This window comes from Dipteris shenzhenensis, chromosome 27 (genome assembly GCF_047967505.1).
Source record: "Dipteris shenzhenensis isolate YYH24624 ecotype China chromosome 27, Dip_SZ_1.0, whole genome shotgun sequence".
Taxonomy (NCBI): domain Eukaryota; kingdom Viridiplantae; phylum Streptophyta; class Polypodiopsida; order Gleicheniales; family Dipteridaceae; genus Dipteris; species Dipteris shenzhenensis.
In genome coordinates, this window is record NC_141622.1 from 8611761 (window position 1) to 8755939 (window position 144179).

Consider the following 144179-nt stretch of genomic DNA (forward strand, 5'->3'; position numbering starts at 1 on the left):
GCAGGTGGTGCAGTGTCGTGGATGTCTCGTGCACAGAAGTGCGTTGCTTTGCCTACCATAGAGGCTGAGTATGTTGCAGCCACAGAGGGTTGCAAGGAGGCTATATGGCTTGATCGGCTAGTGGGAGATTTGGGATTCATACAGGTGTACCGGCATTGCATAGTGATTCCATGAGTGCTATTCAACTAGCACAGAATTCGGTCTTTCATGCAAAGACCAAACACATTGAGGTCAAGTACCATTTCATCAGGGAGGTACTTGAGGACAAGCGCATAGAGCTCGTCAAGGTTCATACAGATGATAACCCTGCAGATATGCTGACGAAGAGTCTACCTAGTCAGCGGTTTGAGTAGTGTCGTGTATTGATGGGCATAGGATAGTATGCTCACTGGTTGTTATCACGTACATTGTCCTTTAAGTGGGAAGTTGTGGGGGTTAAAGGTCACTGTGCCTTTACCCCGGCTATGTACAATACTCAAACACATATCTAAATGAATGAAAAAGAAGATTGGGGTTCTGCACCCACCAAAAACTTGTGTGGCTCTCTGTTTCTCTCTCCCCCTCTTCTGTTCTGCTTCCGTTGAGAGCACTCTCATTCCATACTCTCTCTCGTTCCCAAAAAAAAGGCTAGGGAATCCTAGCTCCTCATAGTTTTATCGTAGAAAAAGCTTAGAGGTTTGAATCCCTCCGAAGGGGCAACTACAATTGTTTTGTCCTCATTATCCACTACTTGTTGGGATGTGTAAATCTCATGAACCAAAGTGTCCGTCCCCTCATTCTCATTGGCGTTGCCATCCTGGATTGTTTGTTATGGCCGCAGTTGGTGCTTTGCTATTCGGGCCGCGGTCAACAGTGCTTTGCATTGCTTCTATATGTGCTAGCCATAGGGGGTTGATTTGGACATTTTTTTTCTCGGTAGAGTGGGCTCTATAGTAACTCATGCATTGCGCACATTGTTATGTTTTGGACATACCAATACACTTATGTAGTTTTGATTGCAACTGTCACTATTGCGCTGCCATCTATGAATCGTGGCAACACTTTTAGAGCGATGTCTGTGAACACATTTATGACGCTATTGTGCAGCCCGAGCTTCCCTTCGTATGTTAGTTGATGAATTTGGGCAAATGGTATTCGTATGGAAAACAATCTCTCCTCGATTTTGTTTAGTGTGGAGGTGTGCTCTGTCTTGTTTGTGAATCGTGTTTTCATAGAGCAAAATTTAGGAACTATTTGTTTTTAGATGTGGTTGCGATGGCAAAGAGAGCTAAAGTATTGCCCGTCTTTCATTGTTGTTCCATCCCAAAGCTCCTCTCGATGCATGAAAATTTTGACTGTGGTGGTTGTTGGCTTGCTCTTTGATTTAAAGACTAGGGAACTGTAGCAAAAGCAAGCATGGCTAGGGGTGTCTTTTAGCTTCACAAAGTACTGTTATTGTACTTTGTTTGTTGTTAAGTCTTTCATTGCACGCTTTCTTTTTTCCCCACAAATGTTGGCTTGTGGAATATTTTGGCCATTGGATGTTTCAGGAAGATGTATGCATTTCTCTAGCGGTGTGTGATTGGCAAAGGCAAGTTGCCATATTCTATATATTTTGTTGCAAACACTCTGCTCATTGAATTTTGAGCTGGAGTGGCCTTGCAAGAACCGGATTGTGATTACCCGAGCAGGGTCACCGGGGTGGGCTCTAATCACGTTGGTCAAGGGCTCCTCGTCCCTTGCCTGCCATTGATTGTATGAGCGCCTATTTTTTAGGGGATGTAAGGGCATGGTTATCTTTGGCGTTATTGATTCGTTCAATAAGAGATTGTGGGTTGCTAGATGGCTTGCCTCGCCAATGTTTATTTCCTCGACCAAGAACTCGTTATTGAATATTAAGAGCTTGAAGTTGTGCCCAAATTTTGCATAGCGGCAACTGTGCACTTGCTAGCGTGGGGTTTTGAGATGTCAAGATCTTCTCCTAGGGTTGATATTGATGTGTTGCACATGCTTTCGGGCAAATTCAACCAAAGCATTGCAACTACCTGCCGAGTAAAGTGTGCGTAGGCATTTTAGGATGTTCCCATTTTAGGGCATTTGATCAGCAAACTCCTTGTCATGGGCCAAATTGAACACGGAAATGTCAGGCACTGCGCCCATCACACCTACTTTTGGTTGCTTGTTTGTTTCGGATAGCCTTAAGTATATGTATGGGCAATGTTTCTTTTCATGTTTATCGTTGTTTCAAAAGCAAAACAGATGTTTTTTTTTTTTTTGGGGAATTCGGGTATTGTTTGGTGCCTTTAAAAATGTCCACGCTAGAAGTGCTCTGTAGTTGCAAACATTGCCAAGATGGGCGATGCTTTTGCACTTTGGAATAGTTTGAAGCTCTTGAATACAAGTTTTTTTTAAATTTTTATTGCACAAGCTTTGAAGAACAAAGGGAATGGAAATAACAAAACCAAAATACTCTTCTACGTATATACAAAGTGCACGGACAATCTGCTTTAGCTTCGATTGTTCTCTTAGTGCTAGATTCTTCCACGACTTCTGCAGAGAAACATATAAATGACGCAAAGCAAAAATGGATTCTGGCGCTCTAGTTATAAGGATTTTGGGTGTAAATTACCGTGGTAGAGGGACGTGGCCTCTTGAGCACAGCCTGGACGCGGTTCGGCGATGCTCACCATGTTTAGTATCCTATACGAAGGTCAAAGCAAAAAAGGAAAATCAATCAGGGTTTGAATAAAGAAACCGAAAAAGGAACATACTTTTTCGAAGGTCTTCAGTACCTCGCTCGAATTGGCTGCTGCTAGTATCCATTGAATCATGTGATCTCTGCTCTTCCTTATCCAGACTCGCCATGGTATAGAGCTTTCATTTCTTTGGTGCTGCGAACGTACAAAAACGGTGGAGGTTCTCAGGTTAGATTCTCTCTTTTATAGCCAGGAACGAAAATAGAATATGGCAACAGAGAGGGTGCCCGTGATCGAAATAGAACGTCCATAAACATACACCCATACTGATTCTAGGACACAAAGAATGCACCTCCTTGGATACTACCGGGTCGAAAGAGGCCGCTTTGGGTACTGCCTAGAGCTGGACGAGGAAGAAGAGGGCCAGCAAAGGCAATGTGTTGTGATGGACAATCACAACCAAATTTGCATGCAAACCCTTCAACGTCTCTCACCACCGCTCATCCTGGAGACAAAACGTTCGGTGCATGCACGTAAGCGAACGATATTCGTGAGAAAGAAGACTTCAAATTCCATCGCTTACCTTTCCCAGTCTAAATGCAACTACGCTATCGGAAATGGTTTCCAACACCCTCACACATTCATTGGAAATGTGGGTAGCTCTAAATCCGGCAGAGCTCACCCGCCACTTCATTCCGCTGCTAAGCCTCTGCCAATGCATCCTACGAACTCTTTATAGTTGGTTAAAAATACAGGGCCAATATAAGAACACTTGGATCTTCTCTCCTTAACGGAAATCAAACATCAACTACTTGCAGCTGCGCTTCTCCATTGTATAGTATTTGAAAGTCTGTCAATTTAGTAGGAAGCCTAGCTTGAAACATTATGCAAAGGACAAACTGTGTCAAGTTTTTGCATGCAGCTGTAAAATCTTGTCAGCACACGAGCACAAACTGGCTTTGTGTTCCAAAATAATGCTTTTTGGATCGGGTGTAACAAAACGAACATTTTGTGGACGAGTCCATAAACCGCCATTTATCACCTTCAGCTATCATTCGAGAATTTCGACATTATAGCTAGCACCAACATCGGTATTTTTAACTCACTACAAGATTGACATTTTTTTACTCACGACTAATGGTTGCCGATTTCCAGTATTGATTCTGGAACCAGAAGGAATCAGCTATCACAAACTCTCCATCTTGATTGCGATGCCAACAGAAAAAGGCATCAGTCCGATTCATGATCTCCAAAATGCCGTGACCAAAGCTGGCTTCTCGGAAAGCCGAGTTTTCAGGCTAAGGATCAATGTATTCGAACCAAATTTTCCACTGATGAGTGGGTACTGTCCTCTTCAGAAGTAAGAAACGACAGATTTAGAAGCGATGAACTTCTTACGGCAAAGCGAGGCCCTCCACATTTCCTCCATCACCAATTACGATGTATACACAGGTGCGTCCTCATCCAAAACCGGTTCGCAGACACCATTTGTCAAATTAAAACGGGTATTGGAGACGCCATACTGTGTCAACACAACAATCAAATTAATAACAAAACATATCAGAGTCCAAGAAGGTAACAAAATTTGGAATGAAAAGATCCCATTCCAATAGCAGAATGGACTGCAACAGATCAATTTAATGAAGCTTGAGAGGAAACATACCGTTCTTTCATACGCATGAACATGGTTCGCAAACACATCGTCAACCTTGTATTCTACAAACCAGGTTTAAAAAAAACCGACCTTAAAATCTTTCGATGTGATTGTATAACTTACTTCAACTGTTGGATAATTATTCTTCAAATCTACTATTGAACCTGCATAATCGATCCACAGCGAGACGAGCTGGGACGAGGAAGGAGCGTCTATAGAGAGTGGACACGGCAGATGAAACCGTGATCATGACATAACAACTGGAGGTGCATGCAAGAAAAGGAAGCTGCCTAATACAAACCGCGACACGTGAAGCCCACTAAAAATGAATGCCAAACACTCCATGTGCACGCAGACAAAAAAGGAAACCAAACATTAGGGGAGAAATGGGTCTCAAAAGGGCTTATAAGGAATGGATTAGTCCTAATGAAAGGTCTCAAAAAGTCACTTTTGGGTTAAGCCCAAAAGTGACCCCACCTCTTACAGCTCTTACACCTCTTACACAACTCTTACTCCTAGGTGGGAACCAACAAATTCAAAATTTGTTGGTTCCCACCTCCCCCTCCCGCCTCTCTCCCCCTCCCCCTCCCCCTCCCGCCTCCTCTACCTCCCCCCTCCTCACTCCCTCCTCCCCCTTCCTCCTCCTCCTCCTCCTCCCTCCCTCCCTCCTCCACGCCTTCTCCTCCTCCCCTCCCCCTCCCTCCCTCCTCCACGCCTGCCTCCCTTCCTCCTTCACGCATGCTCCTCCTCCCCTCCCCCTCCCTCCTCCTCCACGCCTGCTCCTCCTCACCCTCCACACCTACTCGTCCGCCCCCCTTCCCTCCTCTTTAACTGCTTGGTTATTGCAATCGGTTAAACAATGCTCAGTCAATGGCTATGCAAGCAAGTGAGATGCGCAGAGTCCAAGCAGAGATGCTAGCACATTGAGGAAATAGCACCATTCTTGCAATGCATAACTCTATGCAGGATCTTCAAAGGAAGAACCAGGATCTTCATGATAAAGCCAAAGCATTGGACTTAGAGCGAAATGCATTGGACTTGGAGCGACATAAATTAGAAGAGATAAGCTAGCTGAGTCCAAAAAAGGCTTGGAAAAATCTATATACAATCAAGTTCGACGAGCTATAGAGAAGCAACGAGAGAAGGAAGAAGAACGAGTGCAAAAGATGAAAGAAACACCTTTGGGATTGAAGGATAGGAAAAGAAGGTACTTACATAACATGGATGCATTGGCACCCACTGGTGGTGCTAAAAAGAGGAGAGTCCAGGCTACAAGGTTGGTCATCAAATGTTCCAATGAAATTACACTCTTTTGTGCTACACTATTTGTGACTAAGTTTTTCTTGTGTTCTTCTTTAGGAACTTCATGGAAGATTTGATGGGAAGAATGGACGGAGATGATATTGACTGTTCATATGCTCTAGCTAGTTTATTGAAGTCAAGCGATGTCATTGGGATACTAAGGGAGCCAAGACACAAGCACCTACGTGTGCAAGTTGCTGAAGAGGTGATGAAGGACTTCAAGGATATTGTGGATGCAAAGGAGATGCTTGCAACTTGTGAGACTGCCGGTGTAAGTCATGAAGCTTACACCTCTGTTTTCAAAATTTTCAAGTCTGCTATTTTAGGAAAGTATAAGAAGTCTATAGTGCCCCTACCCACACCTTGGTCTGTGAGACGTGCACGGTGGAAAAACAAACCAATGTGCAAGAGAAATGTTTGGAGGCTACCATTGCGTAAGAGGCACAATGACGAGTAAAAAGAAATTTGGCTTGCAAAACTTTGAGATGAATGAGCTTTCAACAATGCAGTCTACTTAGATGTTGAGAAACTGCAACAAGCAATGGTTAAATTCTATGGCATGAGAGAAGATGGTAAGAGGAAATCCATTATAGCATTGCACTTTACTTAGTTCATTTCCTATATCATGTTTATCCTAACGATTTCTCTCTTTTGTTGTACAGATTGCAATGAAAAGCTCATATTTGTCATCAAAATGGATGAAGCTCAATTGGTGAAAGAACACAAGTTAGAGAGAGTGAGCATCTGCATTATGAATAAAGCCTTAGCCTTTGTTCAAGGGAACGAAGAAGTAGAGCAAGATTTCTCAGTGAAATTAGAGAAAGATATATGGTGGTTGGCAGCATTTGAGACTTCGAAAGAGTGCCATGAGACATTGAAGTGGGTCCTAGATAGATTAGGAATCCCATCGACGATCCAAAGACAAGAGGAAGGGAAAACATTGACAGTCGATGGAAAGAACATTTTGAGTTGAATGGCATCTTGCTGGTGATTTGAAAAACCTCAAGTGCTTGCATGTTTGTGATACAGGGGAAAATGCAATGAACACATGCCTTTATTGCATGTGTTCACAACGTAAGCAAAAGGTTGGCTTACAATGGGAGAATGGCATTCTATCTTGCAACCAAACGCAAGCTCCCAATTGCGACAAGAAGGATCCAAAGTGGGATCCCATCTTGCCCATCCCACAGTTTGAGAGAGTACACATATGTACTTTACGCGCAGAACTGCATGTACTTGATAAGTTGTATTTGCATCTTGTTTATGCTTGGAATTTAATTCTTCACGAAGTATCCGCACGGTGCATTGCAGAAGCTGAGAAGTTGCTGTTAGAGATGGGATTTCATGGAGGACATGTCAAACTTAAGGAGGATAAGAAAATGTCTTGGGCAACACAGCATCTTCCGGCAAAAGTGTCCATGGGTGGAGGGAAGGCAAGGAGATTCCTATTGAACCATAATCTAAACAAGGCAAACATACATTGTCTCAAAGCAGTTTGGGTTGGGAATACTGGAAAGCATTGTGTGAATGCACGACCAATAAGTCTTCTCATCCTCAAGTAGCAACTTTGAGAGCTAAAGTATGGACAAAGGTAGATGCATTGATAAAATTGTTTCGCCAGGTTTAAATCGATGAGATGTATTATGAAAGGTTCATGATGGCTGTGAAAGCATTTATGCAATTAATGGTGAAAGCATGGGGGGGTCACACATCACTCATTACAACGGTAATCTTGGCACCATCGTAATATTTAGCACTTGCTGTAAAAACAAATTTTGTTGCTGAAATGATTCTCATCATGTTTGCAGCATATTCTCTATGCACATGGACCATGGTTTGTACAAAATTGGGGCCCTTTGTCCATTTGGAATACATAAGGCATGGAGAAGTTGCACTATAGAGCCAAGGCAGCCTACTCCAAGAACTCAAGGCGTGGTGGTGGTGTCACTTACAGCAATGCATTGCATTCGATGTTCGATTGGTCTTTTAGATGTTTACTAGGAAGGACTTTGAAGTCTGAAAAGGCAAAGGCATCAGAACTTGCAAAAGCAGTTTAAATTGTATCAAAGAATAGAAGGCATAGAGCTTAGGGAGCTGAGGAGTCACACGTTGGTTGCAAGCTAGAGTGAGAGAAGGGAGCAGATGGGTCCAACCAGCAACAGAAGCTATGGTGTAATTGTATACAAATATGAAATAAATATATTGCTTATTTTGACCATAATTTGTGTACTCACTATTTAATATCATGTTTATTTGGACCACAATTTTTGTACTCTCTTGGAGTCCAAGGGTTGTGTGAGGTAACGACGTTGGGGAAGGTGGGGACATGATGAAGAAGGGGGAAGATAAGGGAGGGGAACGGGGTGGGGCAAGGTGAGGGGTGGAGTAGTAGCAAGGGTGGGGGGAGAGAGGGATGGGGGGTATGGGGGAGGGAGACGAGTGTCGGCGGGACAAGTAGGGGGAGGGCAACAGAGGGGGAGGGCGATGAGGGTGGGGGGGGGTTGGAGGGGTTAGGGAGGGGGCAGGGGGCACGATGAAACCCTAAACGTAATTACAAGGGGTGTCAAAACATGATGGGCCTATATAAAACGCTTTAAAAAAACCTAACTCTCATTATTTAATGGCAAGCATTATGTCAATTCACGGCTTACCTCAGCAAAGTTGAGAAGAGGGACGGGACGCCAATAGGATATCACACAAGGCGATGGAAGCTACGCAAAACACAAGATGGCACAAGAGGGAATGAAATGGATGGAATCATGGGGTATAACAACTATTGTCATACCAGCAGATGCATGTGAAATGAGGAAGATAGTGACGCACAAAATGCTATAGAAACTATTTCAAAACCTAGGGACAAAAATGTAGTTCTATAAACAAAAAATTAACTCAATGGATAGCTAAGGAATGCAAAAATATTCGAGGAAGACATATCAATAAATAAAAGGCACCTAATCTTCAAAATTAAAACCAATTCACATGATCTAGAGGTGGAGAAGGGCAGGTGGGCAAGACCCAGGATCTTCAGAGAGAAGAAAGGAGCTGCAAAATGTCTCCTTCACGGGAGGTAGAAAACCTGTAGAAAATGAGCAGCATGTAATGCTAAGATGCAAATCCTACACACACATCAGAGGAGGTTATGGGCACAACAAAGAAAATTTGACAAATCTATTGGAGCAACAAACTAAAAGGCTTGGAAGCTACCCAAAAGAGGCAAGTTTATAATATTTTCTTTCACTGGATGTAAGAAATCACATTTAGTTAATAGTGATCGCCAACCCCAAAGATCCTGAAGGGTCTCACGCAGACTCTAATACAATCATATCATCTCTCTCTCTCTCTCTCTCTCTCTCTCTCTCTCTCTCTCTCTCTCTCTCTCTCTCTCTCACGTATGTGCACGTGCTAGGTTTCCAATTCGCAAGGGTTACTACCATGAAGATGCTCTCTATAATTTCAATCCCATTAATAAGTCGATCAACCTAAGGGTGCGAATGGACTAGAACCTCAGTTGCATTTAATGTAGATGCCTAGTAAAGGTTCTTTGAGTAGTGTGACAAAATGGCATTGTATTGGATGCAGCTATACATATGATCCCAATTCTTGTACATTGATGATCAACAAAACTCATTTGCCATTCAACCATTCTCTACTAGCCAAGGTATTGGGAGCTCAAGAAGCTTGAGGTGGGGTGCTAGAGATGGCCAAACTCTTGCACGAAGAGATCCATTACATGAGGAACCTAGCAAGAAGAAGGGTATAAGTAGGAAGAAGGGTAAAAATAGCAAGGATGATGGAGTATGGTTATCTTAGCTTGACCATTCCAATTCAAGTCCAACATTTTTTTTGGGACTAAGATAGTAGTTGAGGAGAGCTCTGTTTAGACGTGGAAATTCCCATCTTTGATAAGATCTTGGAAGAGCTATACAGGATTAAGATAAGGAAGGCCCCGAAGTGTTTAATAACACCTTATAATTTAGCAATGTATGAAGCATGTCTAGAAGGAATACAAGAAAAGAGGTTCCTTGAGCTCACAGAATCCTTAGTCATCAATCAAAGACCATTAAAGCCACCACTACTCGATGGAGCACCCCCACAAATGCCTATGCTACCACCTAAAGCTCCACCACCCTAATTGATGAAGGAGTAGCATCCTCATACCCAAGCAGAAAGAAAGGTTTCCTTACCTCACCAATAGTATTAGCATAACCAATAACAATTAAGACAATTGAGGTGTTAGTACAGAAAGAAATAATGATGGAGGAACATCAGAGCATTATACATGAAGGTAGGGTGGAGGGGGCTAGAGAATTTCATGGTAGAAGAACAAGTAGAATCATTGACAACCAAAGAAGCTCTAGATCATAACCCTAGCCATGCATACGGCTCCTTGTGTTGTCTAGCGTCTTTCCACCAATCTACACGTACTTTGAGATGTATATATCCATAAATGCAATGGGCGAAGATCTTGAGCCCTATCTAGGTAAATAGAATAGCCTTGGAGGAAAGGTTGGAGATTTGATGCTTGTGCCTTCTAGAGAAGGGATGGGTCAAAGATTTTCAACATTAGTTAAAAGGGCCATCGTCCCTATGGTGGCAAGCTATGGAAGCACAAGGTCAAGGAGCCTTTTACAATATGATTTGTAAATTTAGAATCCCTCAACTTCGAAAGGGATGTGTAAATGGATCAAGATTTATCGAGGCAAAGGATGGGAGGATTAGTGGCTAAGTATATAGACCACGTTTGTATGACCATACTAAAGATGAAACCTTTTGAGAATAACAAAGAAAAACATGTCAAGAAGTATTTAAAAGGTATATTGTGCTCCGTCTAAGAAGTAGAGTTGTTTAGTCCCAATGAGCTGAACAATGTAATTAAGCTAGCCCTTAAGGTGGAATAGTCATGGTGGAGTTTGCATATAACTATCCAGTGCATCTTTGACAAGTAGATCTAGCCAAGATTATTCATGATATACATATACATATCCCTTGGATGCAAAGGAAAGATAAATTCTTTGTTGCAGATCATTTCATGGAGGATCATTAATCAATGACGAAGGGCTGTGAAATACCAAGAAGCAAGCTGAAAGCTTTTAAGTTCAAAAGGTAAGGCTGAATTTCATGCAAGTAATTGTACTATTTACATTAACCTTGCCTTACTATATTGTGGACCCTTCTAGATGTGTCAAAGTTCAAAAGGTAAGGCTGAAATTCATGTGAGTAATTGTACTATTTACATTAACCTTGCCTTATTGTATTGTGACCCTTCTAGATGTGTCAAAAGATCAACCATGTCACTTCGCAATTGGAATAGCCACCTCATCACCGATTGCAACATGATTTTCATGTCCATCTTTTGAAGCATTATGTAGGGTTAGCGCCAAAAGAGAAGCCATGGAAGTTGAAGACGATGTTGAGATTGTCCATTCTTTGGATGCTTTTAGCCACTTGCATAACCTTTTCTAATATATCAACATGTCTCATAAGCCTCAAGAAAAGTCCAGGTATATTCATGTCAGCCCACTCTATATCCCTAGCTCTAGCTCAACATGATCACACAAACTGACCTTGTACTATTGTATCTCATCCCGAGAGAGAGAGAGAGAGAGAGAGAGAGAGAGAGAGAGAGGGAGAGGGAGAGAGCACTTGTGACTAAGGGTGAGGTGAGGGAGCGAGAGCAAAGTGAGAGGTCAATCAGATTGAGTGAGAAATTGAAACTGAAATTGAGTGCAATTTAAGAAAGAGCTATATCGAGTCACAGAGAATGAGGATGTGTGTATGAATTGAGTGAGCGAATCCATAAGGGTAATTGTAACTGTGCATGTGCGTGTGTGTGCATGTGTGAGTGTGCGCGCGCGCACGCACACGTGTAATTTTACACACACACATGCACACACACGCACACACAAACACACACACACACACACAGGACACAAGGGGAGGAATTTTTTTGCCTTTATATTCAAAGCAAAGCGGACATGTGACTGAAAAGAAAACCTGAAGAAAAAAAAAGTTTACGTCAATTTTGCTGAGTTGAGAATAATATTGTGCACCAGCTGTTTGTATGTTGTGTGTGTAAGGAGTACTTCAAACATTTTAATGGGAAGGGGAACTGCACTATTCTCACCATGACAAGGTTATGCTGCTAATGTGTCATGCTTCTTTACAATATTGATCAATGAGGGCCCCAAACTTCTGGTTATGAATTTCACTAGCAAGCTTGAATTCTTATACAATTGACTGCTAGAGGATCAAAATGTAACTAAACAGAGCAACATGGGGAAGGACCAAAACGGACATTGCTTGCTTCCTGATGATAACATCCTATCGCAAAAAGGAAAGCCATCATAGCAAACAAAACATTTTGACGTTCTTCCCACCTCTGTTTCTATAGCACACCCTATGGATAAGAAAGCTGTGAATCTTCCCAAAATTGTAATCATGGCAGGGAAAACATAGCATACAAGAAGTCACACATTCAAGCTAGTTTTCTAAAACCATTGTTTTTAAGGATAATTATTCTATATCCTCACACAGATATGAAGATCAAATCATCTCACATGCTTGGATCTTTCCCAGACAGAAGTTCTTCCTCGTGATTCCATTCAAAGTTCAGTCACAATAAATTACAGAGTTGTCTGAAGGAGCATCGTTCAAAAGAATGAATCATGAAGTATTCCAGCATTGCATGAACTTTATGTCATGCCACCTCCAAAATTCAAGGTCAAACAATTTGAAGAGCATCACTCCATACTTCACTCTTCCTACATGGCCCAGGTATAACCAACCAAAGGACTAATCTGTCATTTTTTAAAGTCATCAAGCACATCCAAAATTCAAGGTCAAACAATTGGAAGAGCATCACTCCATACTTAACTCTTCCTACATGGCCCAGATATAACCAACCAAAGCCCTTTTTCCACTTGTTGTAGCTGCTAGCCTGAAGGTTAAGCAATTTTAAGAGCATCACTCCATAACCTCACTCTTCCTACATAACCAGCCAAAGGACCAATCACTCATTTTCTAAATGACTTGCACTACGCTCTACTTCCACACGTTGTAGTCCTTTCAAAATCAATATTTCTTCTGTTTTGTCCAGTTTTCCATTCAGGCCTGGAATAACAGAAATACTATGAAGTATACTATCGATAAGATCTAAATATAAAGTCACTGTCTGGTCGCCCTAAACAATTGCGATGAGGAGACATGTATATACATGACTCTGCCAAGTGGGAAGGTAGGAACCAGAGTGATGCCTCCATCAACAAAGACGAAATAGCAACCAGTTTACAGCCTTCAGTTTATAATCTACAGTATCTCCAGAATTTACACTACTCACACAACATCTAACCAGTAGTATTGCACAGAGCTGTAAATTTTCTTCTGCAGAAACATGTGTTCGAAAATACAAAGCTAGAAATTTATGCATCACGTTTCAGCAGGAAAGGATATACTCAGGAATTAGAATGAACTTACATCCGACAAACTGGCAAATACATGACAATGGACACACAGCCATGGACAACTGAAATATTAACAGCAGGATGTACATCCCTTTCACTCTGAAAAGTACCTTAAAATTGGGATCATCACAGCATTTCTAAAATGTTCAGAACATAGTCTGTAGTGCAATTTCAAGAATGATGTTCAAACATCGCTACAGGCTGCCACCTGAAGTAAAGGTCCATTCTGAACAGGACGAATCCAACAAGCTATTTTCTTTTTTTCTTTGGTCTAGAGCGCTTGCGACGACGCTTTTGCTGGGCATCAGAATTTGAGCTACCAACCGTTGGAGTTGTTGCCTTGACAATGTCCCAACTATTGCTCGATGATGGATGGTTTTCTGTTCTGCCAAAGTCTATATTGTTGCTTGACGAGGGACCTGAGATCGCCATTTTAGAGCTGTTACTAGATGATGGACGACTCCTTGGTTGAAAATCTCTGCTATTGCTTGATGATGGACAGCTCCGATAGCGTGGAGGTGGCATTAAAACCCTTGCTGAGTTTTGCCTCTGCAAGTATAAGATCAAACAAAGAAGCGTCAGGTGAACTTATTCAGTCTCAGTTTCAATTTCAGTCAAGCAATCCCAACCTCAATTGTGGGACCCATTCTGCCACCTCTTTTTCTGCATTCTTTGTGCCTTTACTCCCTTGGACTTATCATATGCAATTCTCTCGGTTGATTTAATCAAATGCATACATTAACAAGTACCAGTACTGACCCTGAAGGCCCAATCCACCCCAACTACAAACACCTCCTCCCCCCAACTCTCTCTCTCTCTCTCTCTCTCTCTCTCTCTCTATCTCTCTCTCAGTGGTAGAAGGAATGCAGGAAACAATTTGAAGATCATGGGAAGCCCCAAGACAAGACGGCCAAATAACTAGGAAGCCAATCACGCCACCTATGGATGCAATCACACCACCTAAGGATTATAGACTGCTTGTAGTGTTGTTTTATTGGTTGTACCATGCATTAGGGCACCGTCGAATAATATGTATAGCCGACACTTATTGAGGCTGAACACTTTGACTTGTGAAGAAAATGCAAATCATCAAGCTACATCTGTAAAAAAAAATAAGGACCACCCTGGATTGAGATATCCATAGAGGGATTCCGTTCCTTCTTCCGAGCTGGATGCTATATCCCACACCGTTACTCCCCATATTACACACAGCTAGAGGGTGTGAGCCATGGCAACCCTTTCTCTAACCTAGAAGCAAATGCCCCTGCCTTAAGGAAAGATGGAGATATTATGATTAAGAGTTATTGCAATGCCAGGACTGCAAATTGGCACGAAGTAGGGGTATGTAAATGGAAAAGAAACCCACTATAGATGGATGAGAGTGTTAGAAAAGAGAGCGGGATAGAGCGTTAGCCATGCAGAAGCTCAAACACAGACAGATAGTGCCCAGGAATCACACAGGGCTATATTCAAATCCAACGTCTTTCCTTCTGTGTATACTTTAGATGTGCACACAGTAAATGAAGTTAGAACAATGCACAAGAGAGATGTAGAACCAGTGATATATTTTGTCCAATGTAGACCAAATCGTATAAAAAAGACGTGTTCAGTACGCCACCCTCTATTAACAAAGGACTGACAAGATGTGGACCCCTGTACACTCAAGACGGGTTCTCCTACCTCCTCGTGGCACCTCCAAAACACTTGGCTTGCATTGCTCCCCTAGAGCTTATGTGGTCCTCGTATGTGTGCCCAACAAACACACCTTTCTGCTGCTGCTCCTGGACAGCCTATTGTAAGGCAGTGTTTGCTATGGATGCTTGACCTCCTTGCTGCTATGAAGACAGCCAATGGGGAGGCACAAGATCCTCCCTGATCGTGTCTTCCTTTGCTGCTGTGAAGGCAGCCCTTGATGAAGATCTCTGAGATCTTTGTTTGCTGCAATCAGCCACTTCCCTTGCTGCCAGTAACCTCCTAGTTTGCTCCCTGAAGCCGGCTGGACTGCTCAAATTGTGGACTGACTGAATGGATAAAATGAGATCTGGAGGGGCTCCTTTTATACGCTGAAACCCCAGTCCTGGTATCCGACTGGCCTGGACCTACCAGCCAACCCAGTCTATAAAACCTACCACGTCTGTTCTCTGGTCCAGTCCAGTCCCAAATTGCCATGTGGCAGTTTTGTACCTTTTCCATTGTTTCTCCCCTGCTCGGCCCTTGGTACAGCTCTGTACACACGTCTGCAGCCTTCTCCAGAAGCACCTGCCTGTTGCACAACTGTTCCAGCATCAGTCGCATCTGCTCTGGGACCTTGCACCAAACTGCCCGTACAGTCCCTGCTGACATGCCTCTGTTCCGTACTGATCCTGTCCACAGGGAGCTCTTCAAAGAGCAAGGTAAGATCTCTTGAGCTGCCCACATGACAGCCTGAATGCTGCCCATGTGGCAGCCCTTCAATCTTGTTGTACGTACTGCCCACATGGCAGCCCATGTGCTGCACATGTGGCATCCTTTCATTCTCTGTTAGATCTGCCCATGTGGAAGTCTCAATCACTGGTGCACCTCCCCCATGCTCTCCTCATTCGGGGGCTAGCAGATGAGGAGGTGACCATCTGAACTCCAACAGAGATATCGCAAAGAAATGGGCTTGAGAGCAGCTAAACGCGGTAGGGCTTTGCCAAGGATGTGTGTGCAAGTACTAGATGGTTATAGCCAATGGAATATGCTAGTACGATGGGACAACACAGAATGCATGCCACACAAAACACCGGCCATACAGTTGTGCACAACTTGCTCATACGAGACTACATCGTGTCAGGAAATTTCACATTGACAGAGACAAGCCCCATAATCAACCCGTCGCCTGCAATGGCAAGCAATGCATGGAGTAGCTGATCTCATTGGGTCCTAGATTAAATTGAACTATTACAGGTCTGCCTACTGTGCTCCATTGGTGGACACGGGGCCAAGTGAGCACAAAAACCTTCCTCTACATGAGTGGTAGATCTTTGCAGAGTCACTAAGAGGCTGTGCTGAATATTGTTTTGCCTTGAACAGGAAGAAGCTGTGCAGGTTGCAATTTGGGGAAAGAAAAGGGGGGGCACTTATAACGAAACATTGGCACAAGGAGAGGTGGGAACAGGTACCATGGGAGAAACTGTTCAATATACTCTGCAAATCCACAAGCTGTAGAGTAACATGTTATCTTTGACTGTCAGCAATCTCCCTTGTACGAGGCAGATGTTGCCACACTATAGAGGAAGATGACACCATTGTATGGACACATATATTGCCCACATCATGGAGGCTATCAAAAAACTCCTTGAGCAATCTCATGGCACTGCACACACTACTAGCAGCAACCATTATGGTTGCATGCATTTTATGTTGCATTTTGCATTCTGCCTCCAGTGAACATTAACATCATCCCCCCCCCTTCTCTCTCTCTCTCTTTCTCTCTCCCTCCCTCCCCCCCCCCTTCTGCCCCAATGCCGCAGGAGCCCCCCACCTTTCAGCTCTTGGACCAACTCGATCTCGTCTTCTCTTTCGTCGTTGAAGCAGATCACTTGTCTACTCCATTGTCGATTGAGCGTTGCACCATGAGTTAGACTATGATGATTGTGTGTACGACAATCATGTGTCAGTTTTGAACAGACAAATTCTCATCAGATTGGTGCCTGGAGCGACCGACTCCTGAGGCCAAGAGTTTAAGTCAGATTGTGGTCGTAGTCCGATTGGAGCACCTAAAGCAGACTGGGTATCGGTCATTTGACGATAGAGATCTGGTTTAGGATTTGAGACATACCCATTCTGGATGCCTGACACAACCTGACCTGAGGATCAAACGCTTGGCTACACAGCTTATTGATGATCAAGATCCCATTTAGGTTTCGAGGCATACCCATTCTGGGTGCCTGATGCAGCCAGAACGACTGAACTTTGACGCTTGATACTTAACAAGGAGCATCAACAACAAGTCAGGCTGCACAGCTCATATACCCTTCAGTTCCATTGGTTGGCTGGTCAGACTGACCAACTCAACCATGCCAAGCACTGGACTTGCTGAATAACCCAGAGGATGCAGTCAATCAGCCAGTGTGAACCATGGATGCCTTGAGGAATAGAGACAACAGTTTGCTGTAGAAGGCAGTGAGGGCAGAATGTGAGTGTACAGCCAGTGTGGATGCATTGAGATACTGAATGCTTTGGGGAAGACAGAAAGTTGAAGGGGAAATCTTGACATTTGCTTTGTGAACTGTGGATGCACAGAGGAGTAATAGTGAATGCTTGGAAGAGACACGAAGTTGCAGGGTGGGACAAACGCATCAATTATGCTTACACCGATGAGTACAGAAGGTTAAAAATCACAACTTCCTATGCAAAGATCTACAAAACCAGTAGGAAGGAAACTTACCATTTGGGACATTGCCATGAAAAGACTTAAGAGGGCAGAACAGCGAAGCAAAGTTGAAGCTTTGATAGAAGTACTGGATGAAATGCAAAAGCTTGCATAAGATACGCAAGAGTGGAGACATTAGAGCAAAGAATTCAGGAACTCAAGCCTGTTCCTGTCAAGGTTTCTTAGATGCTTCATAGCGGCCCTGGGTCTTAACCTTTGGTTAAATTGCACCTTCCACTGCTCCTTTGGAATGAAATGTTTGCCTTCTCGAGCTCTTAGACATAGTGGCTTTAAGTTCTGAAAGCCCCAAATTGAATTCATTACTCCTTTTACCAAAAGTAGTAATAAGGGTATTTTGAAGTTCAAATCATCTTCAATGTACAATCCAACCTATAAGCAGCTCCAATCCCTTCATTATTGCTCCTGGGGAAACTTATTAGTGCAAAAATCCTTAGCCGATTCATTCATTGGTCGTTGACTAGATATAGCATGTCGGAAAACTCATCTCTGTCAACCATCTGCAATTCAATATCCTTCAAGAGCTTCTTCATGGTGTCTTCTTATTTTTTTTTACGGCGTTTTGAAAGTATATTCTGCTGGCTAAAAATACTAAGTGAGCATTCCTTGGCTAAGTTGATTTCTTCTCTTAAGGGTGGCTCTGGCCACTTCCTTATTTCTTTTCTTCCCAAGATGTAATGTAAATCAAGCCTTTGTCAATCTGGTAGAATAAACTGCATACTGCTTCAAATTTGGTCAAATTAAAATTTCTTTAAAAGGGATGCAAAGACATCAAAATGGACAGGTAGCATCAAATACACAAGATGCAAAATGTATCATTGAATGTGCAAAACCGTGCAAGGTTGCCCCTATAACAATGAGCGTCACCTTATGAATGGTGTTGTTTTGATCCGTGGATTCAAGGTACTGGCACATACCCCAAACCGTTACCAAATTTGAGTGCACCAAGTTAGGCTATCTAGCAACCTTACATGTTCTGGCACTCGGAGAGACATGTAGGTGAAGGTATATACTGGTGGCACCTAGCAATATTCAATTGCATCCCAAGTCTTGACTCAATATGTTTGAGCCCACCTTCACCAGAACAGGTCATCCAGCCTTGATGGCTCCTTCGTTGGATTATCATTCTTGATTGAGCCCTTGTTAATCAACTCCAAAGACTTAACCCCATAATTATAACTAGCGTGGACATTGAGTCCCCAACCCCACAAACAGATACATCTGATTTAATAAGGAAATATTACTCCTTCATGACACCTATATCAATGCTTATGATTTATATATATACCTTTCTAAGACTAGAATATATCCAATCGTACAAATTCAAATCTTTGTTGTTCTAAAGTCCAAAATTCTACAATGAAAATAAAAGAGAAAACAAAAGAGAAGAAAAATTGAGCTGAAACCGGCCTTCAATAAATTAATAGGGAAGTAGAACTAACAAATAACCAGCCAACACTGTTATAACAACAATTCAGCAAAAGTATAACCAGCAGATTAGAAGCTAGAGGCCCTTGCACCAAGACAAAGACACAGATTGGCCCCAAACCTTGGCGCCCCTTTCGGTATTTCTTTAATAAAGTGAGAGGCCCTGAAATCCAGGCTACATAAAGGATACCTTCTTTCTAGCATCTGGGGCATTCCACATCCGATTAGGCATCCACAATATTGGCCAGGTTGGAGAGACAGTGCTTTCACTCACAGTTTCAAGACCCTCAGACCAAGGCTCTCCTCTTCGACTCCTTGGTTCAGCCAACAAGCATGTATGGTAGGTAGGCCCTTGCTGAGGACTAGATCTCTCAGATGCAGAGTGGGCTCGAGTAGAACGTCTCCAAGTTCTCATGCTGTCGAGGATAATACGCAGTAAGCCATTAGTCCCCCACCAGATCATTCAAGCTGAGTTTGGGTCATCCCCACTACAGGTCGATGTAACTTTCTAGGTCATCACTTATCTGTACCGGGTCCAAGGATACGGTGACTGCACTTCATGACGAAATAGACTACCAAAGCTAGCACTATCCTCCTCCATGGCCCTAGCAGCTGCAGGAGATCAGAGATGCTGGTATGCACAACGTGCCGATGGTTTGAGAGACTGGGGCTAACATGGACAGATTCCCTCCCTTCCAGTACAGCATTGATGCACCTTTTCTCCCACTCGGATATCATGAGATCACCCTGGTCAACACGAGGACCTTCTATAGCTACACATGTTCAGGACCTGGTTGGCACCGAGTGAGCTCCCTGTGAAACTTAGCTTTAATAGAGATTAGTGTCTGCACATTTTCGATGAGGGCTTTATTGCCCCCCAGGATATACCCGGATTCATCTCCCCCGCTCGTTGAGGATCTCCATTGGGCAGTTTTGGGTTTCATCACATCGCCTCCATATTGAGAGTGGATGAGCTAAGGGAGTGTATTACGAGATCCGAGGCCGCTACTATTGCCTCTTTAGAGATGGCTCTAGGCTGCTCTCCCACTTCGAACCAGAGATGCTTAGCCGCCTTCATTCATTAGACAATTAAACATCGAGAGCGCTTGCTCAGAATATAGAGGTAGAGGCGGAGCGCACAAGTAGACTCATCTTAGAGCATGATCACAGAGTTCTTTCAGCCAAATCACACAGACCCTCGTTCCCCAAGTAGTCGACGAAGCAAAGATCCACAACCAGTGACACGACATACCTGATAGAGAGAGGACACACAGATCACGCTCAGGGACATCCCGTCCATGTTCAAACCCGGAGGATGTCCCATAAGACCTGCAGGAGTTACTGTGGCCCTAATCAGACGCAGAGCCGCAGCAAGGAGACCACCCTGGACCACATCCATAAACAGCCCGCCAGCGCTCTATCCTTGATCTTATACCACTACAAACTCGTCAACCTCTAGGTCCACCATGACCTCTCTTCTAGAGCTCCAATATCTATTGTATCAGGTCAGACTTGGCACAGGACTTGATGTGACATGATGTTGATGATGGAGATGATGTTGTTCTTATGACTATGTTGTAGAATCCCGTAGGATAGAATAGATGCATGTTGCCAGAGGTGTGAGAGCACAATGAAAGAAAGATATAATCTCTATTATGATTGTGAGAGAGAGAGGCCTCTCTCTTATAGAAAGGGGGAGAAGGTAATACCTTCCCTACATAAGTGGCAATCAGCCCCTACATCAGTGGGAATCAATCCCTACATCAGTGGGATTGCCTTTGTCTTACATCATCACTTAGGTCACACACTAGACACATCATAGCACTTGATGTGCCTTTACAACACACACAAACACACATGTGACTCCCCTAGATGCACACATGCACCATAGAGCAAGCCCTTGATCATACTTATCCCAACATACCCCCCCTCAAGGGGTTGCCTCTTGCAGTGTCAAGGATACATCTAGTCTCATAGTTTCTCATGCCATCTCATGGTGGTCAAGGATAAATCTATGGCTAGGATCTCATGCTAGCAAGGGTTCCCAAGGGTGTGAGGTTCACAGAAATGGGACAGACAAAACACATATCACATGGTCTACATCATATGATGACCAGAGGTGATTTACAAAAGACATAACATATTCTTTTTGGAGTACTATTCCAGGCAGAGAACCTCAAAATTTGACCAAGTGATGATAAACAAAAAAGTGCTTAAAAAGCATAGTCTTCATAGGAGGCCTCATCTTGTGGAGGCACATCAACTGAAAGTAGATTGGTAGTTTCTGACTTTATAGTTGCTTCCTTTTTAGCTTTACAATACTTTTCATGGTGATTGTTTTTGCCACAATGTTTGCATGGATTGATCTTGAAGCAATCTTTTGAGAGGTGATTAGTCTTCCCACAATGTTTGCAAGGTGAAAACTTGCCCTTCTGAATTTTTATGGCATAGGCTGTGTCATTGCCTCTCCAGAGTTCCATGTGCCTTTCTTCTTCTTGAAGAGCAATAATAAGACCTTCAAGAGTAGGATTAGGAAGATTTTTCAAAGTGGTAACAACATGATCATAATCTTCAGGCATACTTTTGAGCAACACTGCCATTGCATCATCTGTAGTGATTGGAGAGTTGATAGAAGCAAGTTGAGTCATGAGACTCCGCATATGATTGACATGGGCAGCCAAAGGAGTGCCACTAGCCATCTTCAATTCAAAGAAAGCAATCTTAAGTGACAATTTTGAGATGTGAGAGCTAGCACCAAAAATAATGTCAAGCTTCTGCCAAGCTTCAGAAGGAGACTCTAAATCAGAAATGTGATGAATACAGTCATCTCCTAAGCCAAGAGCAATGATGCCATAGGCTTTCTCCTCTCTAGCAGGATCTCTTGTCGGGCGTGTCGGAGCTGAGAATTCTCTAGCATTAGAGGCTGTTGAAGAAGAAGTTGAAGCAGGTTTGACAAGCCCCCAGAGATTTTCCCTCATCAATGCAAACTTAACCTTCATCTGCCATGTGTGAAAGCCTTTACCATTGAACTTATCCATATTCAACAAGGTAGCCATGAGAGGGTCTAACCCAAAATAGGCAGTGTCTACTCTCTTACAAGGCTCGAAAGAGTTGAAGAGCTTCAAAATACAAGCATTTAAAGTAGCAAAGGCTTGCAACCAAATTTCATACTACAAAACATAATGGAAATGATGCTTTCACTTGCATGCCTCATAGAGGTGGCTAAATGAAAGTATTCCAAGCAAATCCAGGTATAGCAACTTAAAGGAAAGCTGTAGCCACAGTTGTACTGATGCTATTCAACACTTTAAAACATCAAAAATGCTAAAGTAGCATTTAATGTAGCATCAAACTCACAACATTGTCAAAACTGTCCAAAACAGAGGCCTGAACTTGGAGGGTGCAATTCTCATAGCTCATAGCTCTATTCAAGGGGATTTTTATGCAGGAAGGAAGGCCTTATACTAGAGAAGGGCTACCAGCAAAAAAGGGCGAAATGTTGCGCCAGGTCGCCCTGTAGATGCTTGAGAAAACCGACTGGTTTTTTGTCTGTTGCGCCTCCATCTCTTGACCAAATGAGCTCAGATTTCAACAGCAGCTTGCCTTCAATGTCGTGCAGCTCGGGCTCAGAGGAATTTGCAAAAGGATAAGCACAGAGGCGGCATTGCGCGAAAGTTCGTCGAGGAGTCTGAGTGTTGGCGTTGTGCGTACAGTCGAAATTTCCCTAAATGCTTGCAGCTGGAAGTTCACCCGTACGTGAGGAGTCTGCAGCTCAAAGGGTTTGAGCAATGGTCGCTTGTAGGCAGAGAAAAGAGCTCTCAAAGATTTAGGGAAGAAGGACGAAAATGGAGAATATGAAGAAGTTTTGAGAAACTGGTAGTTTATGCTAGAGAGAGCATCTAATGCTAGGCTAGGCTAGATCTAGAACCTAAGGCTCTGATACCAAGTGTAGAATCCCGTAGGATAGAATAGATGCATCTTGCAAGAGGTGTGAGAGCACAATGAAAGAAAGATGTAGTTCTCTATTATGATTGTGAGAGAGAGAGGACTCTCTCTTATAGAAAGGGGGAGAAGGTAATACCTTCCCTACATAAGTGGCAATCAGCCCCTACATCAATGGGAATCAATCCCTACATCAGTGGGATTGCCTTTGTCTTACATCATCACTTAGGTCACACACTAGACACATCATAGCACTTGATGTGCCTTTACAACACAACACAAACACACATGTGACTCCCCTAGATGCACACATGCACCATAGAGCAAGCCCTTGATCATACTTATCCCAACATATGTCATATTGATACTTTCTAGGACTATGTCGCATTGAGCATCTAGTATGCTTGTTTTAGTAGCTCCACTCTTTAAGCTTGTTGTATCAGGTTTCTTGTAGTCTCATAGCGCATTGGTCTTCAAAAGACTTTAATCAAATTTCTTTCTCCACACTAATAACCACTGTCTATAGTTAAGGATGTTGTAAGAGAAGGGCCAAGCTGATAGGTTATTCTAGCCCTCTTCTCTACCTAGGAAGATTCACCGACACCCATGGAATCTGCAACCTCCTTCATCATGTCTCATCCTGCTCATATCCTCTCCTTGGTAACAAGGTCAATGGTCCAGTCCTTGCCCAAATGGCCCACTACCCTGATCCTCTGCCACTCATATCCAGGGACCTACTCAATTCTGGGTCTCCAATTGTCTCGAGCTGAAGAAGGCCTCCAAGCCCCATTCTATATTGTATGAAGCAGTACGATCTGAAGGTTCTACACAAAATTGAGATCCTAAGGGAAACCCCGGACCTAGAAAATTGCCCGGAGCAGCCAAGGTTCTACGCATACCTCCCACCACAACTTTGGGATCGCAAAGTCAATATCCATCATCCAAATGCTTGACAGCCTCATGTAAGAGAGGGATCGCACGATGTTGGTTTCAATGTCGAGGGTCGAGCTGCTTGGTGAGCTCCCCTCCCCCCGCCCGCGGCGGCCTGATTGCCTGGCTGCCTAGCTGCCCACTACTACTCCTCGCCGCCCTTCCGCCTCGCTTCTCCTTCGCCCTCCGCCCTGCCTTCTCCCCACCATCGCGCTGCTCCCCTACCCCTCGCCGCTCCTTCTGCCCCTCGTTGCTACTCCGCCCCCTCTCCGCCTTTCCTTCTCCCCGCCTTCTTTCTCCTCGCACCTCCCCCGCCAGTGCACCTTCCCCCCCGCCATTCCACCTCCTCCATCTTTTCCCTCCGCCTCTCCCGCCTTCTCCGCCCCTCTTCCTCCCCCCGCAGGCTCTCCTCCCCCACCTTCCTTCCACTCCTTCACTCCCTCCTCCTCGCCTTCTCCTCTCCTTCTTCTTTCCTTCCCCTTCTCCCTTCTACCTTCCCTTCCGCCCTCTCCACATCTCTCCTCCGCCTCTTCGCCTCGCTTCCGCCTCCCCCTCGGACGCCCTTCTTCCTCTCCCCTTTCTTCTCATCTTCCTCCCTGCAACGAGAGCATTCGTGCTTATTCAGGTGAAAGAAAATCTTGGTGGTGACCCTTGGTCTAGCTAGAGGGGCTCTATGGCAGCACCCTCGACTCCCACAGCCCGTTAAGGTTCTTCTTTCCCCAGCTGACAAGCAATAGGTACAACAGTCAGTTCAGTCCCTCCAAGACAAGGCGCTCGTGGGTAGAATTGTGGGCCTCACGCCTACGCAGAGACAGGTGCAAGAGTGGATCTAGGCGAGCTTGACATTAGAGGGCGACCACACCTAGGAGGTCACCATCTATGGAAGATGGCGTTTTTCTCATCCAAATGAGCTCCCCCGACACTGCCTCGACACTCGTGGAGCAGAGCCCCATCCTCCTTGGCCCACATCTAGTTTACCTCTTTCCTTAGTATCATGGGTTTACAGTGGAGGTCATGGACACAACACACCATGTTTCCCATTTTCCGGTTACGCTCCGCTTCCCAGGGCTCCCCAAGGAGTATCGAGCCATCCTCCCCTCCATTGGTCAAGCATTTGACACAGTGCTCGAGTCCCCACCAGGATCGTGAGCATGCTTAGAGGAGGGACCTCGCCTCCATAGAGCAGCTCAAGGAGCAGGACCCAAGTTCTCAATGGCTTAAAGACAAGCTCGAGAGCGCTCGCCTGGAGCTTCAGGACACCGAGATTCAACAAGCTGAGTTCTCCTATCACTCTTCCCGGGCCCAGTGGGTACAGCAAGGGGACAGGATGACGAAGCAACTCTTCCAGTCCACTGGGCCCCGATCGACAGGCACACAGCTGCAGCGTCTCCAGGATCCGCAGGGCATCATGCACATTGACCCGCAGGAGATTTTAGACCTGACCACAGGTTTTTACAGCCAGCTCTTTCAAACGGAAGGGATGACTCCAACTGGTATTGTAGCCCGAGAGGTAGTTTGGGATCACGTTCCGACAGTAGTCTCGCAGGATTTATGTAGCAGGCTAGAGGAGTCTTTCACGGATGAGGAGCTCTGGGAAGCCCTCAAGGCTCTCCCGACCCAAAAGTGTCCTGGTGAGGATGGCTTGACTCTGGCCTTCTTCCGGAACCTCTATCTCCACCCCTTTCCGACTAGCATGCCAGGAGATTTTCAACACGGGCTCCCTCCCTCATTCCTTGAGCAGGGGGTGGATTTGTTTCATCCTGAAAGGGGGAGATAGGTTAGACATCCAGTAGTGGAGACCGATCACTCTACTTGATACCGCTTCAGGATGCTCACCAAGGTCTTGAGCTTGCGGTTATGGCCCCATCTTACTAACATCATCCACAACACACACCGGTTTTGTCCAGGAGCGTAGCATCCTAGACAGTGGATCTTCACTTTTTGGGAGGCAGTGGATTAGTCCAGGGAGGAGTCACAGCCGTTGGTCGTCCTTCTCTTGGATTTTGAGAAGGCCTATGACAAGGTGTAGTCGTCCTTCCTGGAGGGCACTATGTAGAGATTGGGTTTCTCAGATAGATGGATCAGAGGAGTTTCAGCGCTTTATGCGGGGAGCTCTAGCCAGATGCTTATCGGAGGACACACCGGCGAGGCCTTTCCTCTCTCGCGCTCGGTCTGCCAAGTCTGCCCACCCGCTCCCTTCCTCTTCTTGTTTGTGGTGGAGGCTTTGGGCTACTACTTGAGATCACAGGTGGCGGGTCTCACAAGGATGAGGCTCCCAATCCGACAAGAGGAGGAACTGCTCAACTCTGAGTTTGCTGATGACACGGCCTTGTATGTTGAGGGCATCACAACGAGTTTGGAGAGAGTCAGGGGAGCCCTAGCTAGCGAGGCCTCGGGTGCGTAGATCAACTGGACAAAGTCTATAGGTTTCTTCAAGAGCCACGAGGAGACACAGGAGATCCGAGAGTGAGAGAGTGACTTTGGCTTCAAATGGATACCGCGGGGCCAAACAGCGAGATACCTCGGTTGCTAGGTTGTTATTGATATTACAGCAAAGCAGCAGATCGCCCCGGTCCTTCGGAGTATTCGGCGCGAGCTTCTCTACTGGAGCTCGGCCAAGCTCTCCCTAGCAAGGCGTGCCTTAGTAGCAAACCAAGCCCTTCTTGCCACGGCCTGGTATATCGCCTCCTGTACAGAGGACGCATTGGGCAGCTCCGACAGTTGGTTTGGAACTTCCTTTGGGCAGGATCGGACGGCACGCGGAATACTAGAGCCTGGGTCGCTTGGCAGACAGTGATCATACAGGCACTGGGAGGCTTCAGTATCATAGATCCGGAGATGCAGAGCAAAGCCCTTCTGGGCAAATTGGTTGTTCACGGCCTCACTCCAGGTGCAGAGCCTTGGAAGCTCCTCCTATAGAGAGTGTTGGGATATCTCAAGGTGTATGCCTCAGGCACACCTTGGTTTCTATGTGTGAGTGCTAGAGGCACAGTTAGGTGCCCACAAGCACAGTTAGGTGGTGGAAGAGCCACATAGGATGATTGAGAGAATCTAGGAGCAGATTGAGGAGATAATTGTGGAGCTCTGAAGTCATCAGTGATGTCAGTGAGCATGTATGAGGTGCCTACTTAAGGACCTCACTCTTCTTCATTCTATAAGCAAGTAATCTGAGTTTGTGTCCACTCTACTCTTTCCTTTCAGTATTACAACATGGTATCAGAGCCATTTGATCCTCCTTGAGCCCATTTTTGCCACATCATCATCTTCTTCCTCTTCTTCTTCTTCACCATCTCTCCCTCTTCTTCCAAAAATTTGCTTAAGCCTGTTCTCCTCCGATTCTCAGCCATTTCCCACGCCCTTCCAGCTGGAGATCCACCTTGTTGGGGCGAACTTCTGGCTGCAAGGAATTGACGAATCTTCGCTTCTGCTCGTCGCCATTACACGAAGGTCGTCGACTGTCTCTTCTGCGTTTTCTCCCAGCACACTTGATCTTTCTCTAATTCCTTTCAGGGGGGGCTGGTCCGTACCTAGAGCTACCTTGTGCTGAAATCTGAGCAGCAATGGCTGCATATTGAAGGAGAAAACAGAGAAAAACCAGTCGACTTTGTTGAAGAAGGAGAAGGCGACCTGACGCGTTTTTTCGCCTCTTCTTCCCAGAGGTTCTACTGTGGTATACCAGCTTTCTTTTGCCTCAGAAAGCCCCCTTTCTTTTGCTTTGAAGAGTGAGCTATAAGCCCTCCAAGTTCAGCTCTCTAGTTTTGACAGTTTTGACAAGCTTTTGAAAATGATGCTACATAAAATGCTACTCTAGCATTTCTGGTCTTTTGAAGTTTTTAATAACTTCAGTACAAGTGTTGCTTCAGTTTTGTTTTGACTTGCTAGACCTGGTTTTGATTGGAAAGTGTTTATTTCACCCACTTCTATGAAGCATGTAAGAAGAAGCATCATTGTCACTACTCTTTGCTACAGTGCTCATATTTTGGAAGTCTTTCAATTATTTTTGCCTTGTAAGAGAGATAGACACTGCCCAATATCTGGGTTAGACCCTCTCATGGCTACCATATTTAATCTTGAGAAGTTCAATGGAAAGGGCTTCCATACATGGCAAATGAAGGTAAAATTTGCATTGATGAGGGAGAACTTATGGGGACTTGTCAAACCGACTCCTACCGCTTCTTCTACGGCCTCCAATGCTGGACAATCCTCAACTCCGACACGACCAGCAAGGGATCCAGCAAGAGAAGAAAAAGCATATGGTATAATTGCTCTTGCTCTAGGTGATGATTATATACACCATATCTCTGACTTAGAGTCTCCTTCGGAAGCTTGGCAGAAGCTAGACATGATTTTTGGTGCAAGCTCTCACATCTCTAAACTATCACTTAAAATCTCTTTCTTTGAATTAAAGATGGCAAGTGATACTACTTTAGCAGCTCACGTCAACTATATGCGGAGTCTTATGACTCAATTAGCTTCTATCAACTCTCCTATCACCCCTGATGATGCTATGGCAGTGTTACTTAAGAGTATGCCTGAAGGATTTGATCACATTGTTAGCACTTTGAAGAATCTTCCCAATCCTAACCTTGAAGGCATTATCTTTGCTCTCCAAGAAGAAGAAAGGCATATGGAGCTAAGGAAAGGCAATGACACTGCTTATGTTATGAAATTCAAGAAGGGCAAGTATACTCCTTGCAATCACTGTGGAAAGACAAATCACCTTTCAAAGGACTGCTTCAAAGTTAATCCATGCAAGCACTGTGGCAAGAACAACCATAATGAGAAGTTTTGCAGAGCCAAAGCAAAGACAGAAAATGCAAATCTACTTACAGTTAATGAGCCTCCACAAGATGAGGCATCCTTTGAAGATTATGCATTTTAAACACATCTCTATGTATGCTCCAGATCTCTCTTTTATGTCAAGGTACTCAACCTGGATAGTCCTCCAAAATGAATGAAATAAACTATTGTGTTTTGTGTGTTTTGTAAACACCTCTGGTCACCTTATGATGTAGGCCATGTGTATGTTTTGCTCCATGGTACCTCCTGCAGACATTGTGTGCATGTACATGCAGGGGAGATAACCATTGGAAGGTCTTTTTGTATCCCTTTTGTTTACCTTACACCCAAGGGAACCCTTGCTAGCATGAGAACCTAGCCATAGATTTATCCTTGACCACCATGAGATGGCATGAGAAACTATGAGACTAGATGTATCCTTGACATAGCCTGAGGCATTTCCTTGAGGGGGGGTTTGTTGGGATATCTCAAGGTGTATGCCTCAGGCACACCTTGGTTTCTATGTGTGAGTGCTAGAGGCACAGTTAGGTGCCCACAAGCACAGTTAGGTGGTGGAAGAGCCACATAGGATGATTGAGAGAATCTAGGAGCAGATTGAGGAGATGATTGTGGAGCTCTGAAGTCATCAATGATGTCAGTGAGCATGTATGAGGTGCCTACTTAAGGACCTCACTCTTCTTCATTCTATAAGCAAGTATTCTGAGTTTGTGTCCACTCTACTCTTTCCTTTCAGTATTCCAACAGAGAGGGCTTCTCAGGAACACCCCACGCACCGGAGGACAATGGCAACCTTCACATAGGTGGATCTTCTCAGAGGCTACACTTACAGGGAAAGGTTCCCCCTTGATGCGGAGCCTTCACAAGGTCTAACAGAGACTAGCAGGGGGTCTCATTCGTGCTCCGCCTAGATGCAAAGAGGAGTTTGAGCGCCAGGCCCTTATATGGCACCCAGAGATCCGAGATCAGGAGGGACGTATGCTTGGACAGGGGACGCACATTGGTTGGGCACAGTGGGACAGTGATCCGGCCGGGTCTTTTGGTAGATGGAGCAAATTACCCATGGAGTCAGAGGCGAGGCTTGGTGCCGTAGCGCATCTGCGAGGGACAGGGCAGTGGATGAGAGAGATCGACCTAGCCATCCCTAAGTCCTAGTGGGACGGATAACACTTGGTTGGGGAAGTTTTCTCGGACCGGTGTCCCTTTGAGGATGATGATGCAACGAGGCAGCACGCACCCCGGCTTCTACCGTGTAGGACCTGGAGGCCTACTTCATCCTCTCACTGAGAGGGACCCTGAGATGGATGGGAGTCTTGATGGGATTCACTGGCAGATGATCAAAGTGGTGGGACGTTTGGGGAAGGAGTGGCACATTGACCCTCCCTGTATCTCAGAGCAGGATGCCTCCAAATGGTGCCTTTGGTTGTAGGAGGGTAGACCCTTGAGGGAGGTCCAGTGGGATCTGGGAGACTGGTTCTGGCCCTCCAGGGGCGACCTTGCCGAGCAGATGGATGAGATGCCATTCTTTTCTTACACCACACAGAGTGGCACGAGGCTTCAGATGGACTCTTTGAGATGGACTCCCTCGGGGGAGCGGCATTGGGTGACCCAGAGAGTGCCCCGGGATGTCCGGTCCAGGTTTTGGACACAGTTATGGTCCAGTTTGCGGCCGAGGAAGATATCCTACTTCTTCTGGCTGGCCGCCCATGAAGGCTTGCCCATCGGACCATGGTTGGAGCAAATGCGAGCGGAGGGGCAGTGCCATTGTTTCTCTGGTGGTTTCCTGGAGACAATTCTGCACTACCTTTGGAGCTGTCGCAGAGCAACGAGAATCTGGATGGGAACCCTCAGGATCATGACCCACATGCAGAGTCTTCAGAGGGACTACACCTGGGGATGGCGGCTTGGTTGATGGAGGGAGGACACACCTTCCAGATTGATGAGGTCTCCCCGGTACAGGGTCAGAGCATACCGAGGAAAGCGCTCCATGAGGCAGTCCCTCCTGATAGCCTAGCTCCCCTTTCTCCTCCGGAGGACAGCGTTGGGAGGTGGTAGCCAGTATCACTGCGTGGAACATTTGGGTGGCTCGTTGCATTCTCGTGATGGGTAAGCATCAGGTTCCACCCTCAACTACCATGGTCGCCATCTGGCAGGATATCATTTATACTCTACGCTCCACCTGGGAGTGTGGGACTCTAAGCTCTAGAGCGACTATCGAGCGGCGTGCTCGATTTTGCAAGGCTTGGCATGCAGGAGTCTTCTACATCTTCACTCCGCAAGGGATTCTCTGGTTCCCACATGGCTGTTAGCCCCAGTACCAGAGATTCCCTAGGCAGTGAGCTGGGTTTCTCTGGAACAGGCTGATTTTCCTTTCAGCCTTTTCTTCGTTTTTTTTCCATACTCAGCACCTTCGGGGCTGCTGTTTTGTATTAAGTCTTTCAAGCATTAATAGAAGGTTCCTTTCTTTGAAAAACAAAAGAGAGGGATTACACTAGTGCCTCGGCTTCGGTAGGGAGGCGGCTCCATTTCCCAAAAGAAATGGCTCGATCACTACCCCACTATGCCCATCCAATGTGTAGCCTCTATCCCAGCATGAGACCTTCTTCATCTCGAATCTCTAGATGCCAGAAGAGGGGATGACGCTCAAGCGCCTCGACGGCTAGCCCAAATGAGACCTCCAAACAAACGCTACCAAACTCCGTGAAGACTCCTCATCAAGGGGAAGTCCCTCTCTCTGAGGGGAGCCTCTAAAAAGATCCAACGCGTGTGACTACTACCACTAACCTCCAATGCATGGTGTGTTCCTAAGAATCCCCGCTAAAGCAAGAGCTTGCAAAGCTCCAAGCCTGAGGTACGACCTCAGACCACCAGTTTGCCCAAAAGGTCTCTACTCTGCATCTCCGAGTCGTCGATGTGAAGTCCTCCCTCCGCCCAAGCAACCTTGGCTCTAGTATTCCTCATCCCATCTGGTCCCGCCCATAGGAAATTGCGAACTAGGCACCTGAGCTGAAACAACAATACAAGGCTAAATACCATGCCATACCAAGACTTGGTTGGCCATAAGGGCCTTGCCTGCAAGAGAGTGAGCCAAGCTCCAATACAAAAGCTTGCACCGCAAACTTTCAAGCACGGGGGCAATCTACAGCTCTACTAAGATGTCAATGCCCACCTAACAACCTAGGTATCTCGATGTCTGCCCTCACGAAATACAAGGGAAGCCTAACACAGCCCCCCAATTTAAGATCTCATGAACCTTCTCAGCCATTGTGAGGAAGTCATACTAATTTGGTCTAGTTGATCCTAGCTCTGCAAAAGGCACCTGGCTTCAAAGCAAGCATGCATACAGATGGATTCATCTGTACGTATATTCTTTGTGCATACATTCAGACTTCAGTAGCATGCTATGGGCAAAGACTTTGCTTTGTCTTCCTCAGGTATTGAGAGACCGGAGGGTGAAAGCCTTCCTAGTAGGCAGAGGGGAAAGTCTTATTGCTTCTCCAACACTCAATCGCAGGTTATAGGAAGTGTAACGTGGTGAACCTGTTGAAGCCTTCATGCTGGAGACAGGACATTTGCAGGTCAAAAGAGTATATTATTGCTGGAGGTTTACTAAGTTGAGAGCTGAACTGGAGCACATCGTCCAGGATTTCCGGAAAGATACGTGGCCTTGGAGATCTATGTGGATCAGCCAAATCTCATTGATCAGGTGGGTTACTTGGTTGCAAATATTGCCAGGATGAAGACGGGTTGAAACAGACCTTGGAAGCATGGTGCTTGGAAAGATCCAGGCTGTCCGTGGATTCCGAGGACAGCTGGATAGACCTAATTTTTGTACCAGGATTGCTCGAAAACGCTGGTGGATTCGTGACCAAGAATGGTGGTGCCATTGACATCTAGTGCTGCTGGAAGTGTACCTCTATACTTGGACGGTTTACTTGCACGGAACCAGACCTGGAGGTGTAAGAACTGCAGACTCAAAGACCAATGATCGAGGACATCTTCAATTTGTTCTGCGTCCTTCTCAATGGGAGCTGCTGGAGCATCTACATCAGTGTGTTGGTGTTGACCCACACTGGGTCGATGAGAGGGGGTGTTGCGATTATCAGGGTCATCTCCCCCTCTGAGCCCCCAAATGAGGAGGACATGAGGGAGGTGTACCAGCAGAAGGAGAAGATTATAAGAGATGCCACGTGGGAAGAGAAAGGGGCTGCAGGTCCTGCAGAGTGCAGCAGGACTGTACGGAGGCTGTACACGTGAACAGCAGCACCTGGAGAATCTGGCTGCCACAGAAATCGGGGCTGCACAGCATGTTCGGACAGGATCAGAAACAAGCACGAACCTGTCCCGCTTCCACGTGGCAGCAAAGCTCCTATTGTGGGGCCCATTCATGTCTGCAGACTGGTTGGCCAGCCTACAGACTGGGTCGGCTGTTTTTGAGGGACTCAAGCCCTATAAAAGGGGCCCTAGCCCTAAGGCCGCCTCATTCTACATAGCCTCTACTATTGTCTTGTCTACCAGAGCAGCAAAGAGGCCAGGAATGATCAAGAGATTGGGCAGCAGTCTTCAGATCACCTCTGTTTTCTAGCACGTGCACAGCAGCACTTGGAGAATCTGGCTTCTACAAACAGGCACAAACCTGTCTGGCTTCACGTGGCAGCAAGCTCCTATCGTGGGGCCCATTCATGTTTGCAGACTGATTGGCCAGTCTACAGACTGGGTCAGCTGTTTTTGAGGGACTCCAGCCCTATAAAAGGGGCCCTAGCCCTAAGGCCTATTCATTCTACATAGCCTCTACTATTAGCTTGTCTACCAGACCAGCAGAGAGGCCAGGAATGATCAAGAGATTGGGCAGCACAGTCTTCAGATCTGTGGGGAGTGTTGGCTGTAGCAAGCAATCTCAACCTCTGTTTTCTAACAAAATGGTCATTTACCATCTCAAATTTCCATGTGATAGATAATAATGAGATGTTCCATAGAATATATTGCTCTCCCAAAAATGATACAACAGCATTTTCAACCCTTGTTGGAGTAAATATACAAGAACCCTTAGGCTCTTAAAGAGCTTGGTCTCAAGTCCTCACCTGATTTTTGCTACTATTGTCTACATGTTGAAAAACCTTTGGCGAATACAAGAAAACATATTTTGTGCTGAAAAATCTTTTAATCACATTCCATCTACACTAAATGCAAGAAGAGCTTCGTCTTAAGTCCTCACCTGATTTTTGTCATTATTGCCCATGTGTTGAGAAGCTTTCCCACTGACTTGTGAACTCGATCCAAGATTTGACAATCTTTGCTCTCGTTGCTTCTTATTGTGAGGTGCCATGTCTCGTGGACTAGCAGGAACTACTTCTCTAGACGTGTCATCCCTATCATCCCCTGGCCTACATAAAGAAGCATGCAACCTTCAATTATTGTTTGCACTTAAAAGACCTAAAACTGTAACTCTTGTACTGAAGTTGACAGAAACTTACACACGGATTTTCAAGACAAATCACAATATGACAATAGATATTTTTATCAACCCGGACAAACGAAAAATGAAATTTAGAGTATGAGGTAGAAATGTTGCAGACAAGGAGGCTCCAGCTCACCTTGAGCTCTTATCAGTCCATTCATCATCTGCATCAGCATCATCACTCGAACTTCCAACAAGGAAAAAGTCATCTTCACTTATGTCCATAGCTCCATCATCCTCACTTCCTGTCTCTGTGGACATAATTAAGGCCAGTCAAAGCCGTTGGGTTGCTTCACATCCTCTGTTTAACCAATAAGAAAAGGACCAATATGCAACAAACTTGTACAAATTATAAATTTACCCTCTAGCTCCACCCCAGCAGCTGCAGCAGCAGCAAGATTGGCCTTAATTTGCTCCCTTAATTTATTTTTCCGAGCAATCACATTTTCATCATCTTGCCCCATGAACAGAGAGACATACTTTTCTGTCTTTGGAAAAAACTGCAAAAAACAATGCTAGAATAAAATATCTGCAATGCACAATCATGAGACGTCAAAAAGAACACACAAACCATTAAGCTGCGATAAAGCTAGCTAGATAAATCAATAGAACACACAACCAGAAGAGCCTAGCTGCAGAACACCACAGCTCTCTCTCTCTCTCTCTCTCTCTCTCACACGCAGAGATCAGCTCCCGCACAGAAGCACAGGGACAGCAGGCTTTGGGACAGGCAAGGTTCCAAACGCTGCATTCTACTTTTGATCACATCTTGACTCTACGGGCCATCATTGAGGAGGTGAGATCAAGATCTCAGAAAGTCTACGCTTGCTTTGTATACTTTCGGAAGGCCTTGGAGACAGCCCCGCGATCCCGCATGATTAGGAGACTTCGATATCCCAAGAGACATGATTTGGGGGGGTTGATGAGTCTGTATGAGTTAGTCAAAAGGAGAGTGCATGCCCCCAGAGGCTAGTTAGATTGGATTGAGAGCACGATTGGCGTGAAGCAAGAATGCCCCTTTCATGGACACTCTTTGGGCTCTACATTGATGAGATCACGACCTTCATTGACCGTCTAGGGGGTGAGGCATCATTGCTTGCCGATTTGATGATACGAATACTATTGTATGCAGATGGCATAGTCCTCAGATCATCTTCAGCAGCCGGCCTCCTCAGATCATCTTCAGCAGCCGGCCCACAAAAACACCTACGGGCCTTGAAGGTGTTTTCCTGGTTGACAGTCAAACTTGGCAAGACCAAGGTTATGATTTTCAACCCCTCTGGGCAATACTTCATGAACACAGCTTCACTTGCAAATAGTATCCGGTGGAGATTGTGCAGCTGTACACTTATCTAGGGGCAATCTTCAAGGGACCATTTTTCATGATGACCCATGCAACTAGGGCATGACTTACACGAGGGCAGGGAGCATTGGCCTGCCTAGACGAAAACCCACCGACAAAGGAATGGTTGTTTGATACACTAGTGAGGCTGACAGCCATGTATGCAGCACATTTCTAGGGGAGAGATATCTCGGCGACCGATTGGGGGAGATTTGGGAGGCTACAAGTGATTATGGTTCCTCATCAGATAGTACAAGCAGGGTTCACCATGACACCACTTCCGCGCCCCATCCCAACTCCACTCCACTCCCTCCATATTGCTCCCGCTCCCTCTCCAGTGGATCCTACCCCTTACCTGTTGCTCCCACCCCCCTTCCAACTCCTCCCAATAGTGTCCATCAGTCTTTCCAACCTTTTGCTAGCTCTCGACCCCCACGGCCTCTCCAGCACCTACTTACTGCTTACTGTTTACCCTCTTTGTAGCTCCTTCATGATTATGTCTCCTCTATCACAAGGGCATGAATTTCAGCACATGCATGTTGGCTTGCATTTGGGGCTAGACCCCAAGAAATAAAGCGGGTGTGAACAAAATGAGAGCAAGAGTGAGCAAGAGAGTGAGCTGAACGTAAGTCTCCTAAATAGTGGACTGAAATGAAGTTAGTACAAAATAGAAGTGAGGGGTTTTGTCCAAGTAACAAAACCCTATCTTATCCACCAAACGTAGTTATTAGGGATTAGACTGTAATTAGGGGAGAAAACTTCAATGAGGGAAAAGTGCCCCTAATCCACTTATTACATTACATTGGCCACTGCCTAGAATATGATAATAATTCTAACACCCCCCTGCAGTGCTAATGTGGTGTACAAGGTAGTGATCAATCACCAAAAGGAGACAAGTTTAGGGCACTGCGAAATGCCTCAAACTTCTCATGTGGAAGTGCTTTGGTGAAGATGTTTGCAACATTGTCATGTGTTGACACATAGATCATACTGATCTCCCCTACATGCAACTTCTCTCTGACATAATGATAATGAACCTCAATTTGCTTCGTGCGAGCATGAAACATTGGATTCTTTGCCACTGCTATAGCACTCTAACTATCAGTGAGAATTGGAGAAGGACCCTCCCATAAGAGACGAAGATCAACGAACAAACGTCGCAGCCAAACACACTCAACTGTCGCTGTGAAAGTTGCCATGTACTCAGCTTCACATGAGGAAGTAGCCACTGTAGATTGCTTCTTGCTCAGCCAAGAAATGCAAGCTTTGCCCAAAAAGAAACAATTACCACTAATGGACTGCCTGATATCATAGTCTCCATCCCAATCTGAATCACTGTAAGCATGCATCTAGAAGTCTACCCCCCTGGGAAACATCAAGCCATATGACTTTGTGCCTTGCAAATAATGGAAGATGTGCTTTACAGCCTGCCTCTTTGGGCTGTGCATATATCTACTCACCTGAGATACTGCATACTGAATATCAGGCCGTGTATTGCACAAATAGATCAGGCATCCAACAGCTTGGGTGAAAAGTGTGACATCCACTGATTCACCTGCATCATACATAGTAAGCTTCAGCCCCGGCTCCATGGGAGTGGCTATAGGCTTACAATCATGCATGTTGAACCTATCCAAGAGCTTCTGCACATACTTGGATTGAGACATAACGATGCCACGCTTGTCTTGTATAAACTGGATCCCCAAAATAAAAATTTAACATGCCCAAATCTGTCATGTCAAATTCAGCTTTCAACTCGGCTTTGAAATCTGCAATTATTTCCTCATTTGACCCTATGAGCAGCATGTCATCTACATAAAGAATGATGACATGTAGAGGGTGCTTTCCGTGGGACTATTATATAAAACCCTTACTTGCCAGGAATGAATCAATCTTGGCATATCATGCACGTGGGGCTTGTTTCAGCCCATATAAAGCTTTGTTAAGCTTGCAAACCTGAAATGCACTGCCAGAAAGCTCAAATCCAGGAGGTTGTTTGACATAAACCTCTTCCTGCAAGTCCCCATTAAGAAAAGTTGTTTTTATGTCCAACTAATGGACATTCCAAACAAAATTTGCAACCATGGCAATAACTGACCTAATGGTGGTCATCCGGGATGTAGGAGCAAAAGTCTCCTCATAATCTATGCCCTTCTTCTATGCATAGCCTTTGGCAACCAGCCTTGCCTTGTACCTGTCAATGGACCCATCTGGCTTCCTTTTCACCTTGAAAACCCACTTGGTATCAATGGCATGCTTACCTGGTGGCAAACCCACAACATCCCAAGTCTGATTTTTCTCAATGGACTGCAATTCATTGTGCATGGCATGCATCCAATGCACGTTATCCTTTGCTTCTTCAAAAGAGTCAGGTTCTTCTTCATCAAGAAGAGTACCTACATGATCTGTCTCAGCTAAAAGAGCCCCCCCTGCGTGCCTTACTGCACTAGGCATTCTTCCCTACGGAGGTACAAAATCAGCCGGTGGCTGAATCGGGGCATGTGGATGAGTACGAGGTTTCTGTAAATTCTGATTTTCAGCATGAGCCTTAGGTGGGGAACCAAATGCTATAGGAAGCATCCCCTCAAAAACATCATATGAAGACGTTGGAATAGTAAATTCAGCATGTGTATGTGCTGAATTCTCTGAAAATATAACATCTCTACTCACAAAAATCTTGCGAAGCGCAAGATTGTAGAGATGATAGCCTTTACTTTATGCACTGTACCCAACAAAAATGCACTTACGTGCCTTATCTGACAACTTATGTCGAAACTCCACAAACACGTGGGCATATGCAACACAACCAAAAACTCTGAAGTGATCCACTAAAGGCTTTCTCCCATGCCATGCCTCATAGGGAGTGATTGTCTTCAAAGCCTTTGTGGGAGGCCAATTCAAAACATAGTTTGCACACATGAGGCCTTCGAGCCAAAACCTGTGAGGCAACTTTTTACTGATAAGCATGCATCTATCCATCTCCATAAGAGTGCAATTCTTGTGCTCAGCTTTACCATTTTGTTGAGGTGTAAGCCTCACTGTAAGCTGATGCATGATGCCTTTCTCCTTTAAAAGTGCCTCAAACTCGTGAGACATATACTCCCCCCCTCTATCTGTGCGAAGTGTCTGCACCTTGAGTTCTGTCTCATTCTCAACCATAGCCACAAAGTGTTTGAAGTGCATAAATACTTCTGATTTTTCCTTAAGACCATAGAACCAAGTGTAGTTGGTGAAGTCATCTATGAATGTAAAATTAATGGAGATAACCACCAAAAGCAGGTGTCCTCATGGGACCGCAGACATCACTGTGAATGAGCTGTAATTTACGTGTAGCTCTCATTGCACCATCCTTCTTAAAAGGAAATCTATGCATCTTGCCAAGGATGCAACCCTCACATGCATGAGGAGGAGGTGACTCCAAAGGAGGCAACGCATCAACCATAGCATGCTTCTGAAGTGTCATTAAGCTGCCATAGCTCATGTGCCCATACCTGGCATGCCATAACTGCACATTCTGCATCGCACCAGTGGGAGTGCTCACTGAAAGTGCAAGATCAGATCTTTTCTCATATATATCAAGCTGAAAAAGACCTCGATACAAAGTGCCAGACAACATCAAGCATAGCCATTCTTCTTATCTCTGACTCCACACTTAGCATCATCGAATATAACCTGAAATCCTCCTCTATTGAGAGAGGACACTAAAAGCAAATTCTTCTTTATACCTAGCACAGAGAGAACATCTGAAATTCTGAAATCTATGCCATCAGTGGATGTGAGGATAATGTCCCCACTCCACACACTGAATAAGAATAATTATTTGCACAAGTCACCTTCTTTTTCGTAGGTGGAGGATGCAGAGATGCAAAAAGACTCTTCTTAGAAGTGATGTGCTTGGAAGCACCACTATCAAAATACCAAGTATTCAGTGTCTCATTGACACTCAAAGAGCATGCATCCTTTGAAGGATCATAACTGCAAGTCAAGAAAGCATAAGGATCATCCTCAATAGTGACTGTAGCATTTAAACTACCCACTAAAAAACCTGAAATGCAAGACAAAAAGGCATAGTGCTCTTCCACAAAGTTTGCTGTAACATCTCCCCCATCATGTGCATGAGGAGCTGATGCACCTGACACAGTCATACCTGAATCCCTTTTCTTTTCTTTAGCTATGCGCTTCTTGCATTCACCACTGTAATGACCTAGCTTCTTGTAGTAGTGACAAATGCCCTTTTTTCTAGGCTTATCTGCATCACCCTTAGCCTTATAAGAGGGCTGTCCCGAATCAGCTTTATGCTGATGTGCGGGCTGAATGGCATGTTGCTTTTGCTGCCCTTTTCCCTTGGGCTTAAACTTAGAAAGCATGGCATGCTCACCAGCCCCTGTTGCCATATTTCTTCGTGTATGCTCTTCCTGCAACAGAAGTCCTACCAACTCGTGAAAAGAAAGAGGATTGCTGCCCCCCCCCAATGACAAATTTAGCGAGGTGTGAAAACCAAGATAGGACACAGGAAGAGAATTCAGAGTGGTGGTAATCATCTCTGAATCCGGAATACCTTCATCAATATTCAGCAACTACTCCCTCAAATCCTGAAGCTTTGTGAGGTGAGTATTCATGGAATCTCCCTCATCCATATGTATATGAGAAAGCTCTCTCTTCAGGAAGGAAACTCTGGCATCATTTCTTGCTGCACACATACTCTCTAATATCTCCCAAGCTGGTTTTGAGGTCTTGCGTGACCGAATGTGAGGAATAATGAACCTCTTGACATAAAGAGAAATCACTGATAGAGCTTGTTCATCCCTAGAATCCCATCTTTTCTGCTCTGTTGTGGGAGCCACCGGAGCAACAGCTCCAATTACTTGTGCTGCATTTTGACCTCTACCCCTGCCTCCAGCTATAGGAGTGACACGTGTAGCCATAGAATCTGGCCTTGCTTCATCTCCATTGACATAATCCCAAAGATGTCTGCCAACCAAGATGTTGCGAACCATAAAACTCCACAAGGAGTAGTTGGTGCCATTCAACTTATCCTCCTGTGTGAGGACTCCAAACACCTCATTAGGGTCGTTCTGAGCCATTTTTGCTAGATAAACTCAAAAAACACAGCAAACTGAACAAGTAAAATCCCTTCCTGGATGCTAAATGCACAACCAAAATCTGCCAAAGAAAATCTGCCCACAGTGACAGATACTGTCATAGCCTATCAAAGGCTTGAAATGCACCACAATGCTCTGCAAATGCCCAAAAATCTGCAAAGAAAATCTGCAAAAAGTGGCAAAAGTCTGCAAATGGACTCACACTGAGTCCAGAACTGCTTGCAAATCTCCAAAAATGGTCTTTCAACTACCAAATTGCACCGAATGCCAAAAGTCCCAATTTCTTCAAGAAAATTGCCTCCAAAAGAGGGCAAATTAACTCAAACCCCCAAAAATGCCTGAAATTGCAGTTCTAAACCAAAAGCCCTAAATTTTGGGGTGAAATTAAGCAAGTGTCACTCAAATTTCAAGTCTCCTACAAACAGCCCCAAATTTCCACCTACTACAAAGAAATGCCAAACAATGGCTCAATGCACAACTGAACCTGCAAATGGACCCTGCCAAAAAGGACGGACACCTTCAACTTATACGGAATTGACAGTACGGATTCCATATAATGGTACGGACAATGTACGACCAACTGGACAGTGTACTGTCCACGAGACCTACTGTAAGGAGTGAGGATCTGGTACAGAATGGCAACGTGCAGTACGCACGCCTGCGTACGGAATGCAGTACGAATGTACGACGCTGATGTAGTTCACACATGCGATAGTACGACATGGTACAGAATGACACCGCGCAATACGCACGCCTGGGTATGGAATGCAATATGGATGTACGACGCTGATGCAGTTCGCACATGCGATAGTATGACAAAAAGACGAGCTTATGGGTACGAAACAGTACGGCGAATACAGCGATGCAGTACGGATCTGACGTGCATGTACGACGAGCCTGCATGAAAGAAAGCGGTACGAAATCCGTGCAATCGAACGGGACTTAATTGTGGGATCAGATCATAGGGTCACTGAAAGACCTTCCCTACAACTGAGCACACAGCCCCAATTCAGTGAGCCTTCACAAGGCTTTCAAGCATAGAACACCATCACATAAGTGCACTTAACCCATAGGCTCAATCCAAAGGCATTCTCTTTTCCAAGTGCAATTCCATTGGCTGTCCAGATGCAATCACACTGCACCCCAGCTGCACTCTCTTTGAGTGGTTTCCAAATGGCATTCACAAAGCTTCTCAAAGCTCCAAAATAAAATCAGCAAAGTACCCAACCAAAGAATGACTCATGTAGCATTGCTTGGGCACCTGTGAACCAAGAAAGAGGCAGCACACGAGGCCAACCAATAGCTTATGGAAAAAAGAAATTGCAGCAGCAAAATCACAACTCACCAAGCCCTGAAAACTCGAACCGAGTCCTCAATCGCCAAGAGGACATAGTAGCCAATGCCCAATTGCATTCTCAGCCAAAGAGGAGTGCAAAGGCATGAAGAAAAAGCATTTACAAGAGCCGACCAGCAAGAATTCCACTGAAAAATGTGAAAAGAAGCAATTCTGTCGCGAAGAAGTGGAAGTTCTTGGGCTCAAAAGAAGCGTGCTTCAAAACAGGAATGTATTGAGAAGGTTTTGGAGAAGTTTCATCGCCGGAAATCCAAACTTGAGAAAAACCAGTCAACCAGTGCGTGGGACCACTCGAAATTCAACAGAAAGCTGTAGCTTTGCAAGAGGAGAGGCCCAGAAGGCTGTAAAAGCAAAAAGGTCCAAAAAAAGCCACTTTTGCAAATTCAACCAGCAAAAGAAGTGCTCAGCTCTGTCCATTCTACCAAATGCACGGAGGGAAAAGCATATCATGGCGAAGGGGAGGCAGAGGGAAAGCCATCGGGCCAAACAAAAATCGAGGAATCTAAACAGGTGAGGAGTTATGAAGAAAAACGGAATTTAGTTGAAGGAGGCTGAAAAACCAGTTCAAAATCTCGACAAAGGGAGAAGATGAGAGAGAAAACCCCACATGTGAAGTTTAGAAGACCCAGGAAGGTCCAAGAATGGCAAAGGAGCATGTAGAAGGCACTAGAGCCACCTGGAACTCTAGGGGGACCATTGAAGGTACATGGCCCTCTAGGGGGGTCCATTAAAAATGCCACGTCATCATTTTTCAACAACCACTCTTTTAATTCCTTGGAATGCCTTTGGGCCTAGGAATTAATTACGCTTATGTGCTAGGCACCATACCACATTTAATTACACATTATTAAGCCCACGCTTGGACTTTTAAAACCAAAGTTGTCACAATCTTGTAGTACATTAAAGTACTTAGAATTTCACGCGTGACCTACCCCTCTCTTGAAACAGCAAACTACAGTTTGCTATCCCAAAACACAAGAGCGAGCATGAAATATACCATGAAAAAGTACACAAGAAAGCCACAGCTATAGTATACAGAGACAATGAAAATATGGCTAGGAGAGGCATGCATCCATCCATATACACTGCTCAAAATCTATGTGATCGGCGATGAATAGTGAAGATGCATCAATATCATGAAGTCTCACTGCAGAAATATTGTCAGCTCAATATCTCGGATGAAACATACAATGTCATCAAACGACCTCATGAAATCACGGTGAGCCCGTCTGTACTGAGGGAGTGGAGGTGCTACCCCCCTCTCGAACACCAGGTAATGCTCCAGACGCTTGCTCTGCTAAACTACCTGTAGGAGCCCAGACCGCAATCGGCTCTAATTGGAAAGCATCAAGGTAAAGCTGCAATATCCCAGGTGAACCTACCAGTTCACCTTCCTCCATCCATTTCGCATCGAGTGATGGGTAATTTTGAAATTTTACCAAGTAGCCACGGATAACTTTACCCTTGAGCTTTCTATCTCTGTGTGCTAGAATCTGCTCTAGGACCAGAAGTTCATCCTGTTCTTCCACTTCAAGCTTTACCTCATCAGGTAAATTGAACATCTCCATGATATTGCTTTAACAAGCTCACATGAAAGACATTATGTATCTTTCAATGCGGAGGCAACTTCAACATGTAAGCTACCTCGTTTATCTTTCTTGCCTTCTGAAAACGCAGCAAAACCCAATCACCTTCTGTGAATACCAATTCCCTGCGGTGCTTATTGATGCTCTTTTCTGCTTGTCCTAACTTCTTTGCAAGGCATATTTGATCTTCTTGTAAGCCTCTTCAAGGCTTTCCACAAAACGATCAGCTTCGAAGATTTCCTCTTTTGTATGCAAAATGGGAGGTATCTTCCTAGCACCTTCCACTATTTCAAAAGGTACTTTACCTGTGGATGTGTGCACCGTATTATTGTAAGCATATTTCAGCAAAGGCAAATAATACTCCCATTTGCTTTTGTGGTCTGAGACATAACATTTAAACATATCCAGGATGATAGAGTTTTTCTGCTCCGATTGTCCATCAGACTGTTGAAAAGATGACGAGAAATTCAGCGTAGTGCCCATATTTTCAAACAGCCCTCTCCAAAAGAGGTTGGTCATCCTCGGATCTCTATCACTGATTATGGATTCCGGCATCCCATGATACTTGAAGACATGCTGCAGAAACAATTTGGCCATTTGATCTGCTGTAATTTTCTTTCTTACTGGCACAAAGTGGGCCTGTTTGCTAAACCTGCAAATTATTGTCCACAATCCATCATGTCCAGTAGGAGTACGTGGAAGATCAAACACAAAATCCATAGCTATGCTTTGCCATGGTCTATCCAGGATTTGCAAAGGGTGTAACAACCCAGGCGCCTTCTGCCTGTCAAACTTTGCTTTCTGACAAACCATGCATGTTCTCACATATTCTTCCACATCTTTCCTCAAAGATGGCCAATAAAAGTATTGCTTCACTGCTGTAATTGTTGTTGTAATTCCCCTATGTCTTGCATATGGAGGAGCATGACTTTCCATTATGCCTTTCTGTCGCATCTGATCAGTGACATAGAGTCGTCCATGCATCAAAATGAAACCCTCTTTCAACATATAGTGATCATGCCTTTGACCATCAGAAAGCTGATCATAAATAGTTAAAAAATCAGCATCATTAATATACTGATCTTTCATCACATCTAACACATTGTTGTAAGCAATACTCACTGCTGAAACACTGGGTTTCTTGGAGACTGCTTCAGGCTGTGGTTTCCTGGAAAGTGCATCAGCCACGACATTTTTGTTACCCCGCACATGTATAATTTGAAAATGAAACACTGAGAGGAAGTTAGCCCATCTCATGTGCTTTTCAGATAATTTTCTCTGCGTGAGAAAATATCTTAGTGACTGATGATCTGTCTGCACATAAAAATCAGCTCCAAGAAGGTAGTGTTTCCATGTGGTCAAAGCATGTATCACTGCTAACATTTCCTTCTTCTATGTCTACAAGTACAATTCAGCATCTTTGAGAACTCTACTCTCATATGCAACCACTCTGCCATCCTACATCAAAGTGCCTCCTATGCTGTTCCCACATGCATCACAAGTTACAGCAAAGGGTTTTGCAAGATATGGCAAGATAATAACGGGTTCAGAACACAACTTTTGCTTCAGCTCTTCAAAAGCTGCATTTTCCTTTGGTCCCCACCAAAACGGTGCAGCTTTCTTCTATAAAGCATGCAAGGGAGAAGCAATTTCTGCAAAGTACTTTATAAACCTCCGATAGTATGAACACAACCCAAGGAAGCTTCTAACTTCATGCAAATTTTTCAGAATTGGCCAACTCCTTATGGCCTCAACTTTTGCAGAATCCATCTTGACTCCGTCCTTTGACACTATATGACCGAGAAAATGAATCTCATGCATAAAGAACTCACTTTTCTTGGTGTTTATTAACAGCCTGTGTCTTTTCAACTCTTAATGGTGAGGTGTTTTATGTGCTCCTACTCATTTTTAGAGAACACAATGATGTCATCGAAGAAAGTGCCCACAAACTTTCTATGTGCTCTAAAAATTATGTCCATCATTCTATTGAAAGTGACAGGTGCATTAGTCAAACCAAAAGGCATCACAAGGAACTCATATAAGCCAAATGAAGTGCGGAAGGCAGTCTTGTAGACATCTTCAGGCCATATCCTTATCTGATGGTATCCACTTTTAAGGTCAATACGACTAAACATTGAGGAACCTTCCAACCGATCCAATATATCATCAATGCATGGAATTGAAAAACGGTTCTTAATTGTGACTTTATTCAAAGCCCTATAATCAATACACATTCTCCAACTGCCATCCTTCTTTTGCACAAGTAACACACGGGAACAAAGAGTTTCTTCACTTGTAACATTATCTATTCCTGTTGTGCCTTACTGACACGATAGGGAGGCATATTAGGCGGTGAGCTTCCTGAAATTATATCAATTTGATGATCCTCGGGCCTCTTGGGAGGTAATTCTTGAGGAAGTGCATCTGAGAAACAATCCTGAAAATCTGAAATAAAAGCAACCCTTTCTCTATCTAAAGCAAAAAGAGTAGAGCCTTCCTGAACTGGTTGCCTGTCCTCTTTGACAAAAATCAAGTACGCTGAAATATGACGCTTTATTACATTGGAAATACAAGCAGCTGAAACTACAAGGATGGACTCCCCTTTCAACTTTACATCAAGTACATAATTTTTGCCTCTATGAGTTAAAGAAATCTTCTTGTTTCTCCTTTGCACATCAACCCCCACCCTGTACATCCAAGGCATCCCAAGCAAAGCATCACACTCTAGCAAAGGCATAATGTAGAAGTCCTCTGCATCCTGATATCCCTGGATATGAACTTGCCAATGATAGGAATGACAGGTGTGTTGAGTTCAGGGTTGGCCATATCACACATGCCGGATAGCCCCATTTCCTCACGCTTGATGCCAAGCCTTCCTGCCATATCAAGAGTTATGAAATTCGCCTTTGCCCCAGAATCAAAGAAAAACAAACAATTCTGATTTCTGATTTTTACCCATGCTGTGCACATCTGTCTTTTTCGTTTCCTCTTCATCATGTGCATGTGGCAAACTCCGAATCACATCTGGAAGAAGTCCTGCGGAAGGTTTAGGCCTTTTGCCCTTCCAATCAGCCTGTTTATCATGATTCGTATCATCATCTGACCTGTCTCTTTTCTTGGATGGGCAATCATAAGAGCGGTGTCCTCCTTTGCATATAAAACATTTGTTTTGCTCCATGAGTGACTTTTCCTCTTCATCAAATAACTTGGTACGCGGCTATTTATTAGGCTATCCACGCCTTTGACCAGCTTTGAATTGGGCTTTTCCTCCCTTTTGAAACGGTCATTTGCCATGGCTTGCTTTCTATGCCCAGTTGGCGGTGAAATCAACATAGCAACAGAGATAGAATCTGTACCAAAATATTCAGGTTGCTGCCTCAAATATGGCTGAGGTGGCTGAGCCACATTTATGGACTGCACATTATTATTTTGAGGAGTAGAAGTACCCAAACCAAGGCCTTGTGTTGGCTGCTCATACTGTTGCTGTGAGGGAAAGGGGGGAGTGGAACAGTAGTAGAAAGTCGTCGACACTAGAGAGTGTGGGTGTGTAAGAATGTGTTGAGCCACACCACAAACTCAAAGGTTTTATTAGGATTAGGTATTCTGTCTTAGGACAGTCATAGCAGTCGTAACATTTAAAGGGTGGCAATGTGCCTTTACCCCAACAACCTCCCACCTAAAGGCCAATGTGCCTAAAGGGGAGAAAAGAATAAAAAATTACAGCAATATACAGTTACTGTATACAAGACCATAGAATAAGCCCATGATGCGGCGACAATGTGCAAACCGCTCTGTAGGCAAGCTCTTAGTGAGCAAATCTGCAGGATTATCATCAGTGTGCACCTTCACAAGCTCAAGCTGCTTGTCCTCCAGTACCTCCCTGATAAAATGATATTTCACATCTATGTGCTTGGTCTTCTGATGAAAGACCGGATTCTTTGCCAACATGATAGCACTCTGACTATCACAATGCAAAACTGGTATATCTCCTGTAATGCCCAAATCTCCCACCCGCCAAGTAAGCCATATTGCTTCCTTGCAAGCCTCAGTGGCTGCAATATATTCAGCTTCTGTGGTTGACAGTGCAATGCATTTCTGCAAACGAGACACCCATGATATAGCACCTCCTGCAAATGTGAAAACATAACCGGTAGTAAACTTCCGGTTATCTGCATTTCCTGCATAGTCTGAATCTGTAAAACCATGCACCAATGCATCCTGCCTACCATAGCATATGCACAAGTCTTTGGTACCCTTGAGATACCTCAAGACACCTTTCACTGCTTCCCAGTGCCGCTTGCCTGGATTTGCCATATACCTGCTGATGACTCCCACCGCAAAAGCAATATCCGGACGAGGGCAACCATGGCATACATCAAAGAACCAACTGCAGATGCATACGGAACCTTGGCCATCTCAGCCTTATCATCATCTGATCTGGGGCTGTCCTTACTGCTGAGTTTTAAATGAGGAGGCAACGGGGTACTAATAGACTTCCCCCCCTCCATTTTAAACCTCTGCAGTACCTTGCCAATGTACTCTTCCTGTGACAGAAACAAAAGTCCCTTAGACCTGTCACGAGTAATCCGCATATCTAGTATGTGATTTGCATCACCCAAGTCTTTCATGTCAAAAGACTTATGTAGTTGCTTCTTCAAAGCAATAATCTCCTGCTGAGATTTGCTGGCAATCAGCATGTCATCCACATATAGAATGAGTAGCATCAAACTGCCATCCTTTGCCCGTTTGGTGTACAAGCAGTGATCGGTCTCACACCTATGATACCCTTGGGACTGCATGAAGGCATCAAACTTCTTGTACCATTCTCTTGGCGCCTGCTTGAGTCCATACAAGCTCCTCTTGAGCTTACACACAAGCTGCTCTTTCCCTTTAACAGCATATCCCTCTGGCTGACTCATGTAGATCTCATCATGGAGATCTCCGTGAAGAAAAGCAGTCTTCACATCCATCTGACATAAATCCATGTCCTCATGAGCAACAAGAGCTAACATGGCTCTCAAAGTAGTCATCTTGACTACAGGGGAAAAAATCTCATCAAAGTCAATGCCCTTCTCCTGCTTAAATCCCTTGGCAACCAATCTGGCCTTATACCTCGGTAAAGCATTTGAATCCACTTTGACTTTGTAAACCCACTTGCATGGCAAAACCTTTCTGCCTGCAGGTAGCTGCACCAAGTCCCATGTATCATTATGAAGTAAGGAGTCCATTTCTGACTGCATGGCTTTCTCCCACTTCCTTTTCTCTGTTCTTCCCATAGCTTCCCTGAAGCTGGAAGGCTCACCACAATCTGTCAGCATGATAAAATCAGCCACATTATTGGCTCCTGGAACAAACCTGTCAGGAGGCCGTTGTACACGGTTGCTCCTCCTAACAAAATGCTCCGTATTAGGCTGCTGTCTAGCCTATTCGTCATGCATGACCGGTGGCTGTACCACCATATTTGGCTGTCCTACAGCGCCATTTGCTGGCATATCCAGTGGTGCATCATTGGCAAAATTGTCTGGCTGATTTTCAGCCTGTATACCCTCTTGAACAGGGTTATTTACAGCAGCCTGCTGCTGCATATTAATGGGCATTCTTTGCTGTCCGACATCATCATATACAACCCTCCTGTATTCCACAGGTTGCACGGGTTCTCTGTGTACACAATCCTCTTTAAAGATGACGTCATTGCTGCGTATAATCTTCCGTTTGACGGGATCCCATAACCTGCACCCCATTTCACCTTCATCGCCGTATCCCATAAAGATGCATCTGAAAGACTTTGGTTCCAGTTTGGTGCGCAGTTCTTTGCGTACATGAGCAAAGCACTCACAGCCAAACACACGTAAGTGCTTATATGAAGGTGGCTTGCCAGACCACACCTCCTCTGGCACTTTCAACTCCAAAGCCTTGTTCGGCGACCTGTTAATTAGGTGAACTGCTGTTTGCACGGCTTCTGCCCAAAAGCCATGGGGCAATGCAGCATAAGACAACATACATCGAACTTTCTCCTGAATAGTTCGATTCATCCACTCACTCACACCATTTTGAGGTGGATTATGAGGGGCTGTGAGTTCCTGCTTAATGCCCTTAGCCTCACATAACTGTACAAAGGCATGTGACACATACTCACCCCCATTATCGGATCTGAGGCATTTCAGCCTGCAACCTGTCCGATTCTCAACCTGAGCGACAAACTTCTTAAAAGCATCTAAGGCATCGCTTTTATGCTTTAAGAAATAGACCCACACTTTGCGTGTGGCATCATCAATAAAAGTAATAAAATACTTTGCACCCCCTAGTGATAGCTGTGGCATCTCACACAAGTCAGTGTGCACTAGATCAAGCGGTGCTCTATTCTGGGGAGTTCTCCTCTTATGAGGAGTCATAGAATGCTTTCCAAAAATGCAATGATCACAAGTAGGCAAATCTGAAAATGAAAGAGACGGCAAATAACCCAAACGTGACAGTTCTTGCATTCCTTTAACGGACATGTGTCCCAACCGGCTATGCCACAATGAAACCTTCGGCAGCTCGGTTATGGCAACAACATGATTACCTACACTGGAAACATAAAGAGGGTACAAGGTATCACTCTTATAACCCTCAGCCACTACAACCTGGCCATCAGTAATTACCCATTTGGAATCCCCAAATGTGGTGTGGTAACCACTGTCATCCAATAAGCCAGTGCTAATCAGATTTTTCTTGATTTGCGGCACATGGCGAACACCATCAAGCATGAAAATGCGTCCGTCAGGGAATACAATCTGTACACTGCCAATCCCTGCAATCTGATATGCATAGTTGTTCCCAAGATGAACGACTCCATGAGTACCTGTATAGGAAGTAAACCACTCCCTATGAGATGTAACATGAAAAGAAGCACCTGAATCAAAAGAGCCAGGTGTGCATGTCATGGCCATCAACAACCAAGGTATGTGCAATCACAGCAGAAGAGCATAAAACATCATGTCTATCTCCATCACTGTCCATTGCTGCAACATTGACTGCATCCAAGTCATCTGCCTTGGCCTTGCCTTTGCCTTTGCTTCCACTGCCTGCATCCTTTGTCTCAGCCTTCTTGGCTTTCTGATCCCGTATAAACTTGAAGCACTTAGACTTCACGTGTCCCTTCTTGCCACAGTAAAAGCATTCAATATCCTTTTTGCCACGGGAATGACTGCGAGATTTGGACTTGCCAGCAGATCTCCCCTTCTGCTGAGTCCTACCTCTTTCCTGCACCTGCAAAGCATTGGAAGACTTGCTGCCCATATTGTTCTTCCTGCTCATCTCCTCCATAAGAAGAGAGCTCTCCACATCAGCATACATAAGAGTGACATTTGAATTTGACAGGGTGGTCTTGAAAGTGTCCCAACTCTCAGGGAGTGTACACAACAAGAAAGTAGCCTTGAACTCCTCATCAAGGTTCAATCCCTGTGCGATAAGCTGTGTAAAGATGGCATTGAACTCACTCAAGTGTGAGGTCATAGCTGTACCTTCCTTCATGCAAAGGTCGGCAAGCTTCTTCAACCAATAAACCTTACTGGCTGAACTCTTTTGGGCATACAACTCTTCTAGCCTCTGCCATAGGCCATAAGAGGTCTTTTCTGCCTGAACATTGAACACAAGAGAATCAGTGAGAGTAAGCATGATAGACGCCCTTGCGGACAAATCAAGCTCCTCCCACTCATCATCTGCCATCCCAGATGGCTGGACACCCTTCAACCTTATGGGCTTAGAGATCTTCTTCAACAGAAGTACATTCAAACACTGTTCTGCCCATAATGCATAATTGTGTGCCCCTTCCAATTTCTTTATGTTCAGCATTGAGGATTCACTTCCCCCTAATGCCATATCAAACAAGGAAAGTGCCTGACTCCCGTAAGTCAAAAAATGACTAAATAAAATTCTGATTTCTCAGAAAACCTGCTCTATCAAGAGCCAGGAGCACTCACAATAGTGCTGTTTTTTACTGTCAAAAAATCCTGCAGCAAAACAGAAAATTTTCCCTCCAGTCACTGTACCTTCTGACACACTGTACCGTGCTCAAATAGGCATAAAACAGTAACTACAGAATTGCTGCAGCTGTTCCACAAGTGTTTTATCAGTGCATCATCATCTGATGAAGCACAAAACACTGCTGTCCTGGACACTTCTCCCACCTCAGATGAGGTATTGCACTGATTTTATATGCATAAACCACTTGGCATACACTGTTTTGTCCACTGAAAAAAGCTCCAAACACCTCAGCCTGTCACAAACCTGCAACAAAGCATGGGACAAATCCCAACCAAGCACCCTTCTGCCAAGGGTATAAAAGGCATCTGAAGTTCTCAAACAGTAACTCAAGTGCTCACAAGCAAAATCTGGGCAAAAGCCCCTTGATTTGACACCTGTACCAAGTGAAAAACACCTCAACAATGAGGTAGCATACAAAATTCAGCGCTCTCCTGGCACTTTCACCTGACAATGTAATGCATAAACTGCCTGTGTGCACAGTAACAACACAGATCCCAACGTACAAACACCGAAAAGAAAATCTTTTGAGCGCACTGTCAACGATGGACAGTTAGGGACCAAGTAAAACTCGATGCGCCCTAGCCAAGCGTGGCTCAACTGAGATTTTCAAAGTGTCGTACACAGAATGTGACCTGCAAGAAATGTCACTGAGTACACTCCGGAAACAAGACCAATGTGGGCACCCTGGCTCCACACTGCCTCAAGGCATACACTGCATACACTTCCAGGCAAAAGCCCTTTGTAATAGTCACCCGAAAAACTGAGATTTGCACTCAGTGTAAGCATAAAAGCCCTCTGCAAATCAAGGCATCTGACCTTCCCGAAAAATAACTGTGCAACCACCACACACTGTGGCACTAGTCACCTCAAGCACGAGGGACACGAGTGTACTTGCTGTACCTCAAACACAGTTTTAAAAACTGAAAATTCTAGGAATGCATCAAAAAAAAACCTCGTTGTACTTTTGTACCTACGTGTACTTGCAAGTACCACGCAAAAGAGCAAAGTGCTCTCACTTTTTCCTTCTTCCCCAAACAAAGTCTGTTTGTGCCTGTGCAGCTGTACCTTCTGTACCTGCGCAAGGTACCTGCTGTACCCTGTACCTGATTTCTCTTCCGAGGATGCTGCTGGGCAACCACCGTACGGTTGCTTTTGCAGCCGTCACTGTCTGATTGCGGGCTGTGGCGGGACTGGTTGGCGGGCGTGCGGCTGGTCGCCCTGCAGCCGACTGGCTGCTTGGCTGGTCGCGCTAATCGCGACCGGCTGGTCGGCTGCTGCCTTGCAGCCGGTCGCCTGGCTGCAGCCGGCTGCTGGTAGCAGCTAGCAGCAGCTAGCTGCTGCTGCAGCTATGGCTGGTCGCGCACCTGCTACGCGCGGCTGCTACTGCTTTGAGCAGCGATTGCGAGCTGAAAGAGCTCGCCTTGCTTGCTGCTGCCGCCCTGAAGCACACGTGCGTGCTCGCTGCTGCCTACACCGAAAAGGGGAAACACTGGAAGAGAGGGGATGGGTAGACCGGAGTGAGAGGGAGAGGGTGGCTCTGATACCACTTGTGAGGGAAAGGGGGGAGTGGAACAGTAGTAGAAAGTCGTCGACACTAGAGAGTGTGGGTGTGTAAGAATGTGTTGAGCCACACCACAAACTCAAAGGTTTTATTAGGATTAGGTATTCACCCTATGACTGTCTTAGGACAGTCATAGCAGTCGTAACATTTAAAGGGTGGCAATGTGCCTTTACCCCAACAGTTGCACTGGCTGTACTTTTTGTACCTCTTTCTCAAGTGCTCTTTTGGGGGATTCCTCTCTCTTGGAAGTCACTTCCTGAGTCATTTTTTATGGCTATCCCTCATGGGAAACTGATGCATGAGTGTGCTATCCGCCATGAGAAGCTGATGCATGTGTGTACTCACTCTTTCCGTGCTTGTGCTTTCTTAATTTCTTCTTCTTCTTGGCATTTGTTTGCACAATCTAGGCCAAGTTTTGAGTCAGCTGAGTCAAAGCAGTCTGCACTTGCAAGCTGTGCGTTCAACATAGTAGCATCATCTGACTCACTGCTAGAACTAGTATCACCGTTGAGCTGAGTTGTAGCTTCATGTGTGGCGTGCTCAAAAGGCATTTGTTGTGCTCCCTGCAGCTGTACGCTAGCTGGATCATTAAGGCTTTCATGCCTTCTCCTTTGAGGAGTTGTGGAGCTCTCTTGCTCATGGGTACTCACCATGTTTATGGCTGCAATATTCAGCTATCAAAAAATGCAGCAAAGATATCCTTCCACCAAACTACCGAGGCCCACCTCTTGAGGAAGAGTGTGTGGTATCCCGACAATGGAACCAATGAAACCGGCCTCTAATCACTCAGAGGGCAGTGGAACTAAACCTTTAATCACTTCAGTACTTATTTACAGCTGACAAAGCATATATCACAACCATTAACCATTGCATGATCCCCATTTGGCATTTACCCATTTGTTCTCAAAAAAAAACCACTGAAAAAGGGATGGAGGCTAGAATGCCCTGCTCAACAAACATAGACAAGTGCACCCGATTGGCCCCAAACACCGTGGCGCCCCTTCGGTATTTCTTTATATTTCACAATGAAATGATTACAAGTTGCATTTGGGAGACGTTCCCTGCAACTGAGCACGCAGCCCCAATTCAGTGAGCCTTTGCAAGGCTTTCAAGCATAGAACACCATTACATAGGTGCACTTAACCCATAGGCTCAATCCAAAGGCATTCTCTTTTCTGAATTCAATTCCATTGGCTGTCCAGATGCAATCACATTGCACCCCAGCTGCACTCTCTTTGAGTGGTTTCCAAATGGCATTCACAAAGCTTCTCAAAGCTCCAAAATAAAATCAGCAAAGTACCCAACTAAAGAATGACTCATGTAGCATTGCCTGGACACCTGTGAACCAAGAAAGAGGCAGCACACGAGGCCAACCAATAGCTTATGGCAAAAAGAAATTGCAACAGCAAAATCACAACTCACCAAGCCCTGAAAACTCGAACCAAGTCCTCAATCGCCAAGAGGACATAGTAGCCAATGCCCAATTGCATTCTTAGCCAAAGAGGAGTGCAAAGGCATGAAGAAAGAGCATTTACAAGAGCCGACCAGCAAGAATTCCACTGAAAAATGTGAAAAGAAGCACTTTTGTTGCGAAGAAGTGGGAGTTCTTGGGCTCAAAGGAAGCGTGCTTCAAAAGAGGAATGTATTGAGAAGGTTTTGGAGAAGTTTCATCGCCGAAAAGTCCTCCAAAACCGAGAAAAACCAATCAACTAACGCGTGAGACCACTCGAAATTCAACAGAAAGCTGTAGCTTTGCAAGAGGAGAGGCCCAGAAGGCTGTAGAAGCAAAAAGATCCAAAAAAAGCCACTTTTGCAAATTCGACCAGCAAAAGAAGTGCTCAGCTCTGCCCATTCTGCCAAACGCACGGAGGGAAAAGCATATCATTGCGAAGGGGAGGTAGAGGGAAAGCCTTCGGGCCAAACAGAAGTCGAGGAATCCAAACGGGTGAGGAGTTATGAAGAAAAACGGAATTCAGCTAAAGGTGGCTGAGAAACCAATCCAAAATCTCGACAAAGGGAGAAGATGCGAGAGAAAACCCCACATGTGAAGTTTAGAAGGCCCAGGAAGGTCCAGGAATGGCAAAGGAGCATGTAGAAGACACTAGAGCCACCTCGAACGCTAGGGGGGCCACTGAAGGTACATGGCCCTCTAGGGGGGCCTATTAAAAATGCCACGTCATCATTTTCCAACTACTACTCTTTTAATTTCTTGGAATGCCTTTGAGCCTAGGGATTAATTACGTTTATGTGCTAGGCATTATGCCGCATTTAATTACACATTATTAAGCCCACGCTTGGACTTTTAAAACCAAAGTTGTCACAGTCTCGTATTACATTAAAGTACTTAGAATTTCACGCCCCCGTGACAGAAAAGTGCGCCTAACCCACTTATTACATCACATTGGCCACTGCCTAGAATATGATAATAATTCTAACGGCGGGCAAGGCCTTGGATGCAAAGTTCTCCCTAGGGAATTATGCCTTGGGGGTGAATTTGGGCTTTGGGCCCAAAAGGGGGCAAAAAACACTTAGAGCCCCAATTGGCCATTGGTTTGGTCTTAAAAATTGTCCCACTAGAGGGGCAATGGGGGAAAGTGAGAGGGGATGCCATGTGGCATTTTCCCATGCCTTGAACGGATTTGGCAAGGTTGCCTAGGCAAGCACCTGGAAGAAAAATCACGTAAGGCACATAAGGCAAGGGGTAGACAAGGGCAAGGAAAAAGGTATGGAGTCGGCCATTGAACGTACGGCATGATCATGGGCTGTAGAGGTGACGACTTGGGAGCACGGACTGGCCACGACTAGGTTCCGTACAATAGGTACAAACTGAAGCACTTGGGCATTAAATGCGAGTGGGTTGCAGGCCGGATGTGTACAGATGATTCATGGGTGCGTATGGGACTGGGTACAGAATATTTTTCTGCTACATGTGTGGACATACGAATAGTTGCACAGTTGGAGCTATGCTTGTGTACGGAGAACTGTACGGGGTGTTTCAGTACATACAATTGTACGGCCTGTTGGGCTGCAACAGATACACATGACGTTGTGTTTGCTGCACTGGGGACTTCACATGTCGCTTGGTGCTCTGGAACCTCAGGGTTGTGAGGTAGATATTTGCCCAAGTTTCTAAGGATACTAGCTGTGTGTCCATGCTTTATCTTTGTTCAAAGCAGGTGAATGGCTATGTGGACACTTGGATCAACTGTGGAGGATTGTGTGACCACGCATTGGTTGCTAGCAACAATCCGAGGCTGAGTATAAGCCTTTTGAAACTGAAATGGATGCTCTTTTGCTATGCTTGATGGAGGGCACTTTCAGTAGAGATTATGCTTTGGTTGCTAGGCAGATGGCACACGTTTGGTACAGCCTCATGGCTGACTAGCAGGGGTAGGGAATCCATGCTTGAGATGAGAAGTATCCCTGGCACCCAGAGAGAGACGATACAAGTGTGACTACCATAGTTTGTTGTGTTGAGATGCAAGTTCTCCTATAGGAAACAGACTAATGTTTCAGGATGTGTGCTGCCCATAAGGTGAGATACTATATGTAGTGGCAGTCCTGGACAGTGGGGAAAGCTTTTGTATGCTTACTTTTTCTGCTTGGAGCAAATAGGTGGTTAATTGGGAACTAGTGACAAGTGGCCAAGTGTGGTTACTAGTGACAGTTCCGGGCTGTGTGCAAGCTTCCCGGATTAGGGATGGAGACCTATTGCCAGGATTGGTTACAGTGGTGAACAGCAGAGGCTATGCAGGGTATGTGGATACCTAATGGGGTGTGGAATGCCAAGATACAATAAAGAATCTATCCTTTGGGTAGCCTGGAATTCAGGGCCTCTCACTTAATTAAAGAAATACCAAAAGGGGCGCCAATTTGTGTCTTAATATTGGTGTAGGGCACTCTAGCTCCCAATCTGCCTGTTGTATATTTGCTGAATTGTTGATCTAACGGTGTTGGCTGGTTGTTGGTAACATACTGCATTTTAATTTTTTGAAGGCTGGTTTCATGGTTCCGTTGCTGAGACCTCACCATCTTTTTTAAGGAGGTGAGCCTGTGGTTGTTTCTGGAGTAAGTATTGCTTGAATTGCAGCAAGGAGAATTCAGCAAGTCCGTTACACAGTGACGAGGATTGAGATATGGGACAACAGTCCTCTCAATATGGTCAATCTTTTTTTGAGGGAGCTTCTGCTGATGTTGATCAGAATGCCGATAGACAGCCATATGGGCCTATGCCATTGAATGGACAGCCAACAGTTATGCCAGTTGCACAGGGTGCTCCATTGCAACATTTTATTCATGGTCCTGCTGTTGTTTTGCACGGCCAAGGCAATAATTTGCAGCATGCAAATCAAGGACAGCAAGTCATTCCGCACCCCACAGTGCATCCAGGATATTTTGGTGGTTGTTCTATGTTCCAAGCAATGGCTGGCCAGGTTGCGAATGGTCTAGGAATGCTTGAAAATCACCCCGTTGGTTTTCAGCCTGGAATGAAAGGTATACAAGAGATGATGCTTGGGGCTATGCAGCCCGGAATGCAAAGTGTTATGAATGGAAACAATGGCATGCAGCCACGAATGCGAAATGGAGTGCATGGCACTGTGGGAGCTCCTATAGACATGCTTAGTTTGCAGGGTATTGGGGCTGGTATAGCAAACCCTGCTATGGGTAATGGCAATGTTGGTCAGGCTTTTGTTGTACACTGTGATGTATGTGGGAATAACATTGGTACAATTCTCATGCAGTATGGACAGGGTGTTGCCTACGAGAGTAGAATGTTGCAGGATGCTGAAAGAAATTTATATGAGAAAGAGTTGCTCGCTGTGGTTTGTGGTCTTTCTGCATGGGAGCATTACTTGCTAGGGGCTGATTTAACTGTGCAGATAGATCACCAGACCTTGAAGTATTTTCTCACTCATACTAGGTTGTCTAAGAAGCATATGCGCTGAGTCCTAAGTTGGATGCAACGAAGGACTAGTATGCAGAGGATGGGATTCTGCAAGGCTCTATGATCAATTTATACCTAGATGAGTCCAGGCACATGCCCAAAATCATCCTCTAAAAACACAACATAGTGCAGTTTCAATCTCATGATAGTCACTCATAAGGTTGAAAACCATAAACTCTATCACGCATAGCAGGGACTAGCTACTATGACATCCCCACTGACGTCATCAGGGTCCAACAGTGGGTGTAGACAATAGTATAAACATATGCTCTCACACATACAATCCACACACTCACACATACTTGAGCATCCATTTATACAAAGTATTCGTGGTGAGTTTCTGTCAGCACTCCGGAGATGAAGGGCAAACTCAGTCATGACGAAGGCTAGCACTAAAGGAGAAGGCTAATCAAAAGGAAGTCCAAAATCTCTTCATTCAAGCTACAACTGCTTCTGAAGACTAAACGATTTCATTTTCGTCTCTCCCAAACTAGCATCTAAATCTAGCTGATACGGGCAACGCACCACTTAAGATAGAAAGAATTATCGCAAAACCAGCAGGCCGCAACATGGACGAAAACTTCACAAGGTGAAATTTGCATGTCCGCTAATACGGCAAAAGCGTATACCTAGATGAGTCCAGGCACATGCCCAAACTCATCCTCTAAAAACACAACATAGTGCAGTTTCAATCTCATGATAGTCACTCATAAGGTTAAAAACCATAAACTCCATCACGCATAGCAAGGACTAGCTACTATGACATCCCCACTGACGTCTCTATGATTAGTAGTCTGATGGACAGCAGCATTTGCATTATAATTTCAGAGATGGATTCCTTCATATGTATGGTCGACTCTGGTGTTACCAGCAATTTAGGCCTGGCGTGCAGGGCATCGATGTAGTGGTGCTTTAATGAAAGCAGTTGAGACTTACCTTGGCCAGCTTTGTGACAAGAGATGGATGCTTTTGCAAGGATTTGCATCGTATGTTAGCGAGCTCGTATCTCCTCCGGGGGCTCTTCAAGTTCAATAGATGTGGCGTATATATTCTCGAGCTTGTCCAGTGTCTCCTTCGCTGAAGTAGTGAGGTCAAGATGATGAAGTACTCACACCAATAAGCGCTAGTGCCTTGTCATTCTTCTCATCCCAAGCTTAGACTTGTGCGGATTGATCTTCACCATGAGGGCGAGGCTCCATGTGTGCAAACTGAGGGAACAAACTCGCAGCACCAACTGAAGAACCAGCAAGCATGGCGGCTGGTCTAGGACTCCAAAACTCAATAACAGCCTCCATGTGTGCAAGAGGTGCCCCTGTAGATAGTCACAGCAGTTGGTCGAAGGCCTAAAGGACTCCAAAATACACACGTAGGTCCGAAATGTGCAAGGCGGTTGATGACACGACCCCAGCACTCTTGAAACCTCTGACCTGCAAGCAAACACAAGAACACACCAAACGTGAAGAAATTGAGCAGACTGCTCACCACCCAACCATGACATCTACGGAAGGCGATCCCGAATCAGGAGATGACCCCTCCGAGCCACGAGCTGAGCTACTTGCACGAACTCCCAACCAGATCCTAACAAGCCTGGTATCCCATACCACCAGGTGGCATTGTGAAGCCTGGGATTTGCTGCTGGGCCTTGGGCTACGCTATGATGCAGGCGCACGTCTGCGACTCAATCCAGGATCAGACCTAGCACCTGGGAACGAGACTTGCTCCCATTGGCTCTCTGAGAACTGAACCCCAGGGCCCCTTGTATAGACTCAGGCCCCAAGTGCCAAAAATAGCGAAGACCTCTAATTGAATTGTACCCTTGCCACTCAACCTGAGAATCAAGCCTGCCTAGCTCTAAGCCTCCCCAAGCTACCTGCGCTAGTCTTGTGTACCTAGTACAGGTTCGATACCAATCCGTGCACATGACATACTTCCCCTCCTCTAAGAACTCACTCCTGAGTTCGCTAAAAAACCCAAGAATGTTCTCTGAAGGTTCTGTAATGTCTCCCATGTTGCATCCTCCTCAACACAATCGATCCACTTGATCTTGTATTCCGTGATAATTCTATTACGAATCTGTCTATCCCGAAATTCAAGAATACCCCTTTAACCCAACCATAACTGGTGACTTAGGTTGAAACCCGTACATAAGCATAAAAGGGCTGTAACCAGTACTCGAATGCTTCGCATTGTTATAAGCAAATTCTATCACAGGTAGATAATCTTCCCATGAAGACTGTCACTGTCTCTTAGAAACATATGCCCGAAGCATATCTTCAACCAATTGGTTGACCTCCTTTGTACTGCCATCAGATTGTGCATGATATTCTAACTTCTCAAAAACAAGTGTCCAAAAGTTACTTGTAAACTTCGAGTCCCTGTCACTGACTATGTCAAAGGGCAAACCATACAGCTTAAATAAGTGGTCCACAAACTCGTGAGCCAACTGAACAACTGAAATAGTTGTTCTAGTAGGTAAGAATCTAGCCATTTTTGTCAGACGGTCCACTATGACCCAAACGGAGTCATGACCCTTGCGCGTTCTTGGCAAACCGGTAATAAAATCCATGGAAATACTTTCCCATTTATTACCCGGGATTTGCAATGGCTGTAATAAACCCGAGCTTCTAAGGCATTCTGCCTTCGTAACCTGACAAACCCGGCAACCTACCACATAGTTTTCTATAAATGCACGCATCTTAGGCCAATAAAAGGTATGCTTCACAAGAGATAGAGTCCGATGTATACCTGGATGTCCAACACTAGGAGCATCATGACACTCCTAGAGAATCTTGGATCGAAGATCCAAAACCTCTGGCACACATATCTTTCCATTCCGGAACAGCAAGCCGTTCCTAATCATCCAGTGACCTCCCGCCGCCTGTACCGTAGGTGGCACAATCCCTGAGTCTTGGTCAACCATGGAGCTTCCATCCTGGACTTTCTGCCAATAAGAACTGAAATGACTATCAGTTGCGCAAAGCCCTCTCAAGGATTGAAATAGGTCTGAGGATATTTTCGTAAATGACATAGCATTTACAAACTTGACTCGACTTAAGACATCCGCCACACTATTCAGTGAACCCTTTCGATAACGTATTTCAAAATCAAAATCTTGCATTAATTCTGCCCATCTAGCCTTCCATCCCCTCAATTCAGACCCATCACACACATCATGACTGATGATCGGTCAATACAAGAAACTTCGAACCATACAAGTAGTGTCTCCAAACTTTTAGAGCATACACAACCGCATAGAGTTCTTTTTCTAGTGTGGGCCAACGATATTGAGTGTCGTCTAGCTTCTTACTCTCAAAAGCTACAGGTCTGCCCTCTTGGAATAAAACTGCCCCAACCGCAAAATCACTCGCATCGGCCTCTAAAACATAAGGCCGCGTAGGATCGGGTAGTGCAAGAACGGATGCTTCCTTCATAGTTAACTTTAAGGTTTCAAAAGCCTTGTTCAATACATCATTCCAAGAGATCAGCTAGGTAGACCTGCGTCCACGACCTTTCAATATGTTGGTCAAGACCCTTCACGCACAGACTTCCGTAGAAATACCGTGAATCCTAGGAAAGAACAAAGTTGTTTCACAGTCTGAGGGATAGGCCATTCTAAAACCTTCTCGATACGATCCAGATCAATGCTAATACCTTCAGAAGAAATCTTGTGTCCTAAGTAAATGATCTCCTTTATAAAGAAGTCACATTTACTCATCTTGGCATAGAGCTTATGTTGTCTTAGAATAACTAAGACAATCCGGAGGCGTCCTATGTGATCCTCTAGCGTTTGGCTATTATATCAAGATGTCATCTAAGAACACGACAACAAATTTGCCCAAAAAATCTCGGAACAAATCGTTCATCATTTGCTGGAAGGTGGCAGGAGCATTGGTCAAACCAAAAGGTAATACGAGAAACTCGTAGTAGCCATACCTAGTTCGGAATGCGGTCCTATCTATGTGTTTAGCATAGATACGGATTTGATGATAACCCGTACGCAAATCAATCTTAGTGAAATACTTCGCTCCGGCCAAACGGTCTATCAAATCATTGGAACGAGGAAGAGGGTATCAATTCTTAATTGTTACTTTATTCAATCGTTTATAATCTATACACATTATCCACAAAGTATCTTTCTTCTTTCTTAGGAGGACAGGTGCTCCTTAAAGTGATTTACTTGGGCGAATATAGCCCATATTCAGATAATCTTGTAGCTATGAAGCTAGCTCATCCTCCTCAAGCTGGCTCATCCTATAAGGTGGAACACTAATAGGTTGAGCCCCAGGGACTAAATCTATGCAATGGTCTACTGCCCGTTCTGGAGGTAAACCTTCCGACAGTTGAGCAAGGAATACATCTATGAAATCATCTAACAACGTTCTCAATTCACGGTGTTCAAACACACTTAAATCATTCTTGTTATTAACAGAGACAACAAATGAAGAAAGCGGAATCAAAACACACTGATACACATCATAATGAGAAGTGTTTAATATATTCCGAAGCTGCATCACAGATACAATAGGTCCCTAAGAAGAGTAAATATCATCACACTAAATACAAAATTGGGTGTCCTTATCCAAAAAAGAAAGAGTTTGTTCCTTCCATCCAATCCAAATATCGTGGGTTTTAAACCACTCTATTCCGATTAACAAGTCCACATGCTCTAAGTGCATGACATAGCACGTAAGAGCCGTTGTGTAGTCTTGAATCCGGATAGAAAGCGCTTCAATCTTGCGATCCCAAAACTACTTCCCAGCTCGAAGCTGCACCTCGTAGGTGTGCTCGCTAGGTATCGTGGACAGCCCCATCTTCTGCACAAGTTTGTAATTAACAAAGTTGTGAGAGCTGCATGGGTCAAAGAGAATGTGAACTCTTTGGTCCCTAACTTCTCCATAAACTCGGAAAAGATCATGGGAACCAAATAACGAATTATTAAAAGTGCAATTACAAGAAAGTGGGCAGGTAATGACATTTACAGAAATATCTGTCATCGAATCTTGATTAGCTCCCTTAGCTTTGGTACCTGGACCCGCATAGAGCTTCTGTCCCGACGCTTGCTTCTTGTTCTTGCGCTTAGGACAATCATTCCTAGTGTGGCCCTGCTCCTCGCATATGAAGCAACGTCCTTCTTTCTTTAGCTTCAAGGTACGAAGGAAACGGGCACGACCATTCTTCACCTAAGTCGAATGGTTCTTGGAGGCGTTGTCTATAGACTTCGACTCCCCGGTACCAATGGTAGACTGGAAGAACTTCCTCTTGTTCTTCCCACCCGTGTCGGTAACTATGGTTCCCTTTGCGCTGGCCATGGTATCATCATATATGCGCGCATAATTCATGGCCTCTTGCAAAGTGGTACACTTGTTGTTCTTGATGTGTAACTTGTACGAGTCAGGCAAACCATCCACAAAGAAACCTAACAAGGTCACTGGATCCATCTTTGTAGCTCTGGTCTGCAAATCCCGAAACCTCCGAAGATAAATCTCAAAAGTCAGATTCAGCTTGGACATATTGAGGGCTTTGAGCTTGCCTACGATATCGTAATCTTCCTCCTTCAGAAACTCTTTCCTGAAGACCCCTTTGAATTCTATCCATGTTGCACGCTTGGGTTGGAGTTCCTTCCACCACAATAAAGCCTTTCTTGACATAAACCCTACTACAAGCTGTATTTTCTTGTCATATGGGTAAGGGTGAAACTACAAGTGTACTTGCCACTTGTGCAACCAAGTGTCAACAACCTCCTTGGTACGAGACTTCTGATCTCCAAGACAAGGATCTGGAGTGATGTTCGGACCTAACACTGAGGCCATGGCATCCACATGCGTGAGCGCCTGAACAGTGCTAGTCAAAAGTGTGAGAGTGTAGTCTGAATCCCTTGGAGTTGCTATGTCAACCCCGTTTGATTCGGGTTAACCTGCTCAAACTTTCCATCAAGAGCAATGGTGAATTCACTGAAGGCTTTCTTCATAATCAGATCATCATGGAGACCCTGGTCATCCTCCGCATGGTAGTTCATATCCTGATCTCCCATCGCAAGCGCGAGGTCTACTGAATCAGCCATATCTGAAACCTGAAACCTGATCTGATGAACGGAGTAAACTTAGAGAAGTAACAGGTGGGATCAGAGCTTGAAGGAGAGTGGAGCAGAAGAAAAAGCTGTCCGGATAGGAGGTGACGAAAGAGAAGAGAGGCTGGCCGATGAAAGAGGTACAAAGCTGACGATCAGCTCGAATCAGTGAACCCTGAGACTCCCGCTGCTGGCCCCGCTGCTGGCTGTGCCATACGGAAGTCTGCTGCAAGCCGTACCTAGGTGACGAAATCCGCCAGGGGGGTGGAGGGGTCTTCTCGTGCACACAAGCATAAGCTGAGGTAGAACTATGGTCTCGCCAGGCTATAACGTAGAAGGTACAGCTTTTTGGAAAGCTATGCTTTCTAAGAAAGCCCACCCTCCCAAACTTGGAGGGTTGGTGCTTTTTTTAGCGTCCAGCCTCCCCGAACAACAGCCTGGCCGCGATCCTGCTCCAACCTATGGCGCACCCCTCTACACTCTCCTGCATGCGTCACCTAATCACTGCGCAGCCCTGACCGTTCGGATCCCCTGGGGTTCCCCTCAACCCATCGCTTGCCTAGCGGCCCCTCTCACGCCTCTCCTACAATCCTCTCCACTCTCTCCTAGCTACACCTCACACTCTCTCACCTAACCCCACTTATCAGCCTCGAATTCACCCTCTCTCTCTTCTTCCTTCTTTCCCTAAACCACTTCCCTTAATCGATGAACCAGCAAACACTGGCAGGGTTTGAGCACGAATTTCGAAATTAGGGCATACCTGGAGAAAAAATCATCCAAAATTCTCACAACAGAAGTTCCTACCTCAGGAGTTGGCTCTGATACCAACTGACACGACCCCAGCACTCCTGAAACCTCTGACCTGCAAGCAAACACAAGAACACACCAAATGTAAAGAAACTGAGCAGGCTGCTCACCACCCAACCATGACATCTACGGGAGGCGATCCTGAATCAGGAGATGTCCCCTCCAAGCCACGAGCTGAGCTACTGGCACGAACTCCCAACCAGATCCTAACCAGCCTGGTGTCCCATACCACCAGGTGGTGCTGTTAAGCCTGTGTTAAGCCAGGCCATCTCCAAACGCAGAAGCCAGGGCCAAACAAGTGGCCAGAAAGGCCAAAAATGGCCAACCATTACTGGCCGACCAGGAACTGGCCGACCTCCTGGGTCAGGCCTATAAAAGGCAGTAGCCCCCTGGCTACCATATCACTTTTGGAACAGGCTGCTGCACACCTGCGCTCCAGCATCTCTGCCTCCCCTGCCTCTGCTCCTTACATCCTCTCCAACTTCTCTGCCTCCTCTGCTTCCGCTCCATCATCCTCTCCTGCAGCTGCTCCAGATCAGCATCAACTTACTCCTCTATTGTTGCTGCCCTTCTTTGCAGATCTGCAGCAAACCTTTGCTCTTCTGGCAATAGGTTGCTGACCCAGATCAGGTTCAGTTCCAACTTGTGGAGCTAGTGCAGAGCCCACTTCAGTTGACTGCTCTGGAGGACTGTTGTTCGCTCCCTCCACAGTTTCTTTCGCAGATATCTCTCCTCTTGTATTGAGTTCTTTTGGTGATATATATTTCTTCTTCAGCTATCTTTCGTCTTCAGTGTTGTCTTATTTATCTCCAAGAACTTTCTTGATATGGTATCAGAGCAAGGTGTGCTTGCCGACACCTGAGCCTTCACCTGGAAAGCTTGGAAGATAGATCATCAACTGAAGATGTATTCTCTTTCTTCCCCGAAGCGATCTCAGCCTGAATCGACCTCTATTCAACCACCACCCTCGTCATATGTCGAGAGAGAGTCTGCAAGGATCGAAGGTGACGAATACCTCTCCAAACTCTTTAAAGAATTTGCTGAATTTCAGAAATGGAAGGAACTTGAAGTAGGTACCCGCACACCCCAAGCTTCTTCTTCTCCACGGCTTTCTCCGATACGTCAACAAAAACCTCTATTCAACTCGGAAGAAGCGGAGCAACATTTCAAGTTCGGTGCCAACGAAGAACAAGTATACCCTGACGAAAGAGGACAGGCCGGCATGAGGACGATGGGTTATTCGACAATGCCTATCCCACAAGAATCAGTGCAAGGTATGTTGCCCTATCCCTTTGGTGCAAATCCGTCTGTTATGCAAGGCATAGAAACGAGTAATCACGAGGACACAGATCCATACATGCATGTGAACACTCGTAGACGAGAAAGGAGAAATTCGTCAGGCAATGAGTTTGCTTTCGGTTCTCATTCTTCCTTCCCTCCCATCCCTCTCATATCTTCCGCTGCCATCTTCCCTCCAGTGGCTTCTCATCCTCCATCTTCTCCCATGCCACTGGGCTCCTATAGCCTTTCTCCCTCTATCTCTCCCGCTACCCCTTTTTCCCCTCTCATGTCGTATCCCGCCTCCCATGTTTATCCCTCCCCCTCAGGGCCTTCTCCGAATCCTTTTGTTCCTCCGGTGGTGCCGCCCCTCCCACGTTCTCACTCTGCTCCTGTCTTGAGTCCTCTCATGCATCCACCGGTTGCTTCTCCCTATCATTCCCTTCCTTCCTCTCACCCGGTCTCTGCAACAACCAAACATGCTTTTACTGATATGACTTGTTTTAACGGTTCTAATTATACCACTTGGTCAGATCTCACGTGCCATGTGCTTGATTCTCAAGACTTATGGGAACTCGTTCAAGGTACTGAACCTCAACCTGATCCTCATGTTTATCCTTATCAAGTAGTTCGCTCGTGGCGGCATCGTAATGCCGCTGCCATTGTCGAAATCATGCAAGGGCTTTTGCCTGAATTTCACTCTCAATTGCAGCATTTTGGCCTTGCCTCTGAGCAATGGGCACATCTCACTGACCGCTATGCGGCCCGAGATCGTACTCGTCCCATCAATCTTGACCACGATCTCCAACAATTCCAAATCACTGCTGATGATGATCTCAAGGTAAAGCTGGCAGACTACAGACGGTTAATTGCTGAGTTTGCCACAACTGGTCCTCCCAAATCCGAGGATGACCAAGTTACTTTCTTTTTTAACAAACTCCTACCTAAGTACTTTAGTTTTATGCAGCAAATCATTTCTCAACCCTCCCTTCCTACCTTTTATGAGTTCGAATGTCAACTCTTGTGTTATGCTCGTCTCTACTCTCAGGTTCACCAAAAACATAGTGTTCCTGCTTCAAAGGGGGCTCTTCTCTCCGGGATTCAAAAAGATCAACTCAACTCCGGGAAGCCCTCTCCCACTCCTGACTCCAATAATTCCTCTGGTATTAAACCCGCCTGGCACAACCTTCCCAAAAAGAACCGGTTTTGTCAGCATTGCCAGAAAGTTGGGCATGTTGATGACGAATGTCGCTCCAAAGCCAAAGGCATTCTCCCACAGCCTCCCAACACGACTCTTCTGCCACCTCGCTGGCGCCCTAGGAGTGGTCCTCCTCCACCTAACGCTGGCCCTTGGAGACCACAGGGCCATGTCACTAATCAGTTCACCCCATCCCCTCCCTTCATCACTCCCGAAGGCCTGTCTGACTGGTCCACTGGAGATTCTCTAGACTTCACTTCCCAGGCCTTGATCCATATCACCGAGCTTGACTCCTCCCCATCCATATCTGGATCAGCATTTCATACTCTACCATGTGGCCATAAAGCCCCTTGGATTGTGGATAGTGGAGCCACTCATCATATGACCCCTCATCGTGATCTCTTCATTTCTCGCCAACCGGCAACAGGGGGAGTCCGCTGTGGCAATAACTCTGTCGCTCCTATTCGTCGCGTTGGTTCAATCAAATTTGATACCGACAAAGGCCCCAATCTTGCTTAGTTGGATCAAGTGTTTTATGTCCCCCAATTAGGGGTCAATCTTCTTTCCGTCCATCAACTTTGCCTTCTTGGTCGCGCGGTGCTATTTACAAAGACGCATGTCGAAATCATAGATGAGACATCAGGACTCCTTTTAGCTCAGGGCGAAGCCCAACCTCATGGTATGTACCTCATGACACAATTTCTTGAGACTCCCTCCAATACCAGCTCTGAGTTTCATCGGCTTCATGGTCTTGCTACCCTGAAAGATCCGACTGACACAGGACAGTTGTGGCATTATCGACTGGGACATTTGTCCTATGACTCTTTATATGAAATGTCTCGGGATCATTTGGTTGATGGCCTACCTCAATTATCACGAGCCAAAGATATTTGCCGTCCATGCCAATTAGGCAAACAAAGCAGAACTCCTTTTCCTCCTCATTCCACTTCTCGAGCCAGTGAGATATTGCGTATAATCCACCTTGATATTAGTGGCAAATCTCCTATTCCTTCATTAAATGGCTCACAATATTTCTTCTTAATTGTGGATGATTACTCTCGATATCAATGGGTGTTCTTCATGAAAGAGAAATCTGACACTTTTTCCTTCTTTGCTACTTGGGCTTGATTGGTCATGAATCAAACAGGGAAGCCTATTGGGATTGCTCGTAGTGATAATGGTGCTGAATTCATTTCCCATGAATTCACTCACTTCCTTCACGAGCATGGTATCCAACGCCATCTCACATCTCCCAATTCGCCCGCCCAAAATGCTTGTGTCGAAAGGAGACAGCGCACAGTCATGAACATAGCACGCTCCATGCTTTTTGCAGCCGAGTTGCCCGAACGTCTCTGGTCGAAAACCGTGAACACTTCTGTCTATCTCCTTAATCGTTGCCCTACTGAGCCCATCCCGAACATGATGCCTTTTGAGCCTTTCTATGGCTACCGACCCTCTATTTCTCATATCCGCATCTTTGGATGCCGCGCGTACACTCATACTCCCAATGATACTCGCGGTAAACTAGAACCTCGTGCTAAACTTCTACTTCTCGTTGGCTACTCGGCTGAAGCCAAAGCTTATCGCTTATTTGATCCTCGCACAAACAAAGTTTTGGTTCGCCGTGATGTGGTCTTCGATGAAAGAGATGTTCTAAAAAATTCATCTATTCTCCCTACTGATGACGCACCTATTCCCGTTCCCCCCGAAAACTCATTCTCTCCCCCCGAAACTTCTTTCTGCCCACCCATTGCTTCTCCAGTTCCCCGATCCTCTTCTCAGGACCCGCTGCCACGCTGGTATCGACAAACTATGAAGGATTTCGGGATTGTTCCCCTAGAACTTCCTCCTCCCGGTCCTCGTCGCTTTGCCCGGACAGCTTCTTCCCCTACCACAGCCTCCTTTTTTACCACAGCCTATATCGTACATACTGAACCCGCCACTTGGTAGGAAGCAGTTCAACATCCTGAGTGGCATCGTGCCATGAAACAGGAGCTTGACAGCATTGATCGCAATGAGACCTAGACTTTGGTCGATCGACCCAGTCACAAAAAGGTCATAGAAACAAAGTGGATCTTCCGAACAAAACTCAAAGCAGATGGAACCCTGGACAAGTACAAAGCTCGCTTAGTAGTGCAAGGATTTCGCCAAAAGCATGGTATCGATTATGAGGAAACCTTTGCACCTACTGCTCGGTCGACATCCTTTCGCCTCCTCCTCGCTCTAGCCGCTCATCACAGCTGGTCTATCTATCAAATGGATGTCAAGAGTGCCTTTCTGAATGGCTACCTCGATGAGGAAGTCTATGTGGCTCCCCCACCAGGTTTTTCTCCTCCTGGCCATGAAAATAAGGTATTCCGTCTCCGCAAAGCTCTTTATGGGCTTAAACAAGCACCTCGGTCCTGGTTCCACCGAATAGACACCTTCCTCAAAACTAATGGGTTTCATTCTACTCCTTTTGATCCGAATTTATATATACATCAATCTTCAGAGGGGGTCTGCTTTATCTTACTTTACGTAGATGATCTTTTGCTTTTGGGCTCTACCACCACCACGCTTCAATCCATTAAAACACAACTCAGCACCACATTCGAGATGACCGCGATCTCGGTCTTCTCTCCTATTTCTTGGGCATGGAAGTTGTCCAGCATTCTGGTGGTATCTTTGTTTCTCAACAAAAATATGCTCTTCAACTCCTTGATCAGATCATCCCCCACGAGCCTAAGCCAGCTGCCACTCCCTTGGATCCCACAGTCAAGCTCTCAAAGGACTTGGAGTCTCCTCCCTTTGATGAACATCTCTATCGTCAGGTTGTTGGCAAGCTACTCTTGATCATTCACACTCATCCGGATCTTTCTTACTCAGTTTCTATTCTCAGTCAGTACTTTAATGTTGGCATGCATGTATTCGTATCTTACGGTTCATACGTAATACTTACTCTTATGGTTTACATTTCAGACCAGGACTAACACTACAGGGATACACTGATTCCAACTGGGCTGGCGACTCAGACAATTGCCGTTCTCATGGCGGCGACATTTTCTCGTTCGGCTCGGCACCTGTTTCTTGGTCCAGTCGTAAACAAGAAACTGTTGCTGGATCTTCTACTGAGGCTCAATACCGGGCCTTGTATGATTGTACCACAGAGGCCATATATCTCCGACAATTTCTGGCAAAGCTACACTTTCCTTGTACTGAACCAACAGTCCTCTACGTCGATAACAAAAGTGCCATCGCTCTCGCCGGCAATCCCATTTTCTCCAACCGCACCAAACATGTTGGCGTACACTTTCATTTACTCGCGAGCAAGTGAAACTGGGTACTAAATGTTCCGGCTGCCGATAATCATGCTAACATTCTTACCAAGCCGGTTAACCGACCTATTCTTGAGCATCTTAGCCCACGGCTTGGGATTGGTGTACTGCCTCCTTCTCCTTAGCAGTATTTTTTGTGTATACTAGTGCTTAAAGGAAGTGAACAAATCCCCTGCGAGGGCACTCCTTAAGCACCTCTCTTTCTGTACTCTATGATTGTACCATCACTACTGGGCATTTAGCGAAGATGAAAACCTAATTTGTAGGCATCTCCATCTAAATGAAAACCCTCTTACCACCCCACTTTTAAAAAAAAAAAAAAAAGGACTGATGAAGAAGATAGATCATCCTTGGAACCATTTTTTGATTACCCCTGGAACCATTCTACCTTGGACATTGAGAGGGGGTGTTAAGCCAGGCAATCTCCAAACGCAGAAGCCAGGGCCAAACAAGTGGCCAGAAAGGCCAAAAATGGCCAACCATTACTGGCCGACCAAAACTAGCCGACCAGAATTGGCCGACCAAAACTGGCCGACCTCTTGGGTCAGGCCTATAAAAGGCAGTAGCCCCCTGGCTACCATATCACTTTTGGAACAGGCTGCTGCACACATGCGATCCAGCATCTCTACCTCCTCTGCCTCTGCTCCTGCATCCTCTCCAACTTCTCTGCCTCCTCTGCTTTCGCTCCATCATCCTCTCCTGCAGCTGCTCCAGATCAGCATCAACTTACTCCTCTATTGTTACTGCCCTTCTTTGCAGATCTGCAACAAACCTTTGCTCTTCTAGCAATAGGTTGCTGACCCAGATCTGGTTCAGTTCCAACTTGTGGAGCTAGTGCAGAGCCCACTTCAGTTGACTGCTCTGGAGGACTGTTGTTCGCTCCCTCCACAGTTTCTTTCGCAGATATCTCTTCTCTTGTATTGAGTTCTTTTGGTGATATATATTTCTTCTTCAGCTATCTTTCGTCTTCAGTGTTGTCTTATTTATCTCCAAGAACTTTCTTGATAGCCTGGGATCTGCTGCTTGGCCTCGGGCTACGCTATGATGCATGCACGCGTCCGCCACTCAATCAGACCTAGCACCTGGGAACGAAAATTGCTCCCATTGGCTCTCTGAGAACTGAACCCCAGGGCCCCTTATATAGACTCAGGCCCCAAGCACCAAAAATAGCAAAGACCTAACTGGTTCCTACCCTTGCCACTCAACCCGAGAATCAAGCCTGCCTAGATCTAAGCCTCCCCAAGCTACCTGAGCTAGTCTTGTGTACCTAGTACACGTCAGATACCAATCCGTGCACATGACAATTGATGTGGATGGCTAGGCGATAACTGCAAGTGCTCCAGAGGCAAAGGCGGGTCTCGAAATCTGCAAAGCGGCTCAGCAAGGCACTCCAAAGTGCTGCAGCAGGTCACCACAGTAAAAGTCGGCTGGTATATGTATGCTGGAGTGCTGGAAATAGCTCGGAAGTGGCTCTGTTGGAGGCGGTTATGCAGCAGCAGCACATAAGACATCGATTTTGGCGATGGAAAGCTCCAAAATGGCCGTGAAGGTCCACCCGTGCAGGCACAATGAACCGACCAGCAAGTAAGGAGGCTGCCTAGACAACGTAGGCACTCAAGACAGCTCCTAGGCAATCCGGATGGAGGTGGCAGGCCGTGAAGACTCTAAGCTAATGCAAACAGGTGCAAGAAGGAGGTGAATAGAGGCAGAATTGAGGCGGCAGATACAGACAGCTAGAGACAGCTGCAAGAAGGTGAGTTGAGCAGGGCTGAAGTAGCTGCAGGCTGCAGGAAGAAGGGCTGAAGCAGAATTAGGGTTAGGGCAAGGGTAACGTGGCAGCAGCTATGGAAGGTAGTTCTGATACCATGTTAGAAACATGGTGAAAGGAGAGAGGGAGAGAGAGAGAGAGAGAGAGAGAGAGAGGCTAGGGAGAGAAGAAGTGGTACACAAATGTAGAAACCATGAAGGCTTTTATTCATCCAACAAGTATGACAAAAGTACAAGCCCTATGCAGGCTACTCACTCACACACTAGCACCTAGTGTATATGGGATAAGTCCCATGATGACACATGGCACTCACACATGACTCACATAGACTAGAACTAGATCACCTAGTACTACACACCAACACTTCACACCAACACACTCTTTGACTATGATATCTTCAACATACCGTACAAATGCGCTGTATGGAATTGCATGCAAATGGTTTGCAGGGCTGAGTCCACTTGTGGCCGTACGTGTTGTACGGATAATCATTTTTAGAGCAGGCCGTAAAGCTTGCACAGTCCTTGTACGGGAGCTATCCATGGCTGGCTGTATGAATATTTGCTGACGTGGCAGCATTCGAGTACCTTCTCCTTTGGTTGTGACCAATTTGGATGGGCCTAGTTGGCTGGGTAGCTCTCATGCTCACACGGGTTCTTGATTGTGTATGGACAACTGATGGGTTTGGATGCATACTTTGTGTAAGTACACGAGCTGTTCTTGGATGGTCACATAGAGTTGGCTCCCATTGTAAGTTGCTTTGGAAAGCCCTTGTTGTGCAGGGTAGCCCATAGTTAACGGTTCCATTCTTGGTGCAAGCTCCAAAGATGTGGGCTGCTTTTTCATGCTTTCTATCACCGTCTGATGCACACTAAAGGTCAAGTGGACAAGAGAATTGTGTGATCCAGTATGGATTAGTAGGAATAGTTCCAGGCTCATTGCAAGCTTTCTAGGACAGATTTGGATGCTTATTGCTTGGAGTGATGAAAACAGAGCCCAACAGGGCTGATGCATGGCTTAATGATGCCAAAGCTTCTTGTTTCGTGTAGAAACATCCTGTTGGTTTTCCCAAGACCTAGGTCAAACATGCAAGCAGTGGTCGCTAGGCAGATAGCACATCTTTGGTACAGCCTCGTTGCTGAGTAGGCAAGGGTCGGGAATCCATGCTTGGGATGGAAAGTATCCCTAGAACCCACAGAGGGATGGTACAGGTGTGACTGCCATAGTGTTTGTGTTGTGATGCAAGTTCACTTATCGGAAACAAGTTGATGTATCGGTATGTATGCTGCCCATAGGGTGAGAGTCTACTGGTAGTGACAGTCCTGGACAATGGAGAAAGCTCCTGTATGTTTTCCTTTTCTACTTTGAGTAGATAGCTGGCTAATTGGGCACTAGTGACAGCTATGGGAAACTGTGTGGCCAAGCGTGGTTACTACTGACAGTTCTAGGCTATGTGTAAGCCTTTTGGAATAGGAATGGAGACCTATTGCCAGGGTTGGTGAGAGTGGTGAACAGCAAAGGTAATGCAAGGTATGTGGAAGCCTAATGGGATGTGGAATGCCCCAAATGCAAGAAAGAATGTATCCTATGTAGGTTGGAATTCAGGGCCTTCACTTAATTATACAGAACCGAAAGGGACGCCAAGGTTTGCGGCCAATCTGTGCCTTTGTCTTGGTGCAGGGGCACTCTAGCTCCCAATTTGCCAGTTATACTTTTGCTGAATTGTTGCTATAATAGTGGCTGGTTATTTGTTAGTTTTACTGCCCTTTAAATTATTGAAGGCCAGTTTCACATACACAATTGCATGCGAAGTGGCTGGAAGAGGGTGAACTTGCAGATATAGTGCAGCTTTACCTATAAGCTTTTTAGCTTGAGCCAACTTTGGTTGTGGCTTCTTCAGGCTCAATAGAGCATAGGTTTGGAGCATTGTTGGTGTCACTATATGTTCACCCGAGGTACTGCTTGCTGACAGTATATCTGCCTTGGGACATTTATGATCAGTGTACTAGTCAATATGAGATAGTTTTTGCAGTGTATATGGATTGCCATTCTAGGATCTGAACAATCATATATGCCATGCCAGTTTGTAATACATGTTTCTATGATGGTATATTCACATGTATTTCAAATGCAATCGAGGTCGTCGCTTGCCATGTTTCAAGAGAGGGTATGTCACGAAGCATGCATTTTAGCGCATGCATGTTGGCTTGCATGTGGGCTAGACTTCTCTCCTAGGCGACCTCTATGGGACTTGGATCATTGATAAAGTCTGAGCATGGAGAGAGTATTCTCCCAAGTCAGCATCAATACAAGTAGGTGTTTTTCATGATTGTTTGACCCCTGCCAATGATTTGCTATGATCTAATTTTGACAAAACTTATATCAACGCAAAGCTCTCGTCAAGGCGCATCATTCTATGTATTTAGTTTTGTATCAAATGTCAAACCAAGAAGTTACAAGTCTCTGCTGTGACTATTTATTTTTAAGACGGTTTTCAACCCCTTCCAATAAAATGTCCATAACTTTTCAACTGCTTCTCTGTTTCTTACAAAACTTATATCAGCGCGAAGACCATTTCAAGGCGCATCTTGATATGTACCAGAATTGAAATAAAGAGGGCAGGCCCTTGGGTTGCGAACTGTGCAAAGTTCTCCCTAGGGAATTATTCCTTGGGGGTGTATTTGGGATTTGAGCCCAAGAGGGGGCAAAGGACCCTTAGAACCCAAGTTGGCCATTGGTTTGGTCTTAAAAGTTGCCCCATTAGACGGGCAATGGGAGCAATTGAGATGCCACGTGGCATTTTCCCATGCCTTGAATGGATTTAGCAAGGTTGCTTGGAAAGCACTTGGAAGGAAAATCACATAAGGCAAGGGGTGAATGAGGGCTACGAACAAGGTATGGAGTCTACGATTGGGCGCACGGCGTGATCACGAGCTGTAGAAGTCGAAGACTTGGGGGCATAGGCTGATCAAGAAAGGTCACGACTAGGTTCCGTACGATATGTACGGACTGACAGTGATCACGTACGGCTGAAGTGCTTGGGCATTAAATGCGAGTTGGTGGCAGGCCGGCTATGTACAGATAATTCACGTGCTACGTACTTACTGGGTACGAAAGAATTTGCTGATGTGTACAAGTCACGTACGGGTTGTGTAAGGACTACTTGCAGGCTACATGTGCAGTCGTACGGATAGTTGTACGGCTGGAGCTACACTTGCGTACGAAGAACTGTATGGGGTGCTTCAGCACAGACAACTGTACGAACAGTTGGGCTGCAAAAGGTACACATGACGCTGCGCTCGCTGCGGCTGGGGACTTCACATGTTGATGGCTTGGTGCTCTAGGAGCTCAGGTCAACAAAGGGCTATGAACTAGATGGTCCTCCTATTTGCCCAAGTTTCTAGGGATACTAGCTGTTTGTCCATGCTTTGTCTTTGTTCAAAGCAAGTGAATGGCTAAGTGGACACTTGGGTCAACTGTGGAGGATTGTGTGACCACGCATTAGTTGCTATGCTTGATGGAGGACATTTTCATCAATAGAGATTATGCTTTGGTTTCCCCAAGAGGTAGTGTACAAACACGCAGTTGGTTGCTAGGCAGATGGCACGCGTTTGGTACAGCCTCGTGGCTGAATAGCAGGGGTCGGGAATCCATGCTTGAGATGGGAAGTATCCCTGGCGCCTAGAGAGAGACGATACAAGTGACTACCATAGTTTGTTGTGTTGAGATGCAAGTTCTTCTATAATGTTTCAGGATGTGTGCTGCCCATAAGGTGAGAGACTATAGGTAGTGGCAGTCCTGGACAGTGGAGAAAGCTTCTGTATGCTTTCTTTTTCTACTTGAAGCAAATAGGTGGTTAATTGGGCACTAGTGACGGCTATGGGAACTGGGTGACCAAGTGTGGTTACTAGTTATTGTCACAAATGAAAGTGAGTCTGATGTTGTTGTGGGGAATGCCCTTGTCGATATGTATGGCAAGTGTGAGAGCCTGGATGATTCAAGGGCTGTGTTTGCAGAGATGCCAATACGCAATGTTGTCTCCTGGAATACCATGATCACAGCATGTGCCCAAAACTGGCATAATAAGGATGCCCTACATTTGTTTGGGCAAATGCAAGCTAAAGGCTTTGAGCCAGACAAGGAAATGTATCCTTTTGTGTAGCCTGGAATTCAGGGCCCCTCGCTTCATTAAAGACATACCGAAAGAGGCGCCAAGGTTTGGGGCCAATCAATGTCTTTATCTTGGTGTACCGGCACTCTAGCTCCCAATCTACCAGTTGTATATTTGCTGAATTGTTCATGTAACAGTCTTTTGCTGGTTGTTAGTAATCTACTGCCCTTTAATTCTTTGAAGGTCTGTTTCATCCTCTTGGGCCCCATGGAATGGTCCGAGAAATGATAAGATACCAGAGCATCGGATAGGTAGAAATTCTCCCCTCCACTTTATCCTTATGATTAGGAGTAATGACCAAACCTCCCCACATGGCTCAAGATATGGAGAAAGACAAGGGAAAGGAATTAAAAAATAAGACAGACCTAGGGACAAGAAGGACAAGGAGAAGGAAAGGGTATAGACAGTGCCAAAGACCAACTCAACTCGAGAAAAATGACTCGCAGAGGGAATCAGGCTAATACCAGCGCCACGTACCGGTGTTAGAATTTAATGCATCTCACGAGAGAGGGCTTCTATGTGGGTGTGCCCGCCTTGGATAGGAGCAGTATTTTCTCTGAGTATGGAGCCGGTTTGAGGTGTATTTTAGACTTTTGCTGGGGCCTATTTAAGGCCACCAAGTTTGGCGAACCTGGTCGGGTCAGTTAGCTAACCAAGGTCAGTCAACTCACCACACAGAAATTAGGCTAGTAGCTCTGGTTACTGCAGCAATCTGTGGACAGTGTGTGTGTGTGTCTGTGGAATGGGACACCTCCAATGGGGAAGGAAGGCCCTATAGATAGGGCTGCCAAGTGGCCACAGTTTGCGGACCCAGATTAGGTCGGCCGACCCGACCTAGGTCAGGTAGCACTCTCTCTCTCTCTTGATGTCTCAAGATTTATACTTCCGCATGTGTACCTTTTAAGATGATATCAGAGCAAGCTTATACTTGGAGAACTGAGAAATACAAAGAACACTCTTCGAGAGAGCACGGAATGCGCTTCTGAAGAGCTCACTGTGCACATGTATAGCAGACCCAAGGACCTGAGAGGCAAGGCCAACCAATACCGAGACCTTGATGCTGTCCACACTGACGATGTAGGACGCTTCTGCAAGGCAAGGAAGAGGCTTGTGCTGTCTACCAGAATGCAGGGTTACTGCCTGAGTGAGAGAGTGAAAACTAGAAGTGATAGATCCTATGAGAAGTGAGAGATGACTGAAATATAGAGCTGAGAGTGAGCTGTGTAAACTGTAAAAGAGAGCTGAGAAAGTTGAGGAAACAGTGTCCAAACCTCTCTCCGTTTGCTGGTCCAAACCTCCAACTGTTGTGCTGCGTGGTCACCTTCAGATCAGGCTGAACTGATGGCCAAGGGACTGAGGCTAGAGCAGGGCCAGATCTGAGGATCTCAGGGGCTGCACAGGAGGCTGAAGTGGAGCTGTAGGAGAATTGAAGGCAGGAGCAAACTGAATGAGAAAACAGGGCAGCCAAGGGGCCCTTTAATAGGGCTGGACTGAGCCAACCCAGTCTGTAAACAGCCGACAGAGTCAGTCTGTTTTACAGACTGGTTGGCCTACAACCAGCCTATTAAAAACCCTCCCTGGCTCATTTGCCAGGGGAGTTTTTGGGCAGCCTTTGCAGGCTGCCTTCCCTGCTTACCTGTCCAGCCTTTGGGGACCCTAAAGGGACTCCTAACCTAGGCTACGACCTAAACTATAAGATGGAAACACTTAACCTACTGTTCTCCAGTGGGTACTAGTGAACAAGAACTGACTTACTGACTTGACCTTAGGCTGAGAGACTGACCTACGTAGCTTGTGCCTGACTGTCCCTGGACAAGGGCTCACAAAGGCATCACAACATACGACAAAATCTCCTATTTGGGAACTATAATGCACTTGTCGATGTAGCCAGTGTGTCACCTTGCACCCAAGTGCAGGGGTGCATGTGACACTCTGGGAACTTGTTCATGGGTACGAGCGGAAGCCAGAACGTCCCAAGAACTCGATCCATTGGGAGCTTACTGGTAGCAAGCTTTCCTTGAGGAACTGCAGGATTGGAAAGACCATGACTCCAAGGCACACTCAGCATTGGTGCGGACCATTACGAAGGTCTCCCAGACAGTGCAAACCTCAACTAGTGCCTCCAAGGTGTGGTCGAAGCTTGAGGATCTCTATGCCAGGGATTATTCTATGTGGGCTTCACCCTTCAAGATCAGCTCTACGGTCTTGAGTTTCCTACAGGAAGTGTCTCTTGCTGCCATTCTTAATCAAGGGCAGGCGATCCATGACCAGCTTCTGGCAATGGGTGCTGTGTTATCCTCTCCTCAGTTGGCTGCCCTTATTCTCATGAAGCTTCCCCTTGCGTACGCTGTGTTTTCTCGAGCGCTGTGGTGCCAGGTCACGACAAGACTGAGGACAAGCCTGTCAACGCTAAGGGGATGAAGATGTAGGTGTGCCTGCTAATTGAAGACTTCAACAACAGTCAAACCAAGACTGTTGCAGGGTTCCAGAATCACAGAGATGGGAAGAACAGCATGAGTGTGCCTGCTAAGTGGAGACTTCAATACTGTTGCAGGGTTCCAGAATCACAGAGAAGGGAAGAACAGGATGGCACTGTGAAGGTGTGCCTGGGCTGCTACAAAGGCAAACAACATCGAGATGTTCACCGAGCGTATGTATTCTTAGTTTTTCTTTATGGATCAGTAAATTGCTGTGGAGTATTTGGTTTGCCTTGGAGTTCTCAACAGGGTGACAGCAACTTCAATGCAGAGGCATGTGATGCATGTGATGCCATGGGCCCATTATCAGAATCAGGCAATGCTCTATCTGTGCTCCCCCAAGTGGGGACATACCTATGCGACTGGGGGTCTAACCAGGCCCGCCCAGGTCAACCAGCACAAGGGACCAGTAAAGAAATGGTGTGTCCCTTAAGCAGCACGCTTGCGTAGATGTGGAAAAGCAAAACTATCTTGCTCAATAGCAGGGTATCCAGAAACTTTCACAAGTAACTTGGATTGAAGGCAATTTTGAGAGCCTTCATCACATCACTCCAGAGAAAAAATCTGACAAGTGACTTTGTTAAAATATGAGTTCCTGATATGGCGGTTCCACAGCCTATGCCATGCACTCTCGAACTAGGCAATGCGAAGTGCTGGCCTTACAATGTCTCTCGACCCCTTTCCCCGTCCTATTACACTTTGCCTTATAACCTAACAACAACTAATCAGTTACAGTTGCAAATAATCCCCTTAACTTCTGGGGTGCGTGCATCTGTCAAAGAACTGTGATTCTAATGAATTTTGAACCTTGTTCTGTGTTCATTCAATGCTGTATATCATCTGGAGCCATCAATTTCGCTGTGCCCCAGTCTGGCACATATACCCTCCCCTTCTGGTTCAGTGAGAAATAATTATTCGTTTTCTTGTCCTACCACCACGTCAACGCGGTCTAACAAATTTCTCTTCCAATATATCTATCATGATATTGCATGCTCTCGCCAAAACAATTTTCGAGTCATTCAAATTATAAAACAACGCTCTTTTTAACCACTTACTCGCACATACTCTAGATCTTCTTTGAGTTGTATAAGTTGTTGAGTTGTATCTGTGGCTTGTCTTGCCATGTCTTCGATGGGATTGTCGGACACCGCTCTCTGCAGTTTCTCCAATCGCCTTATGGCCCGCTCAATTTTCCTCCTCTCTAGTACCAATGAATGAGCGGCGTTAATTTTCCAGCAAATGACTGTCGACAACGAAGAGTGACGAATTCATCCGATTGAACGATCACTCACCAAAGAACTTTACTTTCCGATATCGAAGCGCCATTTTCCGCTCGACTTCAGCACGTGCGTGTAGTTCCGCTTGCTTCTTTAGATCTTCTAATCGCTTTTGTTGAGCACCTTTCATCTCCAAGGGAAGAGCCTTAAAGATCACAGCATTCACCAGCTTAATATTACGTTTCACGCGAGAAAAAACAGATCAGTCTACCACCTAAAGTGGAACTAGCATTAGCAATCGCAAGCTCCTCATGTCAATCGGAAAAGGACATTGGGCTTGAGACAAGGCTTGAGACAAAGGCCAAACCTTCCTGAGCAATCGCTCGATGGAGCGGATTTGATTCTTGATGGAGACGATTTTAGCCTTCTTCTCGCTGTCCTTGTGCCGAACACCGAGCCCTCTACCTGCGGCACTGCGACCAGAGGCTGACAAAGGGGGCCGGCCAGCCACCCTACGTTTGCCATAGCCACCGTGAGCCATTTTGCCCTCCACAAAATGAAAGTGGGAGCAACTACAGAGTTGACTAAGCCATGGCTCGCAGCCGAAGAAGAAGAAGAAGAAGAGGCAGCAGCAGCAGAAGACAAAGAGAAGATGAAGAAGGAGAGGGCCGACTTTAAATAGCGTTCAGAAATGGCAGGTCCATGTCCAGCACCTTCAAATATATTCACTAATCTATATGTCCAAACTTTCCTTAATAACGAGCTTGGCGAGCTTGGTGGTGGCAACACTCGCAAGGTCACCCTCCTCACACCCCTCAAGGACCAAGGCCACACCAGACACACTCCAGAGCACATTAGAGCAAGTCGCCATGGAGCGAGCATTTGTGGAGCATTTCGGAAAATCTCACCCTCTAAGCTCTTCAACCTTCTCCGCAACAATAGCGTTATAAGCTCATTGCAATAGGTGGATTGCAGCACCCCTTGGCAACCGGAGTCTTCAGCTCCTGCAGTCCTCTCGCTTGAAATATAGGGAATTTATTTGATGCATCATGGGGCATGGAATGAATTGGAAAGGGGAGGCTCCACTTCAACCAGCTTCCAGACATTTAGACTCATGACGCATGGGGACCTACTCTTAGAGCATGTCCCTATAGCAACTCCACTGCAAAATGGTCAGAATGTTGATGGCCCAAACTTGATGGGCAGCCAATCTTGGCCGCCCATTTCCGACAATGTGTAAACAATCTTAGAGCATGTTCATCCAGAAACCCCACTGCGAAATTGTCGAAACATCGATTACCCTTGAAAAGGAAATTGGAGCAGCTAGATGTTCAATCATTCCCAATCAATCAAGCCTTTTCCACTTTTCATATGGATTTGGGCTCCCTTAATGTTGTTATTGCGACAACTTGCCAGAGAATGAGGGAAAACGGCTACTAGTATGGCCATACAGTCGAGGTTTCACATGGATATAATTATGGCCATACCTTCAATGTTTCACATGGATACCAATCAAAAGTCAATTTGACCCTCAGATGGGCACAAACAACCTAAAACAAGGCTATGCATGATCATGACAAATTTCATAAGAAACAAATTGACTATTTAACTAGCATTCACATGTTGTAAGTCCATGTAGATGAGCTTTAATAATTAAAAGGTGTTTGGAAATACTTGTTCAAATCTGCAACCTTCCTTTTAGGGCAAGGGTTCAACTCCTAGTCACACCTCCTTCCCAACATATAGGTTGTTGAGATGCCTCCCCATTGCAAAACTCTTGGTGATTGACAAAGGCAAAGTCCTTTTTTCACAATTTGATTGATTTGTGGCGATTGTTGACAAAGCTCCACTTCAATAACATTCATAGACAATAAGTGTTTGTTTTTTAGCCTCAATATTCCCAATACAAATTATTGCTATAGACATACATGAGTATCCGAAAAATTCTACTTTTTCAGCTCTTCTTTAAAAACTCCACCCTTGCCTCTAGGGCTCCAATTGAACTCTTCCTAACGCCATTGTAAATACTGATGGAGACTTACAAAGATGAAAGCCTTTTTCCCTGTGGGTTGGTCGACTAGTGCCAATGGATGGAGTAGAGGGTTGTTTTCCCTGCATGATGGCCAATAAGAAATATTCAAGAAGGCTTTCCCTGCTTGATCCTCCCACAAGTTCCCCTTCTGTACCTCCCCATCGGTCACTCGGCTCTCGCCTCTTCGTGGGTGGTATGTGTTTTGTGCCTGAAAGCATGTGCTGAAATAGGGCTCTTTTAGTACATTTTGCGGGGTGCTTGGAAAGTACTGAGTGAAAAAACATATGGTGGTACGTGTTTTGTGCTTGAAAGCATGTGCTAAAATAGCACATTTTGTGGGTTGCTTGGAAAGTACTAAGTGTTGTGACTTAAAAAACGTATGGACAGGACACCTTGCATGGTTTTAATGTCTAGTCCAACTCATAGTTTCACAACATGGTGACCCTCCTACAATTGTAACTACCTCCCTTGCAACCAACTCACTCTCTCTGGTCTCACTCATTCTGATCCTTTGTCAGGTTGCGACTCCTCTTTCTCTCGCACGTCCAAGAGTGGCTCACTCTGTTCAGAGCTCTAGCTCTGCCTTTCTCCATGGTCAGGGGAATGCTCGTTGGTAATCTAGCACAGCACTAGCTTGTCTTCTATGCTTGCACCTCCCTTGCACCAAGGTCTACCATCTCTTAGCTGCCTCTCTGTGCTTGCCATAGCGAGGCCTCAGTTTCCATGCAAGCTTCCTTTCCAAAGAAGGTGTGCTATAGCTTGTTTTTACTGCACTGTGGACACCATGACTTCCACAAGTATTGCTTGACCTTACTTGCTTGCTACTAGTCGATACGAGAACAAGTTCGCATATAAAAGGTTGCCTACTTGATTTAGGAGTGTGAAAGCTTATTGCTATCTGCATGTCTATGCCATTACAAAAAACTTGCTTGCCATAGACATTATTTGTTGCTCTCGGCTTGTGCTTAATTCCTCTCTATACTAGTAGTCTCTTCAAGTCATAGAAATGTCGTGCTCAATCACCACTGAGATTGTACCTAGGAGGTTCTATTGTACTGCTGAAGATTTTCATGAAATTTATGGCCTCAAAATAACTGGCAACAACCCACAAAGTGGGAGTGGCTCACTGTGTTCAGTGATCCTAGAATGCCAAAGGACTGTAGAATTAAGTCCAAAAGCATTCACGACCCTGACCTTCTACAATAAGCTATGGAGTTGCATTAGGCAACCCCCAATAATCAATTCAGCTTTGCATTTGCGAGGGGTTTTGCCCTTGAGCATTACAAGGATCCAAGAAACGCAACCTGGAAGGATGCTTACATTATGAATTGGGCTAAATTTGCAAAAAGTGTGGTGTGCATAGTTGAACAACAGGGCAACCTACATCGTAAAATCAATCGATTTCAAAAATAGATAAGTCTTTCTACTAACCCCTCCAAAGCCACTTTAGTGGTTGAAGAATTCGGAGTGCCCCCAGGATCAGGCTATTTCCATCATCTGAAAAGTTTTCGAGTGGCCGGGGCACACCATCCATGATGTACACAATGCTTGAGGTGGTGAACGCTCCCCTTTTTATACCATCAATCCATATTACACCAAGGTACCACGAGGGGGGTTAGGACCACACAAAGGCCCCAAAGGCCCTCAATTTCCAACACCCCCCCATGGGCCTAACACCAAGAGAGAGAACTTGGCCGGCCAAATATTGTTGACCACCCACACAAGGCCAGATCAACCTCAAACTCTAACCACCCACATAGGGCATAGTCAGACACACACATGGCAACCGCCCACACAAGGCACGGTTGACCCAATAAAATGCTTCCTAGCTCATGAACCATTCATTGATGTTGACGTAGGCCATCAATTCCTATGCCAGTCTCGCCATTTTGGAAATTCTACATAGCCGCCCATTAGAGGAGACATGTCACCCGCAATCATAGCGCACATGGGGGTGCCACTTCCCACTCACACGCAGTTGGATAGTCCACCAGGCCATAGAGCACACAATACACACAATGTGTGCCACCACAAACAACCAGTTATCAATCAGAAATGCCATGCAGTCGCCACGTGTCTATAGCACAATCCATAGGCTCATTGCCCGCTCTGATACCATGTTTTTTCCTGCTTCAGTAGCTCAACTCTATTACTTAAACAAGAAAAGAAGATCGAAGGAAGACATGTTACACATTTGGATGGCGGGGATTGAAGCAGGGTAGAGTATATCATGATAGCCAAAGGATAGATTGCAATCTGTGTGGGGTAAAAACCATCTCGAGATGCGTGAGGGGTCATGTAGATAGATAAACTACTCATGTCATTCAAATGGAATGTTTCCAACATTTCGTATCTAACGTTTTTGACAACCATGGAGATGAGCCTATTAAAATTTTTTAATACACCATGTTTCATGTTTTTCAAGTTACATATGTTAACCTATTGTGTTATTATCACTTGCAGGTGGAGCTACTTGAAAGTCAACTTTCTTCGTGAGGATGCAATAGCAATATGCAAAAAGATGCTAGAAAGAGTCCAATCAAATCAGCCTCTTTCCATTTTCCCAACCCCACCAATGGTCTTGAATACAGAAGATGAGGAATCTGCTAGTATGATTATTGCTCAAGGTTGTGCTGGCTACGGCTTTGGTATTGATACTAAAGATTTGTTGGCATGTGCATGCTTGCCTACTGACAGCCATACCACCAGCTCTATTTTGCAAATATGTGTTTAGAAGAATCAAATAGTAGGGAGGTTGGCTGCATCAAAATCCCTGCTGTAGCAAGATCGATGGTAATGGGATCATCAATTGGTATGTATGCCTCACTCCTTGTTCTGCTCAGCTAGTAGGTATGTCTGCTTTGCATGTTCTTTGTATGTCTGCTTTGCACATTCTTTATGACTGCATTGTCACTGCATGACCACTTTATGATCAATGGCTGCTTTGACTCTGCATTGTCACTGCTGCATGACCACTTTGCTGCTTTGACTTTGCATGAGACTACTATAATACTACTTTCTACCTACTTTGTGACATGCCATTGCATTGTGCCTGCTTTGTATGCACTATGTTACTACCTTTTAAATGGTTTGTGATTGCTTTGTGAATGCTTTGGCACTGCTTTATATGGGTTTGCAAGCATTGCCATGACTACTTTATGGCTACTTCCACTACTTTTTATTTGTGATTGCTTTATCTCTTTTGAATCTCTCATAGATGCAAGTCACTACTATAGTAGATACTACAGCCACAAAGCTAAGCAATCCAAAGGGATAGACTATTGGAGATCGGCTAAAGGGATGGTCAAAGCGCAATTCCAAGTAAAACTATGAAGAGGAGGGGAGTCCCTCAAATTATCTTCTTAAGGGGGAAAAGGGCTAGAACCCTGAGTAAATCTTAATAAGGTTGCGAGTCCTATGGCAAAGAAAAATGCAAGTACAGCTTCCAACCACATGCCATGGGCCTACAAGAGGCTGTATTTTTTAGATTAGAAGTTTGGATTATACCCACATGTATTCAAGCGTCATGTTACTAAAGTTTTGATAATGAAGTGTCATGTTTTAGACAACCAAAGCAACGTATTTTGGAATCTCTAATTGTAGTCAGAAGTTTTCTTCCAAATATGTTATGCATGTTCTCTATTTGAACACCGCAAGAGTGTGCCTTATACCTGTACATATTAAAAATATTTAATCAATATAGAAAAATAAGTATTATCATATATAAATGTGAAGAACTAAGAGTAAGATCTTTTGACAGATTTTAGCACTTTTTACTCCTTAACTGATGATACTCCCTCAATGAAGTTAAAGACCTTAACTAATAGCTTTTCTTTCAATGCTTGTATCTTTATGACAAACATCTATTCATTCCTAAATTTGGGAGTGTAGATATCAACATGCCATTGAAAATTTTATGAGAGAACAAGGGACAGAGAGTTAGGGTTTATGAACGCGAACATAATCATGTCGTGGTTTGTATAAGTGTATCAGAATTTGTGCTAGTCACATATATCAAAGGGCCTTTCAAACTCCATCCCAAGATGAGTGCCGTTAAAGCATGTGGGTCTTCTCCAAATCAACAAAGGAGAGTGCACAACGTTAAACTAGCTAAGGTAGGAGTCATTCATCATAGCAGCAATTTTGCCATACTGCTCCTGAATTGGGAGAGTAGGCCTGCATTGGCTCCCCCTCTACATGACTACATCCCTAAAAGCAAGGGCCAAGAGCACCGCGCTCTTGTTCTGGACATGAAAGGCATGTCGGTTCATCAACACAATCAAAAAAATGAGCTCTTCTAGCCTTGATGGCATGTGCACACCAGCAAGTACAAGACTTCATATGCACAACCTAAAATGGCAGTTTGAGTTGTGCTTTCTTGCTTGAAGTCTCTGATCTCAGGGTGGATGGATCAGAAGTACTGTGACTCGGTGCATTACACCTTTTTGGGTGGGAAGCCAGTGTTTTTTAAGCACCTATGGTATCTCTAGGAGCAATACCCTTGATCCTGATTGTACCATTCTTATTGATGACATCTTTACAAGTGTGCAGAAAATATGGAATGAAAATTCACCATACTTCCATAGCTGGCATTAGTCCCTGCACAGATGCACTGTAACATTTTATTATTAGACTAGCATTGTGGTTATGGCAATGATTGCTATTAGAGGATCACCACCAGTTTGCTTCTAGAGACCACTTTGGGGCTTGCATAGACCAGGATAGCTTGCACATTGTAGAAAAGTTTGCTGAACATTCAAAATGGGTGCAAGCCGAGATGGTTGTTCCTAAAAGAACCTAGAGATAGGTTAGACCCCGGCGGGGGTAGAACTTAATGATGTTAATCTATGTATTGTCATGTATCTGTGATGGCCCTTAGCTTTTACCTTTATCATTCTTGTCTCAGCCTTTACCTTCCTTAGGCCTAGATGGGCATTTGTCTTTGGGCTTGGCTCACATCCATAGTGTGAGAACTTAGAATAATCATGCCCAAAGTTGCTACAAGTATTGAATTATCACTCATCTTCTATATGTCCTTGCCGTCAATGCTTGTTATGCCATTTTTCATTTGGACTAGGTTTGCCTTACAAACCCAGTTCCTTCAAGGCCTTCTTGAGCTTGGCTTAAGCTTCAACTAATCTTTCTTGTACAAGGCATCTTCCTAATCACTTCCTTACGGCATGTTCTTTGGCTTCTTCTTGGTAGGTCCACACTTTTTCCAATGCTCATGTTTGGTTTTAACAACTCTTCATATGTCTTTATCAGATTGACAATCTCTAGGGACTGCAAGTCTATCTACATACGACAACCCATTATCAATAACTGGGCATGGATTGACTTGTCAACCAATGTGTGCTCAGAGGGCCTGCAATTGTAGCACAAAGTATTGAATAGGATCATTCTCTTTTTGCTTCAAGTCACTAAGCTTGGTGCAAACATTTAGGGGTCATCCTCCTCATTCATCTCTTATTTGGACCTCCTTAGAAAATCCTCAGACATGCTGCTGCAAACTTACAAATAACCAATTGGAAATTAGCTAAACTAGCACTGTATCATTTTCAATGTGCAACGAAAGTATGTCATGTACTCCTCCTTGTCATGACACTATATGGATCTTCATCATGAACACCTTTGAAATCCTAGAACTTCACCTTAATAGGCTAGGCTACTTTTTTTGTGATGGCTAAACTACTGACTCGAGCAGTACATCTACTAGATCAAGATACACCAAATTGAGTGGCACTGGTCTCAGATGCTCGGTTTTATCCTTGTGACCAATAGGTGTAGCTAGACTTCTTGGTCATGGCTATGTTGTTCTAGCTTGAGTAGGACACTATGCTTGGTTTGTAGAAGCTCAATGACCAACTGGAGCGGCTTATCTACATGCTCCATGTCGGTAGCTCTATCATTGTGGACATGGATAATTTGTGTTTGTCTCATGAGATTGGGGAACTACGTGGCTTGGATACAAAAGGGACAAAACATGGATTGCTTGAACTCTGATATGTTTTGGCAATGAGCTTGTCATCCACCAATCAAATCAACTAGTGTGATCCTTGATCCACCTCTATCTCAAAAGCAGGTCTTTTGCTTAGTTTTGATTCCAAGGCTAATCTGGACTTTGGACTTGATTCATGCCTTCAAAGTCATCAGCCATGATTAAGTCTTGGATCTTAGACAAACTCATCAAACGACTCAAAATCCTAGCTCTCTATGGAAGATTGATCGGATTCTTCATACCACCGTCTTGAGGACATGGCTATCAATTTAGCGAGCTTTGAGCTCATGTCATCCAAGGGGGCATATTTACTTTGAAAAAGACTTGTCATAAGCTAGCAAAGAACCATGGTTTTGTTAAGAAATTATGCTTTCAAGCTAGCTCTAGAAATAGGTTAGCTAGGGTTTGCTTCATCTAATTGGTTTGAACTACATTTACAAAATCTTTTCTCTTTGTAGTATCTATTGATTAGCAAATAAACTTCCACTCATTTTGTGGTCCTTCCATGTTTTGAGATCTAGTCATAATACTTGGGATATTTGGGCTCCCTATCTCAAATAAATGTTGTTGGAGCTCCAATCATGAACAAATTGGACTCGTCTCATAAATGGACTTCCTAGAATAATTTCATAGGAGTGTGTCTTCTTCTGGACATCCATCACCACAAATGATTATTAGTAAGATAGATTGAAGTCTTTATCCTTAAGTCTCATAGAATTCCAATAGTCATGGCTATTTCTCCCCAATGTTATATTACCTTGAACAAGCTAAGAACCTAGACTAAAACAGCTAACATCCACCTTGGCATAACCTAGAGCAGACCTTCACTCAATAATATGCAGCACTCTGCTCTTGGAACATCACAAGAGCCACTATTATTGTCTGCATTTGGACACTCACAAAAAAAGAGAGCCTTTAAATATGTAGGGATTCTCTTTGAGACTAGCTTGAAGCTCATGGATCGACACTAGAGGCAAAAGCCTGATTATGCTCCATTACATGTCCATATTATCCAAACAAATGTAGCATGAAACAAAATTTTACAGTCAAAAGAGGCATAGTAAGACTATCAAGAGCCTCCATCTCCTTTGTGGGTAGCCTCATCATCAATGAAGGAACAACGTGGTCTTCTTCTACTACTTGTTCTCACATTTGGGATTTTGACATCTCTTTCGCAATATCCTTTGCATACACTGGAAGCAACCTTTATCAGTACAATCAATATAACTTCTTCTAGCAAGTTTGACAAGCATGCACTCTAGGAAGATAAGATGTACTCACCAATTAGGTGAAAGACCCCAAACATCAACCTCTTCTATGTCATCAATAGGTGTAGAAGTTCTTGCACTTGTGCTATGACCGGTCTTCTTGAAAGATGCAATCATAAGATGCACACATTCAGTAATGATCTCTACATCAACATCAATCCCAAGACAACTACGATGTGTAGACAAGCAAGCGTGAAGGGATGGAGAGTTCCAGAACATAATTTTAGCATATATCCATTGAGAGGGCAAAGAAGCTCTAAAAAGAATGCCATGGAAGAGACTAGTCTTTCCATGCTTCCATGCCATGCTTCTTTGCTTTGCTTGATGCATACAATGCTCTAAAGAAGGCATGTAGTACCAATACATCGGCATTGGAAATGACAAGCCAAGAAGCTCTCCAAAGAGCAAAGCCTCATTCACACACATTTCCCCCTGTCTTCCTCAACATATATCCCATTTCTCTATCCACCTAAAAAAGCAACAAAACATTGAGACTAGACTACTTGGTTACTTTAAAGTATTACATGAAAAAAATGAAAACAATCAAATGCAAGTAATATAAGACCCCACATACTAGGATATCCACACCACCAACATGCTCAAAATAAATGGCATCCATGGACCGCACCATAAACTCATAAGAAACCTCAAATCTAATTGATCTAGAAATGGGCAATTCACATAGCCATCACCCAATATCAAGTTCTTACCTTCTTGGTCTTTTGAAGATCTTTGGTTCGGCCACCAATATTTTGGAATTCTTGCTCCTATTTTTCTCTTTTCCCTTCCATGTATTGAATGCTGCTTAGTTGCTCATGAGCCATGTTGCTGTCATGATCAGAGTTGGAAGATAGCTCCCCCTTTGCATTTTTTATGTAAAGATCTTTTCTTTCCCACTTAGTGAAAAGTTTCTTACCTCCATCATGAAGCTTCAACATGAATGCTTGAATACATACAACTATTAGTGCCTACTAGCACTATCCATGCACTTGTCCACTGGAGCATTGTATCAATTTCCCCAAGATTTTGCAAGTGCAACAAGTATCTACATGTCAGCAAGGCAACATGATTTTATGCTCAAGAAATAAGCAAGCAAATTCTGTTTATAATATTAATGCTTCATTCATGACACAAGCCTACCTATACACCAAACGTCTCCCAACTTGAGGAATTTCCATTTGTAATTCTTGTCGTCTTGGTTAATCTCCATGGACTTTTAAAAAGGGCATACATGTCCATCTTGTTTACAACCATTATATTCTCCAAGAAATCTATGATGGAAGGATGACCGGGCAATGAGAAAGTCGGTCCAATAGGCAAAGCAAACAAGTTTGTCAAGATAGCCTCACTTTCCTCACAAAGTTGGTGTAGCCAAACCTCCTTTGTCACCCATTGCACAAAGGATTTTCCATGCCATAGATGACTCTAGTACTTTCATCTAACCCAAGTAATGCTAACCAATGCAATCTCAAACTAGTAGAAACTGATGCAATAGAGATAAAGCTTCTCAAGAGTGATGATAGACCTCCTTGAAACAATCTATCGAACCAATCATCTTTCAACTTTGGGTTCAAAATGCTTAGAACCTACCATGGAGCAAAACCGTTCAAAGAAAGATATGTCATTAGGATTGTACAACACTCAGCAAAGTCATATTGAAACCAATATATAGGAACTCACCCATGACATCTTCTGACAATATTGCTTCGTGATATCACGATTGATTGCCTTCATCTTTTACTCTCTCTCTCCACTTCATCAATGGGAAAACTACTTGCTCCCTTAAGTCGGCGGACTTGAATTTTTTCTACAAAAAAACATATATATGATATGAAAAGCGTTAGGGACCATTATGCAAGAAATTTCTTTTGCACAAAAAAATTGAGATGCCAATTGAATGGCTTTCTTGCATACACTAGATGAGCTAGCAACATCGTTATTATCAGAGGGTACCATGGTCATCTTCCAGACTTTCCTTTCTTCACCCTATCTCTCTCCAAACTCTCTTTCTCTTCCTATGTAAAGCTATCAGCAAGACTAGACTCATTGCATGCACACATTGTTTTTGCTAAGAACAAGTAGTCTTTCAAGTCAGTCTTCACAATAGTGTCTTCATTCATTCTGCCCTAAACCATCATTGAATCAATAGAGAAAAGAAAAAGGAAAATAATTGAAAATGTAAAACTTTGATAATTGAATACCATAACTTTTCAATGACTCACAAGTGCATGTGTTGTAATGTGGCAATCAATTTTATCTCATACTCTAGTGCAGGTTGAATAAATGTAGCTAATACACGTGGATGTCGTGACCTATCTTGCATATATTCCTCATCTATCAACTCAAGACAAAGCCTTAGTTCTATGATTACCCTCCCAAATAAAGAAGATCTTTCATCTGAGTTCTTCAAAGCAAGGTTCCCTTTTAAGATTTCTTTCAAACTCATCATCAATTTCTCTCCATAAAGGATCCTATTGAGCTTTCATTGCATCTGTGACATCCAATGTGCTTCCCTCATGCAATCTAACTGACAAAATTAAAATTCTTTTCTCTCTTATGTACTTTTCTTCAGCAAAGGCACCCTTTAAGTCTCTTAGCTGTTGTCTCAAAGGATGTACTCTTGTGTTGAGGTCTACACAATGGAATAGCAAGTGGAGGCAAATCAGCAAACATGGCTAATGTAGTAAGTCCTCATCATGTTCTTGCTCTATGGATATTGGTATTTTTTTCTCAAGATCATCATCCACCTGATCGAGATTTTCAACTACTATCTCCATACCAAGTTCTCCTTTTGTTTCATGATCTTGAATCTCATTTTCATCATTTCCTCCACTTATATCACGATTCTCAGCTAGTGTATGGATATTCAACGAAGAAAGATGAACATTTACATCCCCACCAATGTGCAAAGAAGACTTGTCCTCATCTGGACTACCATGTTGAGAGAGCTTTCCATGTAGATTCTCTCTTCCACCACTTTGGTTAAGGATGGTGTAAATTGCACCATCTACACAGGACATAAGGGCAAACCCTAACCCTAAGGGGTTCACATGTATATCTTCATGTTCATTGTCAATACACTTAGAATACATGTAGCTATATCGTGTTCCCACATTAGAGTTTTCCCCCCTAACCACAGTCTAATCCCTAACTACGGTTAGTGAATAAGATCTCTCTCTCTCTCTCTCTCTCTCACACACACACACACACTCTTTTGGTATCATGGTATCAGAGCACCAAATGTTCCTACTCCCTTCATGAGTGTAATGCCCTCCTTCCATGAAGCATCTTCCATTGAGAGAGTTTTCTATTTGAGAGAGAGTGTCAAGCCCTTGATTTCGTCAAGGCGTTAAGCCCTTGCTTCTATCAATGCACAAGCCCTCTCCTTGAGGCATCTTCACAATTTCTTCAGCTCATTATGTAGAGCTCAATCTCAAAGAGCTTGCCATTCCAAGCTATGGACATTGAGATATGTTGATTTTAGTATCGAGGTTCCTTATGGAGTTTCTCATAGACTTTGTTCTCTGAGATTGTTCATTTTATGAGTGTCTTGAGAGAGTAAGGTTCAATGCTCTCTTTCTCTTCTCCTGTTATAGTTTTGGGTAGCCTCGAATAGGCTACTCTACGCTCCATGTAGTTGAAGCTCCAAAGCATCCTTCATAGCTTCAAACAACTACACTAGCAAAACGGCTCCCTCAACAGCCTCGACTTGCAAGTACTTCTCAAAATTGGTCTGCAAAAAATCAAGTGCTCTAGTGGCTACCAAAAGCACTTCGTTTCTACTTCTAGAGACATTCATGCCCTGCACGACTGCTGTGGCATAAATTGGACAAAACTTCCTCATATACATAGCCCAGGGTCTCGAGTGTTGCTTACTTCAAGTGGGGTGGTCGCCATAGCTATGGCCCACCCATATTGACAAGTAGAGATCCGATATGATTGGGCCATTCTCCTTGAGGAAGCTCTATAGCTGCAACCTTTGCGACCACCTACACAGAGATGTCAAAATGAAAAATGAAGTACTCAAAGTCTTCTACAACTTTGCTTTGATCTCAGGGCGAGATTCAACTTCTAGAGAAAGATATCTTCATCACAATACTCTCAGGTCTAAAATAGACTATCTTTTTGTCTCCAAAACCACATGCTGGCTTGCAAAAAACCACTCAGAGAACTTTCCAAAGGTTTTTACAAGGTCTCTATACGTATGGATGCAGATAAAGACACCCAACGGAGCTTCTCCTTCTTCCCACAGAGCTGTAGCAATAGACTTCGGGCTGCAAGCTCATACTTGGGCTCAGTTAGAACACCCACGCTCTGATACCAGTTGAGAGATCTCAACAACGAAAGCGGAATGAAAGATGGTGAGAGAAAGGGAGAGCCAGAAGAGAGTCACACAAGTTTTTAGTGGGTGCGGACACCCTAATCTTCTATGTCATCCATATATATATGTGTTTGAGTATTATACATAACGGGGTTAAGGTACACTGGCCTTTAATCCCCATATCCTCAACTTTAAAGTCACATGTGGCTATATCAAGAAGCTCTTAAACATATGGGTCATACACATGAGCACCCATGGTTGCCCAGCCCTCAATTCGATGGCAGTGGTCCACACACAATATCCTTAACTTTAAAGTCACATGTGGCTATATTAAGAAGCTCTTGAACATATGGGTTATACACATGAGCACCCATGGTTGCCCAGCCCTCAATTCGATGGCAGTGGTCCACACACACCCAAAACTTCTCCAAGTTTCTTGTGAGCTACATTCTATTCACCAAGTCAACTCCAAAGGTAGAACCCATGGTGAACATTTTGAACTCATGGCAGTGACTTTTACTACTTTCATGTACTAGATGACCTGGAAACAAGACACTCTGTATGTACTCAAACATTGATCTCTTCTTTAGCTCCAAAATGCTAGAGTAATCATCACTCCCAAGCCTTTGGCTGGCTCGTTGTTCTTGCATTTAGCATCCAATTCTACAAGTTGAAGTGCACAAAACAAATAACAAGTCAATCCCATGTACTATTAGAGACTATTTCATGCATTTAAGTCTTGTTAACATTCAGTCACTTGATTGTTGTTACTTGTAGGGGAGCAAATGTCTCAAGCAAGTTCGTCACAGAAGTGGTCTAAGTGTGACCATTTGTCTCCGCTTGACTCCTTCATAGGGAAGGAGGATGTCAGTGAAATGCACAGTAGTGGAAAGGGGAATTCCCCTCTAGCTGAACAGAAAAAGAAAGAGAAATCCCCTGCAGGGGAGGATGAAGCTTCAGGGCAGGATGTTTCTATAGAGGAGACCTCCTGCTGCAGAGTTTTGTTGGTAAAAGAGCAAAGAAACGAAAGACGAACAGATTAGAGAAAGGTGAGACAGTTTTGGCTTTTCAGTAATTTTAGAGTCAAAAGATGAACATGTGCCTAAAATTTACAGTTTGTGCCTTCACATGTCTCAGGGTGCAGAAGAACCTTGGAGACCAAGCCTGCAGATGTCCCGGTAGAAAAGCAGAGCACATTGATGCCTCCACGAGGTAGTGCTGCTAGTCCATGTTGAATTACACGACGCAGCGGAACGGAAATTGAACAAAGAATAGAGAGTACACAGCAAACTAGAGATGAACAAAATTTTCCTTCAATACTGATGTAGTACAGATGATGGCTCCGTCCACCCGTGCGCTCCCACAATGAAGCTTAGATGGTGACCTAGATAGATACTAGTAGGTGAAGAGCTACTAGAGTTGGAAGATCTGATCTGTTACAATGGACTGGGGAGGTCACCTCTTTATAGCTATGAGGGCGGTAGTCGAATCAATGTAGTCGATGGAACCGACTAGTCAACCTAGTCGGTGAAGCCGACCAGTCAACCTAGTTGGTGGAACCGACTAGTCGTCCATAAAATATTTAGGGAATATTCCCTATATCGTCGCCTCGCAAGAATAAGGGGCTCCCATGCAATCACCTTTCTACCATCAACGGTCTCATTGATAGACCTCATCTGACATGCAAGTCAGGGACCAATTGTAGGTACCATTCATAGTCAGTGGGTGTTTTTTCTCGAGCAGTTTATGAAAACTTTGAAGGGATTTGTAAGACAAAGAGCAAGACCAAACGCAAGCATGGCAGAGGGATGGCTTGTGCAAGAGTCATTAGTATATATCACGGAGTTTCTTACATCCACGGATCCCGATATGCCGCAAGCTTAGCATAACAACGATGATGATCGCATCATTGGCGAGGTTCCCCAAGGAAAAGGGATTGAAAGAAAGATGAGCGAAGAGCAAATGGAGAAATTCAATAAGTTTTGTATCCTCAATAGCAAGGAGATGCAGAAGTGGATTGAGAGATATGAAGCGGCCAAAGCAGAAAGAATAAATGCAAGGACGAGATTCAGAGTAATGTACAGGTGATCGCAACCATATCCATGGGATCTCGCCCTTCTCCCCACTCACATGTCACTTGATTGGCTACAACTAGCTCTATGTAAAGCCGAAGGCGATGGAGAGACAATTCCCAGGCTCACACATGGCTTCTCCTCATATGGGGGCCTTACAACTTGAGCACGTTGGACCAATAGTGGTTACCAGGAGGGTGGGGCATTGAGCATATCTAACACCCCCCCTCAATGTCCACTCGTAGGTGAACTACCTTCTCGGCCCAATGCCGATTCTCTGAAAAAATGACCCCGAAGCTAATCCTTCCCGAGTGCCTTGGTGAAGATATTTGCTCCATTTTGCTCTCTTGGATAGTAGAAAAATTCCACTATCCCATCCTTGATCAAATCATGCACATAGTGATACTGAATCTCTATATGTTTTGTGCGTGCATAAAACACTAGATTTTTAGCAATGGCCATGCGACTTTGATTGTCGCACCTCAGCATAGTTGTCTCATCCTCTTGCACTCCCATGTGCCATGAGATCCTCCTCAGTCACACTTCTTCACAAGCAGCAAAACATGCTGCCTTGTACTCAGCCTTGGTAGAAGATAATGCCACTGTTGGTTGTTTCTTACTGATCTAAGAGAAGAAACCTGAACCTAAAGAAAAACAATATCCAGAAACTGATTTCCTGGAATCAACATCTCCAGCCCAATCTGAGTCATAATGACTAGCCAAGGAAGTGCCCCTACCATAAGTGATGCCATAATCAAGAGTGCCCTTCACATACCTGAGCACCTGTATCCTTGCATTCCAATGATTCTCCTGGGGCTTATTGGAGAACCTGCTCAAAACGCCAACAGCAAAACTGATGTCCGGTCTGGTGTTGCACAGATAGATGAGATTGTCGACCCACTTCCTGTACCTCCCGATGTCTGCTGGTGGTGAGGCATCCTCCATAGATAGCCTCGCATTTACCTCCATAGGTGTAGCTATCTCCTTGCACTCAGACATACCAAATGCCTTCAAGATCTCCCTTGAATATTTCTAATGAGAGATGAAGATCTTGGCTGGCTCTTGCCAGATTTCAATCCCCAAGCAGTAGTGCATCAAGCCTAAGTTTGTCATCTCAAACTCTGTGCTCAACACCTTTCTAGTCTGCTGGATCATGTCTTCATAATCACCTGTAATAAGGAGATCATCCACATATAGAACAATAATAGAAAAATTTCCACCTTTCCTGTACACATACAAGTTAGCATCTGAGGCACACCTTTTGAAGTTTAATTTATTGGTACCATGCTCTTGGGGCTTGTTTCAGCTCATACAGAGCCTTCTTCAGCTTACATACCTTGTTCTCAAAATGGGGGGCCTCAAACCCGGGTGGCTGAGCCACGTACACCTCCTCCTTGAGGTCACCATTCAAGAATGCTGATTTAACATCCATTTGATAAACTGGCCACTTTTTATGAGCAGCCACTGATAATACTGTGCGAATAGTGGTTATTCTGGCAGTTGGAGTGAAAGATTCCTGAAAATCAAACCCTTCAACCTACGAAAATCCTTGTGCAACCAATCTAGCTTTGTACTTTTCCAAAGTCCCATCGGCCTTGTACTTTACCTTCCAAATCCACTTGGTGCCAATAACCTTTCTGTTAGGTGGTCAATCTACCAACTCCCAATACTTGCATAGCATTTTTCCGATCTCGGTCTGCAAGTGCTTCCTCCAAACTCGCAGGCTCCTTTTATTCTGCAATAATCTCAGCCATCAAGGCCATATTGTCTAAGTAGAAGCCCTCCTTTGCTCCTCGATTCTCTGAGACCACCTTGGTCCATCTGCATGCTGCTAAAGAGACATAGGCATCTGGTTATCATGGTCGTAGAGCTGCCTTACCCATTGCAGCAATGGCTTTTTCGGTGGTGTAACAATAGGTTGGTGACTTATACCTTCATCATCTGATATTTCCTCCTCCTTTATAGCTCCTGGGACATGTCCATAGTGCATTACCTCTTTGCTTGATGATAAAGTGGAAGAGCTCTTCTTTGCCACCACTGCATGTGGCTGCTCCCTGAACACCACATTGCGGCTCGCTATGATCTTCTTTGCCTCTCGGTCATACAACTTATAGGCTTTCTTCTCATCACAGTAGCCTAAGAAGATACATTTGGTGCTTTTTGGTTGTAGCTTGTTTCTCTCTTTGTCTGGTACATGCGCATAGCATTCACACCTAAACGTTCTGAAGTGGGAGACAGATGGCTTCTTATCGCTGTAAGCCTCGTGTGGTGTTTTACCTTTGAGTGCCTTTGTATAGCTACGATTAAGGATGTAAACCGTAGTATTGACAGCCTCAGCCCAAAAGTGGTTTGGTAGTCCAGCACCTTTCAACATACACCTCCCCATCTCCATGGTGGTCCGCATTTGGCGTTCAACAACTGAATTTTGCTGAGGCGTATGTGGTGTCGTCGTTTGTCGCTTGATCCCTTTGCTCTTGCAAAAATCTCCAAACTCTGTAGAAACAAACTCACTACCACCATCCGATCTGATTTTCTTCACTTTTCTCCCTATTTCATTTTCAACAAGCTGTAGCCATTCTTTCAATTTACCAAAAGCTTGAGCCTTTTCGTGAAGAAAGTACACCCACATCTTCCTACTATAGTCGTCGACAATCAATAAAAAATAGGAAGATCCCCCCAAGGCCTATGTAGGCATCTTACTACACAAGTCAACATACACCAACTCTAGAGGAGCATTTGCTCTATTCTTGCTTTCTTGTGGGAATGCCTTTCTTTGTTGCTTGCCCATCATGCAAGCTTCACACAGTTCTTTGATTTCTGCTACTGTAGGTAAGTGAGCAACCATACCTTGCTTCTGCATTTCCTTCAGCACTGCAAATCCGATGTGGCCGAATCTTTCGTGCCAAAGTCTGCTTGTGCCCACTCCAGCGGTGGCTGTAAGAGCACTTAGCTTGTACAGGTTGTTCCTCCTTACTCCTGTGCCAACAAGATTGCTAGCACTATCCATAATTTTTGCTCCTATCTTGTTGAACCTCACCTCATGGTCAAGGTCAGTTATGGAACCAACTGATAGCAAATTTCTCTTGATTTGTGGAACATATAGCACATTAGATAGTTTCTTAACATCTCTACTTATACCGTACATGTACCCTCAACAGGGCATTTTGCGTTATTTCCAACCGTCATGGTGATGGGTTTCTATAGAGGCTGCATAGAACAATATAGACCCTTCTTGCAGGTCATGTGACGGGAGGCACCACTATCCAACACCCATGAATCAGTGGTTGATGCTTCTTGAGCTGAGGAACACTCTTCCTCAATGGCAAGAAATAGATCCAACTTTGCTTCCGCTGTGTTAGCTGTCTCTTTCCCCTCATCTGTCTTCTTTAGGGTACCATTCTTTTCAGTTGCTTTCTTGACCTGGCTATCTGCAATCACATGGCCCTTCTTCTTGCAGTAGAAGCATTCTCCCTGAAACTTCTTCTTGAAGCCCTTCTTCTTTTTGTCACCACTAGTAGATGACTCACCTTTGGTGGAGGAACCACCTTTGCCTTTTGCAGTGGCAGAGAACGCAGCATCCCCATTGCCGCCTTCATCTCGAGCTTTAAGCCTCAATTCCTCCTCCATAAGTAAAGCACATAACTCCTCAAATGACAATGGTTGGGGTCTCACCTGAGTGTTAAGTGCTGTTATCAGTCCATCAAAGCATTCTTTATAATCTTTCTTCTCCTAATTAGTGGGATTCTAGTAAATCAAAGCATTCATCTTCACCATTTACCAAGTCCCACATGCCTTTTCACATAAGGAAATTTTCCATTCTATATGACCAATTTTTGTAATTGTTCTTTGTCAAATTTTAACCCACAATTTAGGCTACTTGTGAACTCTTTGGCATGCTTGAACCTCAAGCTATATGCAAGCAAATCTTCCAAGGCAATGCCTTGTAATTTTTTGTCACAAACTATTCTCTCACAACTTGTGAGGCATATGGCATCCAAGAATCACAATCTAGGCATCCAATCATTATTGGTATCAAAGGACACAAGCTTGCCAATTTCTAAATTTGTTTGGTCCTTGGTCTCAAACAGCATACCATGATCCTTATTGTCTTGCAGGCCTCATATCTTTTGATGCATAATCCAGATTGAGTTGCTTCCAAAAGCAAAGTTGTAGGTCATCCAACAATCTCCAACTTTTCTATTTAGCACCAAGCTCAATTCTGCATGGTTTGAAAGATATTGACTCCGCAAGGTGACAGTCCATAAAATTAAAAATTAAAAAAAGAAAGCCCCACTGATTGATCTTAATCTTGAAAAAAGGGCACAAGAAACCATATTTCTTCGCTCGGTTACACACAATAGTAAACAACCCTTGTTGAAGGAGTAGAAATAGCAAGCTTCTCCTCTCCATTTCACAATCTTCTCATGCCTTAAATGAATTCAACACAAGAATTTGCATCTCATTACTTGGTCACATCTCTTCTACGTTGACTACAATTTTTCTCTTTGAACATGTGCCCATTTTGTCTCCTCTAGAACTACTTTTGTCTCCTCAATGATGTCATACTAGATTTTCTCTCTTGTAAATGCTTTTCTTTATTCCATTCCTACACCTTTTCTCATTGCGTCATTGTGCAAAATCGAAGCTAGAACGTTTTCGAGTGTCTTTGGACATTGCTCCCAATTCAGTACCTTTGTGAATGTGTGTATCTGCCTACAACGCATGATCAGTACTTCTTGTGTCCCAAATGCACCATCTGTGTTCCTCATGTGGATTTCTTAATTGAATCTTGCAACACCAACTTGTAGCTTCTAAATGGGCTTTTGTTGAGGGAGTCGTGTCTGGAAATGTTTCTTCTTCAAAAGAAAACATGATCATGAATCCCCACGGATGGGTTGCTAGACCATGTATGTATCTCTTCTAGCGTACTAGTTGTATAATTGGAGAGAAGCATCAAGATATGTTGATCTAGTGGTGCCAATTAACAATGGTTCATCAAAGGCTTGATAGTAAGAGATTTGCCAAGGTAGATCACATTCAGCTAGCAACAAAGCTTTTCTTATTGACAATTTCCTTCTCTATGTTCCAATAGCACCGTCAAATATCTTCTCTTATACACAACTTCTCTTGGATCTCTCTTGAGCTCTAATATCAAATTGTGAGTGTTTATGCAAAGGAAGAAAAGATATACATGGAAAGGCATGCTAACTACATTAAGCCAACCTTCATCTTCTTGCATTGCTCAACCTTCCATCTTACGATCCACTTCTACATTATATTTTTGTTATCCTAATCTTGAGTTGACTAGTCCAATTTCCACATCACCACTTCAATAAAACCACTCTTTACAAACATATCTCTCAACTACAACAAATACATCATCATATTAATGGCACAAAGAGATAAGTCAATAAGGACAAACTCATTGAAATATTGCTAAATTGTTGAGTGTTATAAATCTATAAATGAACTAAAAACTAATGGGCTTCTATCTAGGAAATAGTAAAATTTCTATGCCCAAAAAAACAAATGCTACACAGAGTCGATATATGTGACACTATACTCGACGATATACTTATCAATCACCATCATGTATACCATCATATATTCTCGAGGGGTGCAATACTAAGGGGCTTAGCACATGGGAAGAAATAGGTTGGGAATGGGAAAAGGTGGTCCCATGCATATTTCTGTCCTACTCCGATCCCACCATGTGTTAAAAAAATAAGAACTAGTGATTAGGTTTAGGTGGAAGAGGACACATGGCATCATTTCATGTGTTTAGGAGGTGGGGACCACGTGGGGAAAAGGACACATGTCATCCCATGTTTTTAAATCCCTTAAAGAAGGGAACCCATTCCGATTGCCAGGGTCTAGAGGCCATGGTCCAAGATGGGAGAAAACGTGGCTATCGCCATTCTAAATCCATCCTAGACCACTTTGTCTAGGATGGGAGTAATGATGACAAAAAGATTCCCATCCTAAACCCATGCTAGCCCCATCCATGTGCTAAGGCCCTAACAAACTCTATATATACCATGTGCATTCAAGGGGTGTTTAAAAAACCCCTCAACTAAAATTCCCCCCTAATAAACTAAGTGGATTTTTCTCTAGAGTTAATCCTTTGGAATTCAAATTCTATGGAGCATATATAATATTGCGAGTACATGTGATTTTTCCAGTTTGTATATTCACAACTCTATACCATCATTCATACCAAGGATGACTGGCAAAACTAGGGGCCTTCGCAAATCTAGTCTAATGCTACTTTCATCGGCATGAACCATGAAAACACGACCACATATAGTAGCACCCTATGTTTGTGCCATTGTATGCTTATATGTTTTAGTTGAAGCTTTCCATAACCATCTCATCTTAAAAGGATGCCATAATCGAAAAATAAATCAAAAAGTAACACATGATCATTTATAATACTCTTGCAAATTGTTTGGGTAATTCCAAGTGTTTCTCAAAGATTCTCTAAAAGTTAAGGAAATTTTCGTGGTTTTCAAAAATGTACACAAATTTTACAATTCCATTTTATCAAAAGGCTAAAATCTCATTATTTTAGGTTTTGGCAAAAAATTGTTACATAGAACATACTATATTTGCTAAAACTAGACATTCAAAGTTCTAAAAATACAGGAAAAATATAATGGAAATTTATCTATTTTAATACATAGAACATATGAGCAAATGAAACATTCTTGAATTTTTTGTATTCTTTTATTGAATGGGATCTAATGCTTTTACATTACCAAAATTGTCTCAAATTTTCTTGCAACTTCAATTAAACTAGCATTGTTGCTTGTACATACACACATGATGCCTCAAAACTTCTAAACATTGGTGAAATGTTCACGATTGATTTTCATCAAGATCATAAGATAATTGCAACGATTCAAAAAATTCAGTACCATACTCCAAAACATAACATCTCAAATCAGATTTTTTGACGAGATCTAAGCACATGATCTATATTGATCATAGTTTTGCGCCAATTATGAAACAATTTAGAATAAAAGATTCCTATAGATAGAAATAGAACCAAAATATAAAGACATTCGGTATTGATAACCAACATAAAATTACCATATTACTGTTTCATGACCATGAGAGTCTCTTCTGAAAGCACCAATAATACATGTTTCTTGGGTAGGACTATGAAAGATGAGGGAGGAGTTAGTGAGTTTCTTAAAATCTTAAATCATTTTAGTTATCAAGATGCACCACAATAGTTTGTGGAGAGTTAGTTCCCTCCATATATTGAAACTTCTTTGTTTTCCTAGAGCAAGGGTTCTAATCACAATTCATTAAACAACAAAGAAACTCAAGAGTTGCATGTTCAACATACCAAAAAAATGTAAAACCCAAATATACCAAAGTTTTTTAGAAAAAATATATACGGGCTTACTTCTTGGATTCTCATGGATACCTTATGACTACATAGAGCCATCACATTATGTAGTTTCTTAAGATTAGTACTATAATCTATAATATAAGAGGTAAAACTATAATATCCATCATAGCATTGAAAGTAAATGAACTTACGTGCTGAATTCCATTCACATCCTTCAATGAAGGATGTTTTGATCTTACTCATGATAGAGTTTATATCACAAGTGTTTCATCTTTGATCACTTGTAAAGTGCACCAATAATGCAACTTCAAGTCCTCCACAAGTTCCTCAATAGTTGCATCTACCTTTCAACTTTGCTCTTATAAATGACATTTGCATCGTCATCTCCTTTTGTGTTCTTTTCCCCTTTAAGGTCTTTGTTCTCCCACATTCTTATCTTTTAGATTCGATATTTCTCCCCTTCCAAAGGAAAATTGAAAGAAGGAATCATATTTGCAAAGGCCATTAGATTTTTTGAATTCTTCAACCACCATAAGGCATTGCCACCTCAAGTGTGCATCAATTATTCCATACATAGCAAATTAGTCTTCAAGCTCATGATGGAAAATTGAATCCGTTCAATAAAAGACATTTTAGCACAATAATAATTGTCGTTATTGTTGTCCCAAGCAAGAACTTTGCTTCTTCAAGAGATAAACCTGCATAGACTTTGCATTCCACATACTTAAATAAGAGGATATTTCCCAAACTAAATATAGAGAGAGTGACCTGCGAATGACACAGTAATCATAGGCCTCAACTCTACATGCCAAAACTATTTTTGTTAGGGTATTGCTAAGGATCAACCATAACTATAAAAGGAGCAACAATTGCATGTAGATTGTTCTTTGTTTTTGCATTATATTCTCAACATGCAACATGTTGGGAGCCTTGATTTCCAAAGGCCTTCATCACTGGATCTAGAGGTGGATGAAAAATCCTCTCAATACAAAGATTATAAGCTTTTCCACTAACAAGCCTGTACTGTTTGATTCCCCTCCATTATTCTGTGCCACTCGAGCTAAGTTTGCCACCTAGAGTAATGATTTTTACCTCCCCTTCTTTAGATTGATCATATTCACTCAGGCTTTGTTTCATCTCTTATATAATTGTCTTTCTACGTTTAGTAGACGCTTGTACTTTCACTAGCTTGCTGCCATCATTACTTGGTAGATTTTCTTGAGATGGAAAACCATGGAGCTAAAAATTTGTTAATTTTTAGCTTGAAGTAATAGAGCCACACCTCTCTATGTGTGAATGGCAAAAGTGCCACATTAATATTATCATTATTCATCAAAGATGACCAAAGATTAGTTGAGTCGATCAATTCCTTTTCAAGGAGTTTCTCATCTGCAAACTCCTTAACACAACAGACATCGTCAACTTTTGAGAAATACAACATCACTATCCTAATCCTCATAATTTCAGCTCAACACCTTTCCACAAGATCTAGAATTATTTGAAATATTTCCTTGTCCATTTTGCCTAGCTATGAAAAGTATCAATTTTCCTTTGGGCGTACGGCTAGGATACTGAAGTATACCTTTATTAGATCCATTCATGAGCTACTAGAGATGGGATTTTAGACTGTTGATAAGGAAAAAAGTAATTTATCTACTTGACTTTTGCTAGAGGTCTAAAACCAATTGAATATGGAACAACAAATCTCTTTTTCTTCTTCTTCTTCTTCTTCTTCTTATTTTGACCCATCACTGGACTCAGCACTACCTTTCTCAAACTCATAATGTTTTGACGATTCTTATAATTGAGGAGGACTAGAAATCCTCATAATTGTCCAAAAGTCTTTTGAGGACCTCTCGAAAGTAAAGGAGTCTTGTCAAAGCTCCCACTTTAAAGTAATGATCTTTTTGCAACAGCTGAAGTATGCAATTTTTCTAGAGCAGTCTTAATCAAACCATCATCAAAATCTTTTGATGACTTTTTACAACCTTCAACTCTAGAGGAAAATCAAAGGGATTGCCCTCTTTGAGATATCAACGTGGGTCTCTTCCTTAATTTCTTAGAGCCTTCATCGCCTCTACATAAATAAACGCATACAAAATATTTAGTATGGCATCACATATTAGTTTATCAACTAACATGGTGCTCTAACCAAGTAGTTTAAGCTTAAAATAAGTAATCTACAACTCTATCTATGGCATCAACTTGAGTCTTGATCTCGATGTGTAACATCAAACTGAAGATTCAACTTTATATGTTACATCAATTTGAAGCTTTAATAAGATGTTCATCATTTGATCGACGCTTAACATAATGTCCAACAACAAATTGAAACATCAACTTGATTTTTTACATCAAGGTGAAGCTTGAATGCAATGTTTACATCAAGCTAAGGCTTCAAACCGATGTTTAACAACAATAAAGTTAAGAAATATCCTTGACAAAGTGATCTAAAACTCAATGTATGACATCAAAATAAAGCTCAAATTGGATGTGGAACATTGGATTGAAGCGTAAATTCAATGTTCAACATAAAAATGAAGATTCAAATTGATGTAAAACATCAAGCTGAAGCTTCATTTTGATATTTTACATCAAATGGAAGCTCAAACTTTATATTAACAAATTGAAGGCTCAACTTGATGCTTTACATCAAGTTAAAGCTTCAATTTGATGTTTTACATCAAGTTGAAGCTTTAACATTGAATTAAAGCTTCAAGTTAAAGCTTCAACTTTGATGTAAAACATCAAATTTGATGTTTGACTTCAAGTTTAAGCTTTAACTTGATGTTCCTTATTAATAAAATTGATATCCAACAAACTTGTTTGCCAAAAAAAAGGAAATTTATTTCAATTATGCATCGAGTGTAACTTTCAAATATTGTATGTAAACAAGATTACATTTTGTGAAAGCATGAAAGGGACTGTTTTTTTTATTTGCATAGGAAAGAAGTTATATTATATTATTTACATCCAAAAGGGACTGCTTAAGATTACTGGTAGCCATGCTTGTCTTCTCAAAGAATAAATTTATCATATTTTGAACTGGCATCTTCTTCTACAACTTAGCACTCGGGAGATTAAGGGAGGAGGAAGGAGGCGGAGAGGTTGCTGAGCTGAGCAAGGCAAGATTTTGTACAAGCAAGGGCACTACTTTTACAACTCTGAACTTACTAGTTTGCACAAGGAAAAATGGAGCTCTCTCTTTCTACAACTTAATGTTGAGGATACTAGGGGAAGAGGAAGGAGGTCGAGAGGTGATGGATGTGACTTAAGAGGTACGGCGTGGCAACTCTGGTGGCATTAGAGATGCCACCAAAAGGTGGTGGCAAGTCACCCATCAGACGGCCAACTGAAGGCGGCCACCGATAATTGCAAGATGCGCACCACCCACCTCGACCAGTTTGGGCCAGTTGCAGCAAGGGGCCAAGGATGTCCACTCAAGATGGCAGCATAGAGGTTTGCAACATTCTAGGAAAAATGATTGCACTCCTGGATAAAATTTATAGCAAGAAAGCTAGTGACAACTCCAACAATTGCACTAAGATTTCACCAGTAAGGAAAGAGGATCGAGAGCTAAGAGGAAGTTAGTTTACAGAGCATGTAGGTTCATACTAGGAGGAAGAAGTCTTATGCGAGCAAGACGAGGCCAAAAGCATGCAATAAATAGAGTAGGAAGTGCTATTCAATCTTAAAAAATATAGAGTTAGAGGTAAAGCATTACTCTTGAAGTTTAAAATCAAAGAACATTCACACCATAGCCTCCTTCTAAGAAATCTATGATCCAATTTTCATTGGATTCAAACTTTAGGCACTTAGTTACTTAAGGTGTTCTTGTGAATGAACTAAAGGTAGAGCTTTTTCGAAGGCCTCTAAATTTCTATGAAGGATGAGATGTCACATTGAGTTCAAGCTTCAACTTGATGTCAGAGATCGAGTTGAAGCCTAAAGTTGATGTCAAACATCGAGTTAAATCTTCAACTCGATGTTGTACATCGAGTTAAAGCTTGAACTAGATGTGTGAGATTTAACTCGATGTTTGACATCAAGTTTAAGGTTCAACTCTATGTCAGACATCAGTTTTAAGCTTCAACTCCATGTCCAAGATCAAGTTTAAACTCGATGTTCGGCATCAATTTGAAACTAAGACTTGTTGTTGGACATCAAGTCGATGCCCAACATAAATTTCATACTTCAATATGATGTTCCACATCTGTTGCTTCATGTTTTACATTAGCTCCCAAGGTTTCACTATTATAACACTAAAAATTATGGAAATGTTAAATTAATATGATGGACATTTATAGAGTTAAAAAAGGAATCTTTTAGCAACCTTTTTAGCAATGAGGAAATGGGTACCTCGCCATGTTTTAGCATTGTAAGAATGCCTTAGTGCACTATACTGTAGTCAATCTCTCCACGTTCTTCTTGAGTAAATGATCTTCAAATGAGTCTTCTAGAAAAGGTAGAGCTAGAGAGAGTAAGGGCATAAGTACAGGCCATGTGCATGCTTAGAAAGATTGGAGTCTTGACTATCCAAGGTATGAAATGCTTTTACCTGAGTTCTTATAACTAGTAAATACATCAATACCCTACCTACCTTCCAAATCCCACCAACCAATCCCTTATCCCCATACACCACAAAAAACCAAAAATCAAAAACCGAAAACCCATACACCCTACCTTAGAAATAATATTAAATATTAAATAAATTTTGCACCAGAGGCATCGTGGGACGCCCGTAACACCCATTATTGTTAAGACGTGTTTCGGATCTTACTATGAAATACATACATGGATACATACATCGCAAACACTTTTGTGCGTGCGTGTGTGAATGTGTGTGTGCATTTTGTCTTCCTCCCCAGTTTGATACAGCATACAGGATTGCCTGCATTTTGTGGTCATAACACACGGCAAGTGAGCTCTTTTTCATCAACACTTCAAGAAGGATTGAGGTACAAGAAGGAATGAGAGGATAGAGACGTAGGAGAACTAGAAAGGGGGGTTGGGAGAGAAATACATATATACATACAGTTATTTGGGTACATTGCATTCAGGAGATTTGAGGGTAGCACCCGTTATTCAGCATCACACATTCCTTGGAATTACATGGACAACATATTTAAACACCACAAATTCCCTCAGGTGATTATCAGCTATAGGGATGCAGAGTTTCTGCATCTTTTACGGCTAGACTATTTAGGACTGGCTCCAAGTACAGCATATACCACCCTGAGACATGCGGTCAGTCTGAGAGGGTTAACAAATGGGTGGAGGAGTGTCTGAGGTACTGCTCAGAATCTTGGGATAAATAGCTCGGACTTGAGAAGTTTTGTTACAATAGCACCAAGCATTTATCAATGGGGTTGAGCCCCCCGGGCGTGTGTGGCCATGTATGAATACAAAACTGGCATGTACATATGCAAAGCTGGGATGCCTTCTTCTGTGTCAGATATAGCTGTGAAAAATCAGCCAGCTTCTGGTTCGTTTGCAATTGGCCAAGATTACATGCAAGATGCCAACATAGGAGGTCCCTGAGTTTAAAGAAAGGGAATTTGTGCATATTTTTGTAGTACGAAAATAGAAATGGCTCCTTGAAGGGTAACACAACACCTAGCTTGCGCATAGATATTCTGGCCCCTTCAAGATTATCTGCAGAGTTGGGGAAGTATCCTAGCAGTTGGAGCTACCACCCACTTCAAAAATCCATGAAATGTTTCGAGTTTCAATACTGAATTGTGGGTCTCAGCATGCAGGTCTTTTCACAGCTGCCTACTATGGTATTCTAACGTGGATCATGGGCTTCAAAGCTCAGGTCTTTTGAAAGTATCTCATCAAATGGAAGGACCCACGAGAAGATGAGAAATTGTGCAACCAGAGAGCATCATGCAAGAGATGGGAAGCAATTGGGACATCCATGGTATAAATTGAGGGCAAAGTTCTTTGGAAATTTATGGCTTAAACGAGGAGGGAGTATAAGCTAAGTAAGTAAACTTAGCATTAGAGGTGAATTTAGTAAGAGGGGTATAAAAAGGAGGATGTGGGGGAAGAGCCTCAAAGCACATTCCACACCTTCAAGATAGTGCAGTGGTAGGATGCATTTGGAGTTGATCCTTACCCACGGCCAAGTGAGGGATTAAATTCATACTATAGGGAAGCCACATCCAAGATGTCACCATGGTGTCTTTCTGCTTAGCTCATGATGGTGGGTACCGAGCAGCTCCTACTATAGAAGAGTGAATTTTACCTTTAGCCCCACTCAGTGTTCGTACTCCCATGATACCATAGCTTTACTCTCAAAGACATGGCAACAAAGCATTGGATCCTAAGATTCCCAAAGTTTTAGGTGCACTCTCCAGAACAAGTATTGAGCCCACTACTACCATGGCCCATGGAGGATGAAGTGCTCAAAAATATGATGGGATACAAACCCTCCCATGTATGCCAAAATGTACACACACTCACATTAAACACATGTGTGCATGTGCATGAGAAAGAGAGAGAGAGAGAGAGAGAGAGAGAGAGAGAGAGAATCAAACGAAAATATATTATTTGTCCCTGGGACCTAAAGAGTACAAGAAAAATAAAAGTCTCCTTCCTCGTGGAGAGGCAGCTCTCCATGAAAATATATTATTTGTCCCTGGGACCTAAAGAGTACAAGAAAATTAAGTCTCCTTCCTCATGGAGAGGCAGCTCTCTCTCTCTCTCCATTCACACAGACAGACCGACAGACACACAAAAATAGACAGATAGATGTGTGTGTGCACGCAGGTGTGTCTATGTTCACATATACGTACATAATACAACCTTATCCTGGCCAAAGGGGCTCAAATGGCAGCACCCTTCACGTCAACTACCATCAGAATTCCATTCATCTCAGCACAGATGGAATGTCGAGGGAGAACAATGCAACACCTTCAAGATGGGGTTGTGGTAGGACACTTGTTGGGTTGGCCCTACCAGGAGGGAGGTAAAGGATATTAAATACAGGCGAGCCTCATGCTAGAGGGAAGCCATATCTAACATTTCACCATCCATGGCGAAGGCATCTTCCCGCCTCTAGCTCACAACCATGGAGACCAACCAGATCCTGAGCACCAGACTTGGTTAGCATGTTCATATTTTAGCCAAGTGTAACCTTAAAAGAAGCTCAGGCCTATAACCTGTATGGATAACAAACATCATTAGTCTGAAAATGACAGCACTATGCTTTTTCATTATACAATGATGTCATTTTGTTGTAAAGCAGGAGAAGGGGGCAGCCAATTGGTGTTGTACATGAAACAACTGAGCCAGGCTCACCCCCACTAGCTTTAGACGTAGATTTTACATTTATAGATGGCCGAACTGGTTTTAACCAAACACAATATCAGCATACATATGCCTTGAAAATTTGAACTTCATCAAGTTGCCACATAGGAAGGAAATCATGAAGATACAGATCAACTAAATGACTGGGTGGCTCTTAACTGGTCCTTTTTCTTTTGACAAACGATTTGGCACTACTCCAGGAATCTCTATATCATTGCTGTTGCCCAGATCCATTTCTCTAACACTCTGAAAACTCCACCATAAAAAAAGTTATAGTTGTCTTTACACTTCTTTGGGCCAAGCACTGAGAAATAATATGAGGGATAGAGTGAAAATAGTATCAGCTGTTACCTGGCTTGTGCCAGAACGTTCTGCCTGGAGATGATGAGGTCTAAAGTTAAGATCAATCATTTGAGAATTAAATTGATCAAATAGAGAAGGTGGATCTGTATCACCAACTGCAACTGCAAATGCAGAAGTGTTGCTGTTTCGATTTGTTTCCTGCATTTTTTCGCATGCATCGTTGTCTTGGTATTCATGCTGTTGCTTGTGGGGGTCATCCACCTCAGATTGTTTATGTTCTATCGTAGGCTGCTTCCCAATCTCCACCTCCACCTTACTTACAGGAAGCTGCAAACAGGATAAATATATGACATTATTTGTTCTGAGTAAAAGCCGGTGTGTGCGCTTTAATCTTTGCCATTCAATCTTGCACCAACTTGTGGATGGAAGTACCTCAACTCTCTGCCCCAGCACAAGGTACCTTTCGTGGGTCTTCTTGCCACCAACATGGACATCCATGTCACACTGTAAGCAAAGGGATGTCCCATCAATCCCACAATAGAAAAATGCTGCCAAGAATTCCGACCAAAACTTGTGAGTGACGTAGTCAGATACATAGACAACAATAGTGTTGAAAAAATAATCCCACAAAAGAAAAATGCTGCCAAGAATTCCCACCAGAACTTGTGAGTGACGTGGTCAGATACATAGACAACAATAGTGTTGACAAAATAATCCACAACGTAATGTGTTGCTCACCATTTTGAAGGGGTCCTAATTACGTGTACACAGAAGGGAACACCAAAAAATTCAAATTACCAGGAGCATTCTCACATATGTCACACCGAGGCACCGCACGGGCCTCTGCAAGTGTCAGCCGTACATGCCTGCTAGCCAATTTGTTGCAGCCATGAACCTTCACATTGAATCAACTGTTACTGCAAAACTTGGGCCTCCTAGAATGTTGTGAATGCATATGACAGGTCCTATGACAGCCCGCAAGAAGTATCTTTTCACCACGCATCGCTAATATATAGCCTAAGCATTAAATCTTGGAATCTTCAGCGCTCAGTTCAGTCTTACGTAATGCAGTCCGAGAGTTTGGAGTAAAGGAGGCTCCTCTACACTACCGAGGGAGCTTTGGACTTTAAAGCATCATTTCACCCCTTCACCTCTGAATAAAGTTCATTGCCACCACTATTAACAAAAAAGCTGTGCAAAGCCTTACGTTTCTAACTCTAAAAATCAGGGAAGCATTTCTCCTTCCTCATAACCTTTCCGGGAAGATTGACCTTAGGCTTTTCTGCTAAGTGAAAGGAATGAGCAAGTCAGGATCAGAGATCCATCTTTTCCACGTCCGCTCCAGACGCTACCTTTGCAGATGTAACCGACATGTTTTGCCAGTATATTCACTTCTGGCATGCCTCTATCATGTATTTATCATTACGCTGCTGCTCAACGAACTACAGAAATCGACAAAGGCGTTACCTTGTCATCACACTTGAGGCAGAGGGCAGCCTCATCTGCAGCACAGAAAAGCAGCGCAGGGGCAGCCTCGCATACATCGCATAATGTTCGCATTGGATTACCGCCTTCCGTTCTCGAATGGCACCAGTCTTCTCCGGTGCACGATAGCCGACCAACCAAGTTCACCACAATTTCTTCTTTCTCTGCATCTCACCTGCTCTCGCGTCTCTTGTCTTGGCGAGATAGCTTAAAGCTCAAAAAAGAATATAATTTGAGTACCCATGAATTTCAATGCAGGAAATTTCTGGATTTCAGTGCGTGAGGTAGTTTATTCACACGGTCTCCGATGACATACAAGCCGTGAGGTAAGAACGTCGCTAAAATTTGCAGTCCAGTCAAGGTGGAAAACTCATCAACTCTGAATGCATGAACAAGGTTCGTGTACACGTCGCAGAGCGAAAAGCAATTGACAAAATTAAGCGGTGCACGTCGAGGGAGGGAATTCCAAATTGTTGCAAAAGCTTCGTTATGAGATCCTACAACCCCACGCCAGTTCGAATGCATCAGTGCTGATCGTCGGATAACAGAGGGACTGTCTTGGGATCCCCGCTCTGCGTTCCTCCTTTCCTAAATCGTAAGGAAAGCAGATGTAGATGGTTGGAGATGCTTGATGCTGGAGCACAACTGGAATTTGGGAGACGAACGCTGCAGATGAGACGATTTGAGCTCGGGAAGTGATTTTGGATCGAATCACAGCGATGGGAACCCGGGAAAACACGTTTTGCCACCGAATTGGAGCCGGGAAAAGCTCAGAAATGGATCAGAGTTGAGGAAGACGAAGGATTGCAGGCCTAAAATCGCATCCTGAAAGCTCAGTGTTGCCCTCTCCAGACACTTCCGCGTGACGTCTTTAAACTTGCGGTTCACATCGCGCCCCGTCAGCACGCCCACGCGGGCTCCCCGCCACCTGGCTGCCTCCCCACCGCACATAGCTGCCAGCTCCCATTGGCTTTGCCACGTCAGTCGTCCACCGTGGCATCCCTTCCAGCTCCACCGCAAGTAGTGGACAACGCTGACCTCATTCTTTCCACGCTGGCACCCCCACCAGCTGGCCCCCTCGCCACCGCACGTAGCGGAAAACGTTGATTTTGTGGGCCCGCCCGTCATGCCTCGCCATGTGTAGCTAAAGTAGCGGCTGCCAAGTGCCCTCACGTGTGCCACGCCTCACTAGAGACACATGGCACCACCAGACTTGTCTAACACGTGCTCTTGGGTCTGCCGATCAATACTATTTGAATTTTGTCTATCTGTCTATCTATAATATACTATATAATATAATAAAATATAACGTATATAGTATAATAGCCTAATACATTCCCAAGGAAAAACTTACAAAAGACACCACCAACATACTATAATTTTTAATTACACAACCTTGACATGACCTTTAAATAAATGATGCACAACATTTAGGTATATAAGGTTTGCCAATTCCGTCATTATGGAACAAAAATTAAATATAGCAATACATAATAATTTTCCAATGAGTTTTATGAAAAGGTGTTCATAGAATACTCTCTCACTGTTTTTCCTCCAAAGCAAGTACTTTGATAAGATGACAAACGCATCTTTTCATATATGTTATTTTAATTGTGAAACATCTGATATATCCTAATTTTATGACATTAGCATGAAGATTTTTAGAATTTCAACATATAAATGAGAGATTAAAAATTAGCTAATAAATGCATGTGTACATGTCCATGAAACCAAAAAGAAGTAGCATTCTTACATACAAAAATGTGGTTGATGGGGTTAACCATTAACAATGCATACTCCATCAAACATTTGCCATTATCTTTGACAACTCATGTATTGGAAGACTAGTCCTATGAATATAGGGATTCTCTTTCATACTAGCTTGAAGTTTAATACATAATATATATGCTTGCAAGGCATGTACGTTTCCCTTCGTGCCACTCTAATGCTAAAGTGCTCACAAGAGCACGATGGAAAGCGTCTTATCACCACAATATGACTCTTATCCCTCATACTCGAGCTTCCTGTTTTTATTGTGTAGGTAACACCTTTCCTATTATTAAATTTCTCCACTTTTCTAATCACAACTTCCATTTGCTCTACTGCTGCAATTCATGTCCGGTGTTTCTTACTCAATTTTGTTGCACAAGCTCCTACTTTTGTTAGGGAATGCACTTCCATTGTACTCAATCTAGTGCCCCTCGCAACATCCCATATACTTGGAGGTGTTTCTAAAATTCTAATAATTGTCTTCATAGGCCTCCAATAATGGCACACGTCACTAGCACAAAACTAAAATTATGCTTCTTTTACACCCACAGGTGTGTTCCTCCTCCCATTAAAACAAGGATATGCACAACCCTTAGACTTGTCCATACCAGAACTTGAAATTAATATGTTGCATTTATTTCCTGTTTCTTATAGAAACCCATTGCACCAAACCTTTCTCTTTACCTTGTTCTTCGTATTGTCCATTGAATAGCATTTACATCAACCTCCTATACAAAAATCTCTTTTACTAGCATAGCTTCTTCTTTTTCCCCACTTTTTACAGCTTTGCATGTGATATAAACATACTCTAGGAGATGGCTATCAGTGTCACCAACCAATGTACTAGCGGATGCTTCTCTTTTTTTGTGGATTGTTTTGACCTCTCCCATGAAGAAAATTTCTTTTCATTTTTCCACCTATTTCTTTTGCCACCATATAGTTTCCCGTGCCATGGCTTTTGGGTTCAAGATCTCCTTATGCTCTTTAGAAACCCGTCCTCTAAGATCTTTTAATCGAGTACCTTCACCCATTTATTGCCCTGACAAAAATGAGTTAAACCTTGATGATTGTAGTAGAGCAGCTGCCATGCCTGTGACACAAGATGCATACAATCCTATTTTCTTTTTTTGGTTCCCAACAGCTAGCCAACTCCCATGAATCAATTCAACAAGATTTGTAGTGGGTATCTGATATCTATCTTTCACTCCCTACACATCACAAAGTTAAGAATTTTAGATCTCTTTTCTTGTCACATTACATGTCGCACAAAAGATGCAAATATGCTTTGATTTTAACAATTACCTTCACCATAATTCTTGCATTCCATCAAGCGAGGTAGGTCTATAGCCTTGGAATCTCATCCTCTATCTAGAGTGAAAATTTTAGGCGAGCAAGAACAGTTTTGGCAAGCGAACCTATGCTAGAGGTTGCAGTTTTAGGCGAGCAGTTGCAGTTTTTAAAGTAATTTTCATAGGTTAGGTGAGTGATGGCACCTTTACTCAATTATGCACTATTTTTTTCCCTTGATCATAGTATTGGTATGATGCGACCTAAAAACCCCAGGACTCCAAAAATTGCTTCCATTGCAAGGGGGGTTTAGGGTTATATATAAGGTTGTATATATATATGCTTATATATATATATATATATATATATATATATATATCTATCTATATATATATATATATATATATAGAGAGAGAGAGAGAGAGAGGATAATATTGAGAGATAGATAGGGGTGGATGCATGATAAGGTGGTACAAAAAGTGGTGTTCGGGACATTGCTATGTTGGTGCTTTTAATAGTACTCTACAGTGTATAATGTATGAAAATTTAAAAGTGTAGCCCATAACTGAATTCAATTGCACATCTTCTTGTAACAACCTCCACATCATGTCTCTACCCCCCACAACCTCCTCTCTATCTCTGTCTCTATCTCTCTCGTTCTCCCTCCTTGCATCCGAGCTCTGTTTGTTTGTCTTTCACCTACGCAAGAGGAAGGTTTTTTGAGCTCTCTCTCTCTCTCTTTCTCTCTCTCTCTCTGTGAATCAATTTTGGTGAGTTTGTTGCTGGTCTCTGATATCAATTCAAACAGTTCTAAGAAATTCCTTCCACAATGTTGGTCTATTCACATTCATGGAAAACGCACTATTGTTTGTGCTGATTCTACAACTCTGGTAATGTTCTTTGCTCGGCTAGCTGTCTGAAGACAAGAAACATGGTTGTGGGTTTAGCTCTTGCCAGGTGTCTCTTGATTGATGCTCTTAAGCAACTGTAGCCTGCACACACACACACTCTCTCTCATGCTCTTCGGTTGTTTTATTTCTTTGTAAACACATTGTTATATGATCTGTTCAGTGATCCTCTTGCTCAGGGGGATGAGCATTTTTTGAGCAAAATCTTCCGAGCATCCGAGCGAAGGAAAAAAAAAACTTCCAACTATGTAAAAATATGGCAAAAGTAGATCGAAACAAAACATAGTTTCACTTAGAAATATGCAAAGTATTATAGCAATGCCTATTTTATACACAAATGTTTACATGAATCTTTGAGTACCATAACGGGATGGATTTTCAAGAAACCCACATGTAGAGTAGACTTCTCTATGAAAATTCCCTTATGATCCTTCTTATAACTTTTACGGGGTGACATTGAAAACCCTCTCTCAACCTAGCCTATGAAAGGGTTTATCCAAAGAAACCTCATTGAAGTAAGCCATCAAGGTACCATGGACAACACTTTTAAAAGTGGCATAACTTTCACACCCAATGTCCAAATATAGTCATTCAACCACTCAAATTGATTGGAAAAACCCATTTGAGCACATCTTGCATATATAGTATTAAATATTATATATATTTTATGAGAGTGATATATAAGTCCAAGTTAATACTTGTTTATAGTAATTTAAACTGCTTTAGAAACATATCCATAAATATCTTGTTATCTATGCTATTAAAATAATAAAAAGATCTTGTCATATTTATATAGATGTGTTTAATGAGTAATTATATATGTATAATATTATTACATTGAGAGTGATTATGAGGGATGTTTCTTAGAGGAATTATTTTTCAACACTTTTTTAAGGTAATACCAGCGATACAAAGGATGTCTATGAAGAAGAAAATTTATGTTATGTAAAATTGAATGAGTGACAATTCTCTATGTTTTTATGATAAAGGGATCTAGTTCTAGAGAAAACATAAGTGTAAAATCCATGTTTTCTAAAGAAATACAATTTTTTAAATCTCTTGAAAACATGCTCGGATAAACCTGCTCATAGGTTTTTGCTCGTAAAATTGACGCATCCCTTGCTCAGTTGTTGTTGTGTTGCACTCTTCAGACATACTTTGTTTGACATGGAGGGCACATAGATGATTTCAAGAAGCCACAATGATTTGTGCAGATGCTCCATCCCTGCATCCTCTGTGGGGGTTCAAGGTCACTATGCCTTTACCCTGGTTATGTACAAAAAGCTCAGCAGCTCTGTGGGAGGAAGGAGAAGCTCTGTGGGAAGCTTTGTGGGTGACTTTACTTGCATTCGAGTGTGCAGAGACCTTGGAGGAACCTTTGGAAAAGTCACTTTGGTTTTGCAAATTTGTCAGTTTCGGTGGACTCAGGAGGTCCTAAAACTTCTATGTTGCTCTTCATTCGCACTCCGGTGGAGTTTACAAACAGTTCTATTTCCAAAAACGTTTTCAGTCCATGTGTTGGACCCAGTGATTGAGACCACGGTTTTCAAAACCATCTCTCCCATTGCGTTTTGGACGCCCAAAAACCCCTACCTGTCAATTCTTGCGCAATTCGGTGGAGTATTTTCAGAGTTATAGATCTCTGTGTATTGGATTTCGTCTCTATTATGCATTTTTCATTCTAAGGTTTTGAAACCTTAGATTTATGCCACATGGCAGTGGATAAGTGTTGACTCCCATTTCTCACTCATCGGTTGGGATTTCGGAGTTCCGACAGAAGAGAGATATTTGCAGATTTTCTTGCTGATTCCGATTATGCAATGGCACCCATATTTTGAGGCATCTCAAGTTCTATTTTCAGTAGCGGTCATCGCCTTGGGACCATGATTTCTTGAGCATACCTTAGGTAGATCACTCTGGTTGTAGTTTGAGCCATGCACGTTCATTCGTGGTGTGCATTGGGTTGCAGTGGATGATTTATAGGCCATTTGGATGCGTTGCGATCCTTATTGGATGCGTTGATAGGCCCAGATTGCCTTGTGGGATGCTATTTTTTATGGACGCTTTGCACATGGATGCTATTTTATGCTAAGGGACAACTTTGACACATAGTGTTATGCTCTCTTGGATGAGATATTATTGATGCATATGCCCATGGATGGTGTTTATGCTTGAGCCATTTGGCTCTTATTGGAATTTTGGATTGCCATTGCAGTTGGCATTTTTCTTTTGGGCCAGATTTGCTCATATGGATGCATAGTACATGCACATGAGTCAACTGTATCTTTTGATGCTTTGAGCTTTGAGTTTTGGTGATATTTCACTATATTGTGGCATACACATTTTCTTGCAGGCACTAGCATTTGAGATTTTGCTTTATTTGCGTCATAGTATCCTCTTCCATGTCTGAAAAGGAGTTTTTCAACATTAAAAAGTTTGATGGGACAAACTTTTCTTTGTGGAAAGAACAGATAAGGGATGTGCTTATTCAAAAGAAGTAGATTAAACCCTCGGTAGGGATTGAAGCTAAGCCTGCAAATATGTCTGAGGATGATTGGAATGAGTTGGATGCATTAGCAAAGTTTACTATTAGACTTCATCTTGCAGAGTCAGTTTATTTCATAGTAGTAAATGAGCAGACTACGGAAGATTTGTGGAAGAAACTGTGTGCTACTTATGAGAAGGAAACTGCCTCTAATAAAGTTTACCTCATGAAGAGGTTGTTTGAGCTGTAGATGAAGGAAGGGGTCTCCATTGCTTCTCACTTGAATGAATTCAATATTATTTTCAGCCAGCTTCAGGCTCAGAAGATGAATTTTGATGCGGAGGCTAAGGCAATATTTCTGTTATGTTTATTGCCATCCTCATGGGATACCTTCCGTACAGCTGTCAGTAACTCTGCACCTAGTGGAGTACTGAAATTTGATGATGTTGTGGGTAGCTTGTTGGCCGAGGAGATTAGACAGAAGACTATGGACGGCAACAAGCAGGATGCAGCCTTAAATGTGCAAAGGGGCAGATCACAGTTCAGGGGGAAGTCCCAAGAAAGAGGGAAGTCTCATAGCAAATCTAGGGCACAGAATATTGAGTGTTACCACTGTGGCAAGAAGGGCCATATGAAAAAGGATTGCTACAAGCTGAAAAGAGAGCAAAAGGATAAGAAAAAGAATGCAAATTGGGGTGCAAATCAGAAGGAAGAGAGTCCAAGAGAGGACAAAGGAAAAGTGAAGATCGAGGAGATCAATGCAGTCACACATGATAGTGACAATGACATTCTCTTCATATCTACTTTATCTGCAGAGTTGCTTACCACTTAAGATGATGCATATTCCCAGGATTGGATTTTGGATTCCAGTGCTTCATTCCATGTTACTCCCCATAGGCAATGGTTCTCCACTTATGATAGTGGAAAGACAAGTTGTGTGGATCTTGGAAATGACTATGCATGTGACATAGTGGGAGTAGGTGACAAAGTTTTCTTTTGCAAATGGGTCTGCATTTGTTTTGAAAAATGTGAGACATGTGCCTAAGCTGACCAAGATGCTCATTTCAATGGGTCAGCTAGATGATGCTGGTTTTCAGACCAACTTTGGTTTTGGAAGTTGGAAAATTCAGAAGGGCTCTATGCTTTTGGCCAGGGGTGCCAAGTGTGGGACTTTGTATCCCTTACATGTATCAGGGGTGTTTGATCATGTTGTTGCAATAACCGAGCAGCCAAGTACTTCTTTATGGCATTGCAGGTTGGGGCACATGAGCCAGAATGGAATGAAACTCTTATGCCATTTGGGTTATGTACCGCATTTGAGTCTCTCTGATTTTAAATTTTGTGAGCACTCTCTATGGGAAGCAGACTAAATCAGCCCATAAAAGAAGGGAAAAGAAAGAGTTTGAAAAGCTTGATTTGGTGCATTCAGACGTATGTGGTCCCATGCCTACACGGTCATTAGGCGGGGCTGAATACTATGTGACATTCATTAATGATGCAACTAGGAAAGTGTGGGCTTATGCTATAGCTGGGAAGAGTGATGTGTTCCAGGTATTTCAAAAATGGCTAGCCTTGGTTGAGGATCAGTCAGGTAGAATGCTTAAATGCCTATGGACTGACAATGGTGGAGAGTATCTCTCTCATGACTTTTAGCATTTCTGTGATACACATGGGATTAAGAGGGAGCTCACATCCCCTCGTACTCCAGAGCAAAATCCAGTTGCAGAAAAGATGAATCATACCATTCAAGAAAGGTTGCAGTGCATGCTTTCCAATGCAAGTCTTTCTGGTGGTTTTTGGGATGAGGCAATGAAGACTGCAATGCATGTGATCAATAGATCACCTAGTAAGAGTTTGGATGGTGGTATTCCTGAAGAGGCATGGAGTGACAAGAAGCCCTCTTACTCTCATTTGCGTATATTTGGGTGTGAGGGATATGCACATGTGCCAAAAGAGCTTCGAAAGAAGCTAGATCCTAAGTCTAGGAAATGCATCTTTCTGGGTTATGGTGAAAGTGGAGAGATGGGCTATCGTCTCTGGGATCCAGAAGCAAAGAAGATCATACGCAGCCATGATGTAGTCTTCAATGAGAAGAAGATGCATAAGGCACCCATGAGGGATGTGGAAATGAGGAGAATCACTTTCCAGGACGTGAATCCACCTGCATATGTTGATAGACAGCAAGCTGTCCATGCACCAAACATGCAAGAAATGGTACCACCAAGTATTCCCATAGGTATACAATCAAGGGTAGATGATGGATCATCTATTAGTGGAAATGATGAGCCAAATGTGGCTGATATGCAGGTGGGACAGCAAGCTGAAATGCCCTTGAGAAGATCATCTAGAGTGTCCAGACCGCCTGATAGGTTTGTTCCAGGGGTAGACTATGTGATGCTTACTGATTGCGGGTAGCCTTCTTGCTACAGAGAAGCTATGATGCGCGAGGATCAACGCAAATGGGAGTATGCTATGCAATCAAAGATGAGTTCACTTATGAAGAATAAGACTTGGGACTTGGTTTCTTTGCCACATGGAAAGAAAGCATTGCCATGTAAATGGGTCTACAAGATGAAGGTCACAGGTGATGACGTGCCTAGGTATAAGGCCCGTTTGGTCGCTAAAGGGTTCAAGCAAGAGAAGGGTGTGGACTTTGATGAGATATTCTCTCCGGTTGTGAAGATGACCACACTTAGATGCATGCTTGGACTAGTGGCATCAGAGGATATGGAGCTTATGCAGATGGATGTCAAGATAGCTTTCTTGCATGGGGATCTGCATGAGGAAATTTACATGGTGCAGCCGGAAGGCTTTGAAGAAAAGGGCAAAGAGCATTCAGTTTGCAAGCTGAAGAAGAGTTTCTATGGTCTTAAGCAAGCACCTAGAGAATGGTATCATAAGTTTGATTCTTTCATTCGGTCCCAGGGTTTTAGAAGGAGTGAAATTGATCACTGCCTCTACACTAAAAGGGCTAAGGATAATAGCATGATAATCCTGGCACTATATGTGGATGATATGCTATTGGCTAGCAAGAATACTTATGAGCTAGATGCACTAAAGGCCAAGTTGCATGAGGCCTTTGATATGAAGGATTTGGGACTTGCAGGTCATATTCTTGGTATGCGCATCACGCGTGATCGGAGTAGGAAACTCCTTTGGCTTTCACAGAAGGAGTATGTTACAAAAGTATTGCAATGTTTCAATATGGAGGGGGGGAAGGCAATGAGTGCTCCATTGCCTCCATATGTGAAACTAAGTCATACAGATAGTCCCAAATCAGATGAGGAGAGGGCCATGATGGCCAAGGTTCCTTATGCATCAGCGGTTGGGAGTCTTATGTATGCTATGATAGCTACTAGACCAAACATTGCATTTGCAGTGGGAGTTGTTAGCCGGTATATGGCTAATCCAGGAAAGAGCTATGCAAGGCATGTGGATAGTAGGAGATCCACTTCTGGTTATGTGTTCACCTTTGCAGGTGGTGCAGTGTCATAAATGTCTCACGCACAGAAGTGTGTTGCTTTGTCTACCACAGAGGCTGAGTATGTTGCAGCCACAGAGGGTTGCAAGGAGGCTATATGGCTTGATCGGCTAGTGGGAGATTTGGGGATTCATACAGGTGTACCGACATTGCATAGTGATTCCATGAGTGCTATTCAGCTAGCACGGAATCTGGTCTTTCATGCAAAGACTAAACAAATTGAGGTCAGGTACCATTTCATTAGGGAGGTACTTGAGGACAAGCGCATAGAGCTTTTGTCAAGGCTCATAGAAATGATAACCCTACAGATATGCTGACGAAGAGTCTACCTAGTCAGCGGTTTGAGTATTTCTTGGAGACAATTTTGTAGTCAATGTAGAGGCTGAAAATGATGAGGGTGCAGATTTCTATGTCCTACAGTGCACTGCCAAGAAGGAGCTTGCGAATCAAAATTTGAAGGATGGATGGGGAAACATCATTTCATTTGGTGGTTTTGTAGTCAAGGGGTTGTACTATGGAAAGAAGGCAGATCCTATTACTACCTTCTTGATAATGAGCTCGAGGTTTTTTTGTATTCTCACCTTGTCAGAGCTATAAAGTTTCCCTTGGTGGAACTTATGGATGGTGACAAGCTGTTCTTCATGTCGGATGAGGTGCATGAAGCCATATACAACAGCATGCCATTTGAGATGTAAACATCATAGTTCTAACGTCTTCTCATACTTTCATGAATGATTAGGAACATCACTTTATTGTCCCTGCAATAGTGTGCGTTACTATATTTTGATTGGCTTGTATGAGTGGTTAGAGCTCGTAGTTGGTGCTACATAACTATGCTACTACATAGTGCTACTAAAAAGTGGTGTATATTGTGCTGCTAGTCCTGCCCAGTGATACTACTAATTAGTAATGCTGCTTCTACTAATTAGTGATGCTACAAATTGGTGCTACTGAAAAGTGGTATATATAGTGTTGCTAGTCCTGCCCAGTGATGCTACTAATTAGTAATGCTACTGCCACTAATTAATGATGCTACTAATTAGTGCTACTAGTGTTGTTAACAAATTGGTAATGCTACTAATAAGTAGTGCTGCTACTACCATTAATTAGTGCTATAGCTGCTAGTTGTTAATGCTGCTGCAAGTGGTTGGTGTTGTTGAAGTGCCAGTAAGTGCTGCTAGTAGTGGTACTCAGTGCTTGGCTTAAATTAGTGGTTAGAGCTGGTAGTTGGTGCTACTAATTAGTAATGTTGGTGCTACTAGTTAGTGCTACTAGTGTTGTTACAAATTGGTAATGCTAGTAAGTATTGCTGCTATTGCCACTAATTAGTGCTGTAGCTGCTAGTTGTTAGTGCTACTGCAAGTGGTTGGTGTTGTTGCAATGCCAGTAAGTACTGCTAGTAGTGGTACTCAGTGCTTGGCTTAGATTAGTGGGGTTAGAGCTGGTAGTTGGTGCTACTAGTGCTACTAGTTGGTGCTGCTACTACATAGTGCTACTAAAAAGTTGTGTATATAGTGCTGCTAGTCCTGCCCAATGATGCTACTATAGTGCTGCAGTTGCTAGTTGTTAGTGCTGCTGCAAGTGGTTGGTGTTGTTGTAGTGCCAGTAAGTGCTACTAGTAGTGGTACTCAGTGCTCAATATGGTTAGTGTCTTCCATCACATTGCAAAAAGGATTTTAATGCTATGTACCTTCCAAGGACATTCTATTAACTTTAAGCACATTACATTATAAAAACAGTGCATAGATTGTATCTCATTTTGTTCCTTAAAGGTGTACTTTTCTGCAAATCCACCACAGACACCACCACATCTTCAGGAACCTAGAGAGTGTTTCCAAAGATTGAGATGCAAAGTGATGAAGAAATGTGCTCCTATTTGATGGACGACATCATGCCACTTGTTTGGTTGTAAATGGAGGATTGCCACAATACTACATGGCACATTTTGAGCATGAACTCTTCCATGATGAGGAGTCCATTGACATTATGGAGTATATGATAAGACACAAGTGCTAGAAAGAGTATTGAAGATGGAAGCAGATGCATGTAGTGGGATACCAACCTTTTTTGTACATCATTAATAACTTTTATAAAAATCATTCATTTTTGCCTATACATTGCCTTTTTAGAGATGGAAGACTAATTGGATTCCTTTTCCAGTTGAAACAAAGACTCATTCATAGTGTTCTTATTTCAACTCGTGCTTTGCATCACTCAGTGTATCATGATGTCCTTCATATGTAGGATCATCACAAGAGTTTTCTTCAGCTTCCATGTCCTCTCCAGGGACAATAAGTTGATATTCCCAACCTGTCACATACGCTTTATTGCAACATCTATTCCAAGAACCTAAAATGCAAGCACAACAATAGCATGACAACTTTCACATTCTGAGCTCTGTTGCTCTAAGAATCCATAGACTGAGTGCAGCGATCACACCAGGGGAATAGGAGCACCGTCCCATGCTATGATCTATCCACTTTCCTAGCTTCACCTCCTAGAACAACCTTCTTATATTCCCTTCTTTTGATGGATAGGAGGCCTGAGCTCCATTTGAGAGATGTGAAGGCAGAAAACTCACCACATCAGCAGCACAAGTAAGCTTCTATGAATTTTCCTTCAATTGCTCGTGTGTCAAGGCTCTTTTCACAATAGCTCCTGCTCCATCATGCTTACCCTTTCCATGTCCAGAGCTTAAGAAATTCCATGTCATCTTCAGGTTAGTTAAGGAAGGTACCTTGCAGCAAAGAAAGCAAGCCATCTCGCTTTAAACTGGGAAGCTGCACCATCTGACCAAACCCAATGTTGCTTTAGTGCTGAATCTTGTCCTGCCAACCAATTGTGATGTAGCATAAAACAATGCTGAACAAATAGAGTATCATGCACCTTGTCATCAAATATGTAGAAATGGACTGATCTCGTCTAAAGTGAGTATGAATGAAGGTGACTCTATGGATGCATACTTGACAAAGGTCAAGGACCTCATGGAACAACTGGCCAATAGTGATGAGGTGGTGCCAAATTCACCGCCGCTTGTCAGTACCACACTGAATGGACTGCCAGATACATATCATGGGTTTGCTACAACACTTCGATTAGTGGCCATGGGTAATCCAGACCACTATTCTTTTGATCAGCTAGTTACTTTGCTCTTGCAGGAAGAGCAAAGTCGAGCTAATAGACAAGCCATTATTCCTGATCATGCATTTGCTTCACAGCAGACAGGAAGAGGCAAGGCTTCCAAGCCTATGGGCAAGCCTCCTTTGCAGGCACTCTTTAAATTGTTCAGCTTGCCACTTGTATATGAAGTTGTGCTTAATGAACTTCTTCATGCAATCCTGAGACATCCGTAATAAGGCACTGTATGTCATTTTGTTGAATGTGAGCACCTTTCTTCTTTTTTTCTCCCCTTTTTTTCCAACAGCTATGTCTAGATCCTCAAAAACCTTAACAAAAACATGGTGGGTAGAGTCAACCTTCTCTTGTGGGCAGGCCATAATTTTTTTTGGCCCACAACTAGAACATTCTCCCATGATGCATTCCAAGTGATGGTACATGCTTCGTGAAGGCTTCTAACACAACACACTTTCCCCAAAGCACGTAAGGCCAGTGTACATATGATTAGAAGCTACAAACAGCTCCAGTATTGTCCCTTGCACATATTTCACAATTGCAATAACAATGCACTCCATGCAGACCTGTGTTGGGATGACACATGATATTGATGGAGTCTTTCAAGAAGGCCATTTGGACATGTTGAGTGCAGCAACATGTATATATGTCCTTCAATTTATAGACAAAAAATGATTTTAATCGTTCAAATGAGCATTGTTGCATTGTGATGTCTGGATAATTTTTCTTGGACTCTATAAATAACTCAACCTGCACATGAAAACATCCAATGTGATTAGAAATTTTATCTACAAAAGTGATCAAATTAGGATCAAGCATCAACAAGTATTAATAAGCACTAATAGGTACTAATTAGTAGGTTTCTGAACTAACAGGAACTAACAAGCACTAACAGGCACTAACAAGCACTAAGTGGGGTAATAACAAGCAACACTAAGAGGCACTAATAGGCACTAATAGGAATTATCAAGCACTAACACGCACTAACAAGCAAAAACAAGCAACACTAGATAGCATTAAACTAACAAGCACAAAATAGCATCTCATTAAGTAGTACTAATTAGTAGGTTATTGAACTAATAGGCACTAACAACAGCACTAAGTGGCGCAATAATAAGCAACAACAAGTATTAACAAGCACTAAAAGGTACTAATTAGAAGGTTGCTGAACTAACAGGAACTAACAAGCACTAACAAGCACTAACATGCAGTAAGTGGGGCAATAACAAGAAACACTAGCAGGCAACACTAACAGGCACTGATAAGCACTAACATGCATTATTAGGCACTAACAGGCAAAAACAAGCAACACTAGATAGCATTAAACCAACAAGCATGAAATAGCATGTCATTAAGTATAATTAGCAGGTTACTAAACAAACATGCAGTAACAACCACTAACAAGTACTAAGGAGTAGTTTACTGAACTAACAAGGCACTAACAAGTATTAACAAGTACTAATTAGCACCAACAAGTATTAACAGGTACTAATTAGCAGGTTACTAAACTAATAGGTACTAAAAAGCACTAATTGGCAGCAACAAGTATTAACAAGTACTAATTAGCAGGTTACTGAACTAGCAGGCACTAACAAGCACTATGTGATAGTAAGTGGAAGTAACATAAAATATGTAGCACAAACAAGCACTACCAAGCACGAACAACTTATATGTGGCATTAGCAAGTACTAACAAGCACTAATAACCACTATTAAGCAATAATAAGAACTACAGTGTTGCAATAAACAAGTAGTACTTGAAGCACTAATCAGCACTATCAAGCACTATGTCATAGTAACTACACTAACCACAATAAGCAATTAGTAGCACTAACAAGCAATGTGTCCTACTAAGTAGGAGTAACAAGTATGAATATGCCATAACTAGCATACTTAGCAAGTACTCTATCACAATAAGTACCACTAACAAGCAAATGTGGCACTAACAAGTAGTATATCATATGAAGAGAACGAACAAGCAATATGTAAGTTTAGCAAGCAATATATGGCACCACCAAGCACTATCAACCGGGTGGATCTGGATGACAAGGATCTTGATACAACACTCACCTTGGGAATATCAAGAAGATGAATAGGGTGTTTTATATAATATTTTGTCCCTATCCGTTTGCGGCATACATCCTTCTTATTGGGTGACACGTGAGTTTGCATTGACCAAAAGGAGAACATTAAGTCCTTCACTTCCTAGGTGATGATTTTACTACGTGCTTCAGCAAGTGGACAAGGGGAGATTTTCATCCTCCTTTAAAAGGAGTCTAGATTTGGCTACATAAAAATTCCTCCTATGAATGTTTAAAACTCTTGAAGTTGCTGAAATGTTTAGATTGAGATGCCCTTCTATCCCATCGTTCACTAACATCATCAAACTAGACCTTTTGAAAAATAGTTCGTCTGATGACTTTGGTCACTTCACTGTTTCGAGGGTATTGTGAACACCAAATAAGAGAGCTACCTGAACACTAGATTCATCTCTTTTTTCTTTTAGTTGAGCTAATCTTAGGGCAAGATGTGCCTGTAATCTATCCAATATGTCTCTCTTTGCTCCACTGTCCATTCCAGCTGTTTGTTGAGAAAAAAAAATTGCCACGTCATGACAAACTTTTTTCCTCTTTCTTTCATCAGTAGTGAGATTGGACTCTTAAAGCCTTGCTTTGTTGCATTGTTCCCTTTTTCTTCTCGCTTCATATTCCCTTATAATTGTGCACTGGTCTCGAGCACAATGGGTGTACGTTGAGGATGAGAGTGCTCTCAATGAAAGCCAGACGGAAGAGGGAGAGAGAGAACTAGAGAGCCACACAAGTTTTTGGTGGGTGCAGAACACCCTAATCTTCTTTTTCATTCATTTATATATGTGTTTGAGTATACATAACCGGGGTAAAGGCACAGTGACCTTTAACCCCCACAACCTCCCACTTAAAGGACAATGTGCCTTTAAGGGAAAACAACCACTGAGCATACTATCCAATGCCCATCAATCTGGGTTTCTGCAAATCTTGTACAAGGAATGATCCAAAATAATAGTATTGGCTGCCGAGAAGTGAGTGAAGTTGTTCCAGATGGTCGGCAAGTCCTTGAATAGAATGGGCTTTGGACAGAACAATTTTCCTTAAGAATCCATCATGAAACTAGCATTGTGATAGTCTTCGTGTGCCAGGACTGCTATCTTTCGAAATAGTTCAGCAAAGCATGTGCTTAGGATGTTGGTCACTTTTGTTCTTCTAGCTGTGCTCCAAATAAAAACATCGAACCATGACAAGCAGAATTCCAAGAAGGCAGCAGCATCTTTACGAATAAACACGGTCCGTCCCATGCGCCCACCATGGCTTTCCATCAAGTGTGCATAGGATGGGGATGCATCGCCATGATACGACTCAATGACCTTCACTAGTAGGCCGTTCAAATCTAAGATTACAACTCTTCTTTCTTGATGGAGAGGCACTAGTACCACTATCGGTGGCCTCAATGGAGGTGGAGGTAGGGATAGGAGCTATGGGTGATCCATCAAAGGGATGTCTACAAGTCCCAAAGGCTTTGGCTTCAGTCTTTCCAATATGTCGAGCCACCTTACATTGCATTTCATTATGCATATAAATACATTGATATCTCATATAAAGAAAGAATGGAAAATTCCCTTATGTGAAAAGGCATGTGGGACTTGGTAACTGGTGAAGATGAATGCCCTGATTTACCAGAATCCCACTAAGTAATCCCACTAAGTAGGAGAAGAAAGATTATAAAGAGTGTGTAGAAAAATCAAGAAAAGTGCTACATTGCATTTCATTATGCATATATGATACATTAATATCTCATATAAAGAGAGCAAAAAATCTAAAGGATGCATGTGACATAATCCACAAGAGGTATAGCACTAGCATTGAAACCTAGGAAAATTCAGCTCAAATAGAGACTACAGGGTGTATGGAGAGGTAGTAGATCCATCAGTGATTATGTGGCCAAGTTTAGACAGACAGTTGAAGATTTAGCATCCATCAATTTCATAGTAGAGGATGTGATGATTTCATATCCATCACATTGAGTGGATTAGGCCCTTAGTACAAGTTAATTCAGCCAAGGGAACATGCCTAACTTTGAGGAGCTAGTAGCACTATGCATGACTGAGGAGGTGAAATTGGGCTTGAGAGGCACTAGTAATAGTGGTTCTAGTGGCCGTGATAATGTGTTTTATCATGACAAAGGTAGAGGCTCTCCTAGAGGCTGTGATGGATCTTTTAGAGGTAGAGTAATGGCAATCATGCTTATGGACGATCCTCTAGTAGAGGGAATGCTATGCATAGAGGTGGTGGACAGACTCTGCTTATGAACAACCCTCTGGTAGAGGGAATGATATGCATAGAGGTGATTATGGTATGCCAAGAAGCAGGGGGACAGGAGTCCCCAGGGGTAGAGGCTTTTCTAGCTCACGTAGAAGAGAGGATACATGCTATTAATGTGGGAAATATGGGCACTATGAGAGGGATTGGTACTACAAACTAAATGACAATGCTTGTTGGGTAGACGAAGAGGTAGATAAATGAGGATGGTGGATATGCATATAGAGAAGGTATGAGTAGAGGCAAGTTTGGTGGACTCTTATTTGCCATGGAGCATGTTATAAATAGCATGATGCCTGCATGCAACAAAGGTGTGTGATACATTGATTTAGGGTATACAAAATCAATGGTTTGATCACAACAAAGTGTGCCTATGAAGGAGTATGTGACTATAGGAGATGACTCATTACATGAGTAGACTCATGTTGGTTCTATACCATTGGTGACAAGATATGGAGTGGCAAAAAAAATGGGTGATGTGCTTTGTGTGCCCACAATCACTAAGAATCTTGCCTTTGTTGGTGAGATTTGTAGACCAAAACATGAAGGTGACTTTTAAAAAAAAGGATGTTTCATTCATGAATCTGGGAAACAAGGTAGATTGTTCATTTTTTATGCCCATTAACTCATCATAGATCAATGTATGCCAAGGGAAGAAACTAGTATGAGTGGGCTAACTTGTGGCATATTTGGATAGGCCATGTGAACTACAAGAGGTTGAAGGAAATGCAAAGAAAAGAAATTTCTAGAAGCCTATGAACATTTGGATGCTTGGATTTTAGGCACAAATGTGAAGCCTATCAATTTGGAAATCAAACATGGTTGCTTTTTCCAAGGAGGAAAAAAAATCAACAAATATGCACGTGAGTTGATCCATACAAATGTGTGGGATGCTTGTGACAATATGTCCATGAATGGCTCAAGATATTACTAAGATATTATATCACTTTCATTGATGATTATAGCCAGTATTCTTGGGTGTATTTCATGAAGCACAAGAATGACGCCTTGCCCATATTCATGAAGTTTAAGACTATGGTTGAGAAGCAAGTGGGAAAATACATAAAATTTTTGAGGTAAGATGGATGATGAGAATATATTTTTGATGAGTTTGAAGATTATTTGGGGAGTAATGGCATTAGGAGGAATTTTAATTGCGGGTACAACACATAGCAAAATGGTGTGTCTGAAAATAAAAACAGAGTGATTGCAAAGGTTGGTAGAGCCATGATGAATGAAATGAATGTCCCACTTTACTATTGGGAAGAGGCAATATATATAACCGGTTCACATTATTAATAGAACTCCCCCAGTAGTGGTTCATTGTTGATGACACCATTTGAGAATCTTTGGGGTAGCAAACATACAGCGGTTGCATATTTCAGGGTGTTTGGGTGTGCATGCTATGTTCATGTGCCAAAGCAAGTTAGAAAGAAGATGGGCCCACCAAGGGCTATAAAATGTATATTTACTGGGTATGCTGAGGAAAAAAAGGGATATAGATGTTTGAATCCCCACACCAAAGAGATGTTCATCAGTAGGGATGTGGTATTTGCTGATAATGAGGCTTGGTGTGCACCTACTACATCACTTATTGATGAGAGGGATGATGCTAATGTGGATATACAAATGTCAACCCTTAGATGGGTAGATTCAGAAGCAATGCAAAGGAAAAAGAAAAGAAGAAAGTGTATGAGGATTCCCAAGTTGAAAATTCAACTAAGGGTCAATGTTTGCTTGGGTGTAGCCATTTTTGGTGAGGTTCAGGGAATTTTTTGTATATAGGTATCTTGCATAACCGATAACTTATGCATTGCTCAACAGAATTTGGCAATGATTTGAAATGAGAGAATTAAAGCATTACAAGTGATATGTTGCATGTATCTTGAAGACTATAGGATATAGCAATTTATTCAAAAACATCAAAATTTTGTTATGTATATATGTGTAGCCAAGTAATCATTCAAAAGTACACTACGTGAGCTTCTCTCAACCCAAGCACACATCTAAATGAGAACATTAGGCATGGGTTGATGAGCTTCCAATGTTGTTCTAAAGTTATGCACACCCATTTGAAAGCACACTCCATAACTTTGTTTTGATTTGTTGAAACATATTGAAAATTTGGAATCCAAACTAGTGGGACTACTGCATGGTGGTATTAAAACATTGATACTTGTTACTATTGGTGTCTAGATTCACCCTAGAATGTAAGAAGTTAAAAATCTGCAATTTGTGCATGTGCAAAGATCTTTTAATAAATCCAACACTATTTAAATTATTGAACTGCTTATTTTTCCATGCACTTGCATGCTATATGGCTCATAAGCATGCCAAAGGTCATTGCATTTCATAATACACAGCATCAACCCATAGCGTGCCCTTTGGCCTATTTATATTTTGAAGCATTTTAGGCCACATTGCATTGTTGACGTGTATCGCCAGAGGGGGGGAACCTGATAGCTGAAAATTTTGCTACTCTTGTGAATTTTAAATTTTTACACCTCTTGCCCTTTGAATCTTGGAATATTAAGTGCCTACAACGTGCCTCTACCCTGCAACAACCTGCATGCACCTTGATGTGACCTTGCGTAGTCTTTGGCTTGGCATTGTCATCTTTCGAGTAAGTTTTCTCTTCTTTGCTCGTCTCGTAAGCTATCTTCTTTCTATTGTGGAGAGTCTATATTGGCAGTTCACTGATCGTCGCCATGGTGTTAATGGCAACATGCATCTCACCATGGCTTGCAAGAGAAGTAGACAGAGGTTGTGAGATAGGAAAGATGAAAAGCTTGGTCAAGGCACAAGGAACAGATTGCGGGTTGAGGAAAGTAATGGCACAGTATCAAAATGGCAACAAAAGATACTTTTGCAGCTCACCATGGCTTGCAAGAGAAGCATATAGAGGTTGCGAGATAGGAAAGCTAAAAAGCTTGGTCACAAGGAATAGGTTGTGGGCCGAGGACAGCAACGGCACGATATCAAAACAGTAACGGAAGACACTTTTGCAACATTTGTGAAGGGAGAAACAATGAGAAGAAAGAAGACTCCTTGCAGGGCATTAGCAGCAATTGCATTTGATCATTGCCATTGGAGGAGCTGTGGTGTCATGATTGCTGGGTGCATTTGAGGCAGAAACATCAGGACATTCAAGTGAATACCAGTCTTGAGTCTTCACAAGCTTTAGCTTGCACCCTAAAGTTCATAGAGTGACAACCCTACCAATAGCTCGGGAGATGCATGCCCAAGAGGCGATGCTCTCTAACCTGAGAAATGGCTTACAAAAAGTGAAATGGGTGCACTGCTTAGATCAACTAGCTGCAAAGAGGGCAACATTAGCTATGTTGGTGTCCCTTGAAACAAAGGAGAAATGGCTTGGGCACACAATATCGAAGATGTTGTCAAAGTCAGAAGGACCAACGTGCTCTAGCGAATGAACACAGAGCGGAAGCAATGCACGATCTTCCCGATTTGAGAAGTTTGTGGGCTTCATTCAAACACAAGAAAAGAAGAGAGAGCCTAAGTGCAAAAGTCATCACTAAAGTACGATGTTTTGGCACGAAAATATGAGAGTTTATCCAAATAGAAAAGAAATATATAAAAAGTGGACGGGACAAAAGGAGTTTGACAAGCACATCATACACATGATTAATACAACACACATCAGTTGTTGCCTAAACTAGTCTGGTGGTTGTTTGCGATTGAGCTTTGGGATAGTTTATTGTTTCATTTCTAACCCAAGATGGCTTGGATTTGATGTGATTGTCCTAAACCGTCCTGGTGGTTGGAACATCATGCAACCGTGGTTGGTTCAACCCAAACACCAGCTATGTGATTGTCCTGAACCAGCATGGTTGAATAAAAATTAATAGCAATATATTTCACAACAGAATGACAATATATTGTTATTGTCCTAAACTAGCCTGGTGGTTGGGACATTATGCAACATTGGCTGGTTCAGCTTAAAAACCAATTATGTGATTGTCCTGAACCAACGTGATTCCCATGTTCATTTGCAAAATGACTGCGACTAGAATGTCCACCACGATGACTTCCTTTGCCTCGAAAATTCCCTCGATTACTCTTGGATTGACTGCCTTATCTTGCAGCAATCTCTTTCATAGTGTCCAAACTTATGACAGTAGTTGCACTGGATGTTTGACATGTTGGTGGATGCATTCCCTCATCCTTGGAATCTTCATTGATTGGAATGATTTCCTCTTTGCTGATTCTGATGTTGCTGAGGATGATGCTGATGCTGATGCTGACTTTGTTGCTGATGATGACCACTTCTCTGGATTGCGTCTTGAGTTCTTCACCAAGTAGGACTGATTGAAGTTCTTCGACTGTCGAAATTTGTCATTGGATAGCAATACTCTGGACTAGATTCTCATATCCCTCTCCTAGTCCATTCAGGATGACTTGAACAATTTCTATTGGATTCATGGTCTCTCTTGCTACTGCGAGTTAATTGTAGTCTTTGATTTGAAGTACATAAGCATGACCGGTGTCGCTGCTGTTGCAAAAACTTTGGTTGATCTGGTTTCTCAGTGTGAGAATCCCGGATGTGTTCTTGGACTCGTAGAGAGATGCGAAGATATCCCATGCTTCTTTTGATGTCTTGATGGTGTTGAGATGTCCTAGCATGACATCTTGCATATTCTACACATGATATACATACTTATCTTTCTTGTCCCATTCTGCTTGAGCTCGGGCAATGGTAGGATCTGCTACAGGTGCAGAAACTGTTTGTGTAGCTATAGATCCCGTTGTAGATCTCGCTACTGGTGCTATGACAACAGGTGGAGTAGGGCTACTGCTGGTTGGATCGTCCAATGGTCTAGATGTAGATCCATCGACATACTCCAATTTGTCCCGAAGTACAAGAATGGTCTCCATTTGGTATTTCCATGTGTCATAATTGGAGTTGTCTAACTTAGCAGATGCCTTCAGATTGAGGTTGCTAGTCGTAGACATGGTGCACAAAATGTACTCAAAGTGTCGTGAAAATCACTGTCTAAATCAACTGCAAAATACTGACTATAACAAGTGAACTTTGAACTATCAGCGGTGAAGGTAGAACTGCAATATATATAATCCGATCTGGATTACAAGGCTTGTGGCGAATGATGTCAGAATAGCCAAGATGCTTTACAAGGCTGAAATGATGTGCACAATGCCGTGAAAATAGTCGAATAGGCTATACAATGATGGCATGTGTGTATGAAATCAAATCATGTGCTATCTACCCACTGAACAATCGGCAATGCCTCTGAACACTCTGAAGTTTTCTCACTAAACTGATGAACGTCAGGTTTCAGGTAATGTGATGATGTGAAACCGTATGTGAGCGTAGGGATTGACTCCGAGTAGGTACTAGTCAGGAATTTCGGGCATGGCTTAGATTGGCAACTTGGGGAGATTCAAAGCATCCCCTCTATGGCGATGTAGTCTACGCTGATCTAGATCTATACCAACTGTTGATCAATGAAAGAACATCAAATAATTTATTTTCTTTTGTTCTTTTTAAGTGCTGGGTCAGATGCATCGATGTAGAGGCTGATGTGCGTGTAGGAACTGGATTTGTCGGTGCGGTGAAGCTCAAAAGTGAGTGATACTTACACCAAAATGTGTGCATGATGTAACGAGCACGTAGAGAATAAAAAATCAATCGTTTTTCCTTTTTGAAGCGCCCTCAAATTCTTCTTGGATCAAGAGATACGACTTGATCTAGGTGGAGGGGCAAAAGGAGTGCAAATGTGCTCAATGATGATGTGGCAGTCAGGGGGTCACATGCAGTGACTGTGCCTGCCCCTATGCTGAGGTGGCAGAATTGTTCACATGAAGTGCCTATGAAGAGGTAATTGTGCCTGCAGGGGTCAGTGCTGACTGGACAACTAAGGTGGCACTAGCTGACCTAACCTGGGGTCAGGTTGACCTAACCATGGTCTAGTTGACTAACCCCAAGGTCCTTTTGCCTAACCTAGGGTCTGGTGATGTCGGTAAGGGGTCAGAACACCACGTGGCACTGATGAGATGGTTGCTGATTGGGTAATGATGATGTGGCACAGTGATGTGGCTTGTTGACGTGGACTTGCTGACTTGGCAGATGAGCTGGCAGGATGATGTGGCTTATCTACCACGTGGCTAGAGGAAATGGCATGTGGGTCTTCATATAATGACGTGGACGGATAACATTCATGTGGCACGATAAGGTGCCACGTGTCGCTTTGGTGACCAAGCCCAAGGGTAGGATCTGATCGTGAGGATAAGGCTGGGTGGTGCTTCTGCCACGTGTCTCTTGACTAGCTTCAACAAAATCTTCTAGATTCTAATGGAATCTTAGAAGATTCTGTTCTATAGGGGATTTCTGGCGTCGTTGCGGCCTGTGGCATAGGAGCATGGTGCTCCGTTTTGAGCTCGTTGATGGAGCTTGTAGGGCGTTGCTTGTAGCTTGTAGCTTGTAGGGCATTGCTTGCAACTTGCAGATCGCGGAGCCGTTGCTTGCAGCTTGCAGATCGCGGAGCCTTGGAAAGGTGTTGTCGTTGCAATCGTTGCCTTAGGAGTTAGAGAGGCATTCTGTGGGAGATGCAAGAGCCGCTTTAGAGGTGCACGTTGGTGGGACGGAGTTCAGGGGTCACTGTGTCAGCCGCTGAGAGGCGCTTGTTGTGCTGTGTGGAGGGTAGCCATGTGTTATTGAAGGTTGCTTAGGCTGCAGGCGGAACTGGTTGCTTTGCCTGTGTGTGTGCTGTGTGGCCCGCTGGTGATGCCTTTGCATTGCATGCATCGTAGATATGGAGAGCTGCTTATAGTAGCAGTCCGTTGTTGTGAAGGCGTTGGAAGGATCCCCTTAGGCTGAGGCATTGAAGGACCCGTGAGCCCGTCGTTAGTTTGGCGTTGGGATGTGAAGCGCTTTGTGGCGTAGTCCGTTGGTGGCCGATCGTTGTAGTATGCAGCTAAGAGCAGTTATAGGCTCTCTTCCGTGTGGTTGTCAAGAATGGTAATGGCTTTATTACGGCTCTTTCTGTGAAGGAGCTCACTGACATGATCAAAGAGGCAGATACAGACGGCGATGGCCAGATAGGCTATCCAGAATTTGCAGCGACCATAACTTCTGCCTTGCTTTGGGCTCTGTCGAGAGGTCGATATAGGACACCAGTGCAGCTATGCATGTCGTTTTTGTTGTAGAAGGTAGAAGTCAATAGTTGGGCTGTATTGCAGAGAATAGAAGGCATAAATTAGTCTCTTTCTCTCGAATTTCTCACAACTGAAATGAATGGAAGAAGAACTCTCAAGAATGAAGATGTATGGACAGAAATTTCTCTAATGATTGTGAGAAATGAATGGAAGAAGAACTCTCAAGAATGAAGATGTATGGACAGAAATTTCTCTAATGAACAGAAAATTCCTCTCACAGAATCACTCTCAAACTCTCCCTGTCTTTCTCTCAAAGCATCACTCTCACAATCTCTCAACAACGGAATATAAGCTTTCAATCAGAATTCTCTCAAGAAATGAAGGAGCATATCTTTCTCTCTCACATGGACATAATTGTTTGACGGAAATTTTCTTTCATCAACGGAATGAAAGGATGCTCACTCAATCGGTCTCAATCTCTTGATCTCTCTCGCACTCTCAAGAATCGCAATGCCTCAACGGAAGCTAAGGGAGCTATGATACCATGACAAAATATGAAGAGGGGAGACTCGGAGAAGAGTGGAGATGAGGAGAGAGGGCACAGCTAGAGAGCACACCACAAATGACTAACTGTACACTAGATTTAGTTGAAAATGTAGAATATATGCAAACCCATTTAGGGTTAGGGCATCTAACCCTTTCCTTTATAGCACTCTATTGAGTTAGTGCTATGTACATATGATCACATATGATGTGAACTCTGAGAAGAGCACATACATTAAAGGCTAAGGTATGATATAGAAATGTATTTAAGTAGGCACCCTAGGATGTGGACTACATGATATGGAGTTGTGGATCAAGGATATCCACAAGGAGAGATGTGGATGAGAGGATCCCACATGTGTTGACTATTCAAAGGGCTCTCTCTATATAAGAGGCATATCATGTATTGTTGAGTACAAGAGAAGAATGCACATTCACTCAAGATTCTGTTTATGAGTCCAAGCTAATTTATCTTGGAACCTAATTGACTTGAGGTACATGTCATGAGCATTCTCTTCATCATGTCTCCACATAGGTTCCATCCACCTTAGAGCACTCCAGCGATCCTCAGGAACGCATATTTTGTCACGGTATCAGAGCTTAGGTCTAGTCTCCTAGATTAGTTGTAGGCTTGCCTTAGGAGCACATGTTTTCTCCTAGGTTAGCTTTAGTTTTAGATTGAGAGAATTCTGTCCATTGAATGAAAATTCCGTTCATTGCTTTGAGATATTTCTGTCATTTCTTATGAGAATGAGAGATTATGAGAATGAGAGAAAAGTAAGGTTTTGATTGAAAGGTTCTTTGATGATTTCATCTCTGTGAAACTCTAGTTCTTGATGGTTCTGGTCAACTTCCTCTTAGACTACAACAACAACAGTGCATAGCTCCAAAGCTTCAGCACCAAAGGCCCCGCTTCTTGCTTCAACAACAGACTCCTCGGCATCTACAGCTCTCAGTCACAACTCAACTGCTTTACTGCTTTATTGAAGAGCTTGAGCAGCTCCAAAGTCGGCATGAGGGCCTCCAAATCAGCAGGTAATGTTTGTCGCCCGACATCAACGACTAGCATACAACTTAGTAGTAGCAAGAGGGTCCAATAGCTTTCCTCTCTCAAGGTCATGTATTGCAACAACAGCCTCAATACTTTTAGACCGGTTGCACCTAGAGCTCTCGGCTTCCTGGCACCTTCTGCTACAGGTAGTCTCTCATCCAGATCGTATGCCAAAGCGGCTACGTGCCAACTCTCTAGCACCCCTAGTAGACTATCACGCTTCAAAGCTCCCGTCAACATGGGCCACTCCTAACTCATCCATATAGTCTACCTTCAAGCCGACAACAATGGAGCTGGTAGTCGCCTCTACATGCAGCTCATCCGCATCATCGACTACAGTACGCAACTACTCAATCACACCTCCAAACGATTGTTGATTAGAAGCTCCACACAGTGGCTTCATAGCGACCCACGCTCTGTGCGTTCAATTCCTTGCAATAGCAAATCCCACGGGCACCCATGACGAAGCCGCGATGGCCCAACGCTTTACAGCAGTGCCATCTCCAGCTTCAGCACCACCTGTAACACCATGGGAGACTGTCCAAACGGTCATAGCTCCAAATAGGCATCTATAGTGCCATCTACAGTATAGCTCCCACCGCAAACTGCACCTGAACCTATGAGCCCCATTGCACCATGCCTAATGAGCGATGCCCTTTGAACACTCCAAAGCACCTTCCATGAAGCCTCTGCACACTGGCGGCTGCTCCATACATCCCATCCAACAGCTGTAAACTTGAGGTCAAGCTTCACGGCCCTTCAGCAGAGCAGCACTCCTACATGACCCGCTCTCTCCCACAGAGCCTCGCAGCTCTAAAGAGACTCCTCATAATCAACTCTTGCTTCTCCAAACGGGCCTTCAAGCCCTGCACTAGCAAACCCACCTCCGCCGCGTCACCGCTTCGACGCCATCAAGCAAAGTCTTCTTCAAAGTCTAAGGTTCTCCACAAAAAGACACGTGACAAGGATAAAACTTAACCATGGTTAGGGGTGGTTAAGTTAGTGGGATTAGGTTCAGTTATTTGGACCATAGGTAAGTTTCTTAGCCTTGGGACTGCGACATGGCATAGGGCCACCTCAGCACAGTAACCCCTTGCCAAGCACAGCATGTAAGTAGCATGTGACTCCATAAGCCACATCATCAAAGGCCTCTTCTTCACAGAAACTTCGACAAGCCGTAACTTCCAATCCAGGAAGAATTTGCACATGCTCCAAAAAGAAAAAGTGATTGTCTTTTTGAGCTCTATGCGCCTCTCAGAACAAAATCATTGTAAGCAATTAGAAACTACCAATATTGAAAGTAATCAATTGGTAAGACCTTTGCAACAAATAGAAAAAGAAAGTATGAATGCAAAAATCATGCCTAAAGCACAAGTGTATGAGATGAACATAGCACATAACATGGCATCCACACATAAAGCAGTAAGGCACATGGAAGAACAAAGCATCATGCCTCAAGCTACATCAAGCAAAGAAGAGAACGCCATCGACATCAAGCATTGAGAAGCAACAATCTTGCCACCTTCAGCCACACATTTGTAAATCAAACCTGACCACCTGAGAGTAGCTATGAAAGCACCCAGGGGAGGTATTGACATGTAAAAACCACACTTGACCACCTTAAGTAGCAATGCATGCATTAAGGGAGGTGATGGAATGTAAACTCACATCTGACCACCTTGCGGGTAGCCAAAGAATCATGGCACCAAGGGAAGGTGTTGAGATATGGTGCCATGAGCACATAGATTAAAGGCTAAGGTATGGTATAGGAATGTATTAAAGTACCCACCCTAGGATGTGGACTACATGATGTGGAGATGTGGATCAAGGATATCCACAAGGAGAGATGTGGATGAGAGGATCCCACATGTGTTGACTATTCAAAGGTCCCTCTGTATTGTTGAGTACAAGAGAAGAATGCACATTCACTCAAGATTATGTTTATGAGTCCAAGCTAATCTTTCTTACAACCCAATTGACTTGAGGTACATGTCATGAGCATTCTCTTCATCATGTCTCCACATAGGTTCCATCTACCTTAGAGCGCTCCATCGATCCTGAGGCCCGCATATTTTGTCAAGTTATACAACCTTTGCAGTAGCAGCAGCCAAGATGCATGACTCTTTGGTGAGGATGATTTCACTATGCAAGATTGGTTAGTTTGTTTCAACATTGTTCCTAAGAAAGGTTCCAAGGTTAAGTGCAAGACCGTGAGGCCAGAGTTTTGGGAAAATTTTCATACTTATATTTATGTCTCTGTACCAATAACCTCTTGGGAATCATGCTTTGGAGGTCACAAAATCATTTGCAAGTGGGTTTCTCTTTGAACATCTAATGGGGGGCCCAATTTATTGGGCATCTTTCTCTAAGAGCGTAATTGCAAATATGAAACCCAGCAAGTTGATGCTAAAGCAACAAAGGTGGGTAGCTTTCCACTCTGTGGAGGCACCTCCAAACTCTCATCAAATGAAGGGTATGCCAGTTGAGGTAGGGGGTACACCCATCTCGTCAGATTTCCAAAGGTTGAAGAAGAAATTTTTTGCTATCCTCCCTCTTGTAGACTTAGATAGTGTGCTGGTCTTCCAAAATGCATTCCTCATCACTATTTGAATGAAATAAGGTGGCAAAGGCACTTGAGGCACACAAGGCAGATATGCATCATGATGAGGGTGCAAGAGCAATGGTAGATACTTTTATGGCATGACTGGATACTATTAAGATTGCCTTGCAAGCGGAGGAGAGTGCTATGACAGTTGATATAATCAAGATGGACCAACTAAAGCACACAATTGGGCGGTTGACATTGACCTTTGAGACATTTGACGGTTCTTTGGTAGACACAAAATCTATTGATGTTGTGGCTAGGTCTCAAGTAGAGTTCAAGCAGAGTTTTACCTGAAAGACATGACAGTAATGTGTGCAGAAGCCCAGATGGAGTTTGTAAAAAACATGTGGGGGAAAAAAGTCTTGTTTTGCTAAGTGTTCCACCACCTAAGGTGCCATCTGTTGATGCTTACACATATGGTTCATGTTATATTTGTACAGCTTGTGGGTTGATGATTTATGATGCCAAAGCATTAGGCATGTTCTTGCTTCCATGCAAGCATTCATACCACATGTACTTTTTGCACACCTTGTTGCCAGCTCGAACCAGTGTATGGACAAACAATGTAGCCAGATAATTACACCAAAGATATGGTCATCGGTGCTCTTTGATAGTTGTGATACATCGTACGAAAGCATTCATCAAGGTACCCAGATCGTCCAACTTGAATTTGTGTTTTGTATCCTACATGCTCTAATAATGTATGTGGTACCTATCTACCTATGAGGTGCAAGGTACATGCCCTTGAAGTTGTAGCTATCTAATTATCCGGCATGTGCTACCTAATAGGCCTATCCACTATATAATAGCTGCCAAGCACTAGAGGGTCACTACCTGCCCATCTAATGATACCTACCAGGACATACCACAAATGTTGAATTCCACATACTAGGTGGCAAGTACTTAGCAATCTTCTGCTACTCTACTGGCAGTTGCCAGACAAGAATTGGTAGCTACAACATAGCTACCCCTAGTACATGGTGCATAGATAGCAACCCAGTGTATGGTAGTTGCCAAGATCTAGGGTTTGGGTACCTGCCCACCAAATGCTAGCTACCAGGCCCTCCCTCAAATGCTAGCTAATATAAACCAGATGGCTACAACACGGTGGTAGCTACCTTATGCTCGATACATAGCTGTGTTGATGTCCACATGGTACATAGATAGCTATGACTTAAGGAGTACTGTTCACCATGAGAGCTACCTCATGGTAGCTACAACACCATGGAAGGTACTACATGGTGGATAGATAGCTATGACAGTGGATAGCTACTCCATGGAATAGGTAGCTACCTCTGCTGTCCACCACATGGTATATAGATGGCTACAACACAACGGTAGCTACCTCATGGTGGATACATAGCTATGACTTGACGTTTGGTACCTTCCACATGGTGCATAGATAGCTATGACTTAAGGAGTAGTCTCATGGTGGCTACAACGCCATGGTAGGCACTACATGGTGGATAGATATAGTGGTAGCTACTCCATGGAATAGGTAGCTACCTATTGTCCACCACATGGTGGATAGATGGCTACAACACAGTGGTAGCTACCTCATGGTGGATACATAGCTATGACTTAATGTTTGGTACCGGTAGTGATATCCATCAATGGCACCTATTTTGAGATCATGGAATTGGTGTATGAGCTACTTAAGTACATAGGGATATAAAAAATCATCATTTGCTTTTTTTTATACTTCAATGTATGTGCATCAGAACGCCCCCAAAAAACATTGAGTTGTGTATATTTACCTACACGTCCAGTACTTGTATAGCTATAATAATAGGGGATTGACAATACAATACCCTCCGCACGATGTTGTTGATCATGAGGTGGTAATTCAAGACATTAAAGGCTCTATAATATCCCCACTGTTGAACTACAATTTTCCATGACTGGAAAAATGATGACGATACAAACCGTGATCAACTTACCAATGGGTGTAGGCACTCGGATTATTCCTTTGTTTGCTGTTGTGGTAAACAGTGTAGATCGGCGGATGATACTCTCAACTTCATTGTAGTGGGTTCTAACCAAATTTTTAGTAAGAAATCTCAATTTTCTATTTATTGCTAGGGGCGCATCTTCGATAGAAAGGAAATTTTCAGCAATTGGTTTAGCTATGGGTTTCTCCCCTTCAGGAACTCTCATATATTCCATCTTGCCCTCCACCTACCCTTCCACAGGTGTTGTCTCCTTGGCCTTGAACTCTCTCTCTCTTTTCTCAGCTTTTGCTTCCTTCTTGCTTACGTCGACTTTTGATTCCTTTTTTGCTACGCTTTAGAGTCATGAAGATCACCTCCTTGATCTATTCTTTCAAATCCTTTAAGATCTAGCTTGATTTAAAGTAGACTGCTAAACATGTTTTTAGCCTCCTTGAACTTCTCTTTCAAGACAAAAAAAATGGCTTCTAGAAAAAGTGCTTTTCAAAATAACAAATAACAGAGAGAGAGAGAGAGAGAGAGAGAGGAGGGGGGGGGGAGGGAGGGAGGGAGGGAGGGAGAGAGAGCGAGAGCAAGAGAGAGAGAGAGAGGGGGGGGGGGAGGGAGGGAGGGAGGGAGGGAGAGAGAGCGAGAGAGAGAGAGAGAGAGAGAGAGGGGGGGGGGAGGGAGGGAGGGAGGGAGGGAGAGAGAGAGAGAGAGAGAGAGAGAGAGAGAGAGAGAGAGAGAGAGAGGGAGGGAGGGAGAGAGACGAGTGCTTTCTACGGAGTTTTTCAAGGATAGCATCTAGCCCATTAGATCAATCTAAGATCAATAGCTTACAATTGTGGCAAGTGGCTTAAGAGGACTCACAAAAGCCCTCTAGGATGTCAACCATAAATATTGTATGTACTTTTCGATTAGAATACACATCTAGACGACCATAAATATAGTATGTAGTTTTCTCTTAGAATACACATTTCGATGTTCTAAATGCAAAAAATAAGTTGTTTTAAATCTATTAGAGGAGATCGATTGATCGGCCGAATACCACACGGTACACAAAAATACCATATGATATT

The 144179-nt window shown here is 43.5% G+C and overlaps 2 protein-coding genes across 2 annotated transcripts; both read right to left on the reverse strand.

Moving 5' to 3' along the window:
* Positions 1–13074: 13074 nt before the first annotated feature.
* Positions 13075–81039, reverse strand: LOC147883825 (uncharacterized). Its single transcript, XM_087398465.1, has 7 exons — positions 80640–81039; positions 80348–80477; positions 80111–80256; positions 34422–34560; positions 34197–34311; positions 33818–33986; positions 13075–13640 (listed from the first exon to the last, which is right to left on the reverse strand). The coding sequence occupies exons 1-7, from the start codon at positions 80811–80813 to the stop codon at positions 13341–13343; spliced, it is 1173 nt and encodes a 390-aa protein (XP_087254591.1). The 5' UTR covers positions 80814–81039; the 3' UTR covers positions 13075–13340.
* A 28929-nt stretch (positions 81040–109968) lies between these two features.
* Positions 109969–113238, reverse strand: LOC147883826 (B-box zinc finger protein 19-like). Its single transcript, XM_087398994.1, has 5 exons — positions 112408–113238; positions 111739–111835; positions 111373–111488; positions 110989–111267; positions 109969–110883 (listed from the first exon to the last, which is right to left on the reverse strand). Exons 1-5 carry the CDS (start codon positions 112498–112500, stop codon positions 110773–110775), a joined length of 696 nt encoding a protein of 231 aa, XP_087255120.1. The 5' UTR covers positions 112501–113238; the 3' UTR covers positions 109969–110772.
* Positions 113239–144179: the final 30941 nt, after the last annotated feature.

What these genes read in the sequence shown, in the direction of transcription:
- LOC147883825 (XM_087398465.1), bottom strand. Translation starts at nt 80,813, where the DNA reads ATGGCTCACGGTGGCTATGGCAAACGTAGGGTGGCTGGCCGGCCCCCT. An exon ending in TGGACTGATAAGAGCTCAAG is followed by an intron (nt 33,987 to 34,196) that starts GTGAGCTGGAGC and finishes TTCTTTATGTAG; the next exon opens with GCCAGGGGATGATAGGGATG. An exon ending in GCAATAATGACAAAAATCAG is followed by an intron (nt 13,641 to 33,817) that starts GTGAGGACTTAA and finishes TTATACTTGCAG; the next exon opens with AGGCAAAACTCAGCAAGGGT.
- LOC147883826 (XM_087398994.1), bottom strand. Translation starts at nt 112,500, where the DNA reads ATGCGAACATTATGCGATGTATGCGAGGCTGCCCCTGCGCTGCTTTTC. An exon ending in GCCTCAAGTGTGATGACAAG is followed by an intron (nt 111,836 to 112,407) that starts GTAACGCCTTTG and finishes TTCAATGTGAAG; the next exon opens with GTTCATGGCTGCAACAAATT. An exon ending in CATATGTGAGAATGCTCCTG is followed by an intron (nt 111,489 to 111,738) that starts GTAATTTGAATT and finishes AATTCTTGGCAG; the next exon opens with CATTTTTCTATTGTGGGATT.